This window comes from Arvicola amphibius, chromosome 12 (genome assembly GCF_903992535.2).
Source record: "Arvicola amphibius chromosome 12, mArvAmp1.2, whole genome shotgun sequence".
NCBI lineage: Eukaryota > Metazoa > Chordata > Mammalia > Rodentia > Cricetidae > Arvicola > Arvicola amphibius.
In genome coordinates, this window is record NC_052058.2 from 157946652 (window position 1) to 158054529 (window position 107878).

Genomic DNA, 107878 nt, shown 5'->3' on the forward strand with positions numbered 1-107878 from the left:
CAGCGGGATGCAGCACAGAGCTGATATGTAACTCTCACACATGCACTGTGACACTCGAACACAGGCACGCACGCACGCACGCACGCACACACACACAGCCTTACTTTTCTATTGCCATGACCAAACACTAAAACCAAGACAACTTATAAAAGAAAGCATTTATTTTAGGGCTCACAGTTCAGATAATTACAGTCCGTGACCATCATGGTGGGAGCATGACAGCAGGCAGGCAGGCATGGTGCTGAAGAGGTAGCTGAGAGCTTACATCTGATCCACAAGCATGGGGCCAGGTGTGAAAGAGCTAACTGGGCTTTGGAAACTCCACAGTCCACCCCAAGTGACACACTTCCTCCGGCAAGTCCACACCTCTTAACCCATCTATGACAGTTCTACCAACTGCAAACCAAACACTCAAATACATGAGCCTACGAGGGCCATCCTCATCCAAACCACCACATACACTAATAAAAAATTTATTTTAATCAGTTAATTTATTATTATTATTATTATTATTATTATTATTTTAATTTGGGGGGTTTTGAGACAGGTCTCAAAACTATGTAGCTCTGGCTGTCCTGGAATGCATGGTGTAGATCAAACTGAGTAAATTGATTTTAATTTATTAAAGAACTCCACCCCAGCAATGGTAACTGCCTGAGTACAGTCAGTGGAGTCATGTGACTCATGTACCAGCTACTCAACCATTCAGACTTTGATTTCCCAGAGAGGGCAGGCCTCTCTATTTTGAAATGTTTAGAAGAAGAAAAAGCTTGGGAGCCCAGTGGATGACAGGCCAGGTGTTCAGGTAAAAATGTCATGTTGCATGTTTTCAGTATCTAGGAATTGAAAACTATCATTTTTCCTAAGTTTTTTCTTTTTCTTTTCTTTGTGTAGTCCTGGATGTTCTGGAACTCACTCTGTAGACCAGGCTGGCCTTGAACTCACAGAAGCACCTGCCTCGGACTCCCGAGTGCTGGGATTAAAGCCATGCGTCAGCACTGCTGTGCTGAAAAAGAGATTCGTGTATTACTGTTTTAAAAGTGGTCCTCTGGCTGTGCCTCAGACATGAGACCTAGGGGTTGAAGGAAGTTGGTTTTTGATAAACACTCCTTGTGGTTTATGTAATCACAAAGTTATGAGAACACAATACAGAGGATCAGTGCTGCTAGATTCTGTAAGTAAACTCAAATGGCATGTCTTATTTTCATAATTTAAGTTTAATATGCATAGGTTCATTATGCTCTGAGTCAAATCAGTTGTGCTGATTAGTTTGTTTGTGTTTTGACACTTTGACACAAGCCACGGTTGCCTGGAAAGAACACCTTAATTGTGAAAATACCTCTATTAGTTTGGCCTGTAAGCAAGTCTGTTGAGCATTTTCTTAGTTAATGATTTGCTATGGGAGAGCCCAGCCACTGTGAGCAGTAATGGGCAGCTGATCCTGGGCTGTCTAAGAAATCAGGCTGAGCAAGCCATGTCTGGATTGATGTCAGGATGTGGCCTTCCTCTGGGACCTCTGCTTCAGTTCCTGCCTCTAGATTCCTGCCCTGTTTGAGTTTCTGTCCAGGCTTCTCTTCGCGAGGGTCTGTAAACTGTAAAGTGAAACAGACCTTTTCCTTCCTGAGTTGCTTTTGTTCGTAGTCTTTATCATAGTTACAGAAGCCTAACTAAGACACCAGTCAAATATTTTAACTGAAATATACACTGTTTTTTTCTGTAGGTTTTATTTTTAAAAAGTCAAACTTAATTCTAATTAGTGAATAAGAACACTTTTAGAACTAGTTTAGTATCAGTAGAATATGGGTAAATATTGTAAAACACTTTAGTAATGTACAGTGCCACATACATGTTTATTATAATAATTATTAGCCACAATAATTGCAGTCATCATGGTATACAACTACAAGATCTGGCTTGTGTGTTAACTAGTATACTGCTAGAGAATTTTTCTAAGCTTTATAAAAACAAATTTTGAATATTATGAATAAAAACAGCACAAAACATTCTTTTTTTACAGTATGATTTTTTTTTTATTGATTTTTGTTGAGCTCTACATTTTTCTCTGCTCCCTTCCCTGTCTCTTCCCTCCCCCCTTTAACCCTCCCCCAAGGGCCCCATGCTCCCAATTTACTCAGGAGATCTTGTCTTTTCCTACTTCCCATGTAGATTAGATCTTTGTAAGTCTCTCTTAGTGTCCTCATTGTTGTCTAAGTTCTCTGGGATTGTGGGAAAAAACTTTCATGCTTGAATTCAAATTATTACTTCTTTTCTCAGATGGAGTTAGCAGATGTTTAGGTTATATTTTACGTTCTCAGGTATCTTCGTGTTTCCCAGGTATCCAGACATGTATCTGATGTTTCATTTGAAGACGACAGGGCGAATGATGATAACTTACTTTGTACAGAGTGTGTGGTAGGGACTTGGAGGAGGGAGGAAAAGAAGAGAGTGTAAGAAGGGTTAGACAGATCAGTGTGACACCAGTTGCTCTTCTCAGAGGAATGACTGCTTTCCATGAGACATTTACCCAGCTCCTACAAGGAAGCCTTGACTGTATTAGTGGCCGGCACACAGCTGACTTTGAGTTCACTTGTTTTTGGCTTTGCCTCTGAGCCCTGTGGTCAGCTGGAAGTGTGGCAATAGTGGGTGATGAGCAGTTACCTTTCTGTTTAGAAAAGCTAACCAAGTCAGGTGTGGTGGCTTGTGAGGCCTCTGATCCCAGCGTGAAGAGGCTGAGACAGGAGGATCACCACAGGGTTGAGGGTAGCCTGGGTTACACAGTGAGTTCCAGATAGCCTGGGCTACAGAGTGGTACCTTGTCTCACAAACAAACAAACAAACAAACAAACAAAAAACTTAGAGCCAGGAAGTACTTGGTTCCTGGCCACAGTTATGACACGCAATAAGTTGTTTCCAAACTACCTATGACCTTTTACTTTATCCTTAGGCCTGTCTCATGGCCGTGCAACCCAACACACTTTATCACAGATTTATCCAGTGCAGTTAGTTTATTCAGACAGTAGACACTGTTTAGTATTTAGGTTATACCATCATGTACTTTTTTTTTTTTCTGGCTGGAGCTGGTCTGAAGACAGGGTTTCTCCATGTAGCCCTGGCCATCCTGGAACTCACTCTGAAGAGCAGGCTGACTTTGAAATCAGAGATCCACCTGCCTCTGCCTCCTGAGTGCTCAGATGGAAGATGTGTACCACCATGTTCAGCCATCATCGTGTATTTCTTTCTGTGAAGCCTTTGCATTGGTTTTGTTTCCTAGCAGCTGGTACCTTCTACTTGTGCCTATAATAGAGTTCCTAGGATAAGACAGCATGTTAAACTGGGTATCATGGGACACGCCTTTAATTCCAGCACTCTGGAGATGGAAATGGGTGAAATTCTGTGAGTTTGAGGTCAGCCTGGACTATAAACAGCAAGACTCTATCTCAAACAAACACTACCTCTCCAAAGCCTAGACGTGGAGAGTACTTGAGTGTTTGTGGAATTGATATAAACAATAAGTACTATATTACCTGGCCAACTGCACTATAGGCCCTCACTGGCCACCACTCCTCTTCATCTGACACTCTATCTTAAAAGGCTTGATCTGTATTGTGTTCTGGGAAGGGCTGAAATTACCAGCCAACTAACTGAAACTAGATGTGTCTTAATAATGATTAATCGCATTTACAATCCTTTTTTAATTTTATATTTACAAGATTTATTTTTCTCTCCTTTAGGGAAAAGCCAGAAAGTGTACAAGGGTTTGAAACAAAAAGTCGTGGCTCTCTTTGACTGATACTGTATGCAAAAGCTGTATAACTGTCATGCGTCTGTTTATGCTTTCCTGAAATTCTTCCTGTCTCTCTTTTTAATAGTTATTTTTATGTGTGCCTGGATGGATGGATGTGCACCATGTGCATGTCTGGTACCCAGAGAGGTCAGAAGGGGATCCCAGATCTCCTGGAACTGTAGTTACAGATGTTTGTGAGCCTCCATGTGGGTGACGGAAAGTGCAGCCAGCTCCCCTGCAATCGCAGGAAGCTCTTGCCTAAGTCAGTTCCAATCTGACAACAAATTTTGGTGAGACTATGGAGAAAAAGGAACCTATGACCCCTGTGGGTGGGGATACAGATTAACACAGCCATTGTGGAAATCAGTTGGGAGATTTCTCAAAATATTAAACAGAACCAACCATATGACCTAGCTATGTCATTGCTTGGCATCTACCAGAGAACTGCATACCCAGACCATAGAGATAATTGTATTCTCATGTTTATTGTTGCTTTATTCACTATAGCAAAGAATTGGAATCAACCAACAGATGAATGGATAATGAAAATCTGGCATATATATGTGTGTTTATATATACATATATATTAGAATGTATAATATTAAGCAAGGTCACACAATCTCAGAGAGAAAAAAATGCAAGCTATCCTTCATGTATGGAATCTAGCCAATAATATATGCAAACCAATGTACATATGGGTACAGCACAGCATGTAGGAAAGAGAACAAGAAAAGCTAAATACAAGGACATGAGGAAAGATGGGGCACAAGCTGTGAAGCAATATGTAAAGCTAACTGTCTAACTCTGTCACACGTCTTCCATTTTGGTGGTGCATGTGTACACGAAATGTTTTTGATGGTGAACGTGTAAAATCAAATGAGAAGGTTTATAGCTTCTTTTCTGAATGGTTACTCTAACTGGATAGAAGTTTATTGAGATATAAAGAGTCTGGGTCTGGTTAACTTTGGTGTGTGATTTTAGTCACAAGTTTTTAAATAATATACTTTATTTTTTGTAAAAGAAAAGTAGGTCCAGGAGGGTGAGGATCCAAACAGACCAGGCTCCCACAGAGCCAGTACATGCAGTAGGAGCAAAACCCAGTGCCATTGTCCTTGGCTTCTCAGTCAGCCCTGTCAGCCACGTTCAGAGAGACCTGGATGGAGGCGGGAGGACCTTGGACTTCCCACAGGGCAGGGAATCCTGACTGCTCCTTGGACTGGAGAGAAAGGGGGAGGGGAATGGGGGGGGGGAAGGGAAATGGGAGGAGGGAAGGAGGTGAAAAATTTGTAAAAATTATATAATTTAATAAAAAAAGAAAAAAGTATGTCTTTAGGTAGTGGGAATTTAAAAAAATATTTTCAAGTTATCTTAAACCTTATTTTAAAAGAAAATCACTCACTGGACATGGTGACATACGCCTTTAATCCCCAGCACTTGGAAGGCAGAGGTGGGTGGATCTCTGTGAGACTGAGGGCAGCTTAATCTACATAGTGAGTTCCAGGACAGCCAGGTTTATATAGAGAGACCCTGTCTCATACCCATCCCTGGCCCCACCAAATAAGACCACACACCAAAATTAACTACAACCAAACCCCAAAGACTGTACAACTCAATGAATGGCTATACAGTTAGTGTAGCTATTCAAAAAGCCAGTGGGCATTTTCATGATTTACCTGGGTGGTAGTTTCTTAAAGATTAAGACGGTGCCCATTATTTTTCTTTGTAGAATTTTCAATTCATGATCTTTTAGTGTCCCAAGTCTTTCAAAAGATTGATTTAAAAATCTTCACAAGGACGTTTTTTAACGCAAGACTAGAATCCCCTATGTTACTCAGAGGTCTTCAAGAAATAAGGACAAATGCCTGTACGCCCCAAAGACCTAAATGACATCAATTATGTTCTGGATATACTGAGAAAGAATTCTCACTATTAAGTTTTCAAACTTTTTTTTTTATTTCTTCTTTCCTTCCTTCCTGGTTCTGTTTTATTTTATTTTATTTTTCGAGACAGGGTTTCTCTGTGTAACAGCCCTAACTGTCCTGAAACTAGCTCTGTAGACCAGACTGGCCCTAACTGGCCTCCAACTCACAAGATCTACCTGCCTCTGCCTCCCGAGTGCTGAGACTAACAGCGTGCTCCCCCACTGCCTGGCTGTCAAACGTTTTTACTATAAGAGACACTGTGAGCGGATCAGCAATTCACTGGCTTGGGCTCTCGGAACCAACTAGGAGTCCTGGTTTTGCAGTTGTCTCACTGCAGTCAGTGTCTTGTCTACTACACTTGGGGCATGCTTTATTTTGCCTCTGATGCCTAAAACCTGACACACAGTTTGTACTCAGCTGATGCTTATTTAATCGGTTCCTAATCTGAGGCAGCTTGCAATCTTTCTGGACTTCATCTTTTCCCTTATAAAACAGAGTAGTTATCTTCTGACATCATTTCTAGCTCTGACACTCTGATTATATGATCTATGTATCTGGAAGCCGGCTTCCCTGAGCAATCTGTCTTGTCTGGGTCACTGAGGAATGGCATAGCATTCTTGCTTTATCGTAAGGAGTGTCTTCATTTCTGAGTCATTCTTGCTGAAAGCACTTCAGAAGGGCCTGAAGCAGCATCTTAGTGGAGAACAAATTGGAGAATTACCCTTCAGTATTTTCACAGAATTCTCTACTCTATAAAAGCTGCCCAAGTATTTCATGTAGTTTCTTTTTTTCTAAAGCTTTTTTTTTTTTTAATGTATAGGTGTTTTGCCTGCCTGCATGTCTGTACACCATGTGTGTGCCTGGTGCCCGAGGAGGCCAGAAAAAGGTATTAGATCTTCTGGAACTTGAATTATGGAAATGGAGTTGTGAGCTACCATGTGGGTGCTGAGAACTGAACCCAGGTTCTCTGGAAGAGCAGCCAGTGCTCTTAACCACTGAGCAATCGTTCCAGCCCTCCTGTAGTTTCTTAATGGTTTCTTTCATCTCAAGGAATCTGTTACCAGTCCTTTTAGATGACTTTGCTACATATCAACAGATTTGTTTGATAAGAAGTCAGATGACTTTGTAAATCTTTTATGGACTAGTAGGTCTATAAATTCTTGGGCGGCCAGAACATCTGTCCATCTGTCACATACTGTCTTAGGATACTATTGCTGTGATGAAATACCATCACCAAAAGTAATTTGGGGGATGAAAGGGTTAGTTTGGTTTACATTTTCACAGCACTGTTCATCACTGAAGGAAGTCAGGAAGGGAACTCCAGCAGGGCAGGAGCCTGGAGGCAGGAGCTGATGCAGAGGCCATGGAGTGCTGGTCATGAGCTTGCCTGTAGCCTGACCTTAAGGAGGAATTTTCTCAACTGAGGATCTCTCCTCTCCAGTGACTCTAGCTTGTGTCATGTTGACATAAAACTAGCCAGCACACATACTATGGCTTTCCTTTACCCCTTCATAATTGAAAGAACTTTGCTTAAAGAATGATAAAAATACTAGAATAATGACATCAACTTAAAAGGTTAAAAATGGCAAGCATTTGAGGTTTGCTGTAGGAGGTCTCAGCGGCTGTGGGGAATGAGTCGAGTGAGGCAGAGCGCTAACTAGACACAGGTTTGATTTCTTCCCATCCCAAACTCAATCATTTCAACCAATAATAAGTGCACCTTTGTTTTTACATGCTAAACTTACTGAGTAACATCATTATTAAAAATATCAGCCCCTAAATACATAAGATTTGAGCCCATCAATCTGATCAAACTACTTTGTTATAAAGATGTTGAAGATATTAAGTGATTTGCTCTTGGGAGGTCTCTGAAAGATATCTGTAACTGGCTTCTAGTTTTCAAAATTGGATTTTCAGGGGGGAAGGTAACCAGTAGACCTGAAGGTCTAGGTGGGAAGCCTTGAAGTAACAGAATACTTAGCTTTCCACAGGTACAAAGCACCGGTGAGGACTTGCTAGTTTATCTCCACAACTGAGTTGTGAGGGAGACAGTTCAGGATTTATTATTCACTTCAGCTTATAGCGAAGAACTGACACTGGGCAAGGTCAATTGGTAGATGTAAAGTCATGATGGTTTGAGTAGAAATGGCTTCTATAGCTTCATATGTTTAAATACTTGGTTCCTAGTTGCCACCAACTGTTTAGAAGAATTAGAAGGCATGACCTTCTTGTTAGAGGAGGTCGTCACTGGGTTGGGGTGGGCTGAGATTTCAGAGGACTGTGATGCCCAGCATGTTTCTCTCCGCCTCAAAATTGTGGATCAGAATGTGAACCCTTTAGCTGTTCCTTTGCTCCACCCTCATGGACTCTAACCCTCTGAAACCATAAGCAAAATTAAATGCTTTCTTTTATAAATTGCCTTGGCGATCAAGTTTTATCATAGCAATAGGAAAATAACTATTATAGAAGCTGGTACCAGGGATGGGCTATTATTGTGATAGGCCTGACCATGTGCTTTATTTTATACAAATGTGGAAGAATTTGAGACTTTGGACTAGAAACATGGTTAGATGCTCTAGTAGAGTTTAATGGGCCATCCTAGTCGGGGCTTAGAAGACAGTAGTGCTAAGAACTACGTAGACTGGAGGGCCAGCTCAAGACATTTCAGAGGGAAGCAATCTTAGCAGCTGGGTTAGAGACCATTCCTGATATTTTGATAAAAAATGTGCTATTCTTTGCTCTTGTCTTAAGAATCTGCCTGAGACTAAAAGGAAAAGTCATGGACTAATTTCTTTGGCAGAAATTTCAAGACAGCCTGATATTGACCCTGTCTTGTGGTTATTAGTGATCACTCTTTCGCAGGTCTATAATGAAAAAGCAAGTGAGGCAATAAGAAATACAAAAATACACAGTTTAAATGGACAAGGAACAGCAGGAAATTTAATATTGGAGTCAAGGCTTGTACTGAAAGAGATGAGAAGATTAAAGAGAGGCTGATCATAAATGGAATAAAGGGAGGGTGCCCTCAGGCTGAGACCCCACCCAGAGAAGCTTACAATGAGAGAGAAAGAGAGAGAGAGAGAGAGAGAGATAGAGAGAGAGAGAGAGGAGAGAGAAAGAGAGAGAGAGGGAAGGAGAGAGGAAGAGAGAGGGAGAGAGAGGGAGGGAGGGAGAGAGGGAGGAAGAGAGGGACGAAGAGAGAGAGAGAGAGAGAGAGAGAGAGAGAGAGAGAGAAGAGTTTCTGCTCCTAAAAAGCAACAGCAAATCAAAATTGCTATGAGTATGATTCAAACCCCTAAGTTTGTAGTTAAATTTGGAAGTGCTGTTCATGTGGTTCTGGCTTTAAGAGTCATGAAGGATATAAGAATAGAGATGTTGTTGAATATTTATCCATGGTTAAGGAGAACCACTCAGGCCGGGTATGTGGTAGAGGACTCCCTGCATGGAGGCCCGGAGAGGCCATTGTTTCAAGTGTGAATGCGAAGCCTATGTTAGAAGTTCCAGAGCAAAAGAGCTGCAGAGAAGGAGGGGAACCAGCCCAAGAGAAAGAAATGTGTTGTGGGCAGCAAAACAGGAAGGACAGAGCCATCTAAACTCTTTGATACCAGGCATGGAACTACATAATTTTTCTGCTACATTTTGGTCTTGCTTTGATCTAGTATTTCTTCATGCTGCAGCCCCCATTTCTCCATTTTGGAATAGTAATGAATATTCTGTGCCATTGTATGTTGGAAGCATGTGTGATTTGCTTTTTGATTTTGCAGGTTACAATTAACAAATTGCCTCGAGTCTCAGACTCTGAGACTGGACTTTTAAACACCTGAAATTATGAAAGACTATGGAACTTTGGAGGTAGGACTAAATTCACTTTGCATTATATGGCCATGAGCCTATAGAAGCCAGGTAGTGGAATGTGTTGGTTTGATGAGACTGGCCACCATAAACTCATGTGTTTGATTGAATACTTGGTCCCCAGTGGTGGATTACTTTGGAAAGGATTAGAGCCCTTGTTAAAGGAGGTATGTCACTGGTAGTGAGCTTTGAGGTTTCAGTGTTCTCCCTCTGTCTCACGGCTGTGGATTGAGATATAAGCTCTCGGATGTTCCTTTGCTTGGTCATCATGGATTTTAACTCTCTGAAACTGTATGCCAATTAAATACTTCCTTTTATAAGTTGCCTTGGTCATGGTGTTTTTCATAGCAATAGAAAATTAATCCTGACAAAAGCTATAACTTTATTATTTAGAATATACTTCAACTATTCTGGCCTTAACCCAGTACTTTGTGTATTACAATATACTTCAGATTGAGGACAAATGACAAAATACACATGTCAACATACCTTGGAGACATGACTTATTAGTGGGTATAGAAGCCATAGGCAATTCTGGCACCCAAGGATATGATCTGGCAAGTGTGTACTCATCCCCCAAGTCAGTCCTGCTCACTGACTAATGTGCTTGTTCCACGGTGAACATTTCTGCATACTCTTTCATGTGCTATTTCAGCAACATCAATTTGCTAATTGTGAAGACAAAATTATTAAGTTAGATCATAAAAAGCCTGTTTTTAAAATTTATCGGTTTTGTTCCTGATGCTGGTTTAAAACCTTTTGGTATGCCTTATAAGATTTTACTTAGCCAAACTTTTTAATGTGTAAGAAAGCTTAAATATAGGCTTTGTCTTATATTAAGATAATGTAGTTTTAGTCAGTTTAACAAATTAACCAGTTTATAATCTGAGGTTGAAAGTTACATTTGTTTGTTGACCTCATTGGTACTCTAAGAAAACACCCTAGGCTCCTTCTTAAAGTGTGCAATTAATGAACTCTGTGAAATACAGAGAAATTGTTTAACCCAATTTAATAAAAAAAGAACCAAATTGATTAATTAGACCATTTTAGAAGAACATAAACGTAACATTTGAGAAATTGTTACTAGACTCATGAACTAAGACAAACTCACAATGTTCTAATCCTCAAAGAAGCTGTCTAGATGTCTTTGGCTTATAAAGGCATCTAGAATTAAGACAAATAGGCCTAAGTGGAAAAGGAAGATGATTATGGAGATAAGTTCAGATTTCGCTCTCTCTCTTTTAAGACAGGGTTTCTCTGAAGCTTTGAGGCCTGTCCTGGAACTTGCTCTGTAGACCAGGCTGGCTGCGAACTCACAGAGATCCCCTTGCCTCTGCCTCCCAAATGCTGGGGTTAAAGGTGTGCGCCACTACCGCCGGCCAGATCCTCCTCTTTAGTTTACCCCAGAGAACAATCCATGGAAATCCTAATGGAGCCTTCTGCCCCTTGGGAATAGGTATACAGTAAGAAGGACAGAAAACCACAAATCTCATTTCTGTGCGTGCATGTTTACGCAAGTGCATGAGTGTGTGTAGGCCCGTGGATGACAAACTTGGTGGTGTTCCTCAGATGCAGTTCACCTTGTTTATTTGACAGGGCCTGTCATTGGCCTGGAGCTTACTACTATGTTAGTCTAGCTGGCCAGTGAACCCAGGACCCTGCCTGACTCTGCCGCCTAAGAACTGGGATTATAAGCACCACCAATCCCAGCTTTTTTTAAAGTAGGTACTGAGAATCTAACTTAGGTCCTTGTGCTTATTGATAGAACTATCGCTCCAGCCCCAGTAATGATGTCTTAAGATGTAAATTCATTTCTCTTTAATATGAATAGAGTGAGTATGGTAGTTTAGGGTCAGGTGACAGTTCTCAATAAAGACAGACTTTGCCGCACTCAGTAGCGTTTACCTAGTTTTCTAAGGTCACTGTGGGTACTGCAGTCGTCGTCAGCTAACAGCTGATTCAGCTCAGCAACCATTCACCACAGTTCAAGAGAGCTGGTTTCTTCCCAGTCCAAATGGAAGACAGAGATGCACCAAGAATGACCTCAACACATTGCTGTAACTGTTCTACTTTGCTGTGTGCTTGTAGGCCAAGGTTCTTGGGAGACTGAGGAGAAAACTGTTTGATCCTAGTCACTGAAAGCAGCCTGGACAACGTGAAAGTCTTGTCTCAGGGGACTTATCTCCGATGGGGCAGGGAGACAGTGCAGTGTTTGAAGGGCTTGCTGTGCAAGCATGAAGTCCTGAGTTCAATGGAGTATCAGCAGGAATCTCAGCACTGGAGAGATGCGGGCAGAAGCAGCTCTAGGGCCTGCTGGCCAGCTAATCGAGCCAAACTGGTAAACTCCACCGTCATGAGAGCTGGATGATTCCAAGCAGTGCTTTTGTGTTAAAATTTTAAACATGTTCTCATACATTGTATATGAGTCACTCTCAGCTCCTCTCTAAAACGTGTGTTAAAGGCTGTATCACAAATTCTAGTAGAATGTCTTCAACCAAACATGTTCTTTGCTAACATACAGCAACAGTTAAACTCATGCTCGCTTATTATTACATTTGTAAGTATTTCAGACCATCTTCCTGTTTTGTTCTCTCGAAAGCATAGGGTGTGCTTTACTAAATCAATCGACTTAATCTGACTTACTATATTTGACAACATGTTTTTGGGTTCACATTTTTTTCTCATGCCAAGCTCTTCATTTTTCATTCCCACAGAATCAGGACAAACTGTACATCCCCTGCAGTGACCAGGGAAGATCTGGCTAAATGTCAACTATGTTAATTGGTATAGAAAAAGCAACGACCTTATTTTTATCTGATTAAAAATCCCTACAAGCATTCCCTTATATACTAAAGCCATATCAGTTACAAAGTGACTTAATTATAAGTTTGGCAGATGTGTCCTTCCTGCCCCTCCTTTACTGTAGCATAAAGATATAATACTGTGTCTTGGCAACTTGTAGAATCTCACATTTTAGTTCTATTTTCAGAAGTTTAGAATTTGATATTCAAAACTGTTTCTTGATTATCAGTTAGAATACAAATGTACTTGTTTAAAATGATCTATTTAAACATCTGATTTACTGAATAACATACAGAACCTTATTTAAAAGACAGCTAGGAGATCACTGAGAGGCTGGGGGGGTGGCTCAGTGTGTTAAGTGCTTGTTGCCCAAGCATCATGGGAACCTGAGTTCAGATCCCAAGCACTCACGTGAAGGCTAGGTGTGGCAGCCTGTGTCTTTAATCCCTGTGCGGGGGGGGGGGGAAGGGGGGGGACAGGCTGAGCCCAGGGGCTTGCTGGCGAGCCAGTACAGCCAAACGGTAAAATTCCAGGTTCAGTGAGAGACCCTATCTCAAAAAATAAGATGCAAAGTGATAACCTCTGGCCTTGACACCTACACATCACACACACACACACACACACACACACACACACACACACCAGTCTGAGCCACTTTATTCTACTGGTAAAAAGTCTACATCTTTTTAAGAAGCTCCAGGACGAGCAGGTTATATAATATAATTGCTTCAGTTAATTAGGGTGTAGGAGGTGTAGGTGTAAAAGAGTAAAAGGTAATGAACTTTGATGAATTTATCTGAGCAATGGGAAAGGTTCAGGTAAGACTTTGCTTTTTACCAGAGCAGCTGTTAGCTTCAGTGCCTGTGCAGAGTTGTATGCTGTCTCTTTAAGGCAGGGATTTCCCAAGACTACTCTGCCTTTAGCTTGTTCTCAGTTAACCTGCATAATTTCATGACTTCCCTACTCATACATGCGCTTGCCTCGTCTGACACATTAGTATCTTTCTTGGAGGCTACATGAGGATCCTTGGGTATTTTAGAGAGCTAGCTCCATTTGAACACCTCACGAGCAATTAAAAATCAATATGCAAAGACTTCCAATGTCCATTCCAGCTTGAACATACATATCTTAGAAGTTACTACTTTATTGTAACAGGTCAAATGCCAAATAAATAAAAAAAATCGCCAAATAAACAAAAGTTGAACAAATGAAAACATCAACAAGACATTTTGGATCAGTTAAACAGTGACGTCAGAGGGAAAGCAAGTGATAGTCTGAACAGAAGAAGCAGAATCAACAGAATGAATTTACATTAGAAGGAGATTATTAGATTGGCTTATACGGTATAGTCTGGGTAGTCCAGCCGTGGCTGTCCTCACACTAGAGAGGCTGAGAATCTGACAGCCACCAGTCCATGAGGCTGGCTGTCTCAGCAGTCCCAGCCTGGTACGGAAGGCCTGGGGATTTCTAGAGCGCACCTATGTTCTGGTATCAGTGAAATGCTGTACTAGCCTCAGCAACAGGTAGACAGACTGAGCACAGAGGATTTTCAGAGCAGGGATATACACTTGTGCTGTAAGAAGACTCAGATTATCATGTATCTCTTAGAACCTATAGAATGTACAGTATCCAGAGTGGAGCCTAGTGTAAACTCTGTGTTTTAGGTAACAATGATGTATCAGTGACATGCTTTGTCAAAATGCAACTCTGAAGCCTATGGTGTCACAGTGGGGAAGGGTGTGCAAGTGTGGGGACACTATCCCCCCACATAGGAAACCAGTGCTCTATACTCAAACTTTCGGTGAACTTTAAGTCTCAACAAAGTATACTTAGGGTGGGGGGTAGGAGTGGGGAACTGAGGAGGAGTTGGAGAAGACATATAATCTTAATATGTTTCATTTGTGTTTAAAATTAACAAGCAATTTTAAAAGTATTAGACAGGGTCATAGTGGCTCATACCTGTAGTCCCAGCACTTGAGACGCACAGATAAGGGGTACTGTTATGAGTTCCAGCCTGGCCTACAGTCTTAACAAACTAAAATAAGTAAATAAGGTTTTGATAGTTAAGCTTGCACACCATGGAAGATACAACTGATCCATTTTTACCAATTATTAATGTATGCTTCACATCTTACTCCTCTTCAGCCAACCTTCTCTGCAGTCTAGAAGAAATACCATAGTTTTCAGATCCTCGCACATTTGATAAGTTACACTTGTACATCCTTTTCATGATTGCCATCCTGACTTCTACAAGTACCAGGCATTCTTGTTATTTTGGCTGGATGTTCATTTGTAAACCATCCGACGTAACATTGGCTGTGAAGCAGTGTTTATGACTGAGAAGCATGTATCTGATTATATATAGCATTATCTGCCCAGACAATAACAAACAAGACCTTTAAAGGCATTTTAAAACTATCGCCCTAGATTTTTTTTGTTAAAAAAAGACAATAAAACTATGTGTTATAAACTACTTAGACCTTTCCTAGAGAATCAAGTATCTTTTTTTTTCTTTTTAAAATCTTTGTAGTCATCATTTAACCTTACCAGAGTCTGAGGAATTAGCCCCATGCCTGGTCAGTGTTGAGTTATGGTCTCAGGAACAACCCTAAGAAAAATGGGGTCCATTAGCAAAGAAAGGATACAATAGCCAAGATGATAAAGACGCAAGACCAAGGGGGACGCATGCAGAGAAGAATATGATCCCAGTGTTCTTAGACGGGAAGATCCTTCGAACCTTCTCCAGCCATCAGCTATTCCTATTGCACAGCTACCTAGTTATGCCATCTGGAGTTCTCAACATGCCTGATAAAAACCTTCCTATCCTGGCAACTCCCCGAGGTCAGCTCCTGAGCTTCTAATTCTTCTTTGCTCTCTCTGGCCACACTGTTCTTCTATTATGTAAACAAGTTCAACTTGTTCTTGGCTAAGAGTCATTTTACTATTCCCTTTATATAAAATGATCTTTCCTTCCCTTCCCCCCAAATTCTCTTCCTCTTTTCTCTCACTTTTGCTCCTTCAGATTTTGAGACATGAACTCCTTCTTTAGAGTAAGATGGCAGCAAACTCACGGCAATCTTCCCGCTTTTGCCTTGTTGATTGGATCATAAGCTTGAGCCACCACAGTGGGAGCTCAAGCCAGGCTCGTCCCCTGAGAAGCTTCAGATTAAAGCTCTAGTCCTCCATTTGTCTTTTTAAAAATAGTGCGCATTTGTTGGACAAAGTAGTGGGTTGCCACACACACTTTGATCACACTCCCTGCTTCTCATCCTCACACGCATGGATCATACTCCACATCCTTCTTTGCCTTTGTTTCCTACGTGATGGCCATTTGACTGAGAGGACATGGAACCTCACCGTACCTTTTGATTTGCACTTCCATGATGGTTAAGGATGTTAACACATTTATTGGCAGTTTGTACTTCTTTTGAGGGCCATGTATTAAATTTATTTGCCTATTTATTGTGATTTGCTAGTGTTTAACTTTTTGAATTCCTTCTGTAGTACAGATATTAATCCCATATTTGATGTATACTTAACAGAGATTCGCCCCTTTCTCTTAGCAATCTCTTTATTAATCAATGTATTTGCTACACAGAAGATTTTTAACTGGATGCAATCCCACTGTCAATCTTGCTATTATCTTTGGGGCTATGGAAGCACTTTCCAGAAAGCCATTGCCTATAGATACTTAATGTATTAGTTACTTGTTTTCTTGTCCTGATAAAATAGCTGACAGAAGCAAATTAAGGCAGGAAGGGCTTATTTAGGGTTGCAGTTCAAGGATATAGTCTATCCTTGCAGGAATGTGATGGCAACAGGAACTTGAGGCTACTGGTCACATTGTATCCACAGTCAGAAGTAGAGTGATGGATGCTGCTGCCCAGTGCCCACCCCCCCCCCCTTTATTTTTCAGTACAGTTTCTCTGTGTCACAGTCCTAGCTGTCCTGGAACTCACTCTGTAGACCAGGCTGGGCTCACATTCACAGAGATCCACCTGACTCTCCCTCCCAAGAGTAGGGATTAAAGGCATGCGCCACCATTGCCCAGCTCACTTTTTTTTACTTTCTCATTTTTTATTTGGTCAGAGACCCCAGGTCATGGAACCTGGCTCACATTTAGGGTAATCTTCCACACTTCAATGAACCTGTCCTAGAAAATACTCACAGTCCTGCCCAGAGAATTGTTTTTATGGTTGTAGTAATTTGAATGTAATTGGCCCCCATAGGGAGTGGCACTATTAGGAGGTATGGCTTTGATGGAGTACTTATGACCTTGCTGGAGGAAGTGTGTCACTGTGGGGACCAGCTTTGAAGTTTCCTATGCTCAGGATACTACCTGGTTTCTCAGTCAACTTCTTGCTTTCCGATCAAGATGTAGCCAGCACCATGCTTCCTAACATGATGATAAAGAACTGAACCTCTGAAACTGTAAGCCTCCACCTCAGTTAAATGTTTTCTTTTATTAGAGTTGCCATGGTCATGGTGTCTCTTTATAGCAATAGAAACCCTAACTAAGACAGTGGTGATTCTAAATCCTGTCAAGTTGACGATCAAGATTAAGTATCACAACTGGGAAAAAGCCTAAACAAGGAAAACTTCTACAATACAAATCTTTAAAACAACGAAGAACAAAATTGAAGACACTAGAAGATAAATGTCCTATATTCATGAAATGTCAGAGTTAGTACTGTCAAAATAGCCACATCATTGAAAGTGATCTACTGGTTCAATGACATCTCTACGAAAATCGAGTCGTATTATTCACAGGATTTAAAAAAGAAAAAAAAAATCCTAGATGGGTATGGTGGTACTAACTTTTAATCCCAGCACCCAGGAGGCAGAGGTAGGCAGAGAGCTCTGAGAATTCAAGGCCAGCCTGGTCTACAAAGTGAGTTTCAGAACAGTCAGTGCTATTCCACAGAGAAACTCTGTCTTAAAAAACAAGCAAGCAAAAAATAAAAAAGAAAGAAAGAAAAAGAAAAGAATCCTAAAGTTCATATAAAGCACAAAAGCTCCAAATAGCCAGGCATTAGCAGGAAGAGTGATTAATAACACCTGCTCTTGAATTATGTTATAGGGCCACACAGTATAAGAAGATTCATTTCAGATAACAGTTTGAAATGTTTCAGTCATTCTTTAATGAACAACTATATTACTTTACTCTAGACGCTCCTGGTCGGCTAGCTCTCCTGGCCAACCTTTCTCCAGTGACTTGCTTGTAAACTCCAGGTGTCTTCCATGTTATGGTTTCAACTTCTTAATTCTCTGAAGCCTCTATTCAGCTGGGAGTAGGAGAACAAAGAATGCTGAACACATGTTAGAGGTTTTCAGGGCTCATGGCCCAAACCAGCATCATTTTCAGTCCGTGTCCTCTTGGACAGACATCAGGCATTTGGCCCCAACTAATCACAAAGGTGGCCAGGAAACAGTCTAACTGCATGCTTAGCGGAAGAAAGAAACCATTTGGTCATCAGATGTCTGTGCTCCTTGAAGCCATGAAGCTGTTTCAGAGTGCAGGAGGAATGCCCGTTACATGCTTGGCACAGAAAAAGTAATCAACGCTAGCATGCTAATATTATTGCAATATGTATGCTGAGAGCTGGAATTAGTCTCCCTCAATTGAAATGGAGTACTTGCTTGAGCTCTCTGTTACAAAGGAAAGGGGTTACATAAGGCGATCTTTTACTCACTTGGCTGCCTCATTAAGTAGAGAAGTAAGTAGCTAAAGATAAGGGAGAAGTGAGTTGCTGGTGTTATCAACCTAGTTAATACAATGTCAAAGGGGTCTAATTTAGAAAACAACAACAGTGTCTGAGGACAGTGAGGGCAGAGGAGGCTCTCTTTAGACCTCGAGATAGGTTTAAATGAAGTAATAACTATAAAAATTCTGGTCACTCTCTTCATTTTCTTTTTGAGACAGGGTCTTACTATGTAGACATCACTGGCCTCCAATTCTTTAATTTCCAAGTTCTGGAATTAAAGGTGTGTGCCACCATGCCAGATTCGCTTTCTTACTTTTAGGTCATAGGCTTATCAGGATCTTAAGGTCAGGCATGCATTTTAATTCCTACTTCAAGAAGATTTTCTTGTCTTTTTAAAAAATTTTATTTACTTTTATTTTATGTGCATTGGTTTTTTTGCCTGCAGGTAAGTCTGTATGAGCATGTCAGATCTTTGAGTTACAGACATTGTTAACTGTGAAGTGAGTGCTAGGCTTTGAACCTGGGTTCTTTGGGAAAGCAACCAATTTCCTTCACTACTGAGCCATCTTTCCAGGCTTCAAGATTTATAAAAGTTTAAGAACAGGCCAAAGGTGATGGTACATGTAAGTAATCTCAGTACTCAGGAAGTTGAGATTGGAGGAACATGGATTTGTGGCCAGCCTGGGCTAAAATGCAAATTCAAGACCATCTTGGGCTACAGACTAAGTGCCGATCTCAAAATAAATGAACAAAACACTGAAGCCTACAAATACAACCCTTATTCCACCAAAGTTTAAGAACAGAGACCATGTTTGTCTCTACATTATAACATTCAACAAGACAGCACACTGAACATAGACAACATCTATGTGTTGAATGAATTTAATCTCTATTGTCAGTTGCTTCAATTACTGCTAAATAGTTTGTATATCATAATAGAGAACAAGTTCCTAAATCTTGTTTCTGCCACTTAGAATCTGTGGGACTTAGGACGGTTACTTTATTGGGCTTGTTTGTATTCCTGTATTAGGTAAATACAATACCTTTTGCAATTATTTTAAGAAGAATTACATGAAAAAGTTTTCCTGTGTTTGTAGTACATTGGAGGCATTAAAAAAACACAAAACAAAATTTAAAAAACCTGTTGCTCTTTCCTCCTGGACTCCAGGACTTTCTCCAACATAATTTTTTATTTAAGAGAGCCAAGAAACTAACATGTGCTTTCACGTTGTTTCCTTCTGTTTGGGGACTGCTCATTTGTAAAGCAAACATGCCTTCACATTGGTGACTGAAATAGAAAATAGGTTAGTTCCCAAAGAACTGACGGCTTCCCCATTAGAACAGAACACAGCGTCTAAATTGGTGCCTGACACACAGTCAATGTTCAGTACATACTTTCTGAAAGAGGGAATTAACAAAATACCGAGTAAGGGTGATGCCTCCGACAGATAATTATAGGATGGATGATCTATTTGTAAAAATGTGGGCAGACTTGATCAATGGAAGCTTTGCAGCGATTGTCTGTCTAAGTACGTGTGTTTCCACTCATCCATCCACCATCATTAGGCTGTAGGTTTGCTCACACCAGCTGTTAGCAGTGGCTTGAGGGTAGGTATCTGTCCCTTTTCTCCTTGCTATGATAAACACCTGGCCACGGCGACGCAAGAACAGATTTCTGTTCCTGGCTTCAGGGGGTTTCATCCCATCTATTAGGAATGGGAAATATGTGGAGCGGGGCTGTGCTGGTGGGAATGTGTGACAGAGCTCCTAATATGAAGGATCGACCAGAAAGCAGTAGCAGGACCAGAAGTAGCAGGTAACCCTCAAAGGCCTACCTTCTAGGGCCTACCTCCATCACCCTACAACCTCCCAAGCAATGCTATCAGGCGAGGACCAGGTGTTTATTATTTTTTTTAAAAAAATATTTATTCGTGACACTACCAGTGGCCCCTACACTGGCAGTGGCACCAGTTTTCCCCTACTGCTTATACTGGCTTTTTGGGAACCTATTCTCTTTGGATGATACCTTGCTCAGCCTAGATATAGTAGGGAGGGCCTTGGATCTTCCCCAAAGCAATGTGCCAACTTACCTTCTCTGAGGAGTGAATAAGGGGTGGTGTGTTGGGGGGAGGGGATAAGTGGAGGGAATGGGAGGTGGGAGGGAGTGGGGACTTGGATTGGTATGTATTTTGAAAAAATTAGGTTTTCTTTTAAAAAAAATAAAAATAAATTATTTATAGGCTCCTGTGAACTCTCTGTGTGTATATGCATGTGTCTACAGAAGCCAGAAGAGGGCATTAAATACCCTGGAACTGAAGTTTGAGATGTTATGATTCAACCAACATGGCTGCCGGGAACGGAACTCTGGTTCTCTTCAAGAATAGAACGTAGTCTGGTGAGGGAGGTCCCTCTGTCTATGTGTTGCTTTTATTGGTTAATGAATAAAGAAACTGGCTTGGCCTATAGCATGGGAGGAGGAAGGTAGAGTCAGAGAGACGCCATGGAGCTGCAGCCAGAGTCAGACATGCTGAAACTTTGCTGGTGGTCAAGACCTCATGGTGATGCACAAATTAATGGAGATGGGTTAAATTAAGATGTAAGAGATAGCCAATAAGAAGTTAGAACTAAGGGGCCAAGCAGTGATTTAATCTTCTGTGTGATTATTTCGGGTCTAAGCTAGCCGGGCGATCGGGAACTAAACAAGTGACCTCCTTGTTTAGTTTAGAAGACTACTACAGTAGTCTTCTCCAGCCCCAGAACCAGGAATGAAAATAAAGCACGTGATCCTGTAGGGGACGACCCAGATTCAAGCCATAAGTCTCTCTCTTTCCCCTCCCCATGCTAGTGCCACACAGTAATTAAGGAACTAAGTACAGATACTACCATTAGTCTGTAAAACAAACTGGTATTCCTAAGTGTAGTAGGCAGCATACGTGTAGGAGAATGGAAACAGATGAGGCTCAGTAAGTAGTTAGGTCAGGGTAGATCATCGAGTCTTGTTCCCATGGCTCAGAGACCTGATTCTTATCTTCTAGGATAGCCACAGTGGAGTTCGTTTTACTTTTTTAGTTGCTATAGCAGAATTACTATAGACTGTGCAATTTTTTTGTTTTTGTTTTTGGAGACAGGGTTTCTCTGTGTAGTCCTGGCTATCCTGGAACTGGCTCTGTAGACCAGGCTGGCCTCAAGCTCACAGAGATCCACCTGCCTCTGCCTTCTGAGTGTTGGGATTAAGGGCATGCACCACCACTGCCTGGCAAGACTGGGTAATTTTTGATAAACATATATAGATTTGTTCTGGAAGCTAGGAGGTCCAAAATCAAGAGTTTAATTATTCTAGGGCACAAGGAAAAGAGAAAGTGGGAGAGAGGGAGGATTGGAACTTCAAAGTTCTTATATTTAATTAACATTAATCCATTTATGATCTACACATTTCTCATTAGGCCACACCTCTTTTTTTTTTTTTTTTTTCTTTCGAGACAGGGTTTCCCTGTAGTTTCTAGAACCTGTCCTGGAACTAGCTCTTGTAGACCAGGCTGGCCTCGAACTCAGAGATCCCCCTGCCTCTGCCTCCCAAGTGCTGGGATTAAAGGCGTGCGGAATTAAGTCCCAACGCATTGATTGGTGGTGTGGGGGTAGGGGTTGAGTGGGCACATTTTGGAGACACAATCTGCATAGAATTTGTAGACAATTTTAGTGCCCAGACAAATAAACCCATTATAGGTTCAGAAACTGTCAACCGGAGGGTTAAACAACAATAGAGAAATTAGCTAAGAAATTATTAGAACAGTTTGAGAATAAAGGGATTATAATGGATTAAAACTTGTACTCACATATGTGCATCAACATGTGAACGTGCATACATGCATGCACATCATAAGCAAATGCAAAAAAAAAAAATCTGGCCATTCCACTGCCTGATAAACACGGGGCACCAAACTACAGATGGACTGCAGATGCACCAAAGGGAGTTTTACAGTTTTGTGAAATTTCAAGCTGGTTTGCTGAGAACGAAACCTGCAGGCTTAAGAACTGTGAGTTCTTGGCAAAGCATTGGTGTTTCAGGATTTCAACCAGCCATACGCCATAGTGGGGTGTGTGTGTGTGTAAAATAAAAAAGGGAATGGAATTCCTGATACCACACATACAATTTTAAATGTCTATTAGGTTTTTCATCTTTTGAGAGTCAACAGATTTAAGCACACTGTTCTAGATTTGGTTGGCAGATGGTGTACACAGATTTCGACTACACTGGCATTTCATTTGAAACTAGCAAGATTACATATAACCACGATGGTAACTTAACATTCACAGAGAACTGAAAATTTATCCCTAAGCCTGAGCTCTCTAAACGTAGAGAGCATTAGTAACATTTTAAAAGGCCTTGTTAATAGATCGTCTGGGTTTCATAGATCGGAGTCTCTGGATGTCCTACTGTTCTAAAATGCCTACCGGGCAGCATCAATAGATTTCCATGGAAATCTGGCTCACACAAGAGGAGAAAAGAGGCCAAAGGGAAGAAAGACTAAACCAGGGGAGATCGCAGGTACTGATGTCTGACTCCCTGAATGGGACTTCTCCATTTACCGACCAGGCTCACTTCCTTCTATGGTGTGGACCTTTCATGTCCCGAGTTGTCAGCCTTGTAGGGTCAAGTTAATCACGGTTGACATCACCCTACTACTTCCCTTTTCAAATTCCACTGAAGCTATGTGTTTCCTGTCGTATTGGACACAGTAGAAAATGAATGGCGGGCTGCTTGATATCTAAATTTAGACTGGCAGGAACGTCTGTGGGGCGTTTTAGCAGTCCAGATAAACAAAAGTAGGCGACATTTCCAACACTCTCAAGGAAAACGAAGGGGTGCAAAAAGACCTTTCTGATATTAAATAAAAAAACCAAACCCGGTGTGTATGTGTAATGGAATAGACCCACAGCCAAGAGGCCTGCTTGGAGGCTCGAAGAGCCTGGGTGGGGCCATGTCCTTTCCGACAAGCGGAGGGCCACGGGGTCGTCGCCAACTTGAGCGCGGAGCTGCCCGGCGAGCCCAGACACCTCCACCTCGGGGAGAAGCTGAGCACCGGCGGCGGCCTCACCTCTTTGTCACGTCCAGGCCTGGGAGGGGACGCGGGGCGCTGCGAGCAGCCCCCACCCCCCACCCCGGTGACACGCGGGCCCCGCCTGGGGCGACCTGTTGGCAGGGGCGCGTCACGTGACGCGGCGAGCCGCTCGCCCGCCCCCGCGGGCCGGGCCTCCTGTTGCGCCCGCAGGGCGGGTTCCACCACGTCGCGCGGGCGCGCGCACGCGCGCGCGGGCGCCGCCGCCGCCGCCGCCGCCGCCGCCCCGCTCTGTCCTCGCCCGAGCGAGGGAGGGAGGAGGAGGAGGAGGAGGAGGAGGAGGAGGAGAAAGGGGGGGCGCGCGCCGGAGAGGAACGGGAAGGGAAGCAAGCGAGGGGCGGGAGGAAGGGAGCCAGGGGGCGGGACCCGAGTCACGTGACGCCGGGGCCGCCCGGAAAGCTCCGAGGAGGAGCCTGGCGCCGCCATTTTCCCTGCAGCTGCCTGTCCCTCTGGCCCGACCGGGCTCCAGCTGATCCCGGCCAGGGGGTGGGCTGAGGCTGAGGCGCGGGGCTCGGGAGTGGCCCCCGACCGGGTGTAGGAGCCCGCGGGGGGGACACGCGAGCCGGGGGCTCTGCGGGCGGGTGGCGGCGCGCGGCCCTGAGCCCCGCCCCAGGCCGGCGGGCGAGCGGGCGGGCCGGGAGCCGGTGGGGGTCGGGGGTGCGGTGGGGGGTGGGGACCCTCGGGCGCTTGGGGGTCCCAGGCCCCGCCGGCTGCCGAGCGGAAGGGGGTTGGCGGACGAGCCGCCGCGATGTCTGGCCAGAGCCTGACGGACCGAATCACCGCGGCCCAGCACAGTGTCACGGGCTCCGCGGTCTCCAAGACAGTATGCAAGGCCACGACCCACGAGATCATGGGCCCCAAGAAGAAGCACCTGGACTGTGAGTGAAGCCCCCCGCCTCCCCTCCCGCCCCCTCTCCATCCTTTTCCTCTCCCTCTCGAGCTGCCTTTTCCCTCCCTGCGTCTCAGCTGCGCCGTGGCTCCGATGCCTCGTCGAGCTGGGTTCCTGGCCGCTTCCATCACACCTGCCTTCCGCGGCCTCCGCTCTCCTCTCCAAAGAGAAAGCAACGTGACAAGCCATTCCCCACCCGGAGATCCCCCGAGACCCTCTTCTCCTGGCTCCAGGCGCCACAGTGCCCCATCGCGCTCCACCAACTTGCCACCCACCCGGGTGCTCGCCCGAACTCCTTTCCCAGCTCCGGGCGGCCCTTTGCCCTTCCTCCCCACCCGTCCCGGACCTCCTGGCCGCCCTCGGCTCGGTGTCGCCCCGCTAGCTACGGGACTCTCCGCCCCATTGTGCCCCCCCTCCCCGTTAGCTCTTTTTCGGATTTCCGTCCTAACTCGGCTTGGTGGGCCCAGATTCCTGTCACTTGGCAGCCCTTGAAGTGGTTCCTTTTGGGTTGCCTTTCCTACTTTTTTTCTATCGACCTTTCTAGTTATCTCTGCCTCTAGCTTCCGTTAAGTTCCTTTGACTTTTTGTTACCTCCTTCCTTCAGTATTAACGCCGAGGTTCTCGGCTTCTGTTCCATTTACGTTTGCGGGGAGTAGAAACAAAGGGCTTCGGTGTGGTGTGGGAACAGCGTTGTGGGGAGTTGCTGTCTTTATTTGCCGTCACTACACTGTCTTGAGTGTAAAGTTGGGCGAGTGTGAATGCCCGACTTCTCCCTTTGTCAATTCACGCGGGGACATGGAAAAGGGCTTTACTGGTTTTGGTGTCGTTCCGGGAACTGTTAACGTTGGCGGTTTGAATTTGGAAGCGCGAGTGTGAAGTGCTGGGATTCGAAGTGGATTAATAATGTAGGTACAAGTACCCAGGTCTGGAAGCGGTTTCGTTTGTGTGGTTGTATTTTGGGTAATTGCGCTCGCTTCAGCCGCAAACCTTTACTGCTGCAGCACTAACTTAGGCACGGTTGCTAGAACAGACTCCTCCCAATTGTTTTCTAACCCGGGAGCCACCTGTAAAACCACCTCCTTTTTCTTGTTGCTCCTTTGCCTCAGGGTACAAAGCTCAGTGGAGCACTCCATCCTTGAGTCAGTGGAACGTTTCAGGGGGAAAAAAATAGAGACGAAGTGAACGACAGTAAATTCTCTTTTTAAATGACTCCCGGACACGTTAGCTGAACTGACTTTCATCATACATGAAAGTTGCTTTGCCCTGTGAAGCAAGAGTGAGCTTGCCCTGGAAGGGTATTCGCTCTAAGGAATCTTGCTTCTCATTTGGACTTTGGTTGTGAGGTTTGCACTTTAAAACAAACAAACAACAACAACACAAAGCAAAACCCAGCGTGTGAATTCTTCTAAGATCCATTGCTCTCTAAGTGCTCTTAGAACAAGTGATTTCAACAGACAAACCCATTACTCATTGTGATTTGTCCCCTCGCTGTGGAAAAGTTTTATGAAACTCTTGTCTTTGTTGGCTGTGGTACTCACACAGGCTGCTGTTAGCTGTCTTCCCTCTTTAGAGCGTGGACTTGAATGGTGACACTTGTATAAACATTCTTCAGGACAGTATGACTACATCGTGAATGCTTTTGAAAATGTAGATTAATAGGGGTAGATGTTTCTGTTTACACCCCTCCTTCCAGCTCCAGGCTTGTCTCAAAATTGTGTAGCCCAAGCTGGGCTTGCACTTGAGAGCATCCTTCTGCCTCAGACATCCAGGCCTATGCTACAGTGATGGTTTCTGTGATACAAAATCCTGTTGTTTCAATACTGTTTTTGTGGTTTTTCAGCTGTTTTTGTTTTTTGGTGTGGAGGAGCACAAGATGCTTGGGAATATGGAAATATTTCCCTTTCACTCAGAATGATAGGTTATGACCACAAAGCATTGAAACCGTTTTTTGTAAAGCCTGCACCTTCAGTGGCAGCCATGATTCTAAAGTGTTGCTAGAATGACTAGAAGATAAGTTGTTTGAGGGTAGGAGCAAAGGTTGTGGTTTAATAAGTTAGTGACCTTTTGTAATAGTTACTACTGTAGATTTGAACTAGTTGGTCTTTAGGGTTAACCTTATATCTGTACTTTTCCTCTACTACAGCTGTGTTTCCAAACTTTCATATGTTTAGAGCTTGAGCATATTGCTACTATTTTAATACTAGTGTGTTAGTCATGAGATGCCTCTTCTTAGGTTTTCAAACAGTGATGCTGTTTTCCCTTTACTGTAAAACTGTTACTAATATTTTAGCGGCTGGAGAGATGGCTCAGCGGTTAAGAGCACTGACTGCTCTTCTAGGGGACCCAGGTTCAATTTCCAGCACCCACATGGCAGCTCACAACTGTCTGTAAACTGTTTCAGGGGATCTGACAACTTCACACCAATGCACATAAAATAAAGTTAAATAAATAAAAAAGAAAAAATCTGTTACTAATATTTTAGTAAAATCTCACTAATAACTGGTTTACAACTCTCCCTTCCCACTTCAGCCTGCTTTGAAAAGTTATTCACAGACAATTTTTGGTGTCAGTGTCAAGAACTTCAGGCTATATAATAAAGAAATGTATCAGTTCAAGTAATTTTTGCCTCTTTAAGAACTTTTCTTAATTTTGAAAACTTAGTTCTCTTAGGCTTTTTAATGTTCTTAGCTACCAACATCTGCTTATTTGAACTGAGTGGAAACAGTTGTATTTTCTAAAATGGTAGCATTTACCCTAAATATGCCTAGTAATTTGCTGTCCCTATAAATCCTTGAGCACGTAGAGATGGCTTTTGTGTACTTCCTTGTCAATATTTTTCCATATTAGGAAGTTATTCCATAAATTGAGTCAATTCATACTACATTGTATGTTTATTGAAATTTTTTTGGCTTCTAGATATTTGTCAGAAAAGTGTTTCCTAATGTTCCTACAGTGAAGAGTCTTTAAACTTGACAAATAAACATGATTTCAATTTGATTTTAGGCTTCCAATGGCCATTGTAATAACGATAGAAGACACAACCTTAAATTTTCAGACACAGCTGTGTAAGGTACAGTTTGCACACAACCTACACATCCTTCTATACATCTTAAAGCATCTCCACATTCCCTAAACCTGCTGCGATGTAAATGCTGTGTCAACAGTTTTAGTGTATTGTGCGTGGAGTAATGACAAAAACGTAGGTGTTTAGACACAGCTTGTTTTCTACCAAATGATTTGGATCTGATGTTGTGGAACCCAAGGCCACCATTCTGTTTTGTTTTGGTTTTTGGTTTTCCAAGACGGGGTTTTTCTGAGTAGCCCTGGCTTTCCAGGAACTTGCTTTGTAGACCAGGCTAGTCTCAAACTCAAAGAGATCAGCCTGTCTCTGCCTCACCAGTGCTGGGATTAAAGGTGTGTGCTATCACTGCCCAGAGAAACTCTTGAGAGCTGATGTTCATCCTTTTTAGCTGTTCTGTTTGTAATTACCAAATGAATTTTAAAACATTTTTAAAAAATATTTAAGAAGTGCTTAATAATATAATTGGAGAATCGTGTTTTAGGTTTACTATGTATCTTTTATGTAGATAATTTAAAAGTGTCATTTAGTTAGTTTAGAGGTGCAAGTGAGAAATGAAACACTTCATAGTGACTTGGCTATTGTATTTTGCATACTTAGGTTGGCCTGGGAATCTATGTAGCCCAGGTTGATCTTGAAGTCAGATTCTTGCCTCTGCCTCCTGGGAGATGGGATTGATGACAAGCATGCACGTCCATGATTGCCTGCAAAGCATTTGCATGGAATACATTGATGTTTTAAAATACTCTCTTTAAAAATTCTAGTTATCAAAATCGATTTAATTTACAATAATAGGGATTGAATCTAGGGCCTTACACATACCAGGCAAGGGCTCTACCACTGAACTGTATACACAATCCTTTTCTTATTTTTGTTCTTGAGACAGGGTAGCCTTGTGTTTTCTTTTAGCCCTTGAACTTGTGATCCTTCTGCCTCAGCTTTCTGTGTATTCTGATTACAGACCTATGCCACTTGGCCCCAAAGTTTTGTTTTAGTCTAAATAAAAGTGTTTACATTGATCATTATTTAGAATATTACAATAAAAGTTTATCACAATTCATAGAAAGTTGCATGTTTATTTTCTGTAGTTTCAGAGTATTTAATGTTATTTTTTTTTTTAAATCGTAAAGAAGCAGAATATAAAGGTTTCTTGGGAAGAGGTTGGAGTCCTACCCTGGAGAGGTAGCCCTAGACTTGAAAGTAAAGGTTTAGTATTAGCTCTTCCTGTTCTTTTGGTGGCTAAAGTGGCATTTCCGTTACTTTGTGTTCTGTCTCATTATGTTCCTATTTGAAGTGATTTATATATTTTTCTAGAGAATTGGAATTTTGAATATGACTTTTTAGAATTTTCTGTGTTCATTGTGTGTATTCTTTTCATGAAAAATTATTCTGTTAATTTTGACTAATGAATTAATTAAAAAGTTATATTGATGAACCTAAGATTTTTGCATTAAAATTATATTCAGAGTTTTGGTTTGCTGGATTTTGGGAGGAATTCTCATTTTTTTGTAGGTAAGCTGGTGTATTATCTTTTGGGCTTATGCCTAGTTTTATTTATTATTATTTTTTGAAACAGGGTCCCATGTAGACCAGACTAGCCTCAAATTCACTATGTAGCTGGTGATAACCTTAAACTTGTGGGACTCTTGCCTCTGCTTCCCAAGTGCTAGGATTATAGGCACATGCCACCATTTTTTTTTGATGAATATTCTTTTGGGTTTATTATATGTGAGATGCTTTATATTTATTAACTAGTTCTTTCCTTTAGTAACTTTACATGAGAGGCTGTGTTTCTCTACAAGGTCACTTTCAGGAAGAGGTGGACTGGGCATTGAGCTCAAGTCTAATTTTGGAGTATGCTAAGGTTTCAGCAAGACGAATGTTTCTTAGAACGCTATTCACTTCATAGAAAGGGTCAGAGACTTCTCATGTCATTGTATTCCCATAGCTGTATTGTCAAAAATATTGACTAAAGTGGTATATTTGTATAATTGATGAACCTGTTTTAATACACCACCACCACCACCGAGCAGTTCATATTAGGATTCACTCTTGCTTTTGTAACTATGTAGGTTGGACAAATATGTGTTATATGCATTATTACATTGTCATATAGGGTTAATTTGGCTGTCCTGAAATGCTTTGTGGTTTCCCAAACCTCTTGAAGCCTCTGATCTTTCAGTGTCTTCCTGGTTTGTTTCAGAAAGCTGTGTGATTGGGATCTTGCATACAATAGTAGCCTTTTCACATGGACTTTGCAGCCAGTATACACACTTCAAATGACACTGTCTTTCCGTGCTTAACACTGCTCATTTCCTTCAAACACTGAATAACATTCTTTGTATGTGCCATGGGTTATTTGTCCATTCTGTTGAAGGACATCTTGGTTTTGTCCAAGTTTTGCTAATTACATTTTAAGCTCTTATCAGCATTTCTCTGTGTATATGTTCCATTTAGTATGTTTTGTGAGAAACTGCTAAACCGTTTTCCAGAGTCACCTCGCTCCTTTTTATTCCTGTCAGAAATGAATGAGAGGTCCTGTTCACATCTTGTCATGCATTTGATGATGTTTTTACTGACCACTCTTTGGAGGTGGGTGCTAGGGTTCATACTGTTCATATCATGCCTTAGCATAGTTTGTGCTTGGTTGATGTTAAGTTGGGAGCTTAGGCCCCAGCCCCTTGCATCTGTCCTAGCCCCCTGACCCTGAGAGTAAGCACTCTGGATTCCAAATCCCAGCAGGCCAGGTCCTGACCCCTCCCTGGGGGGGGGGGGGCGACGACTCAGGACCACTCCCACAGAATATTTAAGTGAACTCCCAAAAGAGGAACACATGGTCTCTTTTCCTTCCTCCCGGTGGTCGCCTCCAGAGATACCCAGGTTTAAAGAGAGTGCAGAACTCACTTTAAACCTGGATATCTCTTAATTTGGCTTGTTTTGCTTTGGCTTGATTGGGAATTTGCATTGGCCTAGAGTTCGCGTTAGGAAATATTCCTAACAGTTGGTATCTGTAGGTCTTTGAGAGGTTTCTTCGGTTACAGTATTTGACTCTTCGTAAAAGTCAGAATCTTTGTTTTCTTACTGAATTTTAAGAAGGGACTTTTGTTTTTATTTTTTGTATATTTTGGATAATTGACTTGTCTCACATATTTTGCAAATATTCTGTGGCTAGTTCTTTTTTCCCTTTTTCCTTGAATCTTTCAGAAAGCAGAAAAATTTAGTTACAGTATAGTCTAGACCAGTGAGAGGTCGAGTGACCCTTTGACAGGGGGGTCACATGTCAGATATCACACATATCAGATATTTACATTATGATTCACAACAGTAGCAAAATTAAGTTATGAAGTAGCAATGAAAATAATTGTATGGTTGGGGGGTCACCACCTGAGGAGCTGCACTAAAGGTCAGAGCGTCAAAGGGTGAATGCCATCCCCAAAGGCTGGGCGGTAGTGACACATGCCTGCAATCCCAGCACTCGGGAGGCAGAGGCATGTGGATCTCTGGGAGTTCGAGGCTAGCCTCGTCTACAGAGCAAGTTCGAGGACAGATTCCAAAGCAACAGAGAAACCCTGTCTCAAAAAGAAAACAGAAGAAAGAAAAGTAATCACCAAATCCAAAATCATTTGGATTATTCTCCATATTGTCTTTCAGAAACTTTTATTTTGTAATTTTCATTTGTTTCTGTAATCATTTTGAGCCAGTTTTTGAGGTCTGTGTCATTTATGGCTTGTTTTACAAGTTCTCATACCACAGAACTACCTGGTCTTTGCTCCTTTGTTGGCAGTGGTTCTTCAGGTTTGAACCAAGGATTCCTGGAAGTCTTTACAAACTTTGGCAAGTTTTTGAGGTCAAAACTTAGTATTCATATCCTAAGTTACAACTGCCCTTCTCTATTCTTGTACAGTGGAGTTTTCCAGAGGCTTTGTGCTGTATGGTTATTGCAAATGAATGTATTGGCAAACAATAAGAGCTTAATTCTCTTGTCAAGCCATATAGTAAAGACTTATGAAAGTGTTCTAACACTACTCTTCTAAATTGGAAATGTAATAAGACCTGTTGGTACAATGAATTTGTTTCTAAACGAATGCATTTAAAACTTCTCATTTCTGAAAGTAACTTGATTTCTGAAAGTAATTAAAACTTTTAATTTCTGAAAGTAAATGTTGATAGAGAAAATCCACAAAAAGGTTCTTTAGGATCCTCAATTTTGATGCATATAAAGAACCAAGACTAAAATATCCTTCTGGGAAGGATAGTAGGGAGGAGTAAAGGGTGTTCCAGGAGGAACTTTATACAAAATATTTTTTAAAAAGATTTATTTTTTAGTTAAGTGTGTCTGGTCTGAACACAAGTGCAGTGCCCACAGAGGCCAGAGGCCCTGGATTATTTTGAAGCTGGTCGATACAGGCAATTGTGAGCTGTCTTAACATGGGTGCTGAGACCTAACCTCAGGTCCTCTTAAAGAGCAGTAAGCACTCCCTCCCTTCTTAATATTTCACCACATATATTTCTTCTTGTGACGTCTAAGCTGAGAATGCCATGTCACCAAGTAAGCATTCTTAACTACTGAGTCGTCTATCCAGCACATTTACCACCATTTATAAAGTTTATAGTCAGAGCAGGCACACTTGGGGTTTATGTGAAAAGTCTTTCTGTGGTTTTTGTTTCCCAGGCTGTTGGTGTCTCTTCACAGTCTACTCCACAACCCTCGGGTGGTCAGTAACTAACTAGTGAGTGGGCGTGTGTCTGCCTCTAGCTCACAGGAAGCCACGAAAAGACCGGGGAAGTAGCCTAGAGATCTCTTTCAGCAGTCTAAGGATGTTTTTCTTAGGACAGCTTGCATGTGTCTGGTGGTAACATTGCTAAGATGTTGTAGGGACTGCTGTTGGGTTTCTTGGGCCTTGGACACTCTCAAGAGGTTTGGTTTAGTCTAGTAGCTGGTTGGTGATGAGGGAGAAACATTGTAACAAGTAAAACTTTTGGTTATGTCTGTTCATTTGGAAGGAAGTATTAACATGTATGTACATCTTGAGCTTGCAAGTAGAAGTACAATTTTAAGTCTGAAATTGGGATCTAAAAGTAGATCTGAAATGATTGAATCCCTTCTCTGCACTGCTCCAGGGAGGTGCTGATCGCAACCTCTCAGGGAACAACTATGTGAAAGGGCCTTTGGCTTTTTGTTTTTGTTTTTGTTTTTGTTTTTTTTTTTTGCTTTGTTTTGTTTTTGATATAACAAAGTAGAAATATCTTACCAGATAGAAATGTTTTGGAAGGAATCTGAATGAAATCTGAGGTAAGGATTAGGAGTCAGTGATGGTAGTAAAAATATTACTAAATCTGGAACCTTCATTTTATGCCAGGGGTTGATGGAGATTGTTGAAATTTTCTCTGAAATCTGGAAATTCTAATCTTAGAAATGTGCTAGAATCTGTAGCAGGAGCTTAGTACTTGAAGAAGTCTAAGGGGCCAAACATACCTCAAGGATGGTTCTTTGGAGTAGTGGGTGGGGAAATTAGGCATGATTACCACTTGCCTCACTACAGATTACAGATTGCTCTGCAGCTGTCTTCACAGGATATGGTCAGTTGCTGTATTTTAATGTGTATATTTATATTGATTATGGGTCCTTATGTGACTATTACTTAGAGAGAGAAGAGAGAGAACGCAAGAGCTTGCTGGTCCTAGAATTAGCTAATTAGCTATCTTTGTGTGCTTAAGAAATAAATCCTATATTTTGAAACACCTAACATGTAAAAATATCTATGTAATTTAACTATGCACCAACAAATAAATAGTAGGGGTATTTGTACAGAGTATTGGTAAATTTTTGATATACTTCAGGTATCTGCCTGCAGAAATTTCTTTTTCTTTTTTTTTTTTTTTTTTTTTTTTCTTTTTGGTTTTTCAAGACAGGGTTTCTCTGTAGCTTTGGAGCCTGTCCTGGAACTGGCTCTTGTAGACCAGGCTGGCCTCGAACTCACAGAGATCCGCCTGCCTCTGCCTCCCGAGTGCTGGGATTAAAGGCGTGCGCCACCACCGCCCGGCTCAGAAATTTCTTTTATTCATTGTATTAAATCATTTAAAGTATTACCTCTTAGCTGAAAAGAGGACTGTGAGACTTGACTCTCCCTCCTCCTCCGCATGTGTTTGCATGCCTCAAATGTTTTTACAGGTTTTAATTTGAGAGAGTTTTTTGTTTTGTTACTGTTTTTTGTTTGTTTTTCAAGACAGGATTTCTCTGTGTTGCTCTGGTTGTCCTGTAACTGTAGACCAGACTGACCTTGAAGAACTCAAAGATAGCCTCCTGCTTTTGCCTCTCTGCTGGTATTAAAGAAAGACATGGTTGTCACCACCCCCTGGCAAGAAAGAATTTATAATTGTTAAATTGAGACATGATTCATATTACCCACAACTTACTGTCTCAGTGTTTAATGGTGTGTATGCATGGCATGTATGTGCCCATTCACTAGTATCTAGTTCTAGAACATTTTCATCCCCTACAAAACATTCTCTGTCTGATAATAGTCTTTCCTTTTTTTTTCTCCCCTACCACAACCAGGAATCTATTGTGTCTGTTCTGGTCTTCTCATGTTAGTAAAATTATAGCATGTGACCTTTGCTTTAGCATCTGTCAATAAGCACAATGCTTTGAAGATCCATCCTTGCTGATGTAGTAACAGTACTTCCTTCTTAGAAAGGAGTAATTTTTATCTTATATAGACGTACTACATTTTATTTGGACATTCATCCATCTTTTTAAGTTTGGACAGTGTAGAATCTAATTTTTAAGAAAAATTTTCTGTGGCATATACTTTTCCACTTACAAATTTGTGTGTGTGTGTGTTATTTGCACACCTACCATACTGTATATGTGGAGGTGAGAGGCTAACTTTCAGGAGTTGGTTCTCTCTTCCTCTTTAGTTTCTGTTCTGTGCTGCACACTCCTGGTGAGCTGGCCTGAGGGCTTGGTGACAGTTGTCACCTCTACCTCCATTTTGTCACAGGAGTGCTGGAATGACAGGTGCTGCTCTTTGGGGTTCTGAAGACTGAACTTAGGTTCTCAAGTTTTTTGTTGGGTTTTTGGTTTTTTAAAGATGTCATTTATTTATTTATTTTGTTTACATGCATCAGTGTTTTGCCTGAGTGTCTGTATGAAGATGTCAGATCCACTGGAACTCAAGTTACAGTCAGTTGTGAGCTGCCATGTGAGTGCTCTGAGCCATCTCTCCATCCCCCTGGGGGCAGGTTCTCAGATTTTTATGGCAACCACTTTACCCACTGTGGCATCTCTCTCTGCCTTTGCACTTTTTGCTAGTGCCCTTTGATAAACAGAAGTATTTATTATTGGTGAATGTCTGTTTCTTTTGGTGGTTAGTGCTAACGTATCTAAGAAACCGTTGGCTGTTTCAAGCTTACACTTGTCTCTAGCACTTTGATTATAGTTTTAGCTCTTACACATAGGCTTGATTGATCACTTTTGAACAGATATGTGGTGTTAAGATGTGTCTTAATCTGTTTTCTGCTACTTTTAAAGAATATTACATATTAAATAATTTGTAAAGTAAATAAATTTCTTTCTCATGGTTCTTGAGCCTGGGAAGTCCAGTATCAGTGTTCCAGCCTTTGTGAAGGCCTTCTTGCTAGAGCTAGACATGGTGGAGGCTATCACATGGTAAAGAACATGAGAACTTTTGCTTTGATAACTAACCCACTCTCACGATAATGACATGAACAACTCATGAAGGGGGCTAGGTCCTTAGGGCCTGATCCCAATTTAAAGGCATACCTCTTAGTGCTGTGCATAGCGGTGGGTAAATTTCAACTGGAGTGTCTAAGGGAGAATGGAGACAAAATAGGAGGCAAAGTGAAGTTCCCTTCTACTACCTTCATGTAACGTGGAAATAGAAAAGTCTCGGCCATAGTGTATTAATGATTGAATAGAATTATTTGGCTCAAGTATTCTCTCGGGTATACTATTTGGTCAGTATGTTTTTAGGTTCTGAGTTATGTGGTTATGTGTTGTTTTTAATTGTGTGAAGAGGTGAAGCATCAATAGACAATGTTTTTGTTCATACAGAGATGTCTTGTACTTGCCTATAATGATACGTTTTATCTCTCAAAGGTGTTTTTTTGTACCTCTTGTAATTTAATTGTTTATAAAAAGGATCCCTATATTTAAACCCTGCCAAGTGCAGCATGGGATGAGTATGCAATCAAAGATGCTGGCTGGGTGGGTCAAGTAGGGGTGAGGCTTCCGTTGGTTTTCATGAAGTAGAAGTAGAAGTGCTTTGGATCTTACCAGAGGAAGAGAAAGATGCTGGAGAGGAGTACTGCTTGCTGTGTCACTGCTTTGTCTGAACAGCTTCCAGACTCAAGTACGTTCTTACTCTGCTCTGACAGTGAAGGAATGATGGAAATTGGGGAATAAATATTTGAGTTTAGTTCATATAAAACTTTGTGTCAGTTTGACACAAAAATATTTATTTCAGGGTCTACCTGTTGTTGGCATATTTGATTTTAAGCATAGTTTTAACTGTCAGTAAAATCTTTCCTTTAGCTTTTCTGCTTTCTAGGATTATGTGCTTATACGGTTGTTAAAAGTAAATTCCAGACAGCCTTAGTCTTAAACTTTCAGTTATCTCCAATAGTGTGTGCCTTGTAGTAGAATATAAGACTATTTACTAACTACTGTGTGTGTTGTGATAGAGAATACTGGTAGAAACATTTAAAATGTAAATAGAAATTAGTAAAAAATGAAGGATTTACCTTTAATACACTGCTACACGTGGTGATGGTTGTGTTGTGCTCTGCCTCAGCTGTATCCTCTCCCTCCTTGTTTCTGTGCTTTTTCAGAAGGCTACCGAGATTCATGGATTTGTCTTTTCATGAGACTCATTTTTCTAAGACTCTTATTTAATAATATTTTAATGACATTCTTTAGAAAACTTGATATTGAAAGAAAAAAAGTTATTTTTTTGTTTTGTGTATTTTGTTTGAGACAGGGTAGCCCTTGTGTAGCCCTAGTGGTCCTGGAACTTGTCTGTTGACCAGGCTGATGTTGAACTCAGATTTGCCTGTTTCTGCTGGGATTAAAGGAGCGCAGCAGTCTCTTATCTCCTGGGATCGCAGGTGTGAACTACCATACCTAGCTTTGAATTAATATTGATCAGGGCCTATGCCAGTCTTGGATAGATACAGTGAGTGGACTGCTAAGGGAAATGATCAAGATTCAGAAGGAGCATGAAGATGTGAATTTGTCTTTCCCCTAAAAGGACGATAAGTGCAAAACTACCAAGTAATTGAAACCCATTGAGATATGTATCTAGTTAATGTAAGTTCAAAGTAAGAGGGAAGAATTATGTTGAAAGGAGGTTAGCGAAGCCTTCATAGAGGGAGGGGACCAGATTTTAAAGAATGTATAGTGCTTTTGTAGGTATATAAAGAGTTATTTTTAAATTAGCATATACAGTGAGAGGGAGGTAGAACTCTATAGTGTGGAAAAACCTTGGATGATGCAATGCAGTGTTTGGAGAAGAGGCTGAATGAGGCTGGGTAGGGAGCCCTTAAAGGTCTTGTTACCTTGACAGACTTTGTCTTGAACCTGTCTCTACTCCACTGATGTTTATCTTAGAGTCCCTCTCCCTTTGCTGTTTATTACATGCCAGTACCATGAAGATGGGGAGTGCTTTTTTCTAACTTTGTAGGCTGCAGAGGACAGGGAAGGGGGAACAGAAGACTGAAAGTGTTTTAAATGTTGTTACACATAACTCTTTCCATTTTAATAAATGAAATTAGCTATGCTGTCATCTTTTTTTGTGCGCTTGTTCAGAAATCTAGCCTTTGAAGGGAGCCCTATATTTATTTGCGAATGGACATAAACTTTAGATGATAGTGAACACTAAAGATTTTTAGAGGATTCTCTTTGATTTATTCAGTTTAACTATTTAGATGTGTTTGTCTCTAAATGATTAGTTGTTCTTGGTGTTTTAAAAGCTGAATCTACCAAATGAGACTTACAGTATGGTAGAAATTAAACTCCTTAATAATAATTACGTGTTGACTGTCTTCTTTTAATATATGCCCAGGTTATTGTGTGGTGATTATTCAAATCTAAAAGTGAAATTGCTGACTGGGGTCCTTAAAATCTAGGAGGGAAAATGAGATAAATAGGAGCTGTATTTGTATTACCAGGCAATGTAAGATAGATAGCAATCTAATGACATTGAGCATCAGAGAAAGGGAGGTACTGCCTCTGATCCATGGGGCAGCTGGGTCTTCAGTGGTGAGTAGAGAGGAGCAGTAGGAAGTTCATGCCGAGGGAAAGAGTGCACAGACCCGCTTGGGTAGTAAGACTGCAGTGGTCTGTGAATTAACACGTGCTCTATGTGAGAGTGGACTTCTTTGTGGCCAGAAGGGTCAAAAGTGTACTTGAAGTAATTGACTGAGGGACAGATTGTAGGAGTTGAGTTATAACCATGCACCTTTACTCAGAGGTTATTGCTCGGTAGCTTTGGTCAAATTGTACCATTATTGGAACCACCATATATTTACTTTTGCCAGCATAAAAATGGGAAAAGACAGCTTTGCTTACTTTGAAGCTGAATTTGATCTTCTATTTTTGCTTACTAGAAGCTTAAGTTACTAGATTATGACCTCAAGCCTTTTGTTTGTTTGCTTGCTTGTTTTTTCCTTTGAGACAGTGCTGTGTAGCTCTATTTGTTTTGCTAATTTTATATTTAAGCCTGGGCAGTCCTCCAACTCACTTCAGTCTTCCTGTCTCAGCCTTCTGAGTATTGGGGTTATAGGTGGCCCACTAAGCTTGGCTATTTTGTTTAGAGAGAGGGTTTCACTGTTTGTCAACTTCATCGCAAATTCAGGATTTCTCCTTCCTCAGCCTTCCAAGTGGTAGGGTAACAAATCACTACTCTGGGCCAGACTTGAAATATTGTCTAGATCCAACATCTGTATGTACTTAGTATCACCATATTGTATTGTTGTACTGAATACTATCATTTGTTTGAGTTTTTTAATGTTACTTTGTTATTAATACAGTGACAAGAACTGAGGGTGGGGATCATTGAAGAACAAAGGAAGACTTAATATATAACTAACTTTAACCTAAATGTAAAAATTTCCCTCCCTTCCTACCTTAAACTCTTTCTCTCTCCTTCCCTCCCTTCCTCCTCTCTCCTCCCTCTCTTTCTATTTTGAGACCAGGTCTCAGTTTGAGTGCTGGGTTTAAAGGCATGTACCACTATTCCTGGCAAACAGTTCTTAAAAGCTTAAGGAAACTTCAGTATTACACCAATTGGGTAAAGTTAGTTTAGTTAAGATACAGTACACAATGGGAGAACAGCTAAAATTTGATGTGGTTTTTCTGTTTTTTAGCATTGATATGTATCAGCATACTTATAAAACCTTATTAAAATGTACTTAGTAGTCTTTTTCTAGTTTATAAAGGTGGTGCACACTTTTAATTCTAGCACCCAGGAGGCAAAGGCAGAGACAGGCAGTTGCTAAGAGTTTGTGGTCAGACTATTCTAGAGTTCCAGGCCACTGAGGGCTATATAGTGAGACCCTGCCTTAACCCCTCCTTCCTAGGAAGGAAGGAAGGAAGGAAGGGAGGATGAACATTGACATTTTATCCATTTAATTTTTTTTATCTTGCAGTGCTGGGGATTGAACCCAGAGCCTTAGGGCATACCAAGCAAGCATTCCTATTACTACCATGACAAGTCCCTAGCCTTAACTTTCTTCTTTTTGGTCAGAATATATTTAACTTTTAGATAGTAATAAAGAACCTTGACTGTAAGTCTGGAGAAATCCCTTAGCTCACAGAACACTTAAGACTGGCAAATAGGAGACTTGTTTGAGAAATAGATGTCTATAAATATGGAAGCCTCTATTTGCAGATAACAACTTCAAGAGGGAGCTCACCCTGAGGAGTGTGGGGTACTAACCTTCTCTTAGGAAAATCCATTGCTCAGCTTGCTTATTTTCTAAATTGCCTGCTTCCTCTGCTATTCTGTGATGTGATTTGTGCTTCTGTAGCTCTTTTGTTCTTGGCTTTGGAAACCACCATCATGGGCTTTGGAAACTACTGTCAGAGACAATTTGTCTATGAGCTCTTGCTTTATTTTCCATCAGTGTTCTGTCCCATCTGCTAATATATTATTACTTAAAAAACAGAGCTTGTATATCTTGCTAGTATTGGCAGGGAAAGGGTAGTATTCTTTTATGTGATTTTGTTTTAGATAAAAAATGGCTAACAAAATGTGAAATTTCTCATACTCTTATTGAAAATATGCAAGTAAAGTGAAAATATTTGATGATAAAAGTCTTCCTGTCAACTTTTTCAGACGTATCTCATGTTTACTTTTTTTTTTTTTTTTTTTTTTGGTTTTTCGAGACAGGGTTTCTCTGTAGCTTTGGAGCCTGTCCTGGAACTAGCTCTTGTAGACCAGGCTGGTCTCGAACTCACAGAGATCCGCCTGCCTCTGCCTCCCGAGTGCTGGGATTAAAGGCGTGCGCCACCGCCACCCGGCTCATGTTTACTTTTTAAGCCCTCACTTCAGCCACCTGGCTTGTCAAAGGGTCTTATTTTCATGTATTAGGTCCGATGCATTTGTTTGGGGAAGGACAGGACTTTTAAATCCTAACTGCCCAGCCGTGCCCCGTAGCAATTGTAATAAGATTGCTCTCCATGCCATGCCTCTCTGCTGGGGTGTGTGTGTGTGTGTGTGTGTGTGTGTGTGTGTGTGTATTTTTGTGCTACAGCACCTATTCCTGAAAATAGGGACTGTTTTATTTACTTCTGAATGTTTTATTTACTTCTGCTGTATAAAAGTATATTTAGTAAGTATTTATTGTCTTTTATGCTTGTATTTTTGAGAGGCTAAGGTTAACATTGAATTCCTGATCTTCTTACCTCCACCTCTTGAGTGCTGGGATTATAGGAGTGCTCCACCACAACTTCTTTTAATATGTCTTTGATGAAAACTAAATTTAGTGTGCTGGGCTAGTGAACTGTTCGGTCAGCAGTTTTTAAGTGATAATTTGTTCATGAATAGAATTAATGTTTCAATTAATGTTAAATTCAAGTATGATATTAATCTTCAGTTGGTTCACTTACCAGTTCAGAGAGTTCATACCAGAAATATGATTTTGGTATTAGGAAAAGGTAAAGGGTGATAGCAGCAAGGCTTGAAACTATTTTCATGGACTAAATGATCTACAATGACTAATTGTCCTGTATCTTTTGGCTTTATCATAATAGAACACTTGAAAGTATACCAGAAGCATCACTACCCATCCATCATCACCCTGTACTATTTTTAAGAAAGTAAAGGCTTAGAATTAATTAAGTTATGAATTAGAGATTGTTGCTTTATTTAATATAACTAGGGCTATGAGATTTGTCATTAAGAATCCTTGGTTTGCTTGCTGGGAGGACTGCTGCCGGCTGTGTCGCCTGTGCTTGTGTCTATTATGCAACAAGAAATGCATATGTTTTCTTTTTAATACTAGAATTCTACAGTAGGTCAGGGCAACATCTCCAAAAAATATATAATTGCTTGCCGTGGTTTGGACTGAAATCTGTGTATCTGTGATAACTGCTAGCAGCAGAGGAAGGAGTTTGTGTTTCTGTGCAGTGAATGTTCTACTACCTGTTCATACTGATGTGCTGTCCTTGGTGTTAGGAGGCAGATAGCACAGGTAGTTTTTATTTGGCTTATTTCCTCTTCCCCTTGGTTTTTGTTTGTTTGTTTTGGGTCCTTTGGTGACTTAACATTAAACAACTTACTAGTATAGCTTATAGTCTTTATGTTGAGTGTGTAGTTACACCTAGAAAATTTGCCTTTAGCATTTGTTTGTTCCTGGTTTGTTTTCAGGTTATCTTTGGAAGGGAAGAACTTTGATAGCATTTCTTCGAGGTTAGAATAGGAAGCTGATTCCAGAGTATAGTTGCTAATGATATTTTAGGTGAGCTGCCTAGGGGAATTTGGGCTTTGATTTATAAGGTCAATGGCTGTGTTGGAGATTATTCTTTTCTTCTTGATCTCAAGTAGTTCTGGTTTGCTTATTTGGGACTTGAAACATGGTTTTCCAATGTAGCACAGGGTACATTGGATTCACTATGTAACCCAAGTGCCTGACCTGGCTTGTTATTGTGATGTCATTTTTCCTGTCAGCTTTCAGGATTGGAAGACATGTCCATTTTATCCTTCCTGTCCATACTTTTTCTTTGGAGCCAAGATTTGCTTTGTGTTGACTAAAGTTATGGTTTAGAAAGCAATGTTCTTTATTTTGTTTTTCCTTTCTCAACATTAGTTTTTTGTTTGTTTTTTAAGACATGATCTTATTCCTAGAAAACCTGGAACTTGCTATTCATTCTAGTTTAGGTTGTCCTGGGAATTGTGACTATTCTTCTGCCTCTGCTTCCCTAATCCTGGAGTTACAGGCATGTACCACTAAGCTTCATAACTTCATAACTTTCTTTTATGGCACTATGTAATCGTCTATTAGCTGATTTGGCATATATGTCAGGTATTCAGTTCACTTCAGTGTTTTAGATTTTGTATACACAGTCTCCCATTTAATTTTGTTCTCATAGTTTTTGCAAATTGTTTATGGATGTGGGGGGGCGGGGGAGAAGAGAGGAGAGAGACTTGTAGTGAACCCCAAGGTATTACTTTGGGATAGTTTGATTGCCTGTCCCAGAATCAGTGCATAACTAGCTGGGTGGTAGTAAAGGGTAGGTGCTGATAAAGAAATTACTTGGGAGTTGCAGCTGGCAGAGAGTTTAAAGCTGTCTAGAGCAGCTGACGATGCAGTATCTTAACCTGAGAGAGATCCATTATTCTGTTCCATAAAACATCCATTCTCTTAGCATCTGCAAAGTTGAGTTTCTTCCGATATTTATGATTATCTTAAACTTACTTGTAAATGAAATCTTAGAGTTTCTGAGTTATTTGGAGATGGGAAATACATAAAACTTTTAAGATGTGTCCTCTGAACTTGCTTTGAGTGACATGCCAGTTTCCTTATTTTAGTTCATTGTAATCAGGATGAAGATGATGCCTAAAAACAGGGTGAACTAAAGTTGTAGTTCTTGCCTGTACTAGAAATTAGCTTTGTGAGAGTTAAACAAAATATATGGATTTTAGGATAAATAGGAAGGCTTATAACACTTATTATTGGGGGATCCAAATATGAATGTATGTTTCCCTTCATCTTTGGAGTGAGAAGATTCTACCATAGCTGCTACTGTTTGTTACTGTAGTTAGGCATGCCTGCAAAATGTTGCAGTAGAGACAACAGCTTTTCCTGCCTTGTCAGAAGCTGTTGCAATAATCATACATAGATTATATGAAGAGACCATATGTGTAAGTATTGTGTTGATTTTGCAAGTACCCCCTTAAGCATTTCCTTGTTGGTGAAAAAAATTGGGCCTTAAAGAAGGTTTTGCAAGAGAAGGGTTTGAAAATATTACATGGGAATTAGGAGAAATCCATGCGAAATTAAAGCTATATTAATTTGTAATGGTGCATTAAAGCTTGTGAAATAATCAAAATAGATCTTGATAATTAAGCAGGGATGTTGTGGAAATTAAATATTAATTTCTTATTTCTTAAATATAGGTTTTGAAACTCAGTGGTTAAGGCAACTACAGAGCACACCTGTAATCCTAGTGCTTCTGAGGGTGAGGAAGATCAGGAACTCAAGGTTATCCAGGGCTAAATAGAATTAGTTTGAAGCTAGCTTTGGTTGCATTCGACCTTATTTCAAAACAAATAAGAAGAAACTAAATGGCTGAGATAGTTGGGGACATAATAATGATAAGAGTGGATTTATAATTTGATTCTAGATCCTTCACTCATTTTGGTACATTGCACTTCTGTTACATAGTACAGTCATGTCCCATTGAGATGAATGGCATGTACTTGGTATAGCAGAACTTTAAGGATGGTGAGGTTATATCTTTGTTACTATTGAAACAGAGATGGAGTAGCACTCGGGCCAGACTATTAAGTAAGTGAGAGTCCAAAGACTTCTAACAGGGACAGATGAACTTTAAAGCACAATGTCATAGGAAGGTCTAAAAATAGATCCCTATTCACTTACCAGTCTAGTCTTCTAAAAAGGTATCTGGCAGCAGCAGTGAAAGAGTAAGCTGGTTCTCGTACTCAGTGTCTGTCTAATTTAAGGAAGGTTAATTGGACAAGTAGTATTTCCTGTCATGACATATTAGTTGAGCATACAATTTATTTGAGGCTCATTTGACAAAATTAAACTGGAAGTTAGTTAAATATGGACATTGCATAGTGACGGTAGAAAGGTGTTTAAGTGGCTGGTTGTTTGTACTCCGTAGGACATTATTTCCTCATGACAACAAGAAACATAATATCCTATCAGAAATTTAACAGACTTTTCAAATGTCATCCACAGATAGTTTAGTTTTTGAAACTGTACATGTGGCATCTATTTGGTTACAGATACCTACATGGACAAGGCAGCTGCTTTTAGTTTTGAGGTCTTTATTATTAGCATTGCTGCAGTTGTTACTGTGTGGTTGATACACAAGCCAAATAAAAGTCCACTGAAATACTAAGTCTGATGTATTGCTAGCCAGCCAGCGAGCCTTCCTCCCTCCCTTCCTCCTTTCTTCCCTCTCTCCCTCTTTAATCTTCCTCACTTTCCCTCTTTCTTTCTAGAGAGAATCTCATTAAGTAGTGCTTGCTATGTAGATCAGAGTGGCTATACAGATATTACAGATACATGCCTGCTGTCTCCCAAGTGCTGGAATTAAAGGTGTGTATCTCCTTCCCTGGCCTTATTTTCATATATTTTAGTATCAGAAGGATGGTTATGACAATGCCTTGTGTTAAGTGGTACTTGAAGCTGATAAATCCATAATTACCAGCAAATATCCAAAATGTTACTATCTAATTTTAATAGAGAAGGTAAATTTAGTTCTACTTTAAAAAGCATAATGAGTCCTCTAATTTCTTACTCTAGTATACTGGATTGATGTTTTTGTTTTGTTTTGTCTTTTGTTTGTTTGTTTTGCTGTTGTAGTTTTTCGAGATGGTTTCTCTGTGTAGCTTTGGTGCCTTTCCTGGAACTCACTCATGTAGACCAGGCTGGCCTCAGGGAACTAACAGAGATCTGCCTGCCTGCCTCTGCCTCCCTAGTGTTGGGATTAAAGGTACGCACCACCACTGTCTGGCTGTATTGATGTTTTTTAAACAGTGAATTGATAAATAGCATTATTTTCAAGTTGTATTAGTATATATTATAAATAGTGTCTCATCCTTTCTCTCCCACATAATGGTTTTTGGAGGGTAAAGTTTGAGGATCTCATGTAGTCAAAGCTAACTTTGAACTTGCTTTTTAACCAAAACTGGTCTCCAACTTTGGATGCTCCTGCCTTCACTTTCACAGTCCTGGGATTACAGATTTGCACCACTGTCTAGTTTATGTGGTGCTATAGGTGGAACCTGGGCTTTGTGCATAATAGGAAAGCACTCAGCTGAGCCTATCCTCAGTCCAACAAATATCTTTTGATGGTCAGAGCTTGGCTTTTTAGACAGGTGTATTTTTTTTCTTTTAGTTCACATTACCCAAGTATAATTTTCATGGAATTCCTTAAGTTAAAAAATCATCCAACTTAATTTGGGCAGCTTTTAAGACAGATTTGCCTTATACAAATTTGCCTTACACAATAAATGCCTTTTTAGAAAGTTCAAGGACAGACTCGTCTACGTAACGAGATCCAGGTCAGCCAGGGCTTCTTAGAGAGACTTGTCTCAACCACGCCCCCCCCTCCCCACAAGAAAGGCATTTGTTTAGGAAATGTCATTTTTTTAAATGTTGAGTTAGGTGGGTATGGGTCATAGAATCAGAAGTTAATGTGATTATAAAATGTTCAAGATTGGGGATTTTTGCAATGTTTAGTTACCTTTTATAGAAATTCAAAAGGTTCAAGTTTTGACTCATTAGGAAAAAATACTTTGGCTTTATTTGATACTGATTTAACTTAAAATTGCTCATGCTTTCTACTTATATAGCATTAGTTCAAAACTTACCATGTAGATAGGCCATTTGCTGCTTCAGATTTTGGGCTGCACATGTCATTTTAGCGCTTTGAAAGGTCTTTTTAAGGCAGTTTTCCTTTCCTAGTGATCTTGTGCCTGTTTGCCACAGGGACAGTAACACTTGATGAACATAATGAATGGCTGATGTTGGTTTGATCACCTATGGAACATTAAATGTACTTTAAATAATTGAGATTCCGGTGTTTTTAGTTACAGTCCGAAAAATCTGGAGGCTTTGCAAAATCATGTAGAGAAGATAAGAGTTCAGAGTCACTTCACTAGGCAAGGATGGGATGTCACCATACTTCATGCTCCGCGGAAGTGACTTAATAGCCACACCCAATAGTACTTGCTCTGATATCTAAGTCTCTTCTTTAGGACTTTTTTCATTACTATCATGTAAAAATAACAGCCTCCATCTCTGCTGTGAAATTCTAGCAAATACTGCCAGCTGCTGTGCATTTGTCTTCTCTGCACTAGTAAAGTCCTGGTTATCTTTCCCTAGCAATGCATAAACTTACCGAGGTAGGGTTTGTTTGTCTGCTCTTCTGTATTCCTAAGAAGTTATTTGCTCCGTTATTCTGTATAGTGGATATTTGTGGAATAAGCGGATTTCTGTTGCTTCTGAAGTTTGCAAAGCTTCTGGAAGGTAGACTATAGATTTTCATTTTCCTAGTTTCAGTGGGGACATGGGCTAGTGTTTGTGCTTTCTGGGTGAGGGATATGGTCGGGGAACTAACTAATCTGGTACTCATTCTGAATAGGCAGATTCAGTTGTTAGATGTGGGACGTCCTGTGAATCCTTGCTTCTGTGGGCGTGGCCATTAGAAAATAACAGTGATCTGGGCACTGGAAGAGCCTTTATTGGTTCCCCCTTTTTTTTTCCTGGAACTTACAAGAGGGGAGATGGGTATCACCTCTGAATCCATACTTATATGAGCACATCGATCAAGTACAGTGTTCACATGTGCAAGATAGGAGATAAATTCCTGAGATTTATTTAACAAAGAAAAGGATGCATCTGGCTTACTAAAATGAAGCAGCCTTGTTTTGTTGTGGGCTTTACTGTATAGTTCAGGCCAACTTCGAGACTTCAATAACTTTACCTCTGCCTCCCAAGTGCTTGCGTCACAGGCTTGTAACAGGTTTGGTTATGTTCTGATTTTTTTTTTTTTAAGGAGTAAAGTATTTTTGAATACAAACGTAAAAATTCTAGTATTTCCAATTCCCAGAAGAGGTTATGTTGATTTTTTTGAGAAGAAACATACGTATCATTTGCTTGGGACTTTGTTAGCAGATTAGATGGTTTTTTTTCCAAGAGTGCTTTAAAAAAATAAGAAGCATCAGCGACTAAGGTAAAATACGTTAGTAGTTATGGGGAGAGGACAAAGTGCGCAGAATAGAAGAAGCGTGTTAGTGTTTTAGGAAGGCTAGAAGAAACCCAAAATACAGCACCCTAGCAGAGAAAACTAGAAGTACCCAGGGTGGGTTGTTTTGCTTCTTAGCTACTTGTGAACTTTCACTAGGTTAAATGATAACGAGGGTGACATAATTTCTGTCCAAATTGGTTCACTTGTAAGGAAGCCTACAGCATAGGGACGGGTAGAAACCAGGACACTTGGTTATTCATGTTTTAGAACATGGTTTTCTCTAAATTGACCCAATTCCACTTACATCTTTAGGTGCCTTTAAATTTTTTATAATACTCTGATTCGTGTCTGCAGAGATCTCTTCCCTTTTATTGGTCTTGTTGGTATTTAGGTGAATTCTTGAAAGTTTTTTTTTTAAGGATTTATTTATTATACCTACAGTTTTCCACCTGCATATTTGCCTGGGGGCCAGAAGAAGGCACCAGATCTCATTAGATAGTTGCAAGCCACCATGTGGTTGTTGGGATTTGAACTCAGGACCTCTGGAAGAACAGCCACTGCTCTTAACCTCTGAGCCATCTCTCCAGCCCTTTAGGTGAATTCTTAAATTTAAATTTATGTTTTCTACATGCCACCCCTGTACTATTCTGGTTTAGAGAGTTGGTAGAGATAATTATAGTACTCATAATTTTTTTTCTTCTTTTTTTCTTTTTTTGATTTTCGAGACAGGGTTTCTCTGTAGCTTTGGAACCTGTCCTGGAACTAGCTCTTGTAGACCAGACTGTCCTCAAACTCACAGAGATCCGCCTGCCTCTGCCTCCTGAATGCTGGGATTAAAGGCGTGCACCACCAGGGTGTATTTGGGTTATATTTGCCTCTTCTTCCCCCTAACTTCCCTCAGATTCGCCCCTACCTTTCTACCCGCCCCAAACTTCATGCCCCTTTTTTCTTTTAAATAACCAATCGAGTCTAGTTTGTGCTGCACAAATATTTCTGGGTGTGGGCATTTTCTGGAGACTAGGCAGTCTACCAGTGCCTGTATTGTTAATAGACTTCAGTTTGCCTAGGCAGTTGGTCATTGTAAATTCCTGTTTCCATATGGGACTGCTTTTGAGAATCCTGGGAATTAGTATCTGTCATCACACAGAGTTACTAGTGAGATTTTAAAATATAATAAACTTTGTAATTTGGCATATAATATTTGAATTTTATGCTGTTTGATACTTAGAATATTTTCTTTCCTATAGGAGAGATTGTAATTCTAAAACTTAAGATCTTCAAAGAAGAGAGGAAAACACATTTTGTTTTACCATGATTATTATTATTATTTGATCTTAATATCACTTCAATGCTTTTCATTTTGGTTTCCTGTTCAATTTAAATAAATATTTTTTAAATTCTTATGTTAGGTGATGGGTTTTTACTAATGTTTTGATCTTGCATTTTCTGATAAATTGGAAATTGCTATAGAAGGCTTTTGAGGCAGTATTTGCCAAAAATGAGGTGTCTGTGTAGTTCTTATTTGTAATTTGTGGCAGGAGTGTAGGTTTGGAATTCACTGCTTTGGAGTACATATAAAATAGCCCTTTTCTTGAGCCTGAACTCTCCTTGCCAGACTCTGTTGTTTCCCTGCTCAGTCTGCCACCCAGTGGTAGGAATGCAGAGTCCACTAAGACAAAGCCGCTCTGGAGGTGTATTCCTCAAGAGGTCCCGGGTTCATTTCACAGCAGCCACATGGTAGCTCACTGGTGCCTTCTTCTGGCACATGCAGATACAGCATTAAGCAGATACAGCATTAATTTATATAAAATAAATAAATCTTAAAAGAGTACTCACATAGTAAGCAGAAGCATTTTGATAATGTGAGGACAGGGACTCTAACTTCAAGTTTATAATCACTAGATACTTAATGTTTTCAAAGTATATGTATTTTTATAAAGCATCTTCATAACAAACCTTTTGCTTTTGTTGTAAGATTTTTCTTCTGTATTTATAAGTAGATGAAGAGACTAATGAAGTAATGGTGAATAATTTTAAGAGAGTAAGTTAGGCTGATTTGAAGAAAATGGTTTTATTTCAATTTTAAAATTTAAAGCAGTTAGACAATGACTTGCTTTCTACTAAAATAATTTATTTTGCACTTTTAAATATAAATAATTTATTATGCCCAGCTGTGATTGGCCAGTTCTTACTGTGTAATATCTCAGGGATAACTTTGTGCACCTGTCTCCATTTTAAGTTCCTGTCTGGGTTCTGCTTTTCTCTACTCCAGATGAGGGAAAGATCAATCTATTCTCAACTAAATACACCCTTTTTGGGGAAGGGTTTCCTGTGTCCTAGTCTTGACATGGAGGTTTTGTATTAAGGTGTTTTATATGTCTTGTTATGACAGGATAAGTATATAGAGTCCTAAAAACATGACAAAAGGATTGTTAAGTTGCTAGTACAGTTCTTTCAAATTATCACTGCACCAGACCGTATACTATTTAAGTAGAGTATTGTTACTTTCTGCACATACCTTCTGTGTTGTACTTCACTTCTTATTTGAGTTGCTGGAGATGGATCCAGGGCCTCATTTGTACAAGACAAGCAAACACTCTTACTGAAACACACTGCAATCCTTATATATTAATTTTTCTTTAGAGCAACACAATGAGGAAGGCACAGTGCTGATTCTGCTAAGCTGGGTTTTAGAAGAGAAACTCACGGGTATTTCACTAATTGTAATGAGATATGGTGTTACATTGTGATACATACAGGGACTTGGGGAAAACATGTCCCCACCTTCAGTAACCGCTTACTCTTGGGTTCTGTCGGCTCCATATATATAGATAACAATGTACACAATGCAAGACTATCATTACCCTCCAAAACCTCATTTTAGGAGAGCAATTATAGTTCTTGACTTTTATACATAGGTATTTGCTACTAATAAGTGCATCAAATACATGCAGAGACACATAATAAATGTAATGGAAAATTCTCGGGGCACATACTATCCATTCTTCTAACACTGAGACTTTTTTGTTTGGTTCTCATGTATGGCCTTAATCTCTTCAAGGTTAATTACTTGTGTAGTTGTGTGGTATATTTTCAGAAATATTTACTGTGCCTGTATTCAGTTTTTTACATTCTTTTTCTAAAAGTTTTTTTTTTAATTTGTCTTTATTATGTTCAAAAAGCTGAAACTTGCATTGAGGGAGGTCTTTCTGGTCAATGCATTCTTTTCAAAAACGAACTTTGCTTAAAATAACAAATGGAAGCTAGGCAGTGGTGGTGCACACTTTTCATCCCAGCAGTTGGGAGGCAGAGGTAGGCTCTCTGTGAGTTTGATGCCAATCTGGTCTATAGAGCAAGTTCCAGGACAGCCAGGGCTCCACAGAAAAATCCCGCTCAAAAAACCAAACCAGCCGGGCGGTGGTGGCGCACGCCTTTAATCCCAGCACTCGGGAGGCAGAGGCAGGCGAATCTCTGTGAGTTCGAGGCCAGCCTGGTCTACAAGAGCTAGTTCCAGGACAGGCTCTAAAAAAAAAAAAAGCTGCAGAGAAACCCTGTCTCGAAAAACCAAAAAAAAAAAAAAAAAAAAAAAAAAAAAAAAAAAAAAAACCAAACCAAAAAACCCAAATGAAAGCAGATAAGAAAATTTGCAGACATTTCACAATAATTTTTCTGTTTAAAAGGTTTTAGGGAGAAAAGCTATTTCTCTATAGCAGTTATAACAATTAAAAGGATTAAGAAGCTTTATTAGTTAGCAGTATAAATATAATGCCTGTTACACAATTATAGAATTACCTCTTAATTCTTCTTATCCTGTTCATTTTGAGAACACAGTGGCAGACATAGCATACCTACGTTGTGCTAACAGACTAGTGTTTTGCCGACAATTAGGATTTGGTTTTCTTTCTAAGATAGTTTGTTTAACTGTGCCTTAGTTTAACTGTGGGGTCTAGAGATTCCTTAGGGCAGCCATTGTGAAAATTAAAAAATTAAATTGAGTTCAAAATAGTGACCTACTCGTTGAATAGTGTCCTTTAAATTCTGTTTGTTTGAGACTGGATCTTATTTGCAGTCCTGGCTATACTGTAACCAGCTATAGACAGGGCTGGCCTCAACCTCACAGAGGTGCTCCTTCCTCTACCATCTCCTATGTGCTAGGATTAACAGCATGCATCACCACACTGGACTAAATTCTAAGCTTGTAAACAGTGGAAATGTTGGTTTTTGCTGTCTTTTCCTCTGATGCTGTTTCCTGTCAAGCTGTCCTTTCTGCCATTGGACATAAGTTTCAAAGGGTCTGTCTTAAGTAGCACAGCATTACTCTGTGTGTGCGTGTGGGGGGTTGGGGGGGTGGGTGTGGCAGGAGGAGTGTTTGTTGTGGTCCCAGAGGTCACAGAGGTACTGACATAACTCTTTTATATGTTAGCCTTTAAACACTTGAAACAGAGGTTCTCAACTTGTGGGTCTTGATCCCATAGGGACCACATATCAGATATCCGGCATATCATATTTGCATTACAATTCATAACAACAAAATTTCAGTTATGAAATAGTAATGAAATAATTTTATGGTTGGAGGTCACCATAACATAAGGAACCATATTAAAGTGTCAAAGCATCAGGAAGGTTGAGAACCACTGCTGTAGAAGGTGACCAGTTCTTTATTTTTCTGTATTTGGGCAAATACAGCGTACCTCAACAAATATACAACTAAAGTATGTACTCTTGATGCATATTAGTATTTCCTCTCTGTGGCTTTTGCTTAATAGTATGTAAACTGTTTTGCCCCAGACAACTATTTTTGGTCGTTTTTAATATTCTTTCATTATAAGACTATTACCTTTTAATTAACTAAATTCTCCATTACTAGGCATGTCCACTACATTGTGACTTAGGATCCTTAGCTTCCTAATATTTTTTACACAGGTCATGTGGTTATTTTGTCTTTTTAATACCTCGAATCTCTCCTTTCCATTTCAAGTTAGCTCGGTATCTGCCCTGTAGTGAGCATTGTGTAGGTATCTTTTTAAGAGCTGTTGCCCTGTTATTTCCCTAAGGTGTGTCTGATAGGTTGTTTGCTTTCCTAAGGTATAAATTTGCCCATATAAATGTTTTTGCTTTTAAAACAGGGTCTCACATGGAGTTAGGGAACCTTGTTCTCACTGTAACTCAGGATAGCCTCACCTCATAAACAAACCTTGCTCTGGTTATCCTGGTGAATATAGGTGTGTGCCATCATGCCAGGCTTAGCAAGTAGATATTTAAATTCTAATGGAAGTTATATGAAAATACACACTGTGCTCTTGTATGGAATTCCAAACTTGAAACAACGTTTTAGCAGTTACATGTTTTGTGATCCCATATAGAAGAGCTAGATAGGGTAGGAAATAGTGCTATTAGGACATTTTTAAACATTTGACTTTTAAGACTTTTAGGCCAGATTTCCCTAGACATAAATAATTCGCTTTGGTTTAAGTCTGGTTGCAACTTCCATATTTACTAAATAGTTTAACATTTTGGTTATATGATAAAATGTTTTTTTTCTTTCCTTCCTTCCTTCCTTCCTTCCTTCCTTCCTTCCTTCCTTCCTTCCTTTCTTCCCCTTCCTTCCTTCCTTCCTTCCTTCCTTCCTTCCTTCCTTCCTTCCTTCCTTCCTTCCTTCCTTCCTTTCTTTCTTTCTTTCTTTCTTTCTTTCTTTCTTTCTTTCTTTCTTTCTTTCTTTCTTTCTTTTTCTTTCTCTGAGACAGGGTTTCTCTGTGTAGCTCTGCCTGTCCTGGAACTTGTTCTGTAGACCAGGCTGGCCTCAAACTCAAGAGTTCCACTTGCCTCTTTTCTCCTAAGTGGTGGGATTAAAGGTGTGTGCAGGTGATGTTTTGCTACTTTTATATCAAAACCCCAGAAGCTGTTTCTTATCCCAAGTTGTTTTTCTTGGTGAGCGTTGATTTAACTCAAATCCATAAAAAGTTCCAAAGATTGGAGGTGTAAAGTGGCATTTAATTGACCACTTAATTTTCCTTTTAACAACAGACAAAAATCTGAAGTTTGAGCAAAGAGGTTACTTTTCTGTAAGTAATAATAACATTTGCCTAATGACTATTATATATCACTCTTAAAAAATGTTAGCCAGGCTCACATTTGTAAAATATGTTTTGTTATAGCTGTTCTGATACTGTCTACTGAGTGGCTATTTTTACACGGGAACGCAAGACCTTTGCATTTCAGTTTTGAATGTTGCTGTCTGAGCTGCCTGACTTACTGTAGATGTGAACACTAAGTCGTTGGGTAGCATAGGGAAGTCTACTTAGGCTGGTGGCCTGGGCTAGGAGTTTGTTTATAAGACAAATTAAACCATTTGGTAACTGTTCAGATTTTGTTGTACATTCTAAAAAATACAGGACAGTTTTGTGTTTATATTATTTTCTTATTTTTGTTGTTAGGTGGTTAAAATTTAGGATTTGCTTTAAATTGGGTAATTGCTTCTGGGCACGATGATACAGACCTGTAATCTCAGTATTTGGGATGCTGAGGTAGGCAGATTATGAGTTTAAGGTTCTCCTGGGCTACATAGTGTGTCCCTCCCTGTCTCTTAACATATGTGGGCATCCTCTTTTTTAAGTTTTTAAATGTCCTTATCATTTACATCGGTTTAGTTCTAGACATAAATCTGTTACTTAGTGAGTTCCTGTAACCTCTTTATCTTTTAGAAAGAGCCTGGTGTATATAAATAGACAGATTGCAGAGAAAGACATCGGGGTAGCTGAAACAAATATGTTCAGGAGGAAAGCAGATCCTAAGGGAGCACAGTATGAATGTAGTGTGTGCACATATGTGCTATAAACACTCTGTATTATGCAGTATAGACATGCCCATTTAACTGACAGTTTATGCACACCCACTGTGTGTATGTGTGTACACTGTAGTTGAGCCTGAAATGTGTTCTTACTAAACTAGACTTTTTATTTAGCCATAGCTATTTATCTTGGATGAATAAAGAAATGGAGTGTGATCTCTATTAACTGATGCATAAAGAAGAGGTAGGAAGATCACGTTTGAGGAGCTTGATGGCAGGTTTAACTTTGGAAACAGAAAGCTGCCTAAGGGTTGGGGAAATGGCTCAGTTGGTAAGGGGATTGTTGTACAAGTATGAGGATCTGCATTTGGAGTCCCAGCACTCACGTAAATAGCTGCACATAGAGGCGGGCACCCTTACCCTAACGTTGGGGGATACAGAGGCAGTAAGATGTCAAGCTGATACAGGTTCAGTGAAGAGACCCTGCCCCCCAAAAATGTGGAAAGCAAAGCAATAGATATGACACCTGGCATTGATCTCTGGCCTATGTTCATGCCAACATGCATGGACATTGTACACACTCACATATCCACATGAACACATACACATACAATACCAACTCCCCCAAAAAATGATATTTTGAGGTAGTAGTTTACTATATTTCAGAACTTGAGTAGTTTCTCAAGGTAACTTACTGGAAGAATATAGAAGAAAAAACAGCTAAGACTGTAAAGCTAATGGGAAGAAGGGAGACCAGATGTTTAGTTTTTAAAACTAAAACATCAGGTCAGACCAGAGTCAGGTGTATTATATCATATACTTAGGATCTCAGTACTTGGGAGGCTGAAGCAGGAGGATCATAAGTAGAACCATACTGGCTGTATAGGGAGACCTAGTCTTTAAACAAAGAAGTAAACAGTTCTAGGTAGAGTTGGCCCAGCAAATTGATTTTGGAATAAAGCAAGCATTAAAGCTTGCAGTGCTGTAGAACAAGTGCAAAGTAGTAATGAAGGTAGATTGGATTCCTCCATATTTTTTTTAAATCTCAGAAGCCAGACCATACACACCTGAGTTGAATTTACTCTTGTTTTTTGTTACAGTTGATCTGAGTTGTGAAAGATTTTGTTGTTCAGCTGTTCTGTAAGCCTTCTGTTTCATTGTGTGGTGCTTTGTTCTTCAAGCAGTATTGGCTTGGGTAGCTACTTGAGTTGTTAGGCAGATGTTACTAATTGGATCTACTAAAACATGCATTTTAAAGAATTGCAGGCAAGTAACTCTCCTTGGTTACATTGTCATTTCTTGCAAGCAGTCAAGGCCAAGCTAGGTCATCTGAATTCCTGTTGAGTCATTTTCAACTGAACAGGTAAAATGAACAAGTTACCAATCAGTCATGGATAGTTACAACCTTATTATAATAGTCATAGCTGACATATTTGTACATCATATATGATAGGTATTTTAAAGGTAAAACAAGTCATGTCTGACTCTACCTTTCTGTTCTCTCAAAAGGATCATAGCTGGGATTTCCTATATTGAATTTGCCACTAAAAATTTTAAAACAGACTCTAGGTAAAAATTTGAGGTCTAGTAAGAATTCTATTTTTCTATTTTGGTAATCAAGCAGTTGTGTGCTAGACTATTTTATAATAGTGTCTTTGTGTTTGAAGTCATTCAGATTGGAACTTAGGCCAGATGTGGTAGCACATGCCTGATCTCAGCACCTAGGCAGGTGAGTTCTGTGTGAGCTCCAGGCCTGATCTGTGTAATTCCTGGATTCCAAGGCTACATGGAGGGACCCTGCCTCAAAAAGCAAGCAAATAAATAATTAAATGGGTAGACAAATAAGTAAATAAATAAGTAAAAAGTTAAATCGGACCTTTAGCAGTATGAATCCTTTTTAATTTGGAAACTTGAATCTGTTTTCAGTCTCGTTTGTCAGAATTAGCTAACTGATAAGAATGGCTATCTGAGTTAACTCAGGATCGAGGTGACAAGAATGAGCCATAGTTCTCATAAACTAAGATTTACTCTATCACAGACATGTCTCTCTGCTCCTTCCCTACTAGAACAGACAACAGACGGCACCGTAGAGCAGACTCTCGTACAGGGGCCAGCCGTCTTCCTGCTCAGGCTTCTAGACAGGATTTCTTTTGAAGGTTTTTTTTTTTTTTTTTTTTTTTTTTTTTTTTTTTTTTTTTTTGTTTTTTTTTTTTTTTTAAGAAAAACTTAACAGATTTTACTCCAAAGGGATGAATATAGTCAGAATTGTAACTTTGAAAGTTATAGATAGTAAGGCAGCTACAACTCCTTAGGGCTCCTAAGCAATTCCTTTTGAGATGAATAAGCCACTTGGCACTGGGGAACTGGCTTAATACTCCGACACTGATCATTTATGTAAAGTTAACCAGCACTACTCTCTTACTCTGCCTGAGGAAGTTTTTAAATTAATTACATTTATTTATTCTCAATTAATTATATTGTATATGCGTGCAAGTGTACATGCCATATAAAAATGAGGTGTGTGTGTTTGTGTGTGTGTTTGCTCCAGCTTCCTCATGCCCTTTTGGGTCCTGAGTTTTGAACTTGTGTCATCAGACTTGGAACAAATGCCCTTACCTGCTGAGGTATCCTGCCAACCCTCCTGAAAGAATTTTAACAGTTTGTCCTAACTCTTGTTCTACTGTGTGTGTGTGTGTGTGTGTGTGTGTGTGTGCGCGCGCGCGTGCTACTATGGAAATCTGGTACTACCAGTCAATTAAAACCAGAGAATAACCTTTTCTTTTTTTAATTACAGATTTAATTCAGTGTACAAATGAGATGAATGTGAACATCCCACAGTTGGCAGACAGTTTGTTTGAAAGAACTACTAACAGTAGTTGGGTGGTGGTCTTCAAATCACTCATTACAACTCATCATTTGATGGTGTATGGAAATGAGGTAAGAACCACTTTTTAAAAAGTACTGTATTATTGTGTGGAGGTTGGGTTTCCAGGGTCAGACTCAAGTCGTCAGGCTTACAGGGCATCCACGGTTACATGCTGAGACATCTCCAGCCCAGGAAAAACTTGATAAGTATATCAAAAACCATGTATATTGATGTGATTACTGTTCATTTAACTTACTTTGCTCATTAAAACTTTTATGATGACTACTGCAGCTGTATGTAGATAAAAAGAGCAAGTCGTATGGCCAAAAATAAAAACCTTAGATCCTACATTTTGAAGAACAGTGGTGAATAAAGTAGAAAGTAGAGCGTAGGTCAGAGCATACAGGGCTTCAATAATGAAATGGAGAAACAGGTAATTCCAAGCACTAGGTTCCATAAACAGCACTGGTCTTTCTAGTCTTCAGTTATAAACTATATGTCTATATCTGCCTGATTTTTATTATTATTATTATTATTATTATTATTATTATTATTAATCTGTTGATTTGCTGTTTGACTGTATGTTGTTGTCTTTGGAAATACTTTGTTTAGTGGAGGCTTACTCTGTTGACTACTAACGTGACGTTTTGCTGAGAGGGACTGGTAAAGAATGTCTTCATCTTAGAGAGAAGTTCCTAGTGCCTTTGCTGCTCAGAAGGGTAAACCAGTAAGACCTGCAGAGAGACCTTGATGGATTTTCTGTCTGGAAAGAATCGTCTTGTTTTCCATGATAGCCTATCAGTCTCTGTTTGGTTCTTAACCTTGTATGGGTTTCTCAGCTGTTCTACTTACTTGTGACGTTGTGTTTAATGAAGCTGCTGTGGAATGATTGAATGAAACTAGATAGATTTATATTGCTGAATAATTTGGAAAGAAAAGATGCTTCTCAAGGGGTGAGAAAGAGTCTTTGTCTTGTTCGATTACTGAGCCTCATGGTTTTCTGACACTTGTCATTTTACTACAATCTTAGGCTTCTCAGTCAGGAGAAACTCTCCTCTTCTGTGACAGATACCAGTGCAGCTATATCACTCCAACAAATCTTAACTCCTGGCACATTTTTTTATTCCCTTGTCTGAAAGGGTTTTTTTTTTTTTTTTTTTTTGTAGCAATAATCATATTTTGGATACAAAACTGTATTTGGCTTGTTTCTGTGTTTTACTTGTATAAGTATCACCATATTCCGTATTGTTTATCATTGTCAAATAGTTTTATATTCCAGGTTTTTTTATTTTTTCAATAATGTATTTTTATGTCATGTGCATTGGTGATTTGCCTGTATGTATGTCTGTGTGAGGGTGTCAGATCTCCTAGAACTGTAGTAACAGACAGTTGTGAGCTGCCATGTGGGTACTGGAAATTGAACCTGAATCCTTAGGAAGAGCAGAACCACTGAGCCATCTCTCTAGCCAGCCCATCCTCCCTCCCTCATCCCTCCCCTTTTTGAAACAGTTTTCTCTATGTAATAGCTCTGACTGTCTTAGGACTCTGTAGACCAGGCTGGCCTTGAACTCAACAAAGACCTTTCTGCCTTTGCCTCCTGAGTGCTGGGATTAAAGGCGTGTACAACCACTACCTGTAAAATTATCTTTTTCCCCCTCAGTTTTCTTAGGTTATTCATATTATAGCACCATATTGAGATTTGTTTGTAGTTTTTAAAAATGGCTTCTGCGGTGGTGCCTAAAATATGTACTAGTCAATCATGCAGCAACTGTTAAGGAAATATGTTACCCAGTTGCTTCTAAACACATTCCAGCCAGTTCATAGCTCCAGTTGAAGTGTTTGGGTATGCTACTTAAATGTAACTCAAAACATCTTTGTCTCAACTACGATAATAGTTTCTACTTTTAACATGTGTGTTTGCTTAGGGGTATTTATTCCAAAGAATTTCAGGAGCTACATATAGAACCAACTATAATTCCAGGCGAAGAGGCAAAGTATCAGTGTTAGTTTTTAGATGTTGTAATTTATGATAGTACATTCAGATGTTGTAATGTACCAAGAGTGTAGTTCCATCTGAGTCAGTAGTACTGTAGACCAACATTGCTAAAAGCAACATTGCTAAAAGCAAGATAGAAAGTTGACTGCTATTTCTAGCAGTTGGTTAACAGACAGGAGAAAGATAGCATATTATTGTACTTTGTACTTCCCTAAAGCAGCTTCTTCCATCTCTCCTCTGCCCCTTCTCTCTCTCTTTTTTCTCAACTCAGGTTCATCTACTGGCAACTCTGTGAGGTGTACATAGGGTTCCTTTATGCTGTGGTGATTAGAATAGTAGCTCTTAACAGGGAAGGATATAATGTTTCCACATTTGTTTACAAGTAGAAGAGATCTACTACTACCTGCTGGTAGACGTCATGGCTGTTCCTTACCAAGTACCTAGGATAGAAACAAGGAATGAGCTGTCCTAATTCCCACTAGTGTTAAGTGGAGAAACCTAGACACAGAGAAGATCTTTAAAGGTTGATTCTGTGTCATAGGGTCTTGATTTGGGATAACTAGGATCTCCCATCCTTTTTTCCCCACATAATAAATAGCCAAGTGGCTTGAACAAGTCATTTCTGTCTGCTTTACATTTCTTGTGTTATGAGAATACCATAATGAATAAGTAGAATTAGCCAAGGCTTCTAAAACTCTTCCACTCATGGTTCCCTTTTGCCCAGCAGAGTTTTATGTGATCTAAGGTATATATATGGGTATATAAAATATGTGAACAGGATCTGTAGAATGACTTAGTGGGTAAAGGCACTTGCTACCAAGGTTGGCACCTGAACTGTATCCCCAGATCTCACATTTTAGGAAGAGACAAAGTTGTCTTCTTACCCCTACAAGGGTTGGATTGTGTTGTGAGTGTACGGGTACACACATACAAAATATAAAAAATGATTGTATCATAAACTCTGAAATGAGTATTTCAATGTGTTTAACCTAGTCAGTGGATAAGAAGTAACCTTTAACATTCTCTTGTATGTTTAAGAAGATTTTCTTTTTTAAAATAGAAAATCAAAAAAATGGAGTGACCAAAAATCTAGATATTGGCACTGGAGAGGTAGCTCAGTTAGTAAAGTGTTTATTGTGCAAAATTGGGGACCTGAGTTTGGATCCCCAGAATCTAGTGCTTAAGATGAAACTGTGTGAGATAATTTCTGAGGCTCTGCCTTAAAAAAAAGAGAGAGAGAGAGAGAAATAATAATAAATATAGTTAGGAGGGCTGGTGAGACAGTTCAGTAGGTGTAAGAATCTAAGTTTGTTCTAGAACTTGCGTAGTGGAGGATGGAATTGACCCCCAAAAGTTGTCCTCTGACCTCCATGTATGTGCTTTGACATGTCATACAAAAACAGAATAAATGAGTTAAAGTACAGATATGATCTGGTTATACTTACCTGTGTACTACTATGCTATAGTAAAGACAGAATTGATTGTAGTTTATCAGTGCTTTAATTCATTGAATTATTTTGACTTTAATATTGTAGTTGTGATCATCAGGTTGTAATAAATGTACTAATGAAAATTATGTTTTTATGTTTGGTAACTAATGAGAGTGAGGATGGGAAATTGAAATATGCTTACTGAATATATTAACCATCACTTTCCTTCTGCTTGCAAATTCAGAGTTTGTAAGATGGCAGCATTATAATTTTTTATAATTGTTTGTTTTCCAGCGTTTCATACAGTATTTGGCTTCAAGAAATACATTGTTTAACTTAAGCAATTTTTTGGATAAAAGTGGATTGCAAGGTAAAGACTTTTTTTTGTTTTCTAGAAACCCAAGAGTAACCCCATATAATGATTATTGCAGCATTCAACTATATTAACTTATTGGTGCTTCAGATCACATCTGAGTGACTGACTGTCTTCTAGTTTGGAATTAAGGTTGTTATAGTTAGCACTGAGTCTCTGAGAGGCAGCACAGGGTTGCAAACATGGGCTCTGGAGCTGCACTGCCTGTGCTTTAGCACGTAGAGTGCATGGACTTGACCAAGTTTCCTTTGCCTCTGTGTTGTTGTCCATAAAATTACAAACAAGGCAGTAAGCCTAGCTCATAACTAACCTACAGTGCTTAGAGTAATGTCAGACACACTAAATAGTTACCTTAAATGTTACTGCTGCTTTTTGGATTTGTTTTTATTATAAGAAATATGGTTGACATTGTACACTGTAGGGACAAAATTGAATATAGTGTTATTGACATTGATAGCATGGTTGTTCTTTTTTATTTAACTTTAGAAGGGTTTTCATTGTATATATTTAAATATATGGTACTGTGCTATGTAACAGCACTTCTACACAGGTGCAGAGTGTGAGTTCAACACTCCCACCTAATGCCTCCTGTACTTCTCTAACAGTTCCTTTGCTTCTCTTTGAGTCTGGTCCTTTTAAATTGCCTTGTTGGTTATAGCCATCTCTGTCCTTTCTGTCTTAATGGGGTCTGTTGTCTAGAACTGGACATTCATAGTACAGACTGCCAGAGCTGGGAAGGCCGCATAAAGGATTGCTAACCTATTTCGGAATATTAACAGTGAGTTTCAGTCTGGGAAATATGATCTTCAGAGAATGTGAGATCTGTTTAGGGTTTTGAGAGGTGGAAGAGATTTCTTAATCTAAGTACAGTTATACAGATGATATGAAATAAATTTAAGATTGATAGGAAAAATGAGTATGTATGACACATTGGAGAGCATGTGTAGTGGTAAACAGCCCTCAAGAAGCTATTCAAACCAAAACCAAACAGAAGACTTTGGTGGGCTTAAATTTTATAATGTAGTAGGGAACTAGGAAAGGAATTTTGTAGGGGAGAAGAAAGTATATTATAAGGAAACAGCCCAAGTTTGGATCAGAGTAGACTGAATTTTTTTTTTTTTGAAGCCATTGAGACTGTTCTAGGCATTGCTCCATCCTAGTATCAAGTTAATGAGAGCTTAGACTGTGGTTCTTACAGTGCAAAATGAGAAGAATTTAGTGTATTTAGTTTGATGCTTGTTTCTTTTTGCTAAATGGAGTATGACTTAGCATGGATGGAAACAAATATTGCTTAAAATGAATATGTTTCCAGTAATTTTGGAATATAAGTTAAGTGCATATGACCCAGTGGTAACAGAGTTTCATTAGTATTATTTAATTTTAAAAGATAATTCTTTGTTATGTGTATCTGTGCACACACATGTGGGTTCCCTCGGAAGCCGAAAGAGGACAGAGGGCATCAGATCCCGTGGAGCTGGAGTTGGAGGTGATTGTGAGTGCTGCCCTCTGGGCTTCTGTAAGAGTAGCAAGAGATCCTAACCTGAGCCATTCTTCAGCCCCTCATTTGATTTGTTTTAATAAGAGGAACATGGGGGGGGGTCAATAGCCCCATTTTGTAATATTAAATTTTTTTTTTAAAATAAAAAAGATAGAACAGACTGATGGTGTAGTAAAATGGGACGCCCCTTTCAGGGAATATAGAAACTGCTTGTTGTCTTCTCCCTTCATTTTTTTTTGTTGCTTTGGTTTTTGCTTTTGTTTTGTTTTTTTGAGACAGGGTCTCAGTACTTCAGGCTGACCTGGACTTTTTGGAAGTCCTTTGCTTCAACCTCTCAAGTGCTGGGATTATAGACATCGCCCACCATATCCAGCTTTTCTTGCAGATCTTTTTGTTGATGTTTCTTAGCTCTTATTTAACTTTTACTTTACGTCTGTAGGGGAAAAAAGCTGCAACGACTATAGAGTCTATACATACATCCCGTTGGTTTTTGTCTCTTAGTTATTTTCATTTCCTTGAGATGAAAATTAAATAAATTTACTTCGTTTTACTATTTCAACTTGTATTTTTATTTTATGTGTGTGGGTGTTTTATCTGCATGTATGTCTCTCTGCCACACGTTTGCAGTGTGTGCAGAGGCTGGATAGGCATTGAATCCCTTTAATCTGGAATTTAGCTGCTTCTCAGCTGTCATGTGGGTGCTGGGAGTTGAACTTTGGTTCTCTGGAAGAGCAATTGGGCCTCTTAACCACATAGCCTTCTCTCAAGGTCCAGAAATTATGTAAAGTTAGTGGCAAAGATTTTTAGACTTTTATTCTTTTTATGAGGAGTTAGATTAGTTGTTTATATTGGTGAGATGGCCCAGTAGGTAAGGGTGCTTGTTGCCAAACCTGATCCCTAGACCCACATGGTGGAAAGGACAGAGTTCTGCAAGTTGTCTTTTGGCCTCCACATTCAAGCAGTGACCAGGAACATGCACGTGCGCGCACACACACACAAACACACACACACACACACACTTTAAAAACTTATATTCTAGCTAGGTGGTTCGGGCACACACCTTTAACTCCAGCACTTGAAAGGCAGAGAAAGGTGACTTTCTTAAATTGAGGACAGCCTGATCTACAGAGTGAGTTACAGGACAGCCAGGGCTACACAGAGAAATCCTGTTTTGACAAACCAAAACAAATATATATATTCTATAAAGATTTTAACAATAAGGTTAGTTGAGGTTTGAAGAACAGGAGGTATTTTCCCTCTCAAGGTAAGGAAGAATAATAGGTAAGGGGATGGAACGGAACAGCATGCACCAAAAACCCAAGATGTTTTATAAAAGTACATTATTAGCAGGTCTGAGCTGAGCGGCAGCAGTAATTCCGTTTTTCTTCCTTGTCTGTTTTGTTCTGACTTTTTAGTAAGCAGTCACTAAACACTTGCAGATTGGTAGGTGTCAATTCAAGATCAAATCATATATGTTTGTGGTTATTATTGTCTTTTGTAAAGCAGAGATCAAGTCAAATTAAAATCTGAAGAAGCCGAGTTAAAAGAAACTGATCATTGAGAAGCAAAAATTTATAAACCTTTGACCTAGACAGTTGCTAAAATACAAGGTTTCTGGTATCTTAAAAAATATACTGATGAAGTTTTATGTTGCTGATTATGATGAAGCAGTGTTAGAGTGATTTATATGAATTAGCAAGGTTTTTTTGAAAATATTCATAAAACTGGTTGTGCTTTCATCATACATATTATTGTCCTTTTTATTGGACTGTGCTTCTCATACTTCTTACATGGTTGGTACATTTGTGTTACACTTTTCCTAAATAATACACAGCTAAAGATTTCACACGTATAAAAACAGAACCTTCGTTTGATTTGAAGGATGGAATTATGGTTCTGTTGGGTGTTAACGGTGCTAAGTTTGAGTTCTGAGGTTCTTAAATTGTGAAAGGGAACATTTTTCTAACTCGTGAAAAGTAAAGAATAGATGTGTGGGCCAAATGAAACAAAATAGATGTATTTTTAGTGAAATTGTAAAGGGAAAGTTGTTAAATCCTTATATGATACACCTGACTCTAGAAATTCTAAAGAATTTAGTATGAAACTTAGTATTACTTAATTTGCATCACTGAATATAGTTAGTATATCTGTGCTGTTGAATAATAAAGTTGTTTTAGTAAACTTTAGATTTTAATCATTCACGAAAACTTTGTTTTGCAGGCTATGATATGTCTACATTTATTAGGCGGTATAGTAGGTATCTAAATGAAAAGGCAGTTTCATACAGACAAGTTGCATTCGATTTCACAAAAGTGAAGAGAGGGTGAGTTATGATTTTATCTCTGATTCAAATATCAAATACTATAAAACAGGAATTATATAATGTGAATTGCAGAACTTTGCCCAGTTTTATAGCTAAACTTTATTTTTCTTTGGAGGAATGCTATATACTTTCTGTAGTAGGATTTTTTAAAGTTCTATTTATCTTTATAACAACTTTATTGAGTTACAGTTCTCGTGATTAAAAATTCATTCTTTTAAAATTTATAATTAATTTTAGTATGTTTACAAGATTATGTGCCATAACCCTGCTGTGTGATTTTATTTCTTATAGTTTCTTTCTCCAGCCCCATCCCTTTTCCCCACCCATTCAGTTGATTATGTTCAGTTTTTCTCGTCTTGCGATTTCATAGGAATTTTAGGATTAGTATGTCAGTTTTGGTAGAAAAAAAACAGCCAAGAATTTTTATTAGTTCTTTTGGTTAGAGACAGGGCCTTGTGTTTCCCTTTTTGAATTCTCAAGAAATCTGTCTGCTTCTGCCTCCTGAGTCCTGCCTGGCCTTGCTTGTAGCCAGGCTTTTAGAAGTAGGGGTCACTGAATGTGTCGATCTGTCTGAGCATTCCTCACCACTTGTAGCACGTTTAGTTTCTAATAAACACAGGGCATCTTTCTGTTTGTTCTTTCCTTTACCGTTTGTAGCTGGTTGTGATAGCATATGCCTGTAATCCAGTGACTGAGGGGAGAGGCGGGGGGGATCACCAGTTTTCCTTACTCTTACCCCCTAACCTATCCCTAACCCACATTGGGGGCTAATGGGGGGGGGGGTAGAAATAACGTTGTCATAGTACAAGGACTTAGATGGATGCAACAGATACCATTTGCATTGTATGACTGTTCCGATGGTCTTAAATGTGCCAAAGATGCATAACTCAACTGCTCATCAGTTCTTGATCCTTAGGTTTGAAAAAGTGGTGAAGAACAATACCCAGGCTGCCATGCTCTTGGGGCAACTCATGACAAAGTTCCCTTGATGTAGTTTAAGCAGTTGGGCTGGGATTGCTTATTGGCGATCACCTACCTGTATTGCTCAGCTCTGTGCCTTATACCAAAATCTAGGCAAAACTAGGCAGAAGGCCAAGGGTCCTGTGTCACAGGAAAACCCAGGGTTTACTTTTAGCTATGCAACCACCGTTAGCAGTCTTAGCTGGGTCCTCCTTGTAGACTGCTGGGAGTTTCCTTTGTTCCAGGTTTCTATATGACCCTGAAAATGCCTCCCCCCACTTCTAGTCATCTCTTTCAGTATTCTCCCCTCCATTCACCACACCTGATCTTCATGTTTTCATCTCTTCCTGACCCACCCAGACCACCCGTGAGATCACTTCTATTTCACCTTCCCTGGGAGATCCAAGCATACCCCCTTGGGCCCTCCTTGTTATCTAGCCTCTCTGTCTGTGATTGTAGCATGGCTATCATTTACTTTATATCTAATATCCACTTATGAGTGAGTATGTACCATGTTTGTCTTTCTGGGTCTGGGTTACCTCACTCAAGATGATTTTTTTTCTAGTTGATCCATTTGCCTTCAAATTTCATGATGTCATTGTTTCTTATAGCTAACTAGTACTCTGTTGTGTAAATGTACCACATTTTCTTATCCATTCTTCAATTGAGGGGCATCTAGGTTGGTTGTTTCCAGCTTCTGGCTATGACAAATAATGCTGCTGTGAACATAAGTGAACAACTGTTCTTGTGGTGTGGTTGAACATTTAAAGGGACAGTGAGTGTGATGCCCACAGAAATTTCTGGTGAATGCTTTTCCAGCTAAAATGCCTGCAGCTTCCACGTCTGAGAGGTCTGAATGGCTGCTGTGTGCTTCAGCTTGTTCTTGAAATTATGACTATTTAAGTAAAGTAGAATTTTGTTTGTTTTTGTCCTTTGTACATAGATTTTCTGTGTAGCTCTGGCTGTCCTGGAACTAACTCTGTAGACCAGGCTGGCCCTTGAACCCAGAGATCTACCTGCCTCTGCCTCCCAAGTGCTTGCATTAAATGTATGTGCTACCACAACCTGGCCTAAAGTAGAAATTTAAAGAAAAATGTAGGCATATGCAGGATAGTTAAAGGTGAAATCAAGTTTTGTTTTTATTTTTTTTTTAAAAAAAAGGAAAGAAAAAACCAGTTTAAGTCAAGGAGAGGTGGATTATTTTACCAAACTAGCTTGTGCAGATTTTTATGTTACATATTTAGCCACATCGTAGAAGATTGTAATAAAAGGTACCTAGGAGTCTGATTTCTTACTCTCTGCACCCTGTTCAGTAAACTGTTTTCCATGTGACTGTTCCTGAATGAGACGTTCTGAGAGTTAATGAACTGAGAGTTTCAGGTGGTAGCTGAGACACAGAAGTAGAGGGAAATTTGAAGGTACTTTGGAGTTCTCTAAAAAATTAGACTATAAGGATTGGTGGAAATCTTGCCTACCTTTGTGAAGCTGATAATTATGAATTTATGTGTCTGCCAGCTTGGCCAGTGGTGTGATTTTTAAAAAACTGATGAGTTTATTATGCATGCTAGGCTATCATGCCATCAACTGCATCCCCTGTGTGGCTTTTTATGTAGCATGTATGGGTAGTAATGAATTATTTGTTCATCCAAGGTCATGAATTTGCTGAGTGACTGCAAGGGAGAAAGGTGCAAGAAAATGAAGTATTAGCAAGAGAATGTTTGCAGTAGTGCTATTTGGTCAGAGTAGTTGTGAGGTTCAAGTTAGTCTCATAGAATGCAGTATCAGTTGAGTCCTTTCCATTTGGGAGCCAGGGGTTGGGATGATGTGAATACCGCAGGCTGCTGTAAAAGAGACTTTGAGATAAAGGAGTTGTATTGGTTGTTATTTAGATGTTAAACCAAGAAGTCTGAGACAAATTTAAGTCCCTTCAACAAGAAGGGATAAATGACAAGTTATGGTTTCTGGGAAGAGTGTTTGGTAGTTATGAAAATAAGAACAACCTACAAACAGGAATTGTGTTCTTTCAGATTCCAGCAACTGCTATCAATCAGTGTGGTACCTAAGAGAAAACAGTATTGAACATTTGATGGACACATTAGTGAAACTAGCCATGGTGAAACTGATCAACAGCTGGCTGAGGCAGTCCAGTGTTTGTTTCATTAAACTCTTTCGCATTTTGTAACTTGTTGACATTATTCTTAGTAGGGCTTTGTTTAGAGTGACTTGATAAAAAAATACTTTTGTAGAACTGATTTCTTTGTAATTTTCTTTGAAAAGACTTCAGTGTTTGACTCGTGAACAATGCTCCTTCCCTCCCTGGTACTGGGGATTCTCTTTAGGAGCTGGCATGTGCTAGGCAAGCACTCTGCTGCTGAGTTACATGGTCAGAATCCTTTTTCCATAATTTCACCTATTCTCACTGTTGTGTGAATACTGTTACACACATGTGCCCTGGTGTGTGGAGGTCAGAAGACAGCTGTTAGGAGTTGGTCCTGGGCCTACACCTGAGTCTCTAGGGAGGGAACTTGGGTCCTGAGACTTAGAAATGTGCTTTAAACTCACTTCACCAGCTGCCAGATGCCAGAAGTTTTAAAGTTCTTCTGCAACAGACTGCCCTGGAGGTTGTGATACTCCTGTCCTGTCTGTTTATGAACTGAGATTACAAACCTGGCTATGAATCAGTTAGATAGAATCAACTCATGACTCTATAGCACTTAACTGTTTAGTGTGTTCTGGCAGTAGTTTCTTTTGCTTTTAAAGAAGTATAAATCTGCCTTTACATGTAATGATGAGTGAGGTTCCTGCCATTCTTGTGCTAACTACACAATCTGCCTGGCTGTATAATGTAAACCTTCACTTTCATTTAAAATAATATTTTATGTGAATGAGTATTTTGCCTATATGTGTGTACACTATTTTTTCTTTTTTCTAATGCCCACAGAGACCAGAAGAGGGGTTTGGATCACGTAGATCTGGTACAATGTATGGTTGTGAGCTGCCATGTGGGTGCTAAGAGTAGGCCCCTAGAAGACCAACTACCTGTGCACTTAACCTACTGAGCCACCTCTTTACACACACAGCTGTAGCACTAGTTTCCAGCTGTTGGTTTTACATTTCCTTTTATATAATCCTTACTTGAGATATAGAGTTCAACAATAACTTAAGAGTATATGCTATTTCATCACAGTCTTGTTATTTAAATAGAGAGCCAAATGGGAGATTTAATGATGAATTATTTTGGTTTATTTTCTTAATAGGGCTGATGGAGTTATGAGAACAATGAACACGGAAAAACTCTTAAAAACTGTACCAATTATCCAAAACCAAATGGATGCACTTCTCGATTTTAATGTAAGTTCATACGCTTTTGTAATTCAAAATTACTAAAAATTAGATAGTCATAACTAGTTAGTTAGATAATCATAACTTTATCCCCAAGTCTTCATAATTTTTTACTATGCTGTAATAGTGTTTGGCTAGTGCTCAGGGCTTTCTTTGGTGCTAGAATTTTAGTTTATACAGACTAAAATAAGACTGGGGCATGGCCTCCTTGACTATTCACCTGGACGCTGAAGTACAAAGTGCGCCGTCTCTTCTCTCCGCCTCCCTTGTTCCCTTTTTCTCATTTGACTTGTTTTGGATCCGATCTCCATCCGTCATTCAAGCAGATAATCCTGATTTATAAGTTTCGCCCTAAATAAATAACTATCCGTCTCTCAGTTCTGAGCCAGTGTGAGATTTCCTTTAAGCGCCCGATATCTCTGCCTTCAAACAAGTGATGGGTAAAGTGCTTTATTAAAATTCTTTACAGGAACTTTAGATTTTAAAAATGTAAGGACAGCCTTTTCAATATTTACCTTTTGTTTGGTAGGACTTAAAGCATGACAACTACTTAGAAATAAAAGGAGATTTCAAATTTCATTTATGATAGATTCCTATGATTTGGATAGTGACTGGCATTGTATTCCCTATAAGGTTTTTTTTGTGTTTTTGTTTTGTTTTGTGTTTTGTTTGTTTGTTTTTTAAGACAGGGTTCCCTGTAAGTTTTAAGTGTTGTTATTAGGTAGTGAGTGTTGACTAAACTAAATGTTCAGCAAACTACTCATGTGTTTGTTTCATAGACTAGAAAGTGTCACTATATAATAACTAGTGACTTGAGAATAATTTTATCATCTTTTCATTTTTATATAGTTGAAAAGGTTTTGTTATGTAACATTTGGAATTTTTTTTTTTTTTTTTGGTTTTTTTGAGACAGGGTTTCTCTGCAGCTTTGGAGCCTGTCCTGGAACTAGCTCTTGTAGACCAGGCTGGTCTCGAACTCACAGAGATCCGCCTGCCTCTGCCTCCTGAGTGCTGGGATTAAAGGCGTGCGCCACCACCGCCCGGCCAACATTTGGAAATTTTATGAAATTAAAATTTCAGTGTTCACAATAGCACTAGTGACCTATACTCACAGATTCTTGATTGGTTTGCATACTGCTTGTGCTGGGTTAGCTACAGAAGAGAACATAATTCCCAGAGCCTAAAATCTTTCCTTTCATAAAATGGAAGAAAAGCTCTTGCTTGAAGACTGTGGCTCTGGAAGACACAGGAAACTGCTGCTTAGAGAACATTATTTTGGTTTATATAGAGACTCAGAAGGTCTAACCACGTATATTTCACTTAATACATAGTTTGGTCTTTCTATGAAATTATTTACTTGTTTTAGCGTCTGTGTTATACTTTATTGTATAGAAAATTTTACTTGCTCTTACAGGTTTTTAGTGCACACTTTGTAAACCTCTAGCATTATAATAAAGTTATATAAGAGGCTTGAGATGTAGGTGAGTGATTTTAAGAGTTGAGGTAAATGGCCTTTTCACTCTAAGTCAATTCTGAACTACACTGAATGTTCAGAAGTTGCTGTTTGTTTGCTTTCTTATTAATTTTTTACTTAGAGTTTTACAATATTTGCCTATAATTTTGATTTCTCACAATTATGTATTGGAAAACTTATGTGTAATGTATATTTTAGGCAAAATATGTTCTCTTTTTCTAATAAGCTGATGTGTTTTAATTTATTGTCTTACTAGTGAGGAATCATTTTGTTAGTGTCATTTAAAATAGGAGATAAACTGATTTTACTTTCCATTCCCCCAGGTTAATAGTAATGAGCTCACAAATGGGGTGATAAACGCTGCCTTCATGCTCCTCTTCAAAGACGCCATTAGACTCTTTGCAGCATATAATGAAGGAATCATTAATTTATTGGGTAAATACTGCGATGCCTTAGATAACCGCGTGCACCAACAATATTGTAGTTGCTTACACTGTTGTGAAGTCCATTGTGACACATGTCAAATATGTGTTTAGAGAAAAGGTTTATTCCTGAACATAAGTCTTTACATGTATATCCACATAAGTGGATAAATTCTCATTTTTATAACCAGAATATTCAGCTATTAGTTTAACTTTTTTATATATAATTGTAATTTTTTGGACTGTTTCATTTCTTTTTAGAAATATTTAAATCTGTGAAGTTAGATTAGGCATGATAGTACATTTTATGTTATGTATACTTAAATGGAAAAGCCTCTTATTTCTTTGTTTCAGAAAAAGTATATTGCCTTAATATTTATTCTACAGTGAACCTTCTAAAACTAGTATGTGTGTATATATTTTCCCCTAAATTTGAGGGGATTAATTCCAGGATTTCTTGGATGTTAATAAATTATGTTTTATCTTTGAGCTGTATCCCTAGTCCCTAAACTTAAATTTGAAATTAATAATAATTATTTTTAAGCCAGGCAACATTTTTTTGGGGGGGTTACTTTTTACTTTGGGGTATTTTGGGAATTTATGATGTTTTCTTACATAGCAGCATGTATTTGAAATAGTTAATTTTGCATAGAAAGGTACCTTTTAAATAATCTTTATTAATGAATACTTTTGTTTCCATTAATATCAAAAATCCATTAATATGCGGTTATTAAAATTATATGCTATTATTAATTATAATTAACACTATAATATTAGCAATGCATTAGTAATTATTAATATCGATTAATCTCTATGTGTATATGACACCTGTGTGTTCAGGTGCTTGTGGAGGCCAGATGGATCCCTTGGAGCTGGAGTTGCACACAGCTGTGAGCTGGTTGACATGGGTGCCAGGGACAGAATTCTGTTAAGAGACAAGCAAATGCTTTTAACCTAGGAACTACTTCTCCAGCCCCTCTTTTATTTTTTAAATTGAGGTTTTAATGGAGTAGAAAAGGAATGGCAAAAAGTCCCAAGGTATTAAGTATCAGATGCCTAGGATTTTTATTCCAGTATGCCCCCGCTCCTTAGAAAGTGTATTGAAATGTGGTTTCCATAGACTAGGACAACATTACTATATGGAGGGGTAATTTAATCCAAGAGGACAGGTAAGTTATACTTACTTTTTCATGCAAAGCTGTGGAAGTCATAGTCATTGACTTCATGATTGGTAAATGTGAAGCTCTGTATTGCTGTGTACAGATGAAATTTATGGGAGCTTTTGAAGTGACATTGGGTGAAGTTGCCATCCTAGAATGTTAGTACTGGTATGTTATTAGTAAAATATTTAGAAATAGATTTTAGTGTTTTAAGTGGAATAACACGAGTTTACACATAAATATCCCATTGCAGTCCTGTGAACAGTCATGTGAGCATGCTCCAGTCAGTTCTCAATCGCTGACGTCCTAACCCTCCTAGTGCATTGCTTCTAACTTGCTTGCGTGTTCAAGCTAATCTAGCATTAAGATTGTTGTAGGATAAGTCCTTTGAGAGAATTAGAATCTTTCTGGAGACGCGGCCTAATCGTTTTTCTTTTTAAGTAAACTTTAAGAGTACTCTGTTATTTCTTTGGGCAGAAAAATATTTTGATATGAAAAAGAACCAGTGCAAAGAAGGTCTTGACATCTATAAGAAGTTCCTGACTAGAATGACAAGAATCTCAGAGTTTCTGAAGGTTGCAGAGGTAAGTTTTATTGAAAGGCCTTATACTTTTGTTTATATGTATGGATTTTGAAGAAATTCTTGTCCAAATGAAGCAAATATTTAAATATTCTTGTATGTTATATATATATATGTATATATATATGTATAGTAGTAATACGTATGTGACATAATATTGAATAATGCACACGCTGTATATTTAATTTTTAAGTACGATATTGAAAAGTGTATACATCTCTACAGAATATGTACACTGGTGACCGTGATGTCTGTGTTTAGAAGTAACCATTTATTTTTGAAGGCTTACTGTGTGAAGGTGGTGGAAAAGGCCTAGTGTCTGTCTAAATTCTTTTTCCTTCAGACAGGCCTGCAATTGGGTCACATAATTCAGTGTTTTTGTTCTCCTACATAAGTGAATTTTGTACTTAGTTACTGAGTATGAAAAGGTTATATGATAATCTAATTTTATAACTCTCTCAAAATAATTATTATGAAGTTGACCCAAAAGGCAGTTCTAATGTTTACAGGCATCCTTTTTTATCCTAGCAGAGACAACTTATAAAGATTCCCCCTTTTTACCCTCTTATTCATCACTGCCAGAAACGCCCCTTTGATCACTTATTTCAGTTACCGAGTTAGTGGCTCTAGGCACTGTCACCCTTGTGATATTTTATTCTTTTCCTTTTCTTCCAAAGCCAGGGTTTCTCTGTGTAGCCCTGGCTCTCTCAGAACTCTCTCTGTAGAGCAGGCTGACCTCAAACTCCCAGAGACCCATCTGCCTCTGCTTCCCTAGTGCAAGAATTAAAGATGTGTGATACCACTGCCTGGCATGATATTTTGTTCTTTAGCAAATGAGGTGACCTTTTTTTATGATGCCTGTAGACACTTGCTTTGATTCAGACAGGTCTTTCAGGGAGAAATCTGACCTCTGCCCCTAGTCCCTTATACCAGCTGCGTATTAAACTGTGAAGAGACAGGGTTTATGATGCTATGGTTCCAGTAAAGTTTGCAAGTCAGTTTTAGTTTGTTGACTTCCCTTTCTGGTCTCTTGCATTTTTTGTTTTGGTAGTTAGGGTTACTGCTGTAATGTAAAGCCCTTCCTTTCTCCAGGTTGCAGGTTTGTCTGTACCTGTGATCTAAGATGAAAGAGTCTGTTGCACAGTGTTGTTATGAGACTGTCTTTGGGCTTGCAGTGTCATTAGGAGACTTCAGTTTTTCAAGTAAAGGCAACAGTAATCTCTTGGGATGTGTTCCAAGGGAACAGTTGTTCAAGTCTGAGTGATGAGCTCTTAATATCTAAATAGGATTGGATTAGATTTTCTACTGATTTTATTCTGAGACTCTTGAAAGTTGAGAAAAAGAGGAGGAAAGAAAATAAGACATAGTCAGGGAGAAATACAGGTTTCTAATTTGAGTCCTAACTAAATAGGAAGGAAGGTTGTTTTGTTTTGTTGTAATTGTTTATGCAGGTAGTTATCTAATGCCTGAACACCTTGAAAAATACAGTGAGGCTTTGTGGAGAGAGTTACTTCCTGGTTAAATTATCACTTGACATTCATGAGAAATCTGAGTACCACAAACAGACTTTTAAAAACTGTATTTTACTTATGTGTGTAGGCACTTGAGTGCCATGGCATTTGTGTTGAGGTCAGAGGACAACTCGTGAGAGTCAGTTCTTTGCCATGTGATTCCAGGGATGATTCAGGCTTTGCAACAAGTGCCTCTCTGCTTAGCCGTCTCACTGGCTCCCAAATAATAGGTTCTGAAAGTATTTTCTGTGATGACTGTCAGGGAAAGCTTTTTTTTTTTTTTTTTTATGAAAAAAGATAGAAAATTAATTTAAGGCAAGTTGGTGTCTTTAGATATTATGCTTCTTTTTTATGTCCCAGGGAGCCGTTGAAAGTCATTCTCATTTCTCCCAGTGCTTCTGTAAGGCATGTTGAAGAGGTGATGTTCATATTGCTATTATTCCACATGTTAAATACAGCATTTTTTCTTGCAGCAAGTTGGAATTGACAGAGGAGATATTCCAGATCTGTCCCAGGTGAGTCGATGTTGTGTGCACTGCAGTGCCGAGAGAAGGGCTCATTTCTCTCACGAGGAGAATGGTTTTTCCTTACAGCTTTTTAACATTGTATTTCTGGAGAGTTAACTTTATGACACATGCAATGAATGATGAACTCATTTCTTACTATGGTGGGCCTGTCTGTCCACTGCTGTACTGTAACAGCTGCACAGTGGAAAACCCCACCTGAGCGTGGGTAATGAGTGACCTGTGAAAACTGCACCTGTGGTATGTGTTTCTACCCAGCTTGCAGGCAGGTTCACTTAGAGACTCTTCCTAACAGACAGTCACTAGCCAAGGGAGGGGCTTGTGGATCGTCTCACATTCAGAGGTCTTGTAGGCTTCCCTTCTCCCTTCAGGAGGGAATTGTTTAGTTTTTAAGATAGACATACACAATTTCTAAATATACACAAACTTATAATCTAGATTCCACATACGGCAGAAAACAGTATTTGTCTTTTCTGAGTCTGACTTCTTTAACTTGCTGGTTTGGCTTCCATCCATTTCTCTGACAGTGTTAGGATGTCATTTCACTACAGTGAATAAAAATTCACTATGCATTTCCACTACATTTTTATTTATCCATTCATGCATTGACGGGCAGCAGCTAGTCTGGTGCCGTATCATAGTTATTGTGAGCAGTTAAGAATGTTCAAGTATCTCTGGTATGTCCTGGTAAATGACCAGGAGTTTTACAGCTGGGTCATTTGCTATTTTTATTTTTCTTTTTAAATTTTTTTTGTTTTATTCATGTGTCTTTGTGAGTGTATGCCGTGTGTGTGTAGGTGCCCAGGGAGACCAGAAAAGGGCATTGAATCCTCTGGAGTTGAGGTTAAAGTTGATTGTAAGCCATCCTGCATGGGTGCTGGGAAACAAACTTAAGGTCCTCTGGAAAGAGCAGCAAGTGCTTTTAATTGCTGAGCCTTATCTGACCCTCACCCCCACCCCACCCAGTGTATGTGTAATTTTATGTGTGTAGCATTTGTGACTTCAGGCAAACATGACAACACACATGTGTGGACGTAAGGACTACATTTGGAAGTCTGTTCTCATATTTTCACTGTGTGGGTCCAGAAGTTGTACTATGGTTGTCAGGCTTGGCAGCAAGTGTCTTTACCCACTGCTGAAGAATCATCTTGCCAGCCCTGAAACTCATTATTTTATATGCATAGTAAAATAAGTATGTGCTCCATTCTCAATACGGTTTTACTAAAATTTTACATATATTAAATATTTCAAAATCTTGGGATTCTTACACAATTCTTAGATTTCATGCTTATCTTTTGTTTTTACAGTTTTGGTGATGCTTGTTAGTAATTTCAAGTAGTTTATGTTCCACTAGTAATAATAACAATAAAAGATTATAATGTATTTTTGGTAGCTAAAAAAATGCCACTAGTAATTAGTACATGAGGTATATATTTGGTTTTTTTTTGTTCTTATGTTAGATGACATTTGATTTAATTTGTAAAATGTTGTAATAGTTATGAATTTCTAATGTTTGTGTAATTTCAGGCTCCCAGCAGTCTTCTTGATGCTTTAGAACAACATTTAGCTTCTTTGGAAGGGAAGAAAATCAAAGATTCCACAGCTGCAAGCAGGTACCTTGTTTTTTTGAAGGGTAAAATGGGTCTTTTTTTTTTTTTTTAAGGAATAGATTAAATCAGCTCAAGTTCCTCATTGTATGGTTTCTCTATCCTGACTTAGTTATCTAGAAGATTATGTTTAATTAGAGGACTCCCTGGGGGTTAATGTATTTACTTCCTGCTGTCAGTGAGTGTTGACATATTTGAAGGTAATGACAGTGAGGTTTGTTCAGAATTGTGGTTTCAGTATTAAAACTCACCATAAATAGCATGCTTCAAAATCAAAAGGTAATTTTGTATTAATTTTGCTCAATTCTTACACTGTCCCTCTTGTGGATTCAGTAGGAATACCTGGATTCAGGCCTGGGATGTCTGACATCTTATTTCATTTTTATACCTTTTGATAGGATTCATTGTTGTCAAGTTCTATTTTAATTAAGTCAAGTCTTAATTTCCCACTTTACTCATTTCCCAGTTTACCTTGCAAATTAAAAATAATAGAAATTATCTCATAATGATCCACTAATAGAATTTTTTTAGTCAGGTGTAGTAATTGCTTGAATAATTATCTTGTTTTCTTATGAAGATTTTAGCTTTTTATTTAAAAGAATATATAAAATATATTAGTGAGACTTTTTCTTTGGTTCCTTTTGGTTTTTAGTTTATATTTTGGTGATTTCTTCTCTTTTTAGTAATAAAATTTAAGCAATGTTAGGTACAGTGGCTCATACCTATAATCCCAGAACTTGGAAAGCTGAGGCAGGAGGAAGGCAAGTGTGAGTTTAGCTTGGTCTCTATATTGAGGAAGGTCAGCCTGAAAGGCTCATCCGCTTCTGTGCCCCATCAAACCCCCCCCCCCCAATTCCAAAGGGAAAAATTCAATAGTGATTTTTTAAATAATATTTTGTGCAAGATTTTGATTTTATAGTAGGCTTTTAGAAGTACTGTAATCATCAAGATGTTAGAGACCAGTTGGTTATAGGAAAGAAATAAAAAAAAAAAAAATCTACTCATGTGGTTTAGGTATACCAATGTCTCTCAGATATTTATCATGACACCATTGGCTTATTTTTGCCATAATTATGCGACTCATCTATTGCCTTCTCATTAACTCATGTACGATACTGATTTTACATCAGTTAGATTAGCTTTTGCCACCTTACGGTTTTACAACAGCAATTAGTAGTGTGTGCATTGTGGGAAAAGGAAAAGTAATTAAGGCCAAGTGTAGTTCTTTATCCTAGAATTTAATGGTATCTGGTATGAATAAATCTTTATGAAGGGGAAAGGCAATGGCTAGTGAGAGGTAGTTAATGTGTATGTGTAATAGGTTTGAAAAGAAAATTCTGACTGGCACATAGAAAGGAAGTGTCACAGAGACTCATGACTGAATTGAACTCAGTATTCCTTCCCAAGGAACTTGACAGCTCCCGGGAGTCGCTTTTAGGAGTGCTGTTGTGGGAAACAGGCCTGGACATGCACGACTTGCTCTGGTGCTCAAGCTCTGCTTTTCTTGTGTAGAACTGTCGAAAGCAGGGTATTGACGCTGTAGGAGCTGTCTCAGGGACACTGGATCGTCGTCGTTGCTGTCTTTCTGTGAGGACTCCTATTCCTATTGCTTTCTTGTCTTCAGAGAGGCAATGTGTTCCTGTGTTGTAAATTTTTTCTCGAGTTGGACACTTCTAGAAGCTATGAATTTGTGAATCAGTCAACAGTGTTAAAATGGTTGGAATTTTCTAGGTTGCTGGTCAGAAGATTCCATCCGAAGCACTAGCTTTAAGTCTGTCAAAAGCAGGGCCACCTGCTTTTTTTATGTTCTAGATATGAATTGTTTACTTTTATTCTCTTACCCAGGGCTACAACACTTTCCAATGCAGTCTCTTCTTTGGCAAGCACTGGCCTTTCTCTGACCAAAGTGGATGAAAGGGAAAAGCAGGCAGCACTAGAGGAAGAACAGGCTCGCTTAAAAGCACTTAAGGTAAGTATGGGCTTTCTCTTCTGAAGAACAAGTAGAGAGGATCATTATGTAAATAAACCTCTAGCCAGACTTAAGTTTTTAATTGTGTAGCAATCCTACAGGCTGAAACTCAGTTTCATTTTTTGTCACATAGAATGCTTGGTGAAAAGTCAGGAGTACCTTGCAGCTATTAAAGCAGAATTAGGAATTTTTTTTTTTTCAGAGTCTGAACCAGCAGGTTTAGTTTTAGGTTCCTTATGCTAAGTTCCTTTCTTAACAGGAGCAGCGTCTAAAAGAACTTGCGAAGAAACCGCACACCTCTCTAACAACTGCAGCCTCTCCGGTGTCCACCTCAGCAGGGGGCGTAATGACTGCACCAGCCATTGACATGTTTTCTACCCCTAGTTCTTCTAACAGGTACAGCGGGGACAAGGGCTGTCTCTGGATACTCAGTCTAAGTGTCTTCAATGCATGCTTTCCAGTTGCTGTGAGTTTGCTCTATGATATTGTAATCACAAATGGATACGACAGGTGTAATAGCAGTGCAGTGGTATACTACTTAAAGTGATATGGTTATATTTATATGTCTAGGAAATGGAATGTGGCTAAATTACTAATGTTTAATTGGAATATGCTACAAGAGAATGGGTGTTTTCTTAGAAAAGACATCGAGTCTTTCCAGAGAAGCCATTGTTACTCAAATTCGATAGAAACTTAAGACATTGTGTTCAAATATTTTTCTGGACCTCTGTATAATTATGTTAAATGGGAGCATGCAACTGTTACCTTTCTAGAATTATTGTTCTTCTCAGGTTTGCATTGAACCTTTTCACTTTTAATTTTTTGGGGGGGTGGAGTACAGGAGACCAACTAATTTAGCAGAGTTCATCTAGAAATAAAACTACTTTCTACAATATTTTCCTAGCACATCTAAGCTGCCAAATGACCTGCTTGACCTGCAGCAGCCGACCTTTCACCCATCTGTCCATGCCATGTCAGCCGCTCCTCAGGTAGCAAGCACATGGGGAGGTAAGCTTTCATTCTGTGTAAATGCGGTGTAGGCATCTGCCTCTCCATTAAGTAGCAGAGGCTTTGATTGCACTTGGTACATGGGAACTTGAGAATACTAAGATGGCAGTAGACTAATTTTTATCTCCTGAAGACAGTTTATTATGTATGAAGTATTAGAATTCATAGCTAATTATGAAATAAGGTTCAGAGGGAGGGTGAAGTTAAATATAAGAGGAATGATCACTTTTTGAAGTATAAGATCAGCCCTTCAGTGTGAATTTTAAATATATAGCAATTACTGCTTTTGGTGTAGAAAATATTTCCTGGTAGGTAAAATCCTTACTTTTGTGTATCTAGATGGTAAAGTTTTAGTAAAACTCAGATTGTGTTATCAACCAGCGAAGTATGTTGTAACCAGGTATCTCATGGTAATTCTCGTCCTTTCTAATTAATTATATTTTATTTAATTAAATTAATTGTGTTTCAAATGTTGCTTTAACTTAGACTTGTAAGATAATGGCAATGTTTGCTGCCCTTGAGTAGGTTTTTAGTTCCATCATCTTGAAAGCAAAGTGGTGACTATGTGTGTCTCACAGCTCAGCGAGGTGCCTGCTTTGTAGGTCGTCTCTGTGGGATGGTTTTGGTGCGTGCGCACTTGTGTGTGTGCCTGTGTGTGTGTATGCTTGCATATTATTCTATAAACAGTCATCAAAATTATTAGAAAGAAAAAGATATTTTTAGGAAGATTAATGCTAAGTAGAAATTATAAAATATTAAAATTTGCATTGGCTTTCACATAACATTTGGAGTTATTAAAATTTTACAGCATGTAAGATTTTCATATTTAATCATTTGAATTAAAAATACAGTTTCTATGCTTCCTTTCTTCCTTCCCCTCCACTTCCCCTCCAATGCTTGCCACCCCCTTTGTGGTGTAGGACTGAATATTGAATCCAGGGCTTGCCCACACTAGACAGATGATCTGGCACTGAACTATATCATAATAAGATTTTTTTTTTTTTTTTTTTTTTGGTTTTTCGAGACAGGGTTTCTCTGCAGCTTTTTTAGAGCCTCTCCTGGAACTACCTCTTGTAGACCAGGCTGGCCTCGAACTCACAGAGATCCGCCTGCCTCTGCCTCCCGAGTGCTGGGATTAAAGGCGTGCGCCACCACCGCCCGGCTAGTGAATTGATATTCTATAAGAATACTTGCTTCCTAGGATATTACTTACAATAAAAAAATTAATTTTTTTTAAAGATATTTTAATTAAACCCATTAATTTGTTATTTTCTTGTGATTTTCCAGTTTTTAACTCGTTACATGTAGGGTTAATGAATGTTTGCCTTGAATTGATTGACTAAAGGAAGTGTGCCTGTCAGAGTAAGTGGGCTAGCTGATCCTTAGAATATTGACTGTTGTTAGGTTATTGTTCATTTATGTAGTCGTTAAACTGGAAAAGGCTGGTGATTGAACATGTAGAATCATCTTGATTTTAGTTATTACAAATAAAAGTATGATGCTGTATATTTGTTATCCTTTATGGTTTTTTTCTTTTCCCTTTTAGTTAACCCTTTCAATCTTAAGGAGCTTTCCTCACTAGAACAGCTGACTTGAATGAGGCATAAGAACAGGGAAAATGTAATTCGAGAGTAACTTTAGATATAGAATTGAAGGAGAAAAAAAGCCTGTTAGTTTTATGGTGGAAACATCTGTTACCCTGTAGGAAGCCACTTCAAGACTTTTAGAGCAGTTCTCAGACACCAGGACAGTCATCTCTTTAATTGTCAGCAGGTCCCTCTTTCTCCTTAAATTTTTTCTTCCCTTTAATATTTCTGGATGTTGAACCTAAACAGGAGTTTTACAAATATTAGAATCAGTTTCTTACCTTAATGGAAATGACTTTTCTTCTGCAAATTTACTCATGCCGTACCTTTACCAAGTCTATATTTCAATGATTTGAGTAAGCAGAGTTGTGTCATCAAAACCAGTACACTCAGCCAGAGCAGGTGCAAGGTGAGTGGTATGGAAATATTTTGTGCTTAGTCTCTTATTAACTGTATGACTATTGGCTCTCTAATGTGGGAGAAGCAAGTCTAACTGTAATGGTCTGCTGCAGTAGTTATGGTGACAGTTTCCCCTTAAGGATTTCTGTATGTAAATCTAGCTCTTTCATGTTAGTGATGAAATATATTTGTGAGTAAAATTAATAATAATATAACTACTACTTTTCACTTTGCATCTTTCAACTAATCACAATACTAATTTATTTGCTTCCTTTCTTCATTTTGCTGTAATTCACTTGGACGCACAGATCCTTTCTCTGCTACTCTAGATGCTGTTGATGATGCCATTCCAAGCTTAAATCCTTTCCTCACAAAAAGTAGTGGTGATGTTCACCTTCCCATTTCTTCAGATGTATCCACTTTTACTACTAGGACACCTACTCATGAAATGTTTGTTGGTAAAGTACCATTTAACCTTTTCTTCCCAATTCATGTTTATACTAAGTTTTTTGTTTATGTACTAATTACTTTTATAGTGCTACAATAATTACTTTGGATCTTAACAACAAATTTTAAAGTAAACTGGAATGATAATGTATGTAGTAAGATTCTTAAATTGATTCCTGAAATGCTCCTAGTTGTATCTAATGTAGATTTCAGAAAACAGATTCCTTTAATTTTGAGTTTTCTTTGTTTTGTTGTCAGCTGTAGTGTAATACTCCAGCTACTAGTATCTTGTGTCGTATCCTGTTTACTAGTTCAGAGAATTGATTTAAAAGTAACATCTAAATTTTCATGTTTATGTGTACTTATGTTTTTACCTTTGTACTCTGGAAGGAGACCGTTGTCATTCTTATCATTAAAGCTATTGCATATTATAAGTTCATGTCGCCTTCAGTCGTTCATTTTCTTTCCCCTTCATAAGTCTTTGACTTTACCACTTGTCTGAAGACAAAGGGAAAATGAAAAGTATGTATTCCATTTTAGCTAATAAATTAGAGCAGTGACTCAACTAACCTGCCGTTGCAATATTAAAAGCCAAAATTTTACATGAGTTTCAGAAAATAATCTTTTACGGCATATACTAAACTTGGTGGGGGGAGGAATAGCTAGAGTCTTTGTCTAGGCCTCTTCTTTATCTGTAAAGTTAGGTATTCAAAAATAGGTAAGAATTGGCTGAAAAGACAGTTGAAAGGGTTTTGGTTGTTCTTTATTAAATTGATATAGTGGCTTTTATTAATCTTTTTAATAGGGTACCCAGAACCTTGTGTTCTTTCAAAAATTGTGTTTTAGTAAGTTTTAAGTTGAATACCTCTATCCCCATTCTTTCTCTTTCATCTTAAGTCCCTTGTTCTTGTGCCTTATTAGGATTTTTATTTTGACACCCAGGCAGAACCTAATACTACGCTTATACATCACGAGCCTTCTGTTACTGTTTACTTACTTTATTGATTTATTTGTATAGTAGGAATTTCTTTTTTTTTCCCCCTGTACAAGACAGGCTCTCACTGTGTAGCCCTGGCTGTCCTAGAAAACTCAGTATAGAGACCAGACTGTCCTCGAACAGGTCTACTTGCTTCCCAAGTACTAGGATTAAAAGCGTAGTTTACCACACCTGGCTGAGTTTTTGTAAACTTGTTAAGAATAAATAGACCCACTTCCCCGCCCCTCCCCCCAATAGTACTGGAGATTAAACCTAAGAACTTGGGCATTCTCCACAAATTCTCCTTCTGAGCTATATCCCAGTCCTTACTTACTTTTGAAGATGCGTTCTTCCCCTTCCTTTTTTTTTTTTTTTAAGCACATCATGATTTTGTAAATAGATACCTATTATGCTCTAATCTATACTCATGACTTCGACATCTTCGTGAGAGTTTATTATATTACTAGATTGCAGTTTTTTTTTCCTTTGGTCGGTCTCTCTCTCTCTCTCTCTCTCTCTCTCTCTCTCTCTCTCTCTCTCTCTCTCTCTCTCTCTTTTTCAAGACAGGGTTTCTCTGTGTAGCTTTGGAGCTTGTCCTGATACTCAATCTGTAGCCCAGACTGGACCCAAATTCAGAGATTTGACTGCCTCTGCCTCCCAAGTGTTGGGTTGCCACCAATACTGGCTGGCTGTCTTTTTTTTTAATTTCTTTTTTAATTCATGTGTATGTATCTGTGTGTCTGTACAAGTGTATGTCGTGTATATATGAGTGCCCTTAAAAGCCAGAAGAGGTCATTGGATCCTTGAGCTGGAGTTACAGGCCTCAGTGAGCCACTTGGTATGGGTGCTGGGAACTCTGGTTCTCTGGAAGAGCTGCAGATACTCTTGACTACTGCATTATCCCTTCAGCCTTGCAAATGTGTTTTTGGCTGGTGCACTACTTTATCTTGAAAGTCCAGCTAATTGTTTGTATTTATGCACACTACTTGATTCCTTTCATTTAAATTGTCATTAAAAGTATACCTACAACCCAGGAGTGGTTGGCCCTTGCCTTTAATCCTCTAATGAGTGTGTATGAGTGTGAGCATGTATCTGTGTGCAAGCACAGCACAGCTCAAATGTAGAAGTCTGAGGACACTCTGCAGTTGGTTTTCTCCTTCTACCATGTGGGTCCTGGGAATTGAACTAAAGCTTGATGCCTTTGCCCACTGAACTATGTTGTCGGTCTGTGTTTAAAGATATTTGGGCCAGGCATTGGTGGCACAAGCCTTTAATTCCAGTTAGGAATATTTTTCTGTCCCCAGTGCTTGCTGTTTTGTGCCTTTCAGTTCACTTATTATGTTCTTTCGAAATTTGCCCTAGTTGTTTGTCTGTGCATTGGTGCTGACCAATGACAGTATTCACTGGGTCTTATGAAAGGCAAGAGTGGGCTTGGCAATATGTTTATCTCAGACTGCTTGTTCATTCACTTTACTCCCTGCCTACCTTTTCCTTCAAAATGTACCTTTTGAAATAGTGCTGTTAGTTGGGCTTGTTGTTGTTTGCTTGCTCTTTGTTGAGGTAGGTTCCACAATGTGGCCAAGATTGGCCTTGGATGCTTCCTGCTGTTAGTGTCTGAAGGGGTGTTGTTTCATTTTTTACCTATGTGTGTGTGTGTGTGGGGAGGTTTGCAGGCCATTAAGTTAATGATATTTATTGAAATAGTAAAGAAAAATTTTACCTCCTGTATGTGTATGTACGTGTACATGCATGCACAGTGGTATACAGAAAAATGATTACCTTAGAAATATGTTGCTTCCCTATTTGCTATTATAAATTATTTTATGTTGCACTTTTTGTCTATGTAGGATTTTTTTAACTTGAGGTACATGTTTTGAAATACATTTTTCCTTTTTAATTTTTTTGTAGCTAATAATTTTACGAGTTCACAAATTACTCAAGGGACTTTAGGAGATGGCTCCCTTATAATAGGAAATAATAAAATTGTCCCTAGATTGCTGTAAAGGGTAGAAAAAAGGGATATTATAACAGGAGAAAATGGGAATTAGATGTAATGGCCTAGCTGTAAACTGTTGATAAATATATGACCAAAAGATTAGTGGTCCTTTAGCGAAGATTATTCCCAGAGCCCATGACGTAGTGTTACACATCTTACAGTGTGGTAGTAGCATGAACACATACACAAGCACAGACATGTTTTGCTCTTAAGCTATGATAAGAACCATTAAGCCCATGAACTGTAGAAGCTTTGTATCCATTTAAGTGTCACTGAATTACTAACCTAACTTCCTAAAATTGGGTCTTCTGTGTGTTTACATGCTGACTTGATAGACTTTAGGAAGCAAGAGACCTTAGAAGCAAGCGACTACAGCCTCCTATAAAGCGCAAGAATTTCGTTTCGTGATCCTTTCTAGACTATTTACCTAAATATATTTAGTGATTCAAAGCTCAAGTCATGTGACAGACCCAATATTTTAGGTGGTTTTCGTTCTTTTTAGCCTCTAGAATTTTACACACTTAGCTTTAGGAAAACAACCTGAGAATTGAAACTTTATGTCTGTTAACCCTGTATGGGCAGGCTCAGAGACTCAGGCTTGGCGCTCTGCTGTCATAGCACCGCTGCTTCATGATAGCACAAGAAAGAGGAAGGGTGTGTCGTTTATGGGTTTGTATTTCAGGCTAGTTTCTAGTTTCAGGCTAGTTAGCCTGTTGGCTCACACACTTGCCATTCCTGATAAAAGTGGTATGTTGAATTGAGAGAGTGGGTGGGAATTGAAAGAATATCATTTTCTTTAATGTTCCAAAAACAGTTGGGACACAAACATTTGTGAAGTTGCAACTTTTAGAATCCCACCAGTTTGCATATATTTTAAACCATGTAACATCTAGGCCAGTGATAGGCTCAGTGTGTCAAAGGTGCTTTCTGCCAAGCAGCGTGACCTGAATTTGTATCCCAGCCTCAAAGGCTGGAGGAAAGAACTAACTTTCAGAAGTTGTCTCAACTTCCACACATACACTGTGACAATGCATGCCCACATGCATATATATACACAGGCAGACACTAATAAATACATGTAATAACAATTTTCTTAAAGTGTAACTGTTGAGATAAAGTAGGAACAGAAAAAGTAGGTGAGAGAGATACAGGATACAGAGGTCATAGGCAGAGAGAAAGCAGAACCTTGATATTCTAGATGAATTTAGGTTTTAAGAAATCATCAGCCGGGCGGTGGTGGCGCACGCCTTTAATCCCAGCACTTGGGAGGCAGAGGCAGGCGGAGCTTTGTGAGTTCGAGACCAGCCTGCTCTACAAGAGCTAGTTCCAAGACAGGCTCCAAAGCTGTAGAGAAACCCTGTCTCAAAGAGAGGAAGAGGGAGGGGAGGGGAAAAGAGGGAGAGGGAGGAAGAGGGAGAGAGAAACAGAGACAGAGACAGACACAGAGACAGACTGAGACTCAGGAGGCAGAGACAGGCAGATCTCTGTGAGTTCAAGGTCAGCCTGGTCTATAGATTTCAAGGACAAGGTCCAAAGCTGCAGAGAAACTCTGTCTCAGAAAAAATATTATCAGATGCAAAATTAATATAAAAGACAAGCAAAAGTTTCCCTTCTGGACTGAAGTAAATTTATAATCCAATGCATGTTGTTCCTTCTTAGCTCCTTAGTGGGTGATGGAAATTGAAATGTAGCTGGATATGATGGCTCACACCTATAATCTCAGCATTTGGGGGCTGAGGCAGGAGAATCACTTGGACAACAGTGTGGTACTAGTGTCAAAAGTGTGATGTGTTGGAGAAAAAATTTTGCATGAAAAAACAGCTTTTTTGTTTAAGGAATGTATTGCTTTTCCCATTATCATTATTAATATATGGTTACTATATTTAACTATTAATATAGTTGGTAGAAAACTGAGCATTTTGCTTTTTCTTAGGATTCAGCCCTTCTCCAGTTGCACAGCCACACCCTTCAGCTGGCCTTAATGTTGACTTTGAGTCTGTGTTTGGAAATAAATCTACAAATGTTACGGTGGATTCTGGAGGTAAGGAAAAGATTTTTTTGTTTGTTTTATTTTTGCAGATTCCAAATATTCTAGTGTATTAATGCATAGTCTTCATAGGAAACGTACTGCTTTTAGCATTTATAGATTAAATTGATCTTCTTCCACTTACTTGATGGGAACTTCAAAGAATATTAATTTTACCCTTTTTTCTTGGTAGCATTTTAGAGTTTGGGAAAGTTTTTTTGTTTTTGTTTTGTTTTGTCCACAGCACAATTAGAGAAAACAGTTTCTTGTTTGTAAAGTGCTGTAATTTTCAGTTATCATAATTTTTATTTAACTGAAATGAACAATAAACATATTACAGTGTGAGATTGTTTCTGAAACTGAAGACATAGTGTGTCTTCACCCTGTTATGTTTAGATAGCATATATGTAAGAAGCTGAGTGTGTTTAAAGGTTGTGACTACAGGGCTGATTTGTCGTCGAGACTGTAAGACTCTAGGGTGCGGCCAGTGCTTTATGCTTCAGATTATTGTGAGGTTTATACCATTCCTATAAAACTTTAATGTTCTGATTTTATTCCTACAAGTACACAGTCATTGACTTTCGTTAACAACTAAATTTTAACTTTAAAACATATTGAAGTGTTTTTAGTTGCATGTTGTATAATTAGTTATCCATAAACGAAGAAAGCTTATGCATATGTAATTATTTAATGTGTATTTAATTTAGGCTTATAATTCTGTGTTTGGGGGTTCATTTGACTCTTCTCTTTTGAATTTGGCTTGTTTAGGAAAAGGGAGTTGGAAACTTACAGTTTTTTATTTTGGAAATCACCATCCTTGGTGACTTCCTGTTTTTAGGCTCTAACATTCCTGGATCAGTCATGCTGCTGAGTCCCGAAGTGGGCTAACGTGGTTGGATGTTTTTTCCTTTTAACTCTTGGTGAAGAACCTTTATAGAGTTTTATTTTTGCTTTTAGGTGAACTTATGTGATTACATAGTTTTCTTAGATATAGTTTAGAGTCTTTTAATTATTTAAAATTAATAATTTTTATTTATTTGTAGGATTTTTTTGCTTGCTTGTCTCTGTATGCACCATGTGCATGCAGGCTCACTTAGAGACCAGAAGAGAGGGCATTCAATTCCTTAGAACTGGAGTTACAGGCAGTTATGAGCCACCATGTAGGTACTGAGAATTAAGCCTAGGTTCTCTGGAAGAGCAGCCAGTGTTCTTAACCACTGAGCCATCTTCCCAGCCCCTGCCTTAGGTTTTTATATTCCCAAGTATGAGAAATAAAAAGTTCTCTAAAATATGCCTTCTTGGGCCTAGGAGATAGCCTAGTGGTAAGGGCACTTGCTCTAAGCCTTACAAACTGAGCTCCATCCCCAGGATACACTTGGTATGGTAGAAGGAGAGAACCAACTCCTGCAAGTTTTTTTCTGACTCATGTGCTCATGCACACATGCACAATTAAAAAAAAAAAAAACTTTTTATAAAAGGGTTTGTTGTAGCTGGGCATGGTGGCATATGCCTTTAATCTTACCACTTGGAAGGCAGAGATTGGATCTCTGTAAGTTTATTGTCAGCCTGATCTCATCTACATAGAAGTTCTGCCCTAGTCAGAGCTGCACAAGTGAGGACCTGTCTTAATTTTTTTTTTAATTTTTTGAAGTTAAAAGATTAATTTTATAATTGCATATGTGGAGGGGGCAGATGTACACTTGAGTACAGGTTCCTTTAGAGGCTAGAGACATTGGATCTCCTGGGCTCAAGTTACAGGTGCTTGCAAGCTACCTGATATGGGTATTAACTCTTCATCCATTTCTTCAGCTCCAGTATAAAAGACGTTTAAAAATATTCTTTCCCAACATAAAGGGACTTTAGGATTGAGTGACCAGAACAATTCTGCTGGGATAGGGAGAGATTTGCATCATCTCTCCTCCCTTTTATAACTTTTTAAAAATCATTTCCTTTAACCTTGATATAATTTTGTCATTAGATTACACTAATTATTTCTGTTAAAGTTCGTTTGAAGATGGCAGATTTCTCCTCTCTCCACGTGAGGGCATTTCCCATGTTGTGGGAAAACTTGCCGTGAGTAAACCAGCAGAAAGGAGAGAGAAGTCCCTTAGAAAGCTGCAGCTCACGAAGTTCCTTACACGTCCCATTTCGTCTGTTTGTAACTTTAAGGCTTTGATGAACTAGGTGGACTCCTCAAACCAACAGTGGCCTCTCAGAACCAGAGTCTTCCTATTGCCAAACTTCCACCAAACAAGTTAGTGTCTGATGACCTGGACTCATCTTTAGCCAACCTTGTGGGCAGTAAGTAGTCCTTCGATTCTTCAGTCACACTTGAGCTTGTTTAGTAAAATGATTCTAGTTCTTAAATCCTTTTCTCTTTTCCTAGATCTTGGCATTGGAAATGGAACCACTAAGAAGTAAGTGTCTTGTTCGTATTATTAAATATCATGTAGAAGCTGATGTGATTTTTCACTTCAGAAGTGTATAAAGAGACATCAGTTTGGTGCTGTTGATGTTCACTTTGTCCATATAGAAACTTTGTGTGTTTATGTTTATTTAAAGTGATGTAAGTTGGAGTCAACCAGGTGAAAAGAAGTTGACAGGAGGATCTAACTGGCAACCAAAGGTTGCACCAACAACTGCTTGGAATGCTGCAACAATGGTGAGTTGGGGAAGCTTCTGATCCTGATACGTGGATATCTTAACTACAGTGTGTAACAAAAATTAATGTGATAGACATACATGGAAAGATTATTGCTGCATTTATTAATATTAAGTACTTCATTTTTTTTTCTTTAAAGCTGGTTGACTATCTTTGTCAGGCACATTTTAATGCCTAACATGTATTTAAAGATTACTCCAGGCTAGACATTGTTTTAATAAGTAATGTGTGGTTGTGATAGGAGCGATTGTTTTCTCACACGTCATAGACTAGAGTATATGCACAGTTCCTAAAACATACAGCAGCAGTACAGAGTTCTTAAGTGACGGGAGTCATTCTTAGCACGTAGCCTCGAAACTACAGGCAGGACACACTGTATTGTCAGTTTTAATTTATTATTTATTGTCTAGGATCTAAAGTCCTTACATCCTTTAAACCTCATCATGGGTAGACAGATTGTTTTCTTGGGTTTTGTTAGTTTTATATAGTTTATGGAGTTGATTCTCATTATTTGTTGCCATTTAATATTTGATTGAATTTACCCTGATCAATAAATTAGTGAACACTGAACCAATTCACATTGCTAAATCCTCATTCTAAGCCAGACATACTGGTATATGGCCTATAATCCCAGCACTTGGAAACAGAACGTCTAGTTTATTCCATCTTACTGGGGAATGAATGGTGGTGTAATTCAGTATTTTATGCCTCTGTAATAACTTAGGAAGTGCTGGGAATATTGAACTTGGAGATTATAAAGTTCGCTAACAGAAAACAGTGTTTGCTGGTTAAGTAGCACCTAGTATAAAAGAGGTTCTATTGATGTTTTTAATTGCTATAAGACATAGTAGGCCCAGAATAGCTTGTGGCTATTTTCCTGTCTTTGGCTTGTTTTATCTTAATCTACCACTTCTCCTCTCCCTTTGCCAGAGAAATTCATACCCTTTCTGTTGAAACATTTGAAATATGGTTTTCTTTGAGTGGTATGAAGGCAGGGTTTTGATTACTCAGGTGCTATATCTTATAGCCTCCCTAATTGCTGTTAGAACCATTGTGCTTAATATAACGGCTTTCTTGTCATTAAGTCCCTTGTAGGACATTGCCTTGTTTACCTTAGATTGCTTATGTGTTAAAATTGTGGGCTAGGTTAAATCTTTGACTTCCTTTAAAGAGTTAATAGCTTTAGACTTTATAAAATGAAAATATTTGAGTTTAACTTCGTTTTATTTTGTTGTTGTTCAAGGAGGCAGGTGTGCGTATGGAAAGTTTTGTTATAGAACCCAGACTGTCTCTGAACTTATTTACTAAGTGTTCACATCAGCTTCATATGCACCATTCTTCTCCACGGCTTTCCAAGTGCTGGAGTGACAGGTGTCTAACACCATGTTCTGCTTCATAGTCTAGGTTTTACATACAAACACAAGCATATGAACATGACTTACAGTAAGTGTATCGTAAGAGTGTAGTGTTCTCTCAAGAGAGTTGGAGTACATATATCACTTAGAAGTACAATGTCATCTATGCTTTTTAAAATCCCCAAATGGAAAGCACTTGAAATTGAAAACTGATTTAAATTGAAACTCGATTGTGTGAATCCAGCGTTTTCCATTATAACATGCCTCAGTGACTAGAACTGGTAGGAGTGTTAGTTCTGTGGCTTCATGACTGCAGATGGGTATAACGCTGAGGGTACAACAGCTAATATCAAAGCACAGTGCTGTTTGCTTATTTAATGTTGTCAGTATTAATCTTTATGAAATACTAAAAGCTTAGGATAGCATTTACCCAATACTGACTCATTGAATGTAATAAATAAACACCTAACCTTATCTACTGTTTGTATGTAAGTTGACAATATAAACAGTGTGTCGTATATTGTAGTGTGTGTCATCTCTTAAGATATTTGTGTGTATATTATAGTTCGGGTTTTTTTTTTGATGGCTAACATGTGAGGCCTGTGATGTGATTCACTAAGAGTAAACTGCTGCTTATGGTGTTTCTTTACATTTCTAACCTTTTAATTCTTTAAACACTGTCAAGGTTTTTAATTTTTAATATCAGGCAAATTCACTTATTTTGTTAAAATATTTGTTATATCACAAACTGCTTTCATTGGTGACCCCCACACTGATGGTAGATAAATGACATCCTATTTGAGGATACACTTGAATTTTTCGTTCAGGCATCAATGATATATTTTATGTTTTAATAACATTTGTAAGTACTAAACCATTGTGTCTATATAGGGAGGTAGCTAAACGTATTTTCCTTGTCAACCTTGATAGTGTTTGGTAATAGATGTTCTTTTAGATATATAGATACCCGGAATTTTAGGTAGTGAATGTACATGTAAACTAAAATGCTCTCTGTGTATTTTGTTGTGTAAGTACTTGCTCTAATCCAGTGTTATTGCATTATGTAATTGTTCTCCCTGGGGAAAAGCAGAATGGCATGCATTTTCCACAATACGTAAGTGACCAAAACCTAGCCCTTCTTATTCTTCTTTTTTTATTTTTTTTTTTTTTGGCAATAAATTGGCATGCTATTAACCACCGCTGCAGCAGACTCTCATAACCTTCCAGCTAGTCCTTGTTTTCACATCAGATTTTCAGTGTGCCAGAAATTCTTCCTAGCATCTACTGATTTTCATGGGTGTGTTGCAGAATTGATTCTGATGGTGGCATGGGAAATACCAATTTTTCTTTCTTGCTTAATATTCTGCCATTTGCTGCCAGATGGCTGGGTGTCTGTGTGTGTATCTGTGCTGCCACCGTGCACTTGATGACTTTTGAATGAAGGGAAATGTTGATTGTGTAACGTTTGAAATAACAATTGCATGTAATCTTACAGGCTTCTGCTGTACTTGGCAGTTTGTCTTACTGCTCTTATAGATCTTGGTTTTGAAGTGCGGAGAGACCAATATGCCCTACATGTTCACCTAAATACTAAACTTCACTTGTTAGCGTTATTTTTTAAAGTTATGCTTCATTTAACTTCATGCATATGTTCAAATTGCTGTATGATTTCATGTTTTAACCGTGTTATTGGTCTTTCACCTGTGCTCAGTTTTAGTCTTTTATGAGAGAGGTGGTATGCAGGGAATATTGTTAAGACAGCAGCCATATCTAAAACAATTTGTTCCTAGATTGTATGTTTACAAGTCATCAGTTAAAGTAGAACAAGAAGACCTCATTGAATAGGTACTTAGAACTTGATTGTTACTATTACGTAATTGAAAGTTGTAGGACAAATTAGGAAGCTAATGTACAACTACTTACATGGAAGTTGTGATTCTAGGGAGAGTCACTCAGAGCCACTTTGAGATCTTCCTATGGTTTTGACAACCATGAGCAAGATCCTTGGAAACTAAATTTGTGAACATCATGATACTAATTGATATGGAATCTTTATGATTTTTTTTTCCTTCCAGTACTAAAGAAGTACACCAAAAACCAGTCCATATTATCTTTTTCTTGATTAACATTTTATTGTTACTGTTTGTTTATTTTATTTTTTGAGACAGGGTATGTAGCCCTCGCTGTTCTGGAACTCAATTTTTATAAGAATGATAGACTTAAAATTCTGGATATTTTTAAATACCTAGAGACTTTTTCTTTGTTTGCTTATTTTGATGCAGCTGGGGATAAAACCAGGGTCTCACACAGAGCAGGCGAGTGCTCTGTGGAAAGGTCTTTGAAAGCTGTAAAGGATGCTGTGAGCTTAGACTGCTGTTGAGTCTAAGTTTAAGGGTTTTTTTTTCCTAACAGTTCCGCTTTTCTGCTAATTTTGAGATTTTATTTCTCATTGATTATTAATTGACAATTTCCAGTAATCACAAGTGTTACATAATCATAGCTGTCTTAGCAATTTGTTTTAAATAGAAATCTGACAATCCTTTAAACTGGTGGCATACAGGGATTAACATTTTCTTGTTTACTTTTTCTTTTGCCGAATCAGGCACCCCCTGTAATGGCCTATCCTGCTACCACACCAACGGGCATGATAGGATATGGAATTGTAAGTATGTTTTTAAATAAAAGTTTTGGGAAATAGAGTAATTTATTCTAACATTAGTTTATTTATAGTAATTTATTACAACCATAGTTGTTTTTTAAGTGCCCTGTATGCACGACTAGATGAGTAACCTAGCCATGATTCCTAAGTGGGCATTGTTGACTGTGCACCCGTATCGACCGTTTGTTTTCACCCTGGTAGCTGTGCTGTGCATGTTGCTTTTCATTGCAAACTCACTTAGATGTTAGTGTTTACTCTAAGCTGTTTTGGTGCGATCAGTGAAATGATAAATACAGGAGAATTGTACAAGGGCGCATTAGTGTGCTATAGGTCAGGAGGATTGTCCTCTGACAGTGATTGTTGTGGTACAAAACCAGTCTTTGAACCATTTACCATCCTCATAATCTATATTCTGTTACCCTCAGTGACATGAGGTTAACCTCTAGCCTCCACGTGTGTACTTGTACTTCTATATTTGCATGAACATGTACACACACCTGCACGTATGCACACACATACAGAGAAAATTAGTCATTATTTATGATCATTGCATAGTGGTATAGAACTTGATTTGATATGCAAAGGCAGTCGGCATGCTCTGAAATATATTAATATTTAGACATAGAGCCTGCAGTTTTCTCTGTATATAGACCTAGAGAAATCTGGGTACTTGAAGCTATTTTCCTCTACTATCTCCTTCCTTCCTCTTCCTCCCCTTTTTGTCTTTTCTGTCAGAATATTTCTTTGTTATACTACAGTAAAGCTTAAGTTTGGCAAATCCATTGGATAAAAAAGGTTAGGCTTTATTTGGTATATTTTAAGACTATATGAAAGTAGTGCGCAGAAATTTGTAGATATCGGTCTTCCTTGCATGCAGTCAAAGCAGAGAGGTACCGTTCATCTTTTATTCCTGTTAGTCCTCTTGTTTACTTCCTCCACAGTAATGAATATGTGACCCATTTCTTATCCTATTTTTTTTTAGCCTCCTCAGATGGGAAGTGTGCCTGTAATGACACAACCAACCTTAATATACAGCCAGCCTGTCATGAGACCACCAAACCCCTTTGGCCCTGTATCAGGAGCACAGGTATTAATGATGTGCATAACTGTTGTGTGTGCTGATTTGGAAGGGCTCTGTAACACTAATCAAACTTTCTTTTTTGTCATGGATATTACTTGCTTTATATCTCCCTGGTACAAGAACTTTTTAGAATATTGATTAACTGCAGGAAAGTGACAAGTAGGTTACAAGTATTGTAGGTGAGAACTTCCTATAACTTCATGCTTGTGTTTGTTCCAAAGCTGAGAAAGCTTGTTTCTTTGTGATTCTTAACATTTAGACCCTCAAACCCATTGCCACAGAATATCAGCCTATAGTTCATGGCTTGGGATTTGCTGTATGTTTTGTTCTTGGGATGTTTGCAGACTCTTAGAAAGCCTACAGAAAAATTGTAACTTTTTGTCACTAAAGCAAACCAAAAAAGTAGGAAAGAACCCCTGGCAAGGCTGTGCTAAGTTAGGTTCTTTAAAGGAAAGACTTACAAGCATTTGTAAATGCTTCTAATGTCCTCCCTGTTCCTGATGATTACTCTAAATGTCATCTTAATTTTATCCTTTGGAGGAGGGCGGCGGAGGCACATTAGAGCAGTCTGAATTCTGTTATTGCAAAGATATAAGTGCCTTATGAAGTGAAGGGTAGCTTATCCTTATGTGTGGCTCTGCTCACTGCATAGAATTGTTAATGGACTCCTATGGCTGGCTTCCAGTGTCAGAAGGTTGGTAAACTGTAATTTTGAAGCTTGTTGAAAGCAGAGTATTTGAAGTTAGCTTGTACTCCTTTTCTGATGCACACACTTCTTAGTAGACTTATTAGGACCGACAGTGTTATAAAGATGTGTCGAGTCTATTTGATAGACAGTGATGGATAGGAGACCATTTCATATTTAATCCCTTTTAGGTCTTAAAATTGTTGATCCATGTCCTCACATATGCTAAACATAAGCTCTGCTACTGAGCTGCATCCCAGCCAAGTTCCACTCCCTTCCTTTGGTTCATGTTCATCATTCCATGCCTTTTAGAGGTTATCACCACTGCACTGGAAGAGGTGTGTGGCAATCTTTGTTTTGTGTCTAACATTTGCATTTCCCCGGTGTTTATGTGGAAAACCCTGGATCCTCATAGGTTTTATTATTTTCTCTTTCTATGTTTGTTCCTAAATCTTGTAATTATATCCTTTTGTACTTGAAATACATTTTACTGATGTTTTATATAAATTAGAATGCTCACAGCTGACCAGTAGTTTGTAAATTGTTTGCTGTGTGTAGGTATTATGTCACTTAAGCAGGAAGACAGTTACCCTAGTAACTGGTAGTTGCTGTGGTAGGAGATAGCTCTTTAGTGAGTACCTGCATGATAATGGTTTTAGAGGTTGTTGAAGCTTTTTGATGGTGGCAAAGGTTGTTGTGCTTGCTCTGTTCTCATCACTTCTTTATGGCTCAACCTTTGTTTCAGCACAAAATTTGAAAGGCTGTTTAACTTTTAAAAGTAAGAATATTATTAAAGTTTTATTGGTTCTTTGTTAATTAGGTTGCTTTTTGAGTTGCTAGTTTTGCTTAAGGGGAGGATGTGACTGAAAAAAGGAGTAAATGGCTTATGGGTTCTTGTTGTTTGCAGTAGATGGTCTGCTATGCAAGTCTGACATCAGTTAAGTGTCTGAAAGGAAGCAATGATACTTTGCTTTTAACTGTTGTGCATCATTCATTCTTTCATTCTTTCACTTGTGTCTTGATGTACTGATCTTGGATATTGGTAGTGATAGTTCTCAGCTGATTTGGTCAGCTGTATCTTTGTGAAGAAAGCCATATGGACTTCCAGTAGTAGTTTGTGTTCATTTCTGTGTCTTTTTATTGTTATGCAGGACCATGAAAGAAATTGTTTTAAAAATTAGATTTAGTACCATAAATGAAAAGTTGCATCTGTAGAGCCCCCATTTATATACCAGTTAGTTATATAAAATATTAGAAGTCCCATCTCTGACTTCTGTGGTTAAGAAGACAAGTGCATACAGAGTAAGGCCTTACTTCCTAGGCTTTTTAAAATCCTAGTTTGTTTTATAGCCAGCCTTGGGTGACCAAAGTTTTACAGTGTCATCATAATGAACTTCAGTAGCACTATCTATATAGAAAGCATGCAAATATATTGGTTTCCTAATGTGTACTAGAAAAGTCCCTTTAAAAGATCCATATTCTCATTTAAAACTTATTATCTTATGCGTATGGGTGTTTTGCCTGCATGTCTATGCACCACATTCTTGCCTGGTGCTCACAGAGATGTCAGATCCCCTGTAACTAGAGTTACACACAGTTGTGCGCTGCACAACATGCAGGTACTGGGACTCTAACCTGGGTCCTCTGGAAGAGAGCACCCAGTTCTTTGAACCATTGAACCACTTCCAGCTCCAGTATTTTTATTTAAAGTTCTTCCTGTAAGTTAAATATCTTGATAGATTTGAGATGACATAAATAGGAATTTAAATTTAAGAACTGAAAAAGTAGCAGCCTTGGAGCCTGCAAGATGTGCATTAGTCTGTTAGCTTCCAAGGGCAGCCGTAATGAAGTATGGCAGGCTCACAGCTCAGGACAGCAGCACTTTTAGAGGCTGGAGTCTGAAATGAAGCTGTCCTCATATGGCTTCCCCTAGAGAAAAACCTGTCCCTGCCACTTGTTGCTCATTGAGACAACCAAGAAGTGGGGCTATCTTTAGAAAACTAATGGCGTGCAACACTGTAAATTATATTCCACGCAGATGGATTGGATATGCCGTTAGTGATCTGGCTGTACTCTGAAATGCCCTGAAACAATGTACTGTTACTGAGACTAAGCTTCGAGGCTGGTATCTCTGGAATCCTGGAGTAGTGCTGTCATCTCTAAATATTCTTATGATATCAACTGTAAGGGAATGTGTTTTATTAGTGTTACTGAGCAGAACACACAGGTTGAATAATGTACATACAGCGAATGGAAATCCGTTTGAGTTGTCGAGGTGCCAGCTGTAGCTAGAGCTTTTTGGCAACATAGTGGAGGGGTAGAGACTGTAAACACACAGCGTAAGGCAAACCCATTCCTACAATAATGAACCCATTGCCATATTATATAAGAGTACAGTGCAGTGGGACACTTCCCTAGCACTCACAAGCTCTGCCTGAGTTTTATCTCCAGCACTATGAAAGGAAGGAGGGAATGAGGAGTTAGAGGGGGAGTGGATGTAGTTATTATCACAATATGGGACTCTTTAAGAGGTTTTGAAGGCTGCAACTTTATGAACTAGACAAATGATGTTATAGGACAGTGGGTTCATTATTATAGGAATGGGTTTGACTTAGGTGTGTTAATGGTCTCTGCCCTTCACATTCGCAGGTGAATGTTTGATGTAGGTGCTAGCAATGGATGAACTCATGTTTGAGTTACTAATGTATGTCGGGCAGTATACTTACCTTTATGATAACTATAAACATCTGTGCAGAGTATTGGGGTTAGGTATTCTGAACCCCATTTTATGAATGAGCCAAAATTCAGTTTAGTTAATCTTTCTATAAATCCCTGGTGAGTCATTTGAAGCCAAGAAACTACACCCAGTTTTCTCTTGAGTTCTTGTCTTTATTTTTATAGCAAAGTCAGAGTGGGTCTATCGCATTGACACTTGCTATGCAGTCTTTGGAGAATTAAATGTAAAGATGTGAGGAAGTTGTTTCCTTAGTTATGTCTAGTTTTGCTTTTGTTGTTTTTGAGAAGCGGTATCTCACAGTAGCCTGCCCTGGCCAAGAGTTCAATTTGTACCCATGTTTTGCCTTTGAACTTCTGATCTTCCCGCCTCTACCCTTGATTACAGGTCAGTGGCACTGAGCCCTGATTTTCCCTAAGAACTTTAGGTACAAAGCTGTTAATCTCTTAGAAATTTTGTTCTCATTAAGTTTCTGTGGTGCTGGAGGTTGAACCCAGGCTCTCTTTCTGTCACTGTGTGTCCCAGACTGGCCTGGACATTAGGATCCTTGTGTGACTCTGAGTGAGTAGCTGAGTTTACAGCCCAGCCCCCCAGCCTCTCAGAAGTCTGTTAGGAGCCCGGCTCTCCAAGCTTGCTCTTACCTTCTTGTTCTAACCTGCAGTTTTTTCTTTGGTAGTAAATGAGCATGATGAAGCAGCCATTTTTATTTTAACAGTTTAACTTGTCCGCTTCTTGAAGTATATATTTAAAGTATATTTTGAAATATATTTTAAGGTATGTTTTTGTCTTTTGTTAATTTATGATTTCACTACTCTTTCTCTACTACGCATTCTATAACCAAGAAAGGAAAGAAAGCCAGATAGCTCCACTTTGAAGCAAGTGTTTTCAAAAGCAAGTTGTTAAGATTGTTTTTTCATTTTGGCTTATGTTTTTACTAAAATGTATTGTATGTATTTGTGTGTAGGAATGGAGCGTGTGCTGGTGCCAGGTATATGGAGGTCGGAGATAACCTTGTGGACAGACAGCCTCTCTCTCCACCTTTATGTGTCAGACTTGGCAGCAGTGGTTTCTGCCTACTCTTCTCACCACTCACGTATTTTCCAAGATGAGTTAGAGCAGTAGAGGTATCTCAGCTGTCGGCATCATCACCCACTTGGAAATCTTAGTAGTTCTGTTTTATATGCTGCTCTTTGCTACATTTCATTTTTTTATAAATGAAAAAAAGGACTTAAGATGCCTGTGTTGGAGCAATAAAGTGTCTTTTAGTAATGAAATAGATTCACTTGGATATGAACTGACTTGTGGCTGTACTAACTTCAGCACTGGGACCAGGGTAGAGATTGCTATTTGGAAAAGTGGACCAGGGCATCTTCTGTTGTAATTTTCTTTGTTATACATTTCCATAATGGTATTATTTTATGCCAGCTTGTAAATTGGATTTTGCGATGAATTCTGACAAGTTGAATTTTTAAAAAATTCCTTTCCTCCAGTATATTAACTGTACTTTTCTGGTGTGTTCCTTGGCACCTTTAAACTAGATTTAATTTACTCAAAGAATGATAAATAAAAGAGGATCAGCACTCTATCTCGGGAGACTTCTTTGGACTTAGAGTCCTACTGCGTCTTAACCCCCTGGAGTGTCATTGCCCCGCCATCCCTCTTCTTCTTTCTGCTCTCCCTGAGCAGTACTGTGGGCAGCATGTTCTGTTCTTGTCCTTACTTAGCTGCCTTGTGTCTGACTGCTTTCCCACCAGTGGAGGCTTTATCTGTGCTTTCTGCTAGTGATGGGAAAGGGTAGGAGTAGGTGCTTGTGGCCTCTTTCATGTCCAAGGCCCTGAGTAATGTCGCAGCCAGACCACTCTGGGATGTGGGTTAGCTTGCTTCCGGGGAGCGTGCTAAGGAACTTAATGTGTAGAAATAGACACTGAATCATTGATGGCCTCAAATATTTAATTTTACTAAGTATACACATAAGGCTTATCAGTGCATGTCTTACACTTTTAAAGCCTGGAAGGAGTTTTTCCCCAAAATAAACTGAACCCTTTCAACATTGTCTGTAAAACTCTTGACTCCTGCTAGCATGCTTATGTTGAGAATGGTTGTGTCTCTTTTACATTCTTCAGGGACATTTTCTCCTGGTGCTATCAGGTCTTCAAACTGCTGCCTTCATGAAAACATGTTGTAAAGAGACATTTTAGTGCGGGGCTCTCATAGAGTTAGCATTTAGATTTAGTTTGCGGTGAGTAGATTTGTTTTTAACTTGAAATGAAAAGGAAAATCTGTAGGTGAAGTTAAGAGTGGAAGTAAGTATGAATGTTTGCCCTTTCATCCCAGTGACTAATGAGTATTTGAAATAATTTTCTTCTGGATAGGCATCCATTCATGGGGGCTTCAGGGAGGAGGTTGGAGCATCTTTCCAGTTAGGGTTCACTTTACTTTGCCGTTGGAGTGGCCAATATTGAGAGCTCTAGTCAGGACAAACCTGTTGCCCAATCCTCCCATCTGTAGCAGCATGTACAAGTCCATTATCCTTCCCGCCATCTCTTCTCTCTGTCTTTGAATGTGTATTTCTAAAGTAGTATATGGATTGGAAAAATCTTGATGATCAAAACAACAAATGATGTTTTTCAAATTTGTAAGCTGGTTATAATGCCCTAAATGGCAAATTGCTTGTAATGGTGAGGTAGTATTTGCTAATTGGCCAATCATTCTTTTTTTTTTTTTTGGTTTTTCGAGACAGGGTTTCCCTGTAGTTTCTAGAGCCTGTCCTGGAGCTAGCTCTTGTAGACTAGGCTGGCCTCGAACTCAGAGATCCGCCTGCCTCTGCCTCCCGAGTGCTAGGATTAAAGGCGTGCGCCACCACCGCCCGTTGGCCAATCATTCTTTATGGTGCTTTTCCTTAAGGCAAAAACAAAGACGCAAACATAAAAGCAAGACTTAAAAAGAGATGAAATAATTTTTAAACCAGCAAAGAATTTTTTTGTTACTTAAAATTCTTTATATAATTTAAGTGTTAGAAATATGAATGGAAGTTGTTTTACTTAATCAATTTTAATTCTTAATGTCCCTAAAACCAGTTCTTCTAATAATCGCCCTGTGCTTGCAGACTCTATGATCCTATAGCAAGGGAGAAACAGAAATTTCCTCCAAACTAAAAGTAGTTTTGTTGGGTTTAAAATACTCACAAATAAGCTTGGTGAAACTCTTGGGAGTGCACGCACAGGCAGTCACACACACACAATAACCTCTTAATTACTCAGAAAAACTGTCTTTTCTTTGGGAATAAAGATACTTGGTGCAGTGGTCAACTTTATCTTCAGATTAAAAGATGGGGCAAATTCTGAAAAATCAAGCGAACTTGGACTGGAAACAAGCAGAGACTTCCCTGACCCTTTATTCAGAGCTTCTGGGCTTAGTCCCTCAGTGTGTACACCGGCTTCATGGTGTCCAGATAGAAAAGCAGGAGGTAAGCCCTGTGTAAGAACAGAGAGACCTGTGGGAAGAAGGCAGGAAATGATAATTGCATCTGGAAACATGGAATCTGAACTGAGGTCAGTTTGGACCACTGTGGACATATGTCTGGACATAGGAAAGCTGTTTTTTTAAACACAATTATACACTCTGTCTCCTATACTCCCCACTCCCTTTCTCCCCTACACTGTAAGTCTTGACTGATTCCAGCTTTTATGGATAAAGACTTTCATTTTATGTGTCAGAGGCGCACATTGTTTTCTGGAAAACACGTGCCATTGGATATCTTTTAACTTGACATGCAATAGCATTTTAAATAATCCCATTTTCTACAAAGGCTGCCTTTATTTATTAAAGGTGACAAAGCAAAAACCACCTCTTCCTTCATTACACTTTCTACTCTCATGTTCTGTCATTCTGAGATCTTTTTCTCCCCTGTCTCTGTCTTCTTTCCCCCAGCTGTCGGCAGCATCCAGCCCCTCCAGGCACAGTCCTCACAGAGCTGCAGGAAAGGACCCCTTTGCAGAGCTTTCTCTGGAGGACTTCTTATAAGTCACTTAGGTATTGCTGCGTGTGGGGGAGATGGGCGCGTGGATACAAAGATGGCCAACACTGAACACCGAGCACCTTTCTTCTTCTTTGTTTATTTAAAGGAGCCTGCATTCCCTCTGTGCCTCAACTGTCTCCTCCTCTTCTGTTCTTTAAGTGAAGAATAAAACTAGTTTGAGATAGGACAAAAGAAACTGCCTTTGGAACATAGCGTGACATACTGGATGTGTGAGCTCAAGGGACGTCTTAACACAGAAGCATCCACTATTCACAGCTGATGGGTGGAACCAAATATCATCCTTACAGATGTGTTTGGGTCCATCCTAAGAGAATTGTAGAGAATGCCCCAGTTGTACACAGTGCATTAAGTCTTGGTTAGGAGTAGCTTTAGTTTCAGTGTAACAGCTATGGCTAATGAAAAAAATACATTTATATAATTTCATTAGAGAGTTGCACTTTATGTGTTCCTTGATAGTAACCTAAAAAATACAATTTGTGGGTTTTTCTTGCTTGGGTTTGGTGTGGGTTTTTTGGTTTTGATTTTTTGAGGCAGTCTCTCTGTATAATGTTGACTGTCCTGGAACTCTGTAGACCACGCTAGCCTCAAACTCACAGAGATCATCTGCCTCTGCCTCCCAGCTATAGCTTGTTTTTTATTTAAAGGCAAGCGAATATTTAAGTTTTGAATACAAGGATCTGTGTATATGATCCACACCACCAATATCTTCTAGACAACAGTTTAATTGTTCTTCTTGATGCTCTAGCCCCTGTTTACATTTCCTGTCTAGATCTTTGGCAGTTCATGGTTTTATTTGGCTCGCACATCTACCTCAGTCTTAGCTGTGCATAGGCAGTTGAAGAGGAATGGGTAAATAGTGACTCCTTTATAGATGCTTCAGGGTCTTAATTATATTAGTCAATAATTGAATCAGTACGAACAACATTGCCTTTTATTTTCTCTCATTATTTGTATTTTAAAAGTATTTTATATTTTGCTTTCCCAAATAAGTTACGTGGAGCATTTGTGCTTATGGATAAATATTTTTAACTTAAGGAAAAATACTTCATTGGTCTTCTCCCCTAGCCTCCACTCCTTCCTGCTTTTAAATAGTTAATTAGGAGTCCCTACAGTATGGTTCGTGGATTGAGTACTGGGACACAGGAAGGTGGTGAGACTTTCTGTGCCATTAGGATCTGTGATAAGCATGTTAAGAACATTTTTAGGCTGGTTGAATGGTGAAGGCAGAAAGTGTTTTTATCTGTGATGTGTCCTGTAATATAGTGAATTAACTTAGACAATGGCTTTTTTTTTCCAGATACAGTTTATGTAACTACATGGAGGAGAATGGAATTATTCCACGAACCACAAGTTCGCAGGTGGCGACTCCTTACTTCCAGCAAAATCCAAACTGCTGTCTCTGAAACTCTTCCTCCATTAGAGCGCTCCAGTAACCCATGAAGGCCCACGGCAGGGATGGGACTAGTTTCTAGGAGAGCCTTGTCAATACCGTTTATAAAGCCAAGAATTGCCATGATTTAAGACTAAGATCTGTCTTTCTGGTGACTAACACTTCAGTTCTTTCAACTCCTATTAATACCCATAATCAGTAACCAACCAGGAAAGCCCATACTTGGGAAGTGTGGCGTGTGTGTTTGGAAAGCTGCCTGGAGAGAAGAGCCGTGTCCTTTGCCATAGTTCAGCAGGACTCAGTGGGGTCAAAATCATAATTTTTAATTATGCATTATATTTCTTTGCTCCAGTCCTCACAAATACAGAAACCATAATTGAAGTTAGCTTTTCTTTTTTAAAAAAAATTATATTCAGTTTGCAGTAGACATTCCTTAAGTATTTGTATTTATTTATGATTATCAATTTTACATAACATTAATATTATATCAAACCTCCTTAAGAAAATGAGTATGGACGTTCACAGTATGTTTGATTTTGTCCACAAGAATGAATCTGATTCAGAATGCTTTTCAGCTGACATACAGAGCACTAAATATTTTAAGGCAAAACCATAGGTCTGAATCTCTTAAGAATTCTCAGTCTCTATGGGATTTAGGGAAGCATTATAAATGCATTAATCCTTATAGTCAATTCTGTGCCTAGGATTTTGCAAGGGAACAGTTCACCGACTAGGAAGAGCACTACATTTAAACTTCAGCATTAGTGCATTGGGAAGGATCTATGCTGCTTCATGCTTGGCATGTCATTCTTTTCCATTGGACAGCAGGGCCTTTCCAAATGAATGTGAGGAATCGCTTTCACTCCAAGACTTTCCTTCTTCTCAGTAAACTTTAGGAGATGTTATGGGGAAAGGGAGGGGACAAAAATCCTTGAACTTTTTATTTGGCGCGTGCCATGTTATGATCATGTACCTTTTAAATAAGGGGAGATAGTATCTTTAAATTCAGTGTCTGGCCAAGAGTTTAGCTAATGAAGAGTTAAAGTGCACTGTTGATCGGTGCTCTCTGTAAATACATCCTAACGCCTGGGTGGAGAGGGCCTTAAGAAGGACAGTTGATTGTAGGAAAGCAATTCTGTACACGAGTTAAGCATACTTGTTGCATTGTCTCTGCAGATTCTATTTTTGTTTACAATATTAAAATGTATGTTAGCAAATGGGTGGATTTTCAAATAAAATGCAGCTTCCACAAAACATGTTATGGTATTCTGGTTTGAGGTGCATTCTCCTTTTTCCTTTCATTTTTTATTATCAATATCATTTTTTTGCTAATAAAATTATATCTAAGTGGTTATATCTGCTGGTTTAATAAAATGTAAAGTTTGTTTTATTTAAACATCCAAAAAGAATTACGTTTGAATTCTTGTTACCATCTGGACTCACCTAGAAACTGAACTATTTATTGTTCCTTTTTCCTTTCTGATCTGATGCCTCCAGGAGGGTGAATTAAGAAAGAAAGTGCTCTTTATGTGTAAGATTATGTATGCTAAGATACTTGTATTATTCAGCATAGTGAGTAATATCCAGGAATCAGCTCTGCAGAGAGAGAGATTAAAAGCTTTGTACTGTCAAAGGTTTTCTGTAGTTGCAAAAAATCATAGTCTTTAGCCAGTGTGCCTCATTAATAACGACTAACTGATTTTCAGATTTCACTATTATTAAAATGTTTCCATATAAACTGGGAAGTTGTATTTTAAACTAGAGTCCTTAAAATAGTAAGTTTTGATTTCTCTCTTGGTACTTTGGGTATTTTAAGGTATGTGACTTCTTTCCTGACATTAGTTTGAATGTGTTTCTGCATGTGTGTGCACTATAACCACCTCTATTTTATTGTTTAAATACTTTTGAACTCTGCTGGGTAGGAATTACTCACATTCAGTCTGTTTTATGGATGGAAAATAAGAAAATTAACTTGTCTAGGGTGTTAAATCAGCAGGTGGAAGAGTCAAGTAATTAGCGGCACAGTCCATTCGCTTGCTGTCATTATTCCAGACTGAAGTGGGAGTCATATTCCTCGGTCTAGACTGTTGGCTACTCTGGCACACCCCCTACTTCCATCCCTGGTGTCTGACATTGTTGGTGGGGAGAACTGTAAACCTGAGAATGACAGCTTTTATCACAGTACAAGGAGGAAAGCACATCAGCTGTCCTAGTTGCTTTTCTGTGTGTGATAAGACACCACACGAGGCCAACTTCCCAAAGAAAGTTGTAGGGGTTTACGGTTCAGAGTGTTAGAGGCCTAGACTGTCATGGCGGGGAGCATGGCCTCAAGCAGGCATGATGCTGGAGAAGTAGCCAAGAACCCTTACCTTGACCCACAACAGGAGGCAGGGTGTGAGCCCTAACTGGGAATAGCATGTTTTGAAACCTCAAATCCCACCTTTAGTGATGCACCTCCAGCAAGGTCACACATCCTAATTCTTGCCAATTGGGGGCCAAGTATTTAAACAACTTTTAATATCTATGCATTCCTCACACATTTTAATGCCTAGTTAGCAAGTTGGTAGTAGTTGTGGAGGGTAAATAGATCCGTTCCAAATTATTTTCTATATTTGCTTTATCACACCTTTCAACCAGTGACTGAGATTTTGTATCTAGGCCTTAAATTATATGGATAATCTTCAACTTCATAGAACACAGCTGTTGCTTTTGTACTGTATGAGAATGAACATATTGTCAAAAACTGTAAACTTCCTTCTAGGGCACTTCATTTTTTTTTTAATGTATGGTTATTTTACCTGCAAGTAGTCTGTGTATCTGCCACATGCATGCCTGGTGCCCACAAAAGTCAAAAGAGGACATCAGTTCCCCAGGAAATGAGATTACAGGTCGTTGTGAGCGACCTGTGGGTGCTAAGAAAGGAGCCCAGGTCTTCTGGAAGAACAGCCAGTGCTGTGTTCTTAACTGTGGGGTCATCTCTCCAGCCCCCTTCATATTTTTTATTATTTTATATATATGGGTGTTTTTCTTGTGTTTATGTATGTATATATGCATGTATGTATGTATGCATTTCCTGTAGAATCCAGAAGAAGGCATCGGATTCGCTGGAACTGTAGTTAACGACAGTTGTATGCTGCCGTGTGGGTGCTGAGAGTCAAACCAGGGTCCTATGGAAAAGCAGCTGATGCTCTTAGCCTCTGGGCCATCTCTCCAGCCCCTCGTTTTTAGTAACGCAAAGCAAGTGAGGCGATGTTTACAGTTAGCTTAAGTAAACAAGTATAGAGAGTAACACACCTGGTACTATGCCTTACCATCTTTGGTTGTGCGAAAGAGCCAAGAATATCCTCTCAGGACTGTTGTCTTTCCCACAGAGCTAATGTAGACATACATTCATTTGTCACAGTTATGCCCTTTTTAGAAGGCCGCCCTATTGCTAGAACATCCTGCTCTGTCTCCTTCCTAGTTGGCAGGAAATTCACAGCTCTCCCACACGGACTCCCACGGCTACCACCGCCATTTTGGATAAGCATCAGCACGAATTGTCATAAAATTCAAGAATACTAATTCCACTTTTGGAAATTTACTCAAAAGAAATAGTCCACAGGCAGTAGTTGGGGTAGGGACTTACCTTGAATTATATTGTATATTATAGCACATAAGTATTGGGATAGGATAGGCTGAGCGTAGGATGTATGGTACTTGCAGATGCTCTCCTACGAGACCACACTTACAGTGCACGTATGTGTTAAGTGGGCCAGCATATAGAGACTATGGGGGAAAGCTGTGGCGGGTTGTTCTGCTTCCATTCCAGATCTGAGTAATTTTCTTGGTATCCAGACCAACCAAAGGGAAGAAAATACATTTTTTTTTCCTTCAAGAAGGTTTGATCTTCACCACACATGAGAATACTGGTCCAGCATTCTTAAGCAAGATTATTTATTATTCAACCAATAGAGAAGCAGACCTTCCACTCCACTCATTCACCCACATTATTATTTTTTATATTTTTCTTTTATTAAAAATTGTGTGTGTGTGTGTGTGTGTGTGTGTGTGGTCTCGCCACCCCAGGTGTGGGACAATGGTTTGTCTTCTATCAATTATATTTTAAATAAATGCTGATTGGCCAGTAGCCAGGCAGGAAGTAGAGGTGGGTCAATGAGAACAGGAGAATTCTGGGAAGAGGAAAGCTTGGTCCACAGTCCTGGCCCCATCATAGAAGAAGCAATATGTGACTGCCTCAGTGAATAAGGTACCGAGCCACGTGGCTAACATAGACAAGAATAATGGGTTAATATAAGTTGTAAGAGTTAATAAGAAGCCTGATATACTAGGCCAGTCAGTTTATAACTAATGTAGACTTCTGTGTGATTTCATTGGGACTTAATGATTGCAGGAACCGGGCAGAACAGAAACCTCCAGACAACACCCCCCACCGCCCATATCCTTATTTTGGTGGAGGCTGCTCATTCATTTCCTGGCTGCTCAAACCCAAATAGTCACACAGAAACTATATTAATTACAACACTGTTTGAAAAGAGCTTAGGCATATTTCTACCTAACTCTTACATCTTAACTCATTTTTTATTAACCTGTGAATCACCACGAGGCTGTAAGGTTCTGGCTAGCAGCTCCTTCCACAGCTACATGGCGTCTCTTTGACTCCACCTACTTTCTCTATCTCTGTTTGGATTTTCTGCCTGGTTTTTCTAAGCCATTGGCCAAAACAGCTTCTTTAATAATTAATGGCAATAAAATATTTATAGCATGCAGAGGGGAATCCCACATCAGTCCAGCATCCTTAAGCAAGCAAGATGGTTTATTCAACCAACAGAGAAGCAGACCTTCACTCCACTCATCCATCCACGTTTTAATCTTTAATTTTTTCATTGTTTTTTCTTTAATTGAATATAGTTGTAATCCCCCCATAATATACCCTTATTTTATTATAATAACCTTTACCCCTGGTTCCTCCCCATCTCCCCTCCCACCTGATCTACTCTGTTTCTGCTTCTTAGAAAAACAACCAGGCTTCTAAGAGATAATAGTATAATAATATAACATGATAAAACAGAAGAGAAAGAGTTTGAGAAGGCACAAGTAACAGAACAGATCTACTTGTTCAAATATTCTTATGCAGTCCCGTTTTTTAAAAAAAAAACTAGCAAAAATGGCTTAACTGGAAGTCATAATATACATGGCAAAGGACTTGTAGGGTAAAAAGAAAAATATTAAAATACATTCTAGTAAGGTTAAATAAACAGAAAAATCCCTGACCCAGCATTGTGAGACGACACATCCAATCTGTTGGTCATCTACTGCTCGAAGTGCAGCCTATTAAAACTAGTTTCCCCAGCGAGACGCCCTGGGAGGAAACTACGCTTTCATTTGCAAGTGA

At 39.0% G+C, this 107878-nt stretch overlaps 1 protein-coding gene across 12 annotated transcripts; it reads left to right on the top strand.

Annotated features, from left to right (window-relative positions):
- Positions 1-23832: 23832 nt before the first annotated feature.
- Picalm (phosphatidylinositol binding clathrin assembly protein) lies at positions 23833-103837 on the top strand. 12 transcript variants are annotated; one of them, XM_038313364.2, is made up of 22 exons: positions 23834-24060; positions 56200-56342; positions 59992-60067; positions 63789-63891; positions 68109-68202; positions 69991-70102; positions 71727-71833; positions 73814-73855; positions 75392-75477; positions 77317-77440; positions 77700-77836; positions 78345-78448; positions 80742-80891; positions 85786-85893; positions 88048-88179; positions 88265-88295; positions 88441-88540; positions 90986-91009; positions 92498-92557; positions 93537-93641; positions 100985-101086; positions 102391-103837. In XM_038313364.2, the coding sequence occupies exons 1-21, from the start codon at positions 23931-23933 to the stop codon at positions 101075-101077; spliced, it is 2061 nt and encodes a 686-aa protein (XP_038169292.1). In that variant the 5' UTR covers positions 23834-23930; the 3' UTR covers positions 101078-101086; positions 102391-103837. The 12 variants fall into 12 exon arrangements, with proteins under 12 accessions (XP_038169295.1, XP_038169298.1, XP_038169292.1 ...); XM_038313366.2 differs by having other exon boundaries at positions 80763-80891; XM_038313365.2 differs by having other exon boundaries at positions 23835-24060; positions 88063-88179.
- Positions 103838-107878: the final 4041 nt, after the last annotated feature.

Bases quoted from the DNA above. Each gene is read 5' to 3' on its own strand.
- Picalm (XM_038313364.2), top strand. From the start codon at position 23,931: ATGTCTGGCCAGAGCCTGACGGACCGAATCACCGCGGCCCAGCACAGT. The intron at 73,856-75,391 runs GTGAGTCGATGT...GTGTAATTTCAG, and splicing joins ATATTCCAGATCTGTCCCAG to GCTCCCAGCAGTCTTCTTGA. The intron at 93,642-100,984 runs GTATTAATGATG...TCTTTCCCCCAG, and splicing joins GCCCTGTATCAGGAGCACAG to CTGTCGGCAGCATCCAGCCC.